Raw genomic sequence first — 118,042 nt, forward strand, 5'->3', positions numbered from 1 at the left:
TTCATGAATCATAGCCACTAAGTTCTCTTTATGGTTATTCTTCTCATCTAATTTCTTTTTCAAAAAGTGACACTCCTTGATATTGACCCATCTTACCACATTGATAAGATGGACCTTTTTTCTTCTGATCATACTTCTGGTCCTTGTTGGAATAAGAATTTGAGTTCCCCTTACTCTTATTTTTTACCTTTGTTGGAATTTTTCTTCTCTTGAGGGTCTTTGCCTTCCTCCACTACAAGAACTTTAGAAGCATCAGTACCATCACGGATTTTGTCCTCTTCTTCAATTTGCTTATCACTCTCTAATTCTGCAAGAGTGACATCTTCCTTCTTGTGTTTTAGACTTTTTCTGTAGTCTTTCCAAGAGGGAGACAAGTTATCTAAAATGGATGAGACAATAATGCTCTCATCCATTTTCGTACCATGTTGAGAAAATCGATTGAGGATTTGTTTGATTTCATAAAACTACTCCATCACTTTTCTACTATCCACCATAATGTATTGAAAGAACTTACTTGCAAGGAATTTCTTGCTCGTTGCATCTTCCACCAGCTAGGTATTTTGCAAGGTAGCCTATATATCTTTCACACATTGCTTCTCATGATACATGTCGAATAGAGCATCGAACAAGGAATTGCAAATATGACCTTTGCTCTAGTAGTCATTAGTCTCCTAACTCTGGCCAGTTTGTGTCTATGTGACTGTTTTGTTCCCTTTCTCCTCTGGCTTGGGTGTTGTTAGCACACACACCATGCTTAATTGACTCAACAGGAAATGCATCTTCTTTTGCCAGCACTTGAAGCTAGTTCCATCAAAACAATCCAACTTGATAATGTCCATGGCCATGAACTGTGGCATCCCGAAAAGTAATTACGTCTTAAAATTGTAAAAAAAAAATCAGGTATCTAGAGTAGGAGACAATGAGAAAGCTGGAACTTCTAGGTACATTACTGATGTCGTTGTCCTTAAGACGTAATTCACCTCCATAAAAGGTGTTATATGGTACGAGTGAACCATCTCTCAGGATACAGAGATGCCTAACTTAAGGTTGTTTCTCAAATTTCACAAAGCATTGACAAAACCTGAACTCCAGAGATGTTTTTGGATTTTATCTATATCACCAACTATTGTGATGCTAGTGGGTATTTATAAGCATTCAGGTACTTGTACTGAAGAATTCACTGTTCAAATTGAACCACGAATGGATTTGAGAATAATCTTACAATGGGTATATTATAACAACAAATCTAGCCATTGAATTTTCATGGAATTTGACGGATTTACCTCCATAACCCTTGATCTATTGTTGATCAAAATATACAGTCTAGATTTGATTTCGCTTGAAGAGATGCAAAGTGCCAAGTGTGCGCCTAAATTGCCCATAACCCACAACCACACTAGCCATGCCGCGCATGCTCGAGTGGACGTGTGCCCGAGTGCAAGCATGCTCGGATGATACACCGTCCTCACTCATACACGGCACATGCATTAACGTGTCTTATAATTAAAAATCAAGGTTAATAGGCAATGCCTATTGATTAACTTGGATTCCGACTTCTCAGTTTCTAATGCGAGACTAAATAAAAAGCTCTTTCCTAAATAGGAAAATGATAGATTAGGCACTTAATTATAAATCCAAAAAAAGTGACATTTTATTTTTATTATATTAAGAATAATGCAATAGTGACATTGTGGGGAAATATATGCTTAGTAAAGGCTTACCCCAAGTATGACGTTGAGTAGAGCAGATTGGAGGGCAGGGATTTGTCTAGCTGACCCCTTTTTTCCGAGTTAACGATATTGCTATTGTGGTTTCAGAGTAAGAACCTTCACCAGCAATGAGGGATAGAGGGGAGAAGGGAGGATGAAGAAGAGAGAGGACGTGTTCTCTCCTTCCCTTGTATTGCTTTATTTATAGTGTGTATTACAGTCCTAACCTGTCTAGGAAAGTAAACGTTGATAAGGATTACAACTCATAGTAACCAAAAATAGAAGATACAAAATAAACCAAAATCTCTGACTTGCGGTCAATCTTCTAGCTCTGACTTATGGTCCATGTTTCTTCAACATCCCCCTCAAGTCAAAGCATACACGTTACCAAGGCCAAGTCGAACACAACTCGACTTGAAAGAGGGTCCAAACACAGCTTTAGTAAATAGGTCTTGTTAGAAAACAAGCTTTAAATAATCAAAACAGCAGCTGAACTTGAACAGAGAAAAGAGAGAAGAAGAAGAGAAGAGAGATGAAGAGCCAACAAAAGAAGCCTGTGATTCTAGCTAAAGAGTCTAGAATCATAGAGCCCTTTTATATCTTTTAATGAATTTAATACAACTTGAGAGACAAGTAATTGTCCTCTAGAAAAAAAAGAAACAAAAATTATAGCTTTAGTAACTTTCTAGCTCCTAAAATAGAAAGTTCTGAAAATAGAAACTACCACCAAAATATAAACTATACTTTCTAGAAACTCCCAAAACTTATGTAGCAAGACTCCTACATTAGAAATAGAAAGTAGAGTAGCATCACTAGCATAATACTGTTCATGTGAACAGTAACATGGCTTTTGTTGTTCACGTGAACAGTAAAATAGCCCAAACTTGCGCAACAGGTCTGCCAATTGATTACGTGACCGAACCAAAGGAGTAACAATGGTGCCTTTCACTACCTTGTCTTGAACTAAGTGGAGGTCCACCTCGATATAAGTTGTACGTTCCCTGAAGACAGGATTACTGGTTATTTAAATTGCTGCTTGGTTGTCATAAAATAGCTTCATAGGTTCTTCCATTTGAAATCCAAGCTCTTGCATAAGTCCTTTGATCCATAGTAGGTCTGACACTATATGGGCTATTGTTCTGTATTCAACTTCGGCACTGGACAGTGCCAAAGTGGTTTGTTTTTGGCTCCACCAGGTGATAAGATTTCCACAAAAAAGGTACAACCTGTGGCAGATTTCCGATCATCTACCTATCTTACTTGATCGGCATCTGAATATGCTTGTATTGGAATACTAGCATTAAATCTGTAAATTAACCCTTTCCTTGGAGCACCTTTTAAATAATGCAAGATCCTATACACCACTTCCCAATGTTTCTTCTTCGGTGTTTACATATACCTACTTACCACCCCAACCGCATATGAATTGTCTGGTCGTGTGATCGTTAGATGGATCAACTTCCCTATGAGCTGCCGCTATTTGTGTGGGTCTTCATATTCTTCATCATTGTTATCAATAAAGCTAGATTTTCCGTCCAGTGGAGTTTCAACTGGCTTACATTCAAGTTTTCCAGTTTTTACCAATTGATCGAGTACATATTTCCTTTAGTAGAGGCTTATTCCTTTATGGCTTCTTACCACCTCGATTCCCAAGAAATAAGTTAGATTGCCCAAATCAGTAATCTAAAATTGTTGTTGTAAATATTTTTAACTTCATCAATTCCTACCACATTGTTTCATGTGACAATAATGTCATCCACATAGACCCATGGAAGAACATATTGGCAAATTTCGCCGAAATTCGCCAAGTTCGACTCACGGCGAAATAAAAAAGTAACCGATTCGATATTTGCAAAATTTCACCGAAAATTGCCGATTTTAAGGTGAAATCTCCAAAGTTTCGCCAAAAATCGCCGTTTTGCTGGTGAAATACAAAATTTTTCAGTAGATCACATATTCACACCTCAATGACGGTTATTAATGGCGGTGGCTCATAAGAGTGCCCAAGTTGGATCAGATGTTTAGTTGAAGGAGAAGAAGAAAGAAAGAAAAAGCACTACCACCGCATATACCACCACCACCACACACATGCAGCAGAGCACATAGAGACACAGAGAGATAAAGAGAGTTGGATGATTGGATTTAGGGTTCGAAACTTCGAATTTTAAGGAGGACTGCTTGAGCTGTGCGGATTTGCTGATTTGGAATGGAGCAAATAAGTGAAGAGGACGATCAAAGTTACTGTCCATCTGTGTAATCACTGCAGAATGGAGGTCCGTCAACGAAAGAATTTAAGAAAGACACAAGCAGAGTTGCATGCCGTCGTGGAGTCGCGGAAGAACAGGAGAAGCTCGAGTCTTAAGATTGAAACTCGCAAACGAAGAGTGAACAACGGAGATAAGATAAGCTTGAGAAGGGTAAATGGGTGTGTTTAAGTGGGGCCCAGACCATTTATTATTATGGATTGATATGACCTCACCTGCTCAGCATTTTAACTTTATCAATTAAATTAATAATAAAAAGCATAGGTATTGACGGTAATTGTTGGATTCTACTAGAAGTTCAATTAGAGCTTGTATAGGAGTTAAATTAGAGTTTTTATTCATGTAAAATTCTATTCCATTTTGGGGGTTGTTCGGGGGGAGGGGAGAAGGGAGAGGGAGAGCACGTTAAATAGCAAAAATAATTTTGTATTCATAGATTAGTCTTAACAAAGAGAGTACATTCTGAAAACCCCGATGACTTCTCCCCCTCCCCCTCCGGTAATCCTCTCCTCCCCGCCGTCCCTCTCTCCACTCTCCACCACCGCTCCCCCTCCTCCCTGCCCTTTACCGTCGCCACCCCCCCATTCTCAGCCCTCCGCTAACGCTACCATTCCCACCCCCCCTCTGTTGAAAACCTGGAACAATCTTTTTTCCTCCCAAACCCCTTCCTGCGACCTCTCCTTCATCCCTCCTTCTGAAGCACCCATCCCTCTGGTGTGTTGCCCCTCTTCTGCTACTGGCCCTGATATCCTTCGTTGGACGAATGTTGTGCTGGGACAGTTTCTTGGCCCCAGCCCTCCCATTGGTATTATCAAGACCTCTTTGGCTAAGCAATGGAATTCCTTGGGTTCTTTAGATACTTTTATCATTGATGAAGGGATTCTGTTATTCAAGTTTGCCTCGGCTGCTTGCCATTTGAAGGCCATCAATGGTTCTCCTTGGTATGTTGGAAAGTCTCCTATCTTCATTAAGCCTTGGGAACCTTCCATGCCTCTCCACAGGGTCGACTTCAACTCCCTTCCCCTATGGATCAACTTGCCTGGTCTCCCTCTGGAATTTTGGAACAGAGAGTGTCTCAGCCGCATCGGTTCTGCTTTGGGGTGCCCTCTTCGTTCTGATTTGAAGACCTCTAGACTTGAACAATTGTCCTATGCTTGTATTTGTGTTGAAGTTCCTCCTTCCAAGCCTCTGCCTCCCTGCATCTCAATAGCCGATGACTCTGGTATTCACTTCAGTCAGATTATCGTCTATGACTGGATCCCTGCTTGGTGCTCTTGTTGCCTGTCGTTTGGACACGAAGTTCACAAGTGCTCTGCTGGTATTGCTGCCCCATCGCCAACTGCTCCTCTGGGGTCGAAAGTTTTCTCTCCCGATGCTGCTCTGTCCTCTTGCCATCGATTGGTTTCGCCTGCTGCCACTGCCGCTTCTCCTTCATGTAGTGCTCCATCACCGCCTGTGGTTGAGTTGATGTTTCCTCCTTCATCGGATATTCCCAGAAGTCTGATTGATCGTTTGGAACTCATTTCTGTTCCGTCTGCCACTGCTCCTCCTTCGATTGCCGCCGCTGTTCCATCGCCTGTTCCTACGATTGCCGCCGATGTTCCATCACCTGTTCCGCCTTCGTCTGCCGCCGCTGATCCATCACCAGTTCCTCCCTCGACTGCCGCCGTTGATTGTTCGCCAGTTTCTCCTCCCGCCGGCAAGACTTACAGAAGGCGAAAGAAAAAACTGAATCGCCATACAACTACTGCTGCTGTGCCTGTCGCCGCTGCTACGACTGATGCTGCTTCTGCTCCTCCTGATCCTGTTCGTCTGGCGCTGATCTCTGCCACTGCTGTTACTGCTCCAACCATTGACGATGTTGCTTCTGTCGGTGCTGGTATTCTCAAGCTCCCTTCATCTGGGTCTTCGAGCTCTTTGGTACGTCCGGCATCCTCCTCTCAGGTAAGTTTCCATTCTCGTGCAAAACCTAGGTCTGCCAAGGTCTCGAGCCTCTTGCAAATACCCCCTTTGTTAAACCGTCAACCTTCTTTTGAACCGATCCCATCTCCCCACGATACTACTATATCCCCAAAATACCCTTCATTGCACCCTTCACTTAACGACACCTCACCGCCCCTCTCATCCCTTTTCTTTCACCCGTCCCGGGCTCATGGGCCTTCTATCCAAAGCCCACGGACCTCGACCCCTCACCCATTTTTCCCTCTGAACTATTCCAATTTTAAATCCATTTTAAAGCCCAACCCATCCACCTCTAGCTCTCGCCCCACCTCCAAAGCCAAATCACTTAGCCCACCAAAACATCTCTTACCTTTACCCATCGCCTCTCCTTGCTCCTCCTATCCAAACTCAACCATATTGCAACCGTCTCCTAAACTTACCTCCCTGACCATCTCTTCAGAGCCTTTCACTGCTTGCTCCCCTTCCCTTGCCAAGCCTGCCATCACCCCTGCTGCCTCACCCTCTGGCTCTGGCTCCACCATTGACCCTAACATGTTTGAATCCCCCTCCCCCATTAGCTCATCCCTGTGTGAGATTTGCCCGTACTGTAATTTGGATAGTCAGTTATGCTTGCATGTTAGTCTGGATGGTTCCCCTTCCCCTGCTGCCTCACCTTCTCTTGATAGCTTAGTTTCTGCTCCCCCCCCCCCCCACTATTGTTTAAATGACTGATGTTATCATTTGGAATGTTAGAGGCCTGAACTCAATTGCTAAACAAGCTGAAATTAAACGGTCCATACGTGAGTCAAAGGCCTCTTTTGTGGCTTTATTAGAAACCCATGTTCACTGTGACAATGCCCGTCGGATTGCCATCTCCATTGCCCCCTCTTGGTCTTTCATTTCCAACTCTTCTCATTCCCCTAATGGCCTAATTTGGGTTCTTTGGGATCCAGCAAAATTCCAGCCAACCTTGCTCTCCCCAACTCTTACATTTTCACTTATCCTCTACCTGTTTCCCCTCATTCTATCTCTCAATTGTTTATGGTTTCAATCGCCAGCTGGATAGGGCTCCTCTTTGGGATGACCTCCATTCTATCTCCTCTTCCTTGCTCGGCCAGCCTTAGGGTATTGGAGGCGACTTCAATATTGTTCGATTCGCTAATGAACGTATTGGAGGTAACCCCCCTGACCTTGCGGCTGTCGACAGCTACTCCTCTTGGATTAATGATGCGGAAGTCTTTGATCTTCGTTGGTCTGGTCAGCGTTTTACTTGGGATAATCGCAGACCGGATTAGCCCGCATTGCCTCCAAAATTGACAGATTCCTTGTCAACATCCCTTGGTTCTCCCTCTTCCCGTTAGCCATGCTCTTTATGATTCCCCTCTCCTCTCTGATCACTCCCCTTGCCATATCAAGCTTCTTGATCATCCTTCATTTGGTCCCAAACCCTTTAAATTCTTCGATATGTGGACTTCGAACTCTTCTTTTCTCCCCACGGTCATGGATGCCTGGTCCCAACCTGTCCACTATCACTCTCTTCCTCTTGTGGCTTTTGCTCGAAAACTCCGAAACACCAAAATTGCCCTTCGTTCTTGGAACTCTTCTACATTTGGTAATATTTCTACTAGAGTCTCTAAGTGTCGGGTGAACCTCTCCAGTGTCCAGTCCCTCCTTCAGTCTGATCCTTTTTGCCACTCCCTGGCGGATGAGGAGAAAGCCCTCTCCCTTCACCTCTCTTCCCTAGTCTCCCTGGAAGAAAGTTTTCTTCGTCAAAAATCCCGGATCAAGTGGCTTGAGCTTGGAGATGCCAACACCGCTTTCTTCCATCGCTCTCTCAAAGCCCGCCACAATTTTAATTCCCTGCCTTGCCTCCTATCGCGGAGTGGTGCCTGGATCTCTGACCCTCCCAGTATAAAAAGGAAGTCGTCTCCTACTTCTCTAACCCGCTCCCCCCCCCTCTCTCCCCTCTCGTCCGCCCTTCCTCCCCTCCATCCTTAATAAATTCTTAGACCACTCCCTTCTTCCATCTCTATGCTCTATCCCTTCCCCTGATGAGATCCGTTCTGCCATTCGTTCCCACAAAGCCAACAAGGCCCCCGGTCCTGATGGCTTTAGTATGGGATTCTTCCTAGCTACTTGGGATTTTATTGAGACTGACCTTATTCATGCAATTCGTAGCTTCTTCCTTAACCCGTCTCAACTTGCCACCATCAACAACACCTTTCTCTGCCTTATCCCCAAGAAGCCTGGTGCCTCCTCTCTCTCTGATTTTCGTCCCATTTCGCTCTGTAATCTCATCTACAAATTCATCTCCAAAATCCTGGCCAATCGTCTTAAATTGGTTATCCCCTCTCTTGTCAGCCCCAATCAGTCGGCATTCATCGCCGGTCGGAGCATCTCTGATAATATTCTCCTTTGTGCTGAAATTGTCCGAGGTTTTGATAGAGCTAGCCATTCCCCGGCTGCTCTCATGAAGGTTGATCTTCATAAAGCCTTTGACTCTATTCGTTGGGATTTTATCAGTGAAGTTCTCTCGGCGATGGGCTTCCCCCCCCTTTGTCCATTGGGTCGAGACTTGCATCTCCACTCCTCATTTCTCGGTCATCACCAATGGATCCCCTGCTGGCTTCTTCTCCTCGCGTTTTGGTATTCGTCAAGGATGCCCTCTTTCCCCTTATCTCTTCACTTTAGCGTTGGAAGTGCTATCCCGGCTTGTCCAATCCAAAACTGATCAGATGCTCATTTCCCCCATTTCCAAATGTCGTTCTCTTAAGCTCACCCACCTTGCCTTTGCTGATGACCTTACGATCTTCTCTAGGGCTGACCACTCCTCCATTTCCTCTATCCTTGAAACTCTCTCCCATTTCGAAGCCCTTTCTGACCTTAAAGTCAACTTTGAGAAATCCACCATCTTCCTCTCTGGTATCTCTGATTCCTCTAGGGTTGCCCTCCTGGCTCTCTCTGGTTTCTCCCCTGGCTCCTTTCCTGTGACCTATCTTGGTCTTCCCCTCATCCCTGGTAGGCTCACTTGCCACCACTGCTCCCCCATGCTCGATCATATTCGAAAGAAGCTTCAACTCTGGAAGAGTAAGCTTCTCTCCTTTGCGGGGAGAATGGTGCTTATCCACTCTGTCCTTCAATCCTCTTATCTCTACTGGTGTGGTATTTTTTCCCTTCCTAAATCTATCATCCATTCTCTTGAATCCCTTTTCTGTGCTTTCCTTTGGAAAGGTCAGGAATCCTCCCACTTCCTTCATCCTATTAGCTGGAAAGCCATTTGTCGTCCCAAATCTGAGGGTGGTCTCGGATTCCGCCGTATCCGTGATATAAATTTGGCTTGCCTCATGAAACTCATATGGAAGATTGCCTCCAGACATGATTCCATTTGGGTTTCTTGGGTATATGCCTATCTCCTCAAGAATGACTCGATTTGGACTGTTGCGATCCCCTCCAACCCCTCCTGGATCTGGAGGAACCTCCTGACTCTCCGTGATCGGGAGATCCCCCCTCCCTGATGACCACATTGTTTGGCTGTACCCCCACTCCACCCCCTTTTCTACTACATCGGCTTGGAACCTCCTGAGAACCCCTTCTCCCTCTACCCCTTGGTCCCCTCTTGTTTGGTTCAAAGGCCACATCCCTCGCCATGCCCTTACTCTTTGGAGAACCCTTAGCCTTGCCCTGCCTACCCAAGCTTTTCTCATTAGCCGTCACATTCCTGCCAACCCAAATTGTGCCATCTGTTGGAATAGTTTAGAGGATATTAACCACCTATTTTTCTGTTGCCCTCTTTCCCGCTCCGTTTGGACTCGTGCCCTTGCATCCATTTGGCCTAGATCCCGTTGTACTTTTGGTTTTGCACATGAATGGAACTGGATCTTGAGAATCTTTGCCGGTACTTCTGCTTGCGACCTTGTGGGTAAGCTTGTCTTTGCCGCCACTATTCATCATATTTGGTGGGAGCGTAACATGCGCAGATGGTCCTCCAAATCCCGTTCAATTGATATGATTTGGAATGCCATCTACTTTGATGTTTTTTCGAGACTGCGTTCTCTCCCCCACCCCCGTTGCGCTGATTCTCCAAGAAATAGGCTAATTGTTAGTTCTTGGAGTCTCTCAGCTTCTTTCTTGCCTCTCACTTGATTTTTTTTGTATTTGCATTCTCTCCCCTCCCCCCTATTGAAGATTCTCCAAGAAATAGGCTATTTGTTAGTTCTTGGAGTCTCTCAGCTTCTCTCTTGCCCCTTTTCATTGTTTCTTTCGTCATTCCTTGGCTTTTGGTAATTTAATTATTTATTCATCAAAAAAAAAAAAAAAAATTCTATTCCTTGTAATAGTGTACTTTCCACTTAATTATAAATAGAGGGCTTGAGATCATTGATCAATAAGCCATTCTATCAATATTATGTTTCTCAACATGGCATCAGAGCCTAATTTCAATTAGGGTAGTGAGAAAAAAAAAAAAGAGAGGAGTGTCGAACCTACCTCCTCGCCTCTCTTTCTCTCTCTCTCTCTCTCTCTCTCGCTCGCTGTCTCTATCGCAGAAAGACCATCACCCATCGCCTTTCTTTCTGGCAGTTCTTCAAACCCATCGAAACTATTCACCCTTTCTTTCTGGATGTTCTTCAGTACCCATCGAACTCATCGCCCTTTCTGGCTGTTCTTCAGTACCGCTGCATTCAGTGAGTCCGATTCAACCAAGAACAGAAAAAAGGGAAAGAAGAAGAACTCCGCCATCGTCTGTCTTCACCATCGCCATCAAAGTTCCGCCATCGCTGCCATAGTCACCTTCAGCCTTCGTCTTCACCATTTGCCATCGAAGCCACCACAGACATCGCCATCGACACGAAGCTAGGTAACCTTCGTCTGAAACACGACCTTCATCCCTTAAAACCCTTTTGAAAGTCTTTATATTTGGACCAAACCAAACCATATTTGGTTCTCTTTATATTTAGACTAGACCCATTGCTCTTTGGCCGAACCATATGTTTGGTTCTCCTTACATTTAGACTAGAACCATTGCTCTTTGGCTGAACCTTAGAATTAGAGCAAGGTTTTGTTTTCATCCTACGGAGGTGCTGTAGAAATTTTTTTGAAGTCGCTATTCACGTGTTTGTTTTCTTTTTGGGTATCCTGGAAATGTATATTAGGGGATTAAGTGCATGTTTAGGAAAATTTTGTTTTAGGAGTCTGGTATTTAAGCGGACCGGTTGTGTCCCTTTAGTCTTTCCTGTAAACTTTCCTGATGTACTTTGGTTCAACAATATACTAATTGGAGGTAACCTGAGGAGATACTTTTCACGTGTTATCATTACTTAGAATTGTTTTTGGGGTTGTTCGGCTATTGCATTCTGCAACATTTTTGTTACTTCAAAAGGTTGAAGACTGAAAAACTGCAGATAATTTTGTCAACATGACAACTATTGGTGGTGCTCCTGCTCCCACTGGCTCTGAACATTACCCCACTCTTCATCCTCAAAGCTTTGATGGGACAAATTATTTGATTTGGTCCCGATCTGGCTTACCGACTATTGCCGGAAGAGGACTTGTTGGACACATTACAGGCACCACTATCAAACCTACTACCACAGGCGTTTCACAGGATAGATGGATCTCGAATGACTCTCTTATTATGTCATTTATTTTGAATTTCATGATTCCAAATATTGCCCGTGGATATCTATTACTTGATACTGCAGCCCAAATCTGGAAGGCTACTATTGAAACATATGGACAGTTGGGGAATGATGCACAGGTTTATGAACTACAAAAGAAGCTTCATGTGACTACCCAAAAGGAACTAATTGTGGCCCAATATTATTCCGCGTTGCGATCTCTTTGGCAAGAGTTGGATCATTATGGGGATTATCATCCCACTAACCCAGATGATGTGACTACTTATAGGAAGCACATTGATAAGATTCGGGTATATGACTTCTTGGTAGGTTTGAATGTGGAGTACGATCAGATTAAAGTACAAGTCTTAAGTCGTTCTCCCTTTCCTACACTAGAACAATCTTATGCTCTTGTTCAATGTGAGGAAAGTTGTCGCTTAGCCATGCTTCATACTCCTATTATGGAGAAATTATTCTTATAATCTGTTTGCACTAAATTTGATCCGGCTAAGGAGATTGTCAAGTGTGAGCACTGTCACAAACCATATCATACCAAGGCAAATGTTTGGCTAATCGTCTCAAACCCATGTTGGGGTCCATCATTAGCCAGATGCAAAGTGCTTTTGTACCAGGTAGAGCTATTTCTGATAATATTTATCTAGCCCATGAATACCTTCGCTTTCTGAAGAAATCTAAATAGAGGTATTCCCAGATTACCTGGAGTTAAAATTTCCTTAAGGGGTCCTGAGATTAATCATCTTCTCTTTGCTGATGATTGCATGTTATTTTCCCCAGCCACTATTTCAAATGCTGTGCAGGTGAATACTTTACTTCAAGATTTTGAGTTGGTTTCAGGATTGCATATTAATCTTGATAAGTCAGATGTCTTATTTAGTGCCAGGACCCTTATCCAGGTTAGGAGTGATATTATTTCCACTTTTGACATTAAAAAGGCTCAGTCACATGGGGTTTACCTTGGTCTTCCCTCTTCTATTGGAAGGTCTAAGGTCCAAACTTTCTCCTTTGTTCTTGAGAGGCTGACTTCTAAGTTATCTGGTTGGAAGGGGAAATTGTTAACTCCGACTGGTAAGGAAATTTTGATTAAAGCTGTGGCTTTTGCACTCCCCGTTTATGCTATGTCTTGTTTCCTCATTCCAAAGGAATAATGCCAAGCCATGAACTATGAAATTTGCCAGTTTTGGTGGAAGGATGACCAAGGGAAAGGTGTTTATTGGGTTAAATGGGAGACTTTGTGTAGGGGTAAGAGGGAGGGGGGATTGGGCTTCCGTGATGTCCATTGTCTTAATAAAGCTTTGCTGGCCAAGCAAAGCTGGAGACTGTTGACCAATCTTAATTCATTATGGGCCCAAGTTATGTATGCAAAATACATCAAAGATACACCTTTCCTAGATTGTAAAGCTCCATTTTATAGCTCTTGGGGTTGGAAGAGTATACTTATTGGTAGGGATATACTCAATTAGGGTTTGATTAGACAAATTGGGAATGGGACATCAATTAATATTTATAAGGACCCTTGGATTCCTTCTTTACCTTTCAAAGGTATTTGTAGCCCTCCTCTTAATCATAGCCCTACTTGGGTGAAGGATCTCATTAATTGGCATGATTCACAATGGGATGTCCCTTTTCTTCAATCCCTCTTCTCTCCTATTGAAGTGGAGGCCATTTGTACCATTCCCATCCTTAGTAGTGATACTTAAGATAAATGGATTTGGTATAAAACCTCTACTGGAAAATTCACTGTTAAATCTGCTTATTCTTTGCTATGGCAGATTCACAAGGTAATATTGCTTCATCTTCTTCCATATCATTGCTTTGGAAACAAATTTGGCAGTTTCATACTCACCCTAAAATTAAACACTTTCTTTGGAGATCAGCTCATGAGGCTATTGCAACTTCAAATTCTTTATTTGTTCGACATTGCTTTAGCACCTCTATGCTTAATTTGTGGTTGTGGTAGGGAAACTGTTACCCATGCTCTCTTTTTTTGTCAGCACACAAAGATGTGTTGGGAACTCTCTCCCCTACGCATCAATATGTCAGATTTTCGAGGGATTGACATTCATGATTGGATGGAGTTTATCTAGACAAAATTCAAGGGATGTGGAGATATAGATAGGGTGAATCAAATTTGGAGCGCTATGGCTTGGTGTATTTGGAATACTAGGAACTCATCTATTTTTCGTGGCCTTGATATCTTAGTTAGATCCAGGGAAAGTAATTTCGGCGAAATTTCGCCGAAATTCGCTGGTTTCGCTCACCGAAACGATATTCGCCGGATATCGCCGATTTTTCGGCGATATCTTGCCAAACTAGCGATATCCGGCGATATCTCGCCGGAAAATCAACACTGTTCGCCTCTTTCAGTCTTTCTCTTCTTTCTCTCCGTCAATCCGAGGGAGCTCTAGCCTCTAGGTCTTCATCAGTGTTGTCTTTGGTGTTGGTGGTGGTAGTATGTCCGGCACCCAGAGGCACCACCGGCAGCAGCAGCAGCGATAGCTGTGGGAGAAGCAGTTCAAGGAGAAGAATGGAGGCGACGAAGGGTGCCTACCTGACTTCCGGCCACTGCTGGCAAGAGTTCGCCCGACCGTTCATGGTGAAGATGAAGATGAGAAGATGAAGATGTACAAGACTACAAGCAACCGTCATTCTCACTCATTTATGAAAGTATTAAATATGGTAAATCATACCATCTTCACCTTTTTGGCATTTGAGCCTCATGTCACGTGGCTCTTCAATGACCATGAAATTGTTTAAAAAGGCACAAAAAACAAAAACCTTCAAAGTAAACATGAACCTGATTTGACTAATCGACTTTTCAGTTTTCACTTTTCACATATTATTATTTAATGTAAAAAAACCAAAACTCATACGGTCATACCTATGTGATATGTTTTAAATTTTTAATTACTATTTGGGGTGAAATATCACCGAAATCTCGGCGATATTTCGCCCTTTCGCTCGGTTCGCTGGGTAGCGAACCGGGCGAACTGAACGAACTATCGTTCCTTGGTTAGATCTACTATGTCACATTTTTCTTTCATTTGTGCTGACATTCATAATTTCTTAACTGGGTCATCTTTGGCAGGGCATTTTGCTTCTCCTACTATTCTGAGACCATCAGAGGATATTGAATGCTGTCAAGTGTTTGTAAACGGTGTATGGGATAACCATACAAACAAGGGAGGCAGGAGCTGTATTTTGTGGGATCATCAAGGTTCATTTATAGCTGCTCAATGTAAAGACTATTTGGGCTGGTCTGCTACAGCAATGGAACTTCTTGCCATTCGAGATGGTTTACTTTTAGGAAGGTCTTTGGGGGTGGAGCTAATCCAAGTCAACTCTGACTGTATGCCAGCGATTCTCTCCTTGCAGGGCCTTCATTCTTCTTTGGACTGGAAAAGCCTTAGTTTAGTTTCAGATATTTTGAGAATTTCTTTTACTTTTAGTTGGGTGTTTTTTAATTATATTTCTAGATCTTCTAATGTTTTTGCGGATTTTCTTGCTAAGGGAGCTCATCGTCTCTCTTTATCTAGGTCTTGGTGGACTATTCCACCAGTGTTTATGATTGATCCGTCTGTATTGTCCAGGTCTCCTGGATTTAACTCTTTTTTATAATTAAGTTTTCAGTTTGTTGACCCCAAAAAAAAAAAGGCAAATTGTTGGAAACCTGCATGGGAAGCCGCTGATTTTGAGCAAAAACGAGCACAAAGAAAGGGAAAACCAAAGGCTAATCTTTCTGAGATAGTTTCCACCACACCCTCTGCAGATGTCGATTTTTCACAGGAAGAGTTCGCTACTCTGCGACGTATTCTGCAGTCTTCTACTGCCGGTACAACCTCGACCAATGCTTCCTCTACTACCCATACCAACTCCTACCTTGCTACTTCAGGTAAAACTTTTACAGGCTTTCAAGTTTCTTCAGTTTCTACTCCTTGGATCATTGATACAGGAGCCACAGATCATATGACAGGTTTATCCTCCTATTTCTTACAATATTCTCCAACTTATGGAAATGATAAAGTTCAAATTGCTGATGGCTCTTATTCTTCCATTGCTAGAAAAGGGACTATTCAGCATTCTCCATCACTTTCTTTGTCTAAAGTTTTACATGTTCTCTCCTTCTCTACTAACTTACTCTCTATCAGTAGTCTTACACATGACTTGAATTGTAAAGTGACTTTTTTCCCATCTTACTATGTCTTTCAGCCTTCCAGGATCTGGTCACGGGGAAGGAGATTGGACGTGGTAAACTAGACAATGGACTGTATTTGCTCGAGCCCATTGAAGGATCTACTTCTGCTTTGACTACATCTTCTAATCCGGTCCATTCGGTAATATCAAACCTTCATCAGTGGCACCGTAGGCTAGGTCACCCCCCCTCTAGGAACTCTTAAGAAAATATTTCCTGATTTGGTTTCTTCTTATAATGAGGATAATTTTTTTTGTGAAGCCTACATTTTTGCGAAGCAAACTTGTTCTACTTATTTACCTTCTCTTCATAATAGAAAAACTATTCCTTTTATACTAATTCATATTGATGTGTGGGGTCCTTGCCGACGTGTGTCTATTACTGGCCATAGGTACTTTGTTACTTTTATTGATTGTCACTTTCGTTCTACATGGATTTATCTTTTAAAACAAAAAAAAATGAGGTTTTTCGATGTTTTCGTGATTTTCATAAAATGATTAAAACTCAGTTCAATGCCACTGCGAAGATCTTTCGCAGTGACAATGGCACAGAGTATATTGATGGTGAATTTCAGAGATATCTCTTTGACTCTGGCATAATATACCAGACCAGTTGTGTTGATACGGCTGCCCAAAATGGGGTTGCCGAAAGGAAGAATCAACATCTTTTAAAGATAGCTTGTTCAATTATGATTGCTACGAATGTACCTGACTAATACTGGAGTGATGCTATCTCACTGCTTCCTCCCTTATGAATAGGATGCCTAGTAGGATACTTGGTTTTAAATGTCCTAATGAGATTCTCCAGGGAGCCTCTTCTTTTGTTATTCCCCTAAAGATTTTTGGATGTGTGTGTTATGACAAAATCATAGCCCACCGAAGTAAGTTAGCTCCCAAGGCTTACGCCACATATTTTTGGAGTATTCTGCTACTCATAAAGGGTACAAATGTTATCATCCTCCTTCCGGAAAACCACCTGTATCTTTGTTTTAATTTTTAATGAGTTTTGCCCTTACGATACACCTCTCCAGGGGGAGAGTCCTAGAGGTGAGGTGTTCTTTCCAACTCTATATCTTCCTATCACACACCAACACAACTTAAGAGTTCAAAAAGAGTTTCCTGACCAGACTTCGGCCAGTATACCTAAGGACTCTAATCCTCCCCCTTCATTTTCTAAACTATGTGAAGAACCTAGCCAGGGGGAGACCACTCCTGTGAGACACACTGTTGGGTTCTTTCAAAACTATTGACCAGAATAAGGAGGTGCAGACTTATCAGAGGAAGAATTACAACCGGCTAAAGCATGTGGAGAAAGGTGACACATTATCACTTCAATCTCCTGCTCCAGAATCAAATTCTATTGTTCCCCTTGAGGTATCTTCTTCTGATCTTCTATTGCTATTAGAAAAGGAGTTAGATCTTGTACTCAACATCCTATAGCTAAATATGTTTCTTATAAATCTTTATCTGACTCCTACCGTGCTTTTATATCCTCTCTATCATTTGTATTTGTTCCTAAAAGTTGGCAGGAAGCCTATGCTGATAAGTGATGGAAGGCAGCTATGGTAGAGGAAATGCAGGCAATGAAGAAAAATGACACTTGGGAGCTAGTTACATTTCCTCCAGGAAAAAAACCAGTGGGCTGCAAATGGGTGTTTGTGGTTAAACAAAATATTGATGGATTAGTCAACAAGTTGAAAGCTTGACTAGTTGCAAAGGGGTTTACTCAGACATATGGGATTGATTATCAGGAGACTTTTGCCCCTGTTGCGAAACTAAACACTGTCAGAGTTCTGTTGTCTGTAGCTGTGAACAAAGACTAGAACTTGCACCAACTATACGTAAAAAATGCCTTCTTACATGGGGAGTTAGCGGAAGAAGTCTATATGGAAATCCCAGATGGTTTCTCCAATGACAATACTGCAGGGAAAGTTTATCGGTTGAAGAGGTCAATTTATGGGTTAAAACAGTCTCCTAAATACTGGTTTGGACGCCTCTTGAAGGCAATGACTTCTATTGGCTACAAGTAAAGCAATGTTGATTATACACTATTTGTCAAGAAGTCAGGTATTAACATCACACTTCTCATTGTTTATGTAGACGATATTGTCATCACAGGGAATGATGGTGAAGAAATTTAAAGGTTGAAGGCCTTTCTTGGCAGAGAGTTGAGATTAAAGATCTAGGGAAGTTATAGTATTTCTTAAGGATTGAGGTGGCTCAATCAAAGGGTATATTCCTATCCCAAAGAAAGTATGTCCTAGATTTATTATCAGAAGTGGGAATGTTGGGTGTAAAGCAGCTGATACCCCTATTGAAGCTGGAGCTAAACTTAAAGAAAAGGAGGGAGAACCAGTGGACAAAGGAAGATACCAAAAGCTAGTAGGAAAGCTTATTTATTTGTCCCACACCAGGCCAGACATCGCTTATGCCGTGGGGATAGTGAGCCAATTCATGCATGATCCACATTTAGCTCATATGAAGGCTGTTACCAGAATACTACAGTATTTGAAGGGAACTCATGGAAAATGAATACTTTTGTCAATAATCCAAGAGTAGAAGCATACACTGATGTAGACTGGGCTGGATCTCCAGACAGGAAGTCAATTTCAGGTTACTGTACCTTTGTTGGAGGTAATCTAGTTACTTGGAGAAGTAAGAAACAGAATGTGGTAGCTTTATACAGTACCGAAGCTGAATATAGAGCTATGAATCGTGGAGTTTGTGAGCTACTATGGTTAAAAGGCTTGCTACAAGATATTGAAGTCCAAGTTCCAAACCCTATGATGCTATATTGTGACAACAAAGCTGCTATTAGTATTGCTAATAATCCGGTGCAACATGATCGAACTAAGCACATTGAAATTAACAAATTTTTTGTCAAAGAAAAGCTAGAATAAGGGCTTATCTGCATGCCTTTTGTGAGGTTTGGAGACCAAGTGGCAGATGTTTACACTAAGGGTTTGAAAGAAGGAGATTTCCTTCCTATTGTAGGCAAGTTGGGCATGACTAACATCTATGCCTCAACTTGAGGGGGAGTGTTGGAGTCTACTAGGAGTCCAACTCTATTAGAGTTTGTATTCATGTAATTTTCTATTTTCTTGTTAACCAAGTAAGGGTATTTATGTAATAGTGTTATTTCCACTTTATTGTAAATAGAGGGCTTGAGATCACATTGATAATATATGCCATTCTACCAATATCGTTTTTCTCAACAAACTGTGAGCTTTCTTACCTTCTAGTTCTTTTCTTCTTCTGCGTCTTCTTTGATTCTGGTTATTGTCCTCTGATTTTGTAGCAGTTTGCATCTTGGTATTTAAAACTGGGGAGAGGGTTTCCCAGGCAGTTTGTCTTTTCTTTTCCTGTGTGTAGTGGTTAGGGTTTGGGGGTTACGAAGAGTTTCCCCTGCCACACCAGTGGGAATGTAGGGAATGGTATCCAAATGAGTCCCATATGGTTGAGGGAGGAGTAAAATTACTAATAAAATCCATGTGAAAGGGCATGCTGTACATTTTCTATATCTGGGATTTGCCCCCTTAAAGTCACTGTGTTTCCTGGGCTTTGTCTCTAGCTGGTTAAGCTGTTACTGTTTTTCTCAAGCTATTCTTAACAATATATTTAAATCTCTAATGAGCAGATGCATGGAAATGATTGATATATTAGCTTGTGTTCTGCCAGATCATCATTTCTAGCTTTTTGCATCTTGCTATGGTGACTCCATTTTATCATCAATGTGGTTTTACCATAGCTTATTTCCAGTATTTCATTAAAATAAGTGCCTGCTCTGTAGTTTTCTACCGTTGGTTCATTACATTTGTTGTCACTTTTGCATATGATGGTTGGGGCTCAATGTTTCATAGTCTGGTGAAATGGAAAAAAGACATTTGACCTAGTCTGAGAATGGACAATTCATGCAAAAATTTCCAAACAATTGGTCGATCACCATTTAACCCTGCTTGAGACCCTACAAAGACCAGGGTTTTACAGGGTTTGGCATTTCAGGTCACTCTGCCTGTGATTGTTTCTGGATGCCCTTTTCTTGAGGCTGCACAAAAGAAGGAGAGATTCATGCCAAATTGATAAAGATGAAAGGTATCCTACCAATTTCCAAGACAGTTTCATCTGTTCTGTTTTTTTCTTCAATTCTTTTCCCTTAATAAGTCAAGTTTGAGTTTCTAGAGATGAAAAGAAAAAAGTACAGATTTTGAAGTTGTCTTTGATAATTAAGGTCAAAATTAGAAGTATCAAGGAACCCAGTGCCAAAGGCTTCCGCACAAGCAAAGTTGGTGATGTGTTTGTTTGAAAGGCTACAAAAAGGGGTGGGAAACATGGATTAACAAGGAAAGAAAAGGAAAGGAAACTGTGAAATCTACACTTGGTAGTTGGATGGAATAGTAGGAGACAGAAAATGGAAATGGGATGGGATTATACTAGAAGAAAGGAGAGGGGAGGAGTTGGGAGATAAACTCCAAAGTAAGTTTAGTCCCACCAATTCTGGTCGGGCTTTAAAAGTGAACAGGATGCGGAAAAGAAGAGTGCCACCTCAGTAGACGAGTAAATGTATTCAATGAGGCTATCTAGAAGTTCCTTTGCTATCCCCCCACTCCCCACCCCCAGTCTAACCAAACAATCACATCTGTGGTTAATTGTGGGATACAAGTACAACTTCCCCACCCCTATTACCTTTTGCACTATTCCCCACAAACAAACACTCCCTATCTGAATCTTTAAATTGAAGTGAAAGGATTGTGGAAGCAGGTCCTTGGATTTTTGGGGTTAAGCCCCTTAATATCTTGGCCCTGGAGTCTCTGTGTGATTTAAGAAAATGGATGAGGAATCAAACCCTATTTGGGTTTGTTTTCCATCCTACATTTTCAATATGACTGTAGGTTGGAGGAGGTGGCAGCCTACTAGAGTGAGTGCTGTTGGGGAGGTGGGAAATGCTAGTAAAGGTGGCAGCATGCCACAGCTCCAGGGGAGCTCTCTCATCATGGGCTTCAGCAGTCATTCTAGAAGGCATCACTTCAAAGTGTGATAGAAAAAATAGATAAGAGAGGCATGTCTCTGTCAAGAGGTAGTACACCTGTCAGGATGGAACATACTTGTAGGTGATCCGGACTGGTTATTTGTCAGGGGTGGTACGGTATATGTTTTGATCATAGTTGATAGTACTATTAGCTGACTTCTTGTTGCATTCTAAATTATTGTAAAGACTGACTATTTTCTGAAGAACTCACTCATCATTCAATGCATCTTCATAACATTACATGATAGAGTGAAATTGTTACCGATCTAGCATGTAAATATTGTTTAGAGTGTTTACAGCCTGATAGGCTATTTGGCTGTGTGGCAGCGTAGCAACATCAGACATGTGCATGGACTTCTTCTTTCATGACCCTTTTGATATAAGTTAGCTTAGGCTTGATTTCCTTGTAAACATGAATTAGGGTTTTGTCATTTGCTTAAGCTTTTCCGACTTTGGGCTAAGGCCGTTGAGTGACATGTTAATATCTTACTTACTTACCTAGTCTTTTGGGTATTTTGCACAGTCCCTGCTAAGTGCATCACTATTTGCTTATCAGGCTAATCACATAAAGTGCAACAATTGTATCAGCCCACTAATAACTATTTTCCTTTCATTTATTGATGTGCTTGACTGCATTAACTAAAATTGCTTAGAAATCATTCCTTTTGCATTTTTACTGGCATTTTGATTTCCTTTTTACATTAATTACAGGTAGTTTGTGGCCAACCCTATTAAGTAGGTATAAGGCTGTGTTGTTTTTATTGCCCCAGACTTCCAAATAATACGGACTGGTGTGATAAACCAGGTTACTATTCAAGAAAATTTGGATGATCATACCATTGTAGATTATCTTTTCTTATTTTTATATGTTATTAAACTTTTTCTATTTTTATTTATATGGGATTCATTTACTAGCCGTTTGTTCGTATTCCCCTTTATATCAGTAAGCCAGACCTTGGATTTTGTTCAGCAGTTGGAATGTAGTTGGTGAAAGCTTTTAATATATATATATATATGTGTGTGTGTGTGTGTGTGTGTGTGTGTTACTGTTTGTAAGCAGTTGGACTAATTTAGTTGCACATTTTTCTTCCATTTCACTCACCATTATTAAAGGCATTCGGTGGCTTGATCTGAGTACTTTATTTCCTCTCCCACTCCCAATAAGGTAACCAATCAAGGACGCTTTCAGGTGCTGAAAGGAACAGCTAGACACCCCTCATAGAACAAAGATGACCAAACCTATAGGTCTACTCATTACCCCCCCCCCCCCTCAAAAAAAAAAAAAAAACTTTAAAAAGTCTGTAAGTTAAACTTCCGTATTTTTTTTGGTAGCAGAGCTATAGGTTTAATCAGTTCTTTGTTTGTTACAAGCTTTCATCCGACATTTCGGTTTATTGCATTCGTGCAAGTTGATTCTATTATGTATTCATTATAAAATTTACAGAACCTTTATTGAAAAAATATAAGGCTGTCAGCCACTTAACATTCATATTGAACATTGAAAACCATTATTGTTTTTGTTTCTCGATCTCCTCTCCTACAAGTGGCAGTTCTTTTTTACACATATGTATATAAAGTTAGATATTAGAAATTTCATCACAAACCCCCTTTTGCTTTAGTACGTAAAAGCCCTCATTCATCCTTTCTGATGGTTTTTTAATTCCTTGATTTGCTAACTAGAATACCAAATAGTTGACATTCATACTTCAATTATTCATCTCATTGGTTACCTGGAAAAGACTGAAGATATTATTTGTTAGGAAAAGCAATTAAGCTTGAATAGAAGAACACTCATTCATCCTATGTTCCCTTGTCTTTTAATGCTCAAATTTGACATTTAAAAATATTATTTCCCTCTTCTCCTTTTTTTTGATTCTTGATGATGAAAACATTTTTGTCGTTTCTGAACATGATAACTTGGAAATAAGGAGAAAAGAGAGTGACATATACTGGTTTGCATCTTGGTATTTGAAAATGCTAAAGCTATTTTTGGCTTTTGGCTCTGTTGCCCCCTGAGCTATGTTGATACTGGTGGTCCATACTTTATTTTGGTTATCTTCCATCATTGAGTCCACATGATCGGGATATGGAAGGGTGTCTGAAACACTGTAGCATGGAGATCTTTTTCCCTTATTCATAGTCATTGACTTAAAATATATGATGTGTGGACACATGGAATCAATTAATATATTAGCTTGTGATCCACCAGATCATGCCTTTTAGCTTTTGTTCCTCTTTGAGATTGTAATTGTAAATTATCATCAAGTGGTTCTCGTCGTAGCCAATCTCTAGTCTTCCCATTGATTTAATTGCTTCCTCTATGATTTCTCTACCATTAGTTCGTCACATGTGTTGTAATTTTCACTATTGTCGTTTTTTTGCCATGATTAGGGGTCATAATGCAATCTCAGAAGCTCAAGCTGCTAGCCTAAAAAGATCTGATTAAGCCTGAGAGCTGCCTCATGCCGAAATTGCTAAAGGTTTGGACCATCTCCAGCCATGATCTTAGAGATGACAGATTTGTACGTGACTTCAGCCTTTAGTTTCATTTTGTCCGTGATTGCTGGAGGACTCCCCCACAAAGGTAGGACCAATTCATGCCAAGTTGAATAGAAAATCAGAAGGCTTTAGAAGAGGATATCACCTTGACAGTCGGTCGGGACACTCCTGATTCAGTGGTTTTCCCTTTTGATCCTGGTTTTAACGTTCACAATTCAAGTATGATTTCTCAATTCACATTTATTGTCTACAAAGAGTTTCTTTTTAAAAGAGAACTCAACTGTCGGCCTATTTTCAAGCTTCATCTGTTTTTGGATATCACTATAATAGTTTTGTACTGCTCATAGTGTTTTTTCTATCCTGCTTTCTTGGCTTTAGAATAGAAGTGAATCAATTCCAAGACAATGTAGCCGCCAGAGTGGTCCCAGCAGTCTCAAATGAGTGGTTTTAGAATGTGGGTCAAAGAAGCTTGCAGACATTGTCAAGTGACTGTGGTATTAAAAGCTTTAGGAAGACAAATTAGAACCAAAGCACATGAAAACTTTGGAGTAGCTTCGTTTCTTTTCCCCAACACTTTTTTCTTCTTCTTTCCCTTATGACCTGATCTTTATGGATGCCCCACCACATCATGTGAATTTTAAAATATGTAAAATCTGGAGTCAGCCCTGATTTAGAAGGTTACTGGTCTAGTGGTCTACCCTAAACATGATCCAACCTGAGTTTTAAAATAGTTCAGATCTTAATATGACCTTGAACATTAGATGGGTATATTCTTATGGGGTATTCTGCTCAGGAGGGCTTGTTAGAGGATTAAACTTCAAAACCAAGGATCTGGGTACCCCAGGAGAGGTCAAGTTTGTTTTATTTTTATATTTTATTGATAAATAAGCTTTGTCTAGTTTGAATACTTTTTTGACTGTTTCATCTGGGGTATCCCCATGGAGGGCAATCATATGATTCCTCTTTTGTATTTATGAATAGCTTTCTACTTTTTGAAACCAGGCCTTTTCTTCCTCAACTTTCTTGCAGTTACATCTGAGAAAAGGAGTGGGGGAGGCCCTGGAAATTACAGATAAAGGAAGCAATGAATGGCAGGTAATAACAGGCAGGTCTATGTCATCTTTTGAGACCCATTTCAAAAGCTTTTGGGCATTCTGGCCATGGCACTACCAATTTGTCTAAGCATACTCATCTCTTTTTTTCTTTGATTAACAAGAAAATGTCTTCTGTTATCCAAAACAGCCAAGTGCTCTGGGTCATCAAGATTACCCTGTCATGGAATCTCTTTTATCGATAGAATCCAATAAGAGGGCCACAGGTTGATTGATATATATGATGAGTTCTTTAGTTGTATTCAGAAAATTCAAATGGTTGAGACCCTGAAATAATAATTGATTGCAAGGTGGCTTTAGTTATATGGAGTTCTCCCCATGAAAATGATCACATGAAAGAAATTAGAATTGGAAGACTCGTAACATCATTTTGTATCTCATTCTGTAAAAAGAAAATTTCCAAGACTTGGAAAGAGAAGTGGAATCTTAAGTATATTGCAATCATGATTTAACATGATTGTTTAATGAAAATCTTAAAATTCTTAAATATGGTTATCAGAGAATAATTTGTCTTATTAGACCGACAAAGTAAAGGATGAGAGAAAAGATGAAAGACAACCCAAACAAGTAGTATATGATACGTTGTCAGCTTAAGATTTTTTTTATTTATTTATTTTTTATTTCCCCCAAAATCAAATGCTGTACCAAATTCTTTGTATCAAAATGGAAAATTTGAGTTCCCTATCTTCACAAGTAATTAAGGATATCAATTTAGGACTTGAACAAGGAACCAGGAACCATCACAAAATATATCCACTAAAACCTTGAATGGAACCATCCAATCTTTTGGGTTTTCTGATTTTTTTTTTTTTTTTTTTTTTTCAGATTTAATTTTCAAGTGGAAACCTTAGATAATTCCCTCTATTTGATACTCCTATGCATCTTCCTATTGGCTCTAGTACTAGAGTAAACAAGAAAATTCAGAATTGGGGTGACGAACATCGAATCTCCTTGGGGCCAGAGACAAAGTCTTGTAGTATATTTAAATAATATATATATATATAATATACTCTTTTAGGTATAAAAAATGGGGAAAACTTTACTTCTCAAGAAAAATAAGAGTTCTAGAGTTGGGCAGCACATTTATTCTCTTTTCTATGACTATAAAACTTAAACAAGGGTTAAATTATTATTATGCCCTGTTTGCCCGACAAGGGCCAACCGGTACAATTGGATGTTGACCCTTTGGCCCATAATCAAACACTAGACAATCAGATCAGTGCCGCGCCCGATCCTAGTGGACGGTATCAATAAGACCTAGGATCCTTGGGAATTATTTCTTGTACAGTAAAGACTGTGGATCCAGAAGGAAATTCACCATGTACAACATGGACTCGGACTTAGGGTCCTAAGAGGAGAGTTATCTATCAAAGATTAGATCGGACAATCTAGAAGAAGGTAGGTCGACTACGTCCGCCGATCATTGCACACTTAGGTTAGATTATATAAACTTGGATCCTCCAGGGCCAGGGTAATTCACTTTTATCAAGCTCTATGCTATTAAGATTCATATTGTTGAAGGCTCTGCAACTGAGTCTTTTGAGCTACTTGATTGTCGGAGGCAAGCTTCCGACTAATGAAGGTCGGCCTACACTAATCCTCTAGAGCTTCTGGTCTCTTGTTTTGCAGGACTTCATTGGCCTATTGGTGGTTGAATTAGATGTAGACACAATAATTATAATTCCGAAGAAAAATTAAAAGTTATTTGTTAATTTACACACTCGAATACATTTAAATCTTCAAAACTTTATAAACCCAAGATCTCTAGCTTGAACTAGACTATTCTAAGGTTCTTCTACCCAAAAAAAAGGAAGTTTTAGGCATGTGCCTAAAATAATGATGTAAATAGAACATGTACCAGCTACACAGTAATGTGCATCTAATGATTTGAAAGTATGATCGTATAAATATAAGATTGCTTTGAATACCATTTTTTAAAATTTTTAATAAGAAAAAAACCAACAGCCCGTGTGCACCCACTTCTCTATATTGTCTCTTTTCCAACTTTTTAAAGGCACAATGATTATACAAGATTGATGTTACCTCAATTTTAGGTATCAATTGGAAATAAAAATTATTCTTGAAATTATATTCTAACTTCCTTCCTTACTATCAAAATAAAATATTCTAAAATGCGTAATATACAAGATAAGATAGCGTAAAATGTGACAGGTCTTAAAAAAGATGTTGAAATTTGCAAGAAAAATGGAAGAGATGATAAAGACCAATATAAGGAAATGGAAATCCTGAAATTAGAAGAGAATGAGAAAGGAAAATGGTCCAGTGAGAAACTTTTTTTTTTTGAAACACGTGAAATTTGAAGCTTCTGGATTTGATTCAAGTATGTTTGTCAACATGAAAAGTTGCTTCATGAGTCAATCAGATTTTCTTTTTAAATTAAAAAAAAATACCCAAATTACATTGCATAGGAACTAATCAAGGTAGTCTCACTTTGAAGTGATCTATTTAGCTGGATTCCATGATCAAAACTCAATAGCGTGAAACGCATTCTTAATTTCAATCAAAAAAAATAAAGATTCTAAAATTGATAATTGACCCAATTTTCTCTTCTTTTTTCTTTGATGTGTCTGTTTTTTTGTTTTTTTTATTGGGAATAGTCTCAATCATGTTTCTAATGGTTTACTTTTAGCAATTTTTTAGATAGCTTTGGTGAGAGAACATGAACAAAGAAAGGTGTTGTTAAATGCTTAAGACATAAGATATTATATTATATATTATATTCGAAGAGAGTTTTCGATGACCCCATATGGTGGGGATTCAAGTTCTGTCGTCATTTGTACCCATGAGAATAACATACGTAAAACTTCCATGTCAATGGTACTATGTATGATAAAATATATTGTATAGATGTACACGATTATAACACAAGAGAGAACGTAAAAATTAAAAAATAAAATAAAACCATATCACACAAGATTAAACAATTGCTTCGATGTATACCATCTTACCATGTTGGAATATTTAATACAAAATTTGAAGGTGTTAGGTGGAGAGAGCTTACCAAATATGTGAAGACTCTTGAGGATCCCAATCAACATATACGAGGCTATATATAACTTTATAAATCTCATAAAGTACCATGTAAAAGGGAAAAATAAGTTAGATGTCATTAGGATAGTTTTTCTATATTAGATTTAGTGAGGGAACCGTTTCTGAAAGCGTGGCTCATGCATTGGCGTAAGGTCAACGAGACATACAAAGGAACATCCAACCTCGATGAAAATCTTCATTTCATGGTAACGGTTATCATTTTCCGTACGTTCTTATTTGTAGGCTTAGGTGCAAAGTAAGTTTATAGCTTTTTTCCATATTTGGTTGGTTATACATGTTTATATGGCAACAATATTCGTAAAACATAAGCTTTTCAAGATCCATGTAAGGTACAAAAACGTTAAAAAGAAAATCGTTGATAAAATATATTGCAATTGTAGAAGTTTTTCTAGCATCCGAATATTGGTACAAATATTAACTACCTAAGAGATTGGACAAAAGTAAATTTTGTGAATGGATAGAAGCTGAAGGTTCTTTTTCCAATATCAAAACTAGTTGAAATGCATTTGACCAAATCACATACAAACACACACAAACGAACAAACAAAAAACACTTTAGAAAAGATCAATATAAAATATTAATAGATAGTTAAATTAAATAATAAGAGAAAATTAATATTCCCATGAATGAGAAAATACATTATTAAATGTAGAAAACTTTGTTGAAGGAAAACATTTTCTAAGTGCATCAAAAAATTTTAAACAATACATGGGTTATTTAGTAGTAGCATATATCTTCTCTCAGTGTGGCATGTGTATACCACTCGTGTATTCGAAGGGTGGAAAACATACTAAATTTGAGAGAAGGATGAAGGAACGAAATATTATGTGAAGCCGAAGCAACTCTCTTACTTGATAATAAAACAACTCTCTCTCTCTCTCTCTCTCTCTCTCTCTCTCTCTTACTTGGTAATAAAACAACTCTCTCTCTCTCTATCTCTCTATCTCTCTATCACTCTCTCCCCCTCTCTGTGTATTACACGTAGATGATTACCTTGTGAGTGAAGAAAATGAATAGAGAAAAAACAAGATATGGAGTCAAAGACAAGAACACCACCATATCCCTCTCACTTTCTGAGGTCCCCCTCCAAACCGTTTTCCATTCGACCTATCAACCAACAACCCCTCTCTCCTTTCTCTCTCTCTCTCTCTCTCTCTCTCCCTCTCTCTTCTCCATATTCTAAGCAACCCTACAACCATCACGGTCATCATTATCATCATTCCCCCTCCATGAAGCCTCTCTCTCTCTCTCTCTCTAGCTCTCTCGAGCTATATGTGTATGTATGAATTAATGTATGGAGTTCGCCATTTATATTGGAGGAGCTGTCTATCACTACTTATATCCATCTCTATCTTCACCTATAAAGTGTTATGTTCCCAAAATCAAACCAGTTCAGAGGAAAAAGAATCTAGGCTGCTTCCAGCACCCAGGAAATCAGATACGACAGAGGGAAAGAAAGTTAGTAATGAGGAAGCCTGATCCCCCTGGGAAGAACAACAACAACATAAACAATGGCATCACCAACAAGCTCAGGAAGGGCTTATGGTCTCCTGAAGAAGATGACAAACTCATGAACTACATGATGAGAAATGGGCAAGGTTGCTGGAGCGATGTTGCCCGGAATGCTGGCCTTCAGAGGTGTGGCAAGAGCTGTCGTCTTCGTTGGATTAACTACCTGAGGCCTGATCTCAAGCGTGGTGCCTTCTCTCCCCAAGAAGAAGAACTCATTATTCATTTGCATTCCATCCTTGGCAACAGGTCTCTCTCTCTCTCTCTCTCTCTCTCTCTCTCTCGCTTCCATACATTTCTTCACTGCAAGTATGTGGGTTCTAAAACCCTTGCTCAGATCTTGGCCCATTTCATGAGTCAGACGTTTTTGGGTTTCTATCTTTCATATTTAAGCAATAAGAATTCATTACCAGTAAGGAATTTCTGTTTCTATTCGACTTCAATAATTCAAGGCTATGTTTGGTTTCTATTTTATGTTCATAACAATTTTCAAGTAATCATCCCAAACATCTTCTTAATTTTAGAGTGTCTAGTGTAAGAACCTTCAGGTCTGAAAGCTTAGAATCCACAAAATGTTAGTGACCTTATGGTTATCCAGATGAGATGATAAATGTATGTTAGACAAGTAATGGGTCTAATTGTTTAAGGTTGATTTGCAGGTGAAAAACTATAAGTTGTCTTTGGTATGATTTCTTGAAATACCTTATCTTAATGCATTTCAGGGAAAATGTAAGGGATACCCAGTGCACAAGAATCTCACATCTAAGTGGGGTCTAAGTAGTAACATATGTATGCAGCTTTAATCAGTTAAAGAAATGTTGTTTTCATCGAGGTATTGAGTTATATTCAACTTATGTTTTAATATAAGTCACTGGATTCGTTACAATCTAACGGTATAATGAACCTTATAGGAGAGTCCAATTAATCGTAGAATCTAATATTGTATATAAATATAGTTACTAACTAGGAGCAACCTTCTTAGAATTCCAAACTAGATAGATATAATGCTTCAAGATTATTAGGACCCAAACTGTTTTTATCATTTTGGCTTGTGGTGAACCAATCCAAACAGAACCTTGGAAAAACTTGTACATATTTGTCAGAATATAGTGACCAGAGTAGACTAACACTGCAAACCCAATTCAGGACTTGTGTATTTTCTTGAGACTCAAATTTTATTCTGGATAAAATGAACTGGTAGTAGACCTTAAGCAGACATCATGCATCTAATAAACATGAGAATCGTAGCTTCTTTCTTACAGGTCTTCTGTTTTTGTTTCTAATGATGCAATTTGATTCAAACAGATGGTCTCAGATCGCCACACGGCTTCCTGGAAGAACAGACAATGAAATAAAGAATTTCTGGAATTCCACAATAAAGAGAAGACTGAAGAACTCATCTTCAACCCTCTCCCCAAACAACAGTACTGATTCATCTGAACCTAGAGATGTCATGGGAGGAGGGCTCATATCCTTGAGTGAACATGACATCATGGCTATGTGCATGGACTCATCTTCTTCATCTTCTTCCTCATCCATGAGAGCAATGGCAATGGGCAATCAGTTCCAACCATTGCCTCCATTAATGGACAAGTACTACTGCTATGGATTGTCAAGTGGTCCTGGGTGTTTGAATGCTTCTACAAACTTATTACAGGTTGGTTCAGGAGATGGGTTCTATGGAAGCCATGGCTTCAACGGTGGAGGTGTTTATACTGGTATAGAAGGTGACTTGCTTTTTCCTTCCTTGGAGAGTACCAGTATTGAAGAAAACAACACAACAAATGGAGATACCTTTGGTAAGATCAGCAATAACATCAGTAATGTCCACGTCAATGGCATTAACAATATCATCAAAGGCAGCAACAGTAGCAGCAACAACAACAACAACCTTAGCAAAGAAACTTTGGTTGAGAATGGGAATTATTGGGAAAGAGAAAACTTACGATTGGGGGAATGGAACTTGGAGGAACTAATAGAAGATGTCACTTCTTTTCCTTGCCTGGATTTCCAAGTTGAATAATTGCATGGCTAAAACACCTTTGCCTTTCTTTTCCATCATCCTTGAGTATTGAAAAGACATGCTTCACCCTTTTAGTTTTCCATAAAACTGCCCAAGCCTATGATGAGTGGAGACATCTTTGGCCTCTGCTAGTTACCCTAGTTTTATTCCAGGCATCTCATGCTTCCTAGGTAGTTCTAGCCATAAAACTAGCACTTCACACTTGGGTTGATGAGGGGTCGGCTCTGAAATAAAGGATCACACAGTAAATTTTTTTGGGTGACCCTCAAATTCTTGTAAGTAAATGTACCATCATCATCATTTTCTCCTTCTTTTTGTTTTCTTATCTTTTGTACAAGTAAGGATATTTTGGTCTTTAGCAAACATAAGAGGGTTGGATGGTTGGTGTGATAATCATACTTATGAAGAGAATTTGTGAATAGCTATTATTTTCCATGTAGAGCTATTGAAGATATTATTAGTGAAGGTGGAAGTTGTTATTAGTGGAGTCTAAGGATGTATCACATTCACACCTTAATGAAGATATTGAAGCTCTCTCTCTCTCTCTCTCTCTCTCTCTCTCTCTCTCCACCCCACCTGGGCACCTGGCTACTTAATCTTCTATTCACCCCACCTGGGCACCTGGTTACTTTACCTTCTATTGTGTATTTGTGTGGACAAATCTAAGTGGATTAAATTAATATAAGTACTGACTAAGTTATTACTTAGGAACTAATACCATTCTCCTTTGGGAAGGATAATAATGAATGGAATTCTAGAAGGATAGCTAATCTATCTCGAAATGGGGATTAATCACTTAAATGAGAGGTCCACTTGGAACCAAATTTTCAAGCTTTAGAAAGCTTGAAGTCAGCTTTCTCTCATTGTGACATGGACTTATCATGATACAGATCGGTTGTTACTTGGTAGCCTCATTGCAGTGGTTCAAAAAGCAAATTATTAATAATAGCTTTGTAAGAAGACAAAACCTCTCCAGGTGAGATTAATTATTATATTCCAAATGCCTCATGCAAATATTTTTGACTTAATTAATGATCAAACCAACTTGCAAGTATAAACTAAATTAAACAGAAATATACACAGAGAGTTTGTTATCAACAAGACAATATGATTAATCATGATTGTGTATTGAACATAAGATGGGGAAGAAATTGTTTCCTTAAATCATTTTTATGTGGATTCTATGATACCATAACGAATTCATGTGGATTATAAATAAAATATTTACTTACTATTCACTTTTGATCTTCCAGATACTTGTAGATATGGCATTTCGTAGATGGACAGCCATGTCAAATGAAGATGTTTTTACATCATTAGAAAGAAAAATATCGTTGTCTAAGTTTTACAAATTTCAAAGAAGAAATCATGTTTACTAGCTAAGCAAATGATGTTACTTGTCTGAGTGATAGATTTCAATTCTTCTCTTCCGATCAATAAGTCTACTCAATGATTATTTCTTTTACTTGTATTGCCCATGAATTGAATTAATCATTATTGCAAACTCCATAATACAATGTTCATTTCTCTGGCAATTTATGTTGTAACGGTTTAACAGAATAATTTATGCTTCATGGATATGTGATGAAGGAGAGAAAGAAAAAAGAAAACGTAATCTTTAGAGTATGTTTATCTTCTTCTTTTTTCTGTCTTTTTTTAATCAAAAAGTAAAAGTTTCATTAATTAATTAAAAGCGTTTATGGAAAATTTCTTCAACTCAACAGGGATCAACAATAAAATTTGGTGGTTTGATCCTCCCAGTCCTGCTAATCTGACCTTTTAGCTATAAATCTGCAAATTAACCTATTAGAAATATACAAAGCCAGCTGAACACGACAGATCTAAAAGAAGAACAAATGCTTCAAATGTCTTCATTTCCGTCAAGAGATGCTTTTAGGAAGCAACCACCAAGTAGAAACCGAGAAAAAGATACAATCTTGAAGGTTGAGGCTAAGAGCTAAATAGCTAATGAAGACCATCTCTGATGGCTTTGGCCTCCAAGGGAAGAGCAGAAAAACCTGGTGTGCATGAGCTTCTTGCAGCCATGAAAGAAGAACCTGGATTCCAGAGGATACATGCTCGGCCACTCAATCCATAATCATGGCACCAAGCAGCATCAACAAATATAGAGAATACATTTGGTGGTTGGTGGTGGCTAATTTGAAGAGAGGAGAAGTAGGGGTGTCAATGGTTTTGTTTTGCGCAGTCCCAATTTGGGCTTAATGGTTTTTGGCTAAAAGCACCAAAACCCAAACACTACCATTTGCAAAATAGCGGTTTGAATTTGGGTTGACTAACGATTTAGACTAAAGTTTGGATTCAGGTTGGAAATCTTGAAATCTTTTAAGACCATTACTGACCCATTATCAAACCTCTATAGCCCATTTCGTCTTGAAAATTATATGGATCTTGGATCTTGCCTATTAAGCTTAAGGCCAAACAAACCATTCTCTTCAACCTCTCTAAAGAGCAAAATAAACTCATACTGTTGGGGGGGGGGGGGGGGGGGGGGTGGCAAATGAGATATCAATTTAGACACAAAAAAAAACCCTGTCATTTTAATTGAAAAAAGAAAAAGAAAAGTTAAAATTGAAACATCTATGCAAGGGAGGAAAAATTGGCGAAATATCGTCGTTTCGGAGCATAGTGACAGGGAATAGGACGGCAACATGAGATTTACCAAAAACTGGCGATAAATCGCCCAAAGGTTGATATACCACCAATAACTTCAAAAATATTGCGATAAATTGCGAAAACATTGCCGAAAGATTTAGAATCCAAAACTGCTTTCTTAGATTTTCTTGGTTTCTCTCTTCTTTCTCTTGTGCTTTTTAATTTCAAGTCTTGGTCGTAGATGATGGCGAGGAAGATGATGAAGGCTAGTAAAGTAAAGACAAAGGGAGACGCACAAGTCTTCCTAAGGGGAGACAATGATGAATAGGAGGAGAAAGACTTCATCATCTCTCTTTTTTCTAGGTTAAGGTCTCCCTTCTCTCTTTGTGTTAGAAAAAGATAAGTTTTCAAAGAAATTGAATAAGGAAATGGAGAAAGTTGTAGAAGAAGATTAACCAACAGAGATAGGAGATGGAAGCATTTTATGAAAACGAAGAATTAGCCATGGATGTTTGAAGACAATGCTACAATAAGGGCTTGTGAGGCTCAAAGCTAGAGATTAGGCGACTCCCTCAGTTTCTGGTGATTTTGTTCCTGCTACTATTGCTTCTCTTGTTACTTCTTCCATTTCTCATGAGGACAACGATTCTAATCTTGATCGTCCCTCGACCACTTCTCCATTCAAATGTCAGCAAAATCCCATTCAGATCATCAAAACCCCATTCTAATCTAAGATTGTGAATCATATGTCATTCCTGCTACTCAATTCATCCCTTTCACCAATGGAACCCCATTCAAATGTTGGCAAAATATGGCCGACATATTAGGGTTTTGCCCATTTCGCCAAGGGGTGGTCCCGATGGTATTTCATTCCTTGCGTCCATGTTTTAATATGAAAAAAAAAAATCAAAAGGAAGGCTCATAACTCCTAAAAATGGGGCATTACAAACCAAAATTTTCTAAGTGATGGGCATGATCTAGCCAAGGTCATGGTAGCTAAGAAGTCAATGACACAACCAATTAGTAAGGTAGAGAGAATGGTCCTAGATTTGATTAGAGTTGCTTGTCTTAGTGATCACTAACACAATAGTCAGTTATTTATTCACATATTTATCTCACAATTGGGGTGTTGGAGAAAAAGTATTTATGCAAACTAGAGGGAGAAGCTGAGAAAGGGAAGTGTAATTGTAAAAGATAAAGCCTAAAAACTAAAAACCAACATAAATTATAACAAGTTATAATGGTTTGGGCATTTAAAATGGTTCGGTTTAGGTTACAGTTTGGTGCATTCAATTTAGTCTAACTGGCCACTAATGGGTTGCTGCGAACCAGCCCAACACTGTTCAGTTTTTTACCCCTCAACCTGTACCCAGTCCAATAAGCCTTGGTTTGGTTCAGTTTGGGCCATAACGGGCCAGTTTGGTGCAATCTTAACAATCATTTAAAAATTGACACCCTTAGGGAGAGGTCCGGTGTTACAATAGTAGTGCAATGCTTTGGGATAGTATTTGATTCAGCAACATGAGCTCTAAATGCAGCCATTGTATTGCACAAGGACGGAGTTGCACCATAAATGGAGAATCTCAACCATGTTTTCCATATCTGCCAAAGTAGAGTCATTGCAAAACAATTGACAACATTTAGTTGTCCTGAAAATTTATACTTATCCCAAAAATAGAAAGAAATTCTTGCAAGTTAGAGCCTATAAATTCATAAGTATATCCTTAGGAGAGGTGTCCTCCAAAATTTGCTAGCATGATTGCATTTGACCAAGGCATGGATCTCGGATTCAACTTGTCGTAAATAATTTTTCTACAATTTTCTTTATATCCAAAGTTCCTATTTTTCCTTTACCCAAAAAAGAAATAGTCAAATTACATATGGACCCCCCCTGGTGTTTGCAATCAATTACATCAACTACCCTTAAAAAATCAATTACAAATGTCTCATTTTTGCTTCAACAGAGGTGTCCATTTATTGTCACACCCCACCCGCCGGTCTCGATCCCGTTAGACACCCATAAGTGCGATCCACAGTCACAAGATCCATGGTTTACCCATTAATGGTGAATAACTCACATAATAATTAAGCCAAGAATAATCCAAGTAATTAAATAAAAAGGAATGACATTAGTCCAAAACTCGAAAGGAAAGAATCAAAGAAAAAGGATAAAGTAATCAATGACTAAAATGGAGTTTTAGTGGAAGCAAAATAATAAAAGTTCAATTGTTTCTTTGTTCTCTTTCATAGGCGGCACTCTTCTCTTCTAGCTTCTCAATAAAATGAGTCATTCAACCCTCCTTCATCGACCTCTCAAAATGGCGAGCCACTAGAATCCTTCTACCATCAATGGGGGCTGTAAGCACACTTCAAGCTCCCGCAAGTGGCTTCATGGTATACATTGCCACTTCCCATTGGCGCCTCCAAAGTTTCTTCACAAGAGTTATCCCAGTCTTGTGGAAGTTCTCCCGATCCAAATTCGTCATCTTCTTATTTTAACAATAGTCCACAAAAGAAATGAGTTCTGGTGAACTCAGTAAGGAAACACATCTTATATACATATTAACATCATATCATGGTAAGCAACATATATAAAAGATGTTATGCAAATATATAAATGCAACTAGTAACTAACTATGCAAGTCTCTAATATGGCAGACATGCTTTAAGATATAACAACAACCCTCCTCTGGGTAGGTCTAGTCCCTCTAATCCCTCACGGACTGGTTATCTCTATTGGAATCTTGGGTAAGGGGTCCAATCCTCGTCAATCAACCATGGCTGGGGTTTAGGTTCACACTCTCACACCACAACCATTGGCTTGAGTACTGGCGCATGTTGGGGTTTCTAATTCAATGCAAGGTCATACAGTAACATACTATATGTGGTCCAGATACTTTCCCTATGGCACCAACCAACTCAGTTCAATATCCTTATCTACCTAGGAATGGGAATCCTCATGGACTGACTACCTCTATTGGACTCCATTCCCTAACCCTATGGTCATCCACATATTGTTGCAGCGGATTCTCTCATGTCCCCTCACGATTCCCAACCGCTTATTGGAATGTCCATGAGCCCAACCCTAACATATGCAACCCTACCAATGCATGATCAACAATGGACCATTGAATTTCTGCATGGACTGGCTATCACTGTAGGATGAAACAGAGTCACGTCACTACTATCACAGGTCATTCGGCTTCAATACCCCTACCAAAAGGGTAATAGCGTGTATGGGTACCTAACCATGCAATCTAGACCTCCTAGGTATGTCATCCAGCAACCATGATAGTGCTGGGGGCATCAGGAAACAGTGTTCTATATCACAGCCCCTGATATCTCAAGCAATGGATACCCAATAGGGATACCCTCAATCATAGTCACAATGCACCATCATTTATTATCACAAAATCAGTCATTCAACATCATATAGTAATTGATGTACATCTAATCATTATTCACAGTATATAACTAACCATCAATCATTTAAACATACTGTTACAGCAAGTTACAAGAATACTAATGCATTCAAAGTTATAGCAACTCATCATAGATCATGTCAATACATATATGTAAGAATGTAACCTTACCTATCAAAGTTAAAAAGATTATTAAAGTGCAGTTAAGCCTCACACACAACAAGTCCAGAGAGCTTCAATGATCACCTATAATAGGGTTACAAATTTATATTAAGAACATAAGTCAAAACAGAGCAACCATCAAACTGACAAAGCTTCTGTGACCCAGCCGATTGCTTATGGAGGTTGGTTGGGTCAATCAACCGCCCTGAGCGACCGCCCTCTTCTAGACAAAAACCCAAGTCCAAATTTTCAACTTTTAATTTAATCCGATTTTGGGATGATCCGAATCCAAATTTCATCCTTAACAAGCTTAAAAGTCATACTCAATCTAAAACCAAGAAGACAAATGGTTTAGAAGAATCACATCATCTCCTTCGATTCAATCAACCCTTGATTCAGATATAAGGGTCCGTTTTCGGGTATGATCTAATCATGATCATTGATAGAATAATGTTAGCTATCACATTCACCATCCACAGAATTATGGGAGAAAGACAACACACTACTATAGAGGAGAAGTAGTAAGAAGGAGTGTGAGATCATCTTACCTCCAACTAATTTGCAAAAATAGATCACGGATCGAAGCTTCTCCACCAATCAAGCGTTCTTCACCTCCAGACACGTGCTCTCAACCTCCTAATAGTCCACAGTAACCTCCACGAATATAATAATACTAAAATAAGTTGTGGTTGATTATTTATAGAGGGTCGGAGCAAAATAGAGTTTAATTCTCGTAAGCACACCAGGTCGGTCGCTTGGGGCGGTTGGTTGGGTCAATCAACTGCCTTAAGCAACCGTCCCCTAATACTTTTTAGTATTTGGGTGCCTTGTTCATCCAGTTGATCCCCAACACTAATCCAACCTTAACCAACATGTGGGGGTGTTCTTACCTTGATCCCGGACATCTTCAAACTCAATTTGACTCTCGCTAGTGATCCAATTTTCCAGTCCATCAGAGTTTCTACTAGATCTCCTTTGGGTTCCCAGTATGGCAAGTTCTTCATTGGTATAATCCAGATCCATGAACTCAGGATATGGATCATAGGCTTCAATCCGGATAGTCTACAACTTATTCTGGTTGGAACTTCAGGTACTCGAACCTACAATACTTATCCCGGGTTAGAATTACATGGGTTGTTACATTTCTAACTTTCAATTCTTAATAGTAGGGGGTAAGGGTGTCAATCGATACGGTACCAACTTTGAATACCGAAAACTAGAACCGTATAGCACGGTACGGTTTCGATATTTGCAAAAACGGTTTGGTATTGTTTTGGTATTAAATCGATGTGGGAAAACGGTTTAAACACGACTTGTAGTTGCAGTACAATTTTGGAACGAATGAACCCATGCCAATTTTGTTATTAGTTCATTAAGATCCTAATGAAATTGCGATCAAACAATCGATAGAATTTGATATTGATAGAGAGAAAGCAAGTAAATCTAACTAATAGAGCAAAACAAGTAATTTAAGAAGATGATCAGTGAAGGACGAAACGAAAGACTGAAACAGAGAATTAGAGATAGGGTAAAGGTAAGGTGTTTTAATTGTAAAATAACATTTATATCCCTTAATTTGGTATTATACCAATTCGGTACAGTTTCGTTAAATACCGATGGTATGAGTACTTTAGTCAGTATGTACCGAAACTCGTACTGTACCGTACCAAATTTCAAAATCCAGTTTCGGTATGAACGGTGCGGTGCGTACTGTTTTAGATGGCATGGTTTGGTACGGTTAAACGGTTGCAGTACGTAATTGACACCTTTAGTATGTACTGTAATTGAATTTTTTTTGATTTTTTTTATTTTTTTTATTTTTTTGTGTAAGAGTAGTAGATATAATTGGTCACAAACACAGGAATTCAATATATAATTTGCCTAAAAGAAAAAAGATTCCTACTTTTAGTATTAAATTTTGAAGTAGTGTCCAAATGTTTCGTATTAGTCAAATACAACAAACCATCTGATTTGTGGCTATGTAAATCTTTACATAGCTACATGTAACGTCTCTTTCGTGCTACCTAAAAAAGGTAATAATAATGTCTTTTTCCATGTATAAATAAATAAAATCAATTTATTAAAAAATTATCAAAAACATTTATTACGTCGCCTGAGAGATTCGAACTCTCGCGGGGAAACCCCATGTACTTAGCAGGCACACGCCTTAACCACTCGGCCAAAGCGACGCTTTATATTTGAGATGAGTCCAAGCTATCTATAGAAAGTATCTCCTCTAATCATTTCTAGTTTTACTATATATGGGCTTACATGGGCCTGGACCTAGTAGCATTTCTTAAATCTAGGTAAGCCCATTCCAAGGCTCGAGAAATGGTGCGCGTTTATCTTGGTTTACATTTGCAGGCGTGGCTCGACGAACCTGTTCAGAAATTTAAATTTCCACCGCTGATTGTCGTTACCGTTACCAGCACGGTTGAACTTGGAACTTGGAACTTGGAAGTGAACTTGCAGCTTCATAACTTCATTGCTCCGAACCACACATTGCAGAGTCTGATGCTTCGTCAGATTCACATAAGTTTCTTTCAATTACCGGCCAATCATCTCTCAATCTCGAATTCTACGATTACCCATCTAGCAAAAACCACGGAAGAAAATTTCGAACAGAGCTACCGAAACATCTGCAATCTTCTGCTCACTCTCACCCACTCCAGATCGCTCTTCCAAGGCCAGCAGATCCATGCTAACGTTATCAAATCCGGTCAACACACTATTCCTCTTCTATCTAACCATTTCATCAATTTCTACTCAAAATGCCAACGCCCATATGATTCTCTCCATGTTTTTTACGATATTCCTCGGAAGTTAGCCACCTCTTGGAGTTCCATAATCTCTACTTTCGCCCAGAATGAGCTACCTCTGTTGTCGCTCGAATTTTTTCGTAAAATGTTTGATAATGGAATTCGACCCGATGATCATATATTTCCTAGCGCGACGAAAGCGTGTGGTATTCTCTCGAGACTGGATATTGGAGAGTCAATACATTCTCTTGTTCTCAAGATGGGTTTTGGATCAGATGTGTTTGTTGGTAGCTCGATGGTTGATATGTATGCTAAATGTGGGGAAATTAAAGATGCTCGCCGGGTGTTTGATGAAATGCCAGATAAGAATGTGGTTTCTTGGAGTGGGATGATATACGGATATGCCCAGTTGGGTGAGGATAAGGAGGCTCTGAGGCTCTTTAAACAAGCATTGATGGATTATTTGGATGTAAATGATTTTACTTTTTCGAGTGTAATTCGTGTATGTGGCAATTCCACACTTCTTGAACTTGGTAAGCTGATACATGGTTTGTGTTTGAAAACGAGCTTTGACTCCTCAAGCTTTGTTGGCAGTTCATTGATCTCCTTGTATTCCAAATGTGGAGTCATTGAAGGAGCTTACCGTGTTTTTGATGAAGTAAAAGTAAAAAATCTTGGTATGTGGAATTCAATGCTGATTGCTTGTGCTCAGCATTCTCATACACAGAAAGCATTCCACTTGTTTAATCAGATGGAGAATGGTGGGATCCGGCCAAACTTCATCACTTTCTTGTGTGTGCTGTATGCTTGTAGTCATGCGGGACTTGTAGAAAAAGGCCAATTCTACTTTGACCTCATGAAGAAACATGGAATTCAACCAGGTGCTCAGCACTATGCTTCCATGGTAGACTTGCTAGGCCGTGCTGGCAAACTGGAGGAGGCAGTCACAATTATTAAGGAAATGCCAGTGGAACCAACAGAATCTGTTTGGGGAGCTTTGCTGACTGGATGTCAGCTCCATGGGAACACAGAGTTGGCAGCCTATGCAGCTGATAAGGTTTTTGAACTTGGCCCTGTTAGTTCAGGCCTTCATGTCTTGTTGTCAAATGCATATGCAGCCGCTGGGAAATGGGAGGAGGCAGCAAAGGCAAGGAAGATGCTGAGAGACCGAGGGGTCAAAAAGGAAACTGGTTTGAGTTGGGTTGAAGAGGGCAATAAAATGCACACATTTGCAGCAGGTGATAGATCTCACTCAAAAACCGAAGAGATCTACCAAAAATTGGAGGAACTGGGGCAGGAAATGGAACGAGCCGGTTATATTGCTGACACAAGTTTTGTTTTTCGCGCTGTTGATAGTGAGGAAAAAAAGCAGGTAATTGGGTATCACAGTGAGAGGTTGGCAATTGCTTTTGGTCTCATCACCTTCCCACCAGAAAGACCAATTCGGGTCATGAAAAACTTGCGTGTGTGTGGTGATTGTCACACTGCGATAAAATTCATGTCCAAATGTACCTCAAGAACAATAATTGTGAGGGATAACAATAGGTTTCATCGGTTTGAGGGTGGCACTTGCTCCTGTGGTGATTATTGGTAATTTTTGTTTTATTCTTTTTGGTAGGTTTCAGCTTCAATTCACAAGCAGATTATTAGAATGGTAAGAATTCTACAAAAACAAACAGATATTATCTAACGAAAGCACCTTGTTCCCAGCCTGTATAGGTAATTGCATTGCAAGAAAATTGTTACATTGATTGTTTTCTGGTAACAGATGAGGAGCAAAGCTGATTTTTACTAGCTATATCATCCAAGTTTGAAGTTTTGCTCTGAAAATGGGGGGGGGGGGTGAATGTTCCCCTTCCCAACTATTGTAAATTTTCTTAAGATTTTTTTTGAAGAATTTTATTGGGAGGCAGGGCAGGATTGGGAAGAAGGAAAAGTTGACACGGGTCGGTGGGTGAAAATAGAGTAGGTTGGGTTTGGGTTGTGGAACAGGTATGCATGGGAGGAAAATTATAGGTGAATGGGACAGGGGTTGCTGAGAGGGGCAGGGGTGGGGATTGTGAAAGGGATGGAAGGGGGGAAGTAGTGAGGGGAGATAGAGAGGGCAGGGTAAGGGACAGTGGCAAGGTGGCAATGGACTGTTGAAGGGGAGAATAAAGCAGGTTTGGGTAGGGTACAGGTGTAATCTGGGGATTATAAAGTACCATGGCAAAAAGGAAAGGTAGAATTTTGCTTTTTCGGGGGAATCAGAAATGAAATTTAGGGTGGGAGATTTTAAGTAAATACAGGTGAGTATAGGAGAGTCTAATTGCCCCTTCAAAAAAATTTTAGTTTGCATTGACAGAAGGGGAACAGAAGGAGATGTTAAACTTTATTAATGTAAGAGAACTTTTAGTTCAGAAAAGTAATAGTATGAGACAGAGAACAGTTGGTCTTGTCAAGACCTCCTCTTTTGGACAAACCTTTGGACACCATCACCTTGATGCACTAAGTTCACCTGATAAATTAACTGGTGAATACAGAAGCTGTTTATGCACACCTATAAAATCATCAGTACTGACCATCTACCTAGGTTAAAGTCAATTGTGCATGTCTGCAGAACCAGAAGCTCATTGGCAAGTAACTAAGGTTAGGGTTTTCTGAAGTTAAGTGTTGGCTTTATAGCAGCTCCAAACCTTACATATATTTTGAGAGTAGTTATTCAGGTGATGCTTTTCTCTGCATAGAATGATCTCAACTGTCCCATAATCAATTCCATATAGGTCTTTTACCGAATGCAGTTCATCTGTGGAAATTGTTAAAAGGTGTCTTGCCCAAGTATGTGCAGAATACAGGAGCTATTTATGATCTGCTAAAAAAACAAGGAAAACAGAAAAGCTTTATAACCATGGAAAATTTGTTGGGTGGGGGAGGAACAGAGTTGCCCAAGAAATTGTGGTCTCACCAAATAGAAATTATGACATGCAGATTATTAAAGTTTATTTGGCCAAGCATTCTAATTTTCAGTAGTCTGTCTAAAATGCAGTATCTGAAAATAGATTTTTAAATCCCAGTATGATCATCTTCTGTTGAAACAGGTTCTTGAATCAAAAGCAAACTCGAAGTTTTAGAAGACTAGGTTTGATACAAGAAAATTAAATTGAGAAACCTACTTCAGCAGTCTTGTGGTTGAAGCATGACCAATGAATTAAATAAACAAAAGTATGAAACATATGAGAATTATGTAAAGTGCTAAAATGGGTGGTGGTGTTATAATTTAGAGCCATTATTATGAGTGTAATTATTCTTTTAGGCATATGGTTCAGGATCATCATTTCCTACATACACTATTTATTTGTTAATTGCCCTTGTTGATGGAATAAACTTTAAGTAACATCTAGCTAAATATTCTCAATGGACAGGCAACAGATTTGGTGGGGAAAAGGGAAATGAAGTGTGTTAATAACCTTCTGGGTTAGCTTCTTATTTTATAGACTTCCCTGGAAAGAGCCCAATAAACCCTTAATAAGATATTCTGTTGGACAAGTAAAAAGAAGAAGGCATTTTATGATCCATCCTCTCACTATCACCTTTTAATCATTCCCCTAAATCAAGCCCTTAAATATCAATCTATCTTCTCTTCTGAAGGAAGGAAAATTCAATTTGAAATCTCTTCAAAAGTTCCACATTCTTTTTAAGCAAAGATTAGCCCTCCCTAATTATGTCCTTTCATGTCATTCTCTCTCCTATGGGACCTAGTTGGATTATTTGTTTGCAAATGCAAAAGTAGATCAGATAAACACTAATGGGTTTTCCAAGTGAAAAAACAGAGATGAGATAAACACTATTGGGTTTTCCAAGTGAAAAACAGAGAATTACAGAGAGAGAGAAAGCTGCAAAAGCTACATATAAACACTGTTGGGTAATTTTAAATAAGAGACAGATTTGCAAAAGGTACATACAAGCACTAACTCAAACAGAGAGAGAGCAATAAAATTGTAAAGCATGCTAGCTTTGCCATCATTCCTCAGTCGTGAGAAATCGGTGTAAAGCAGAATACATGAGAAGAATATCCCTTAAATCTTGGATTACTATTGCAATAAAACTTTATTGTCTCTTGGTTCAGCGTTTGGCTTCAGTGCTGCGCAGAGCTGCCTACGGTGGATCACTTTTGGGTTTTAGTGATGTAGTTCAAAAAGTAAGAAACAAAAAAGAAAATCAAAACAGTCAATCTCGACCACCAAAAGTGATCCGAACTCTAGGCAGCTCAGTGCTGCGCAGCACTGAAGCACAACCCCTTGGTTCAACCCTCAACTACACCAAACCAGACCATAAGTATTCCATCAAAATACAGATTGTGCACCATTTTCAGCTGGCGGTCCAAATGGTTGAACCATGGTCGGACCAGCCACTCTGCCTGGCTTCCTTGGGTCCTACCATCCTAGGGATTGCTTTGTAAAGCCAATGATCCACTTTCCCGCCAGGAAAGCAACGTCTCTTTTCTCCCCAACAATTTATAAAGCCCTCCATGAACCCTTTACAGAGCACCTCTGTCTCTGTGTCTGTCTCTGTCTCTGCCTCTTGGTATTCATGGCTAACCAGAGAATTGATGGAGAATATCAAGAAACTCTGTATAGCCCATACCCTATAGTAGCGTACTATGTACAGAGCCCATCAGCTGTTTCACATGACAACAGTGATTCTCATAACAATGAGTCTAATTTACTGTCTCCATATGCATATCGATCTGAGAACTTCATCAGTAACAATCACAGGAACCCAAATCACGAAGTTGCTAGACTGCTCGCACGTTACTCTTCATCTCGTGGTTCCAACAATTCATTCCTTCTCCATGAGAAGAAACTTTCTTATGATGGGGATCAGAGCCAGGGGATTGATACTGAAAATGGTGAGACTTGTCTGATCAATTATGTACAGGAAGTGGAACATGAACAGAAAGTAGACAACATTGATGAAGACGACGACGACAATATACTTGACAATGGACGAAGAAGACTTGGGCTTTGGAGGTTTTTCTCTTTTGGTACTTCTCCTTCTTGTGCCTGGATTTGTCTCCAGATTAGTTGGAGGTTCATGGTGAGCTTGGGAGTCGCACTGCTTCTTTTCTACTTGGGAACTAGGCCTCCTCCACCCAAAATGTCTCTCAAAGTATTACCCATCTCTCCTTTTTGCTGCAAATTTGCTTGTTTATCTTGATTCCTTATATGATCAAAGATTAGTTTTTGTTGCAGATGGCAGGAATACAAGAATTTGGGCTTGGAGAAGGTGTTGATGGATCTGGTGTCACAACCAATATTCTCACATGCAATTGCACCATGAAGTTACAGATTGATAACAAATCTAAGGTCTATGGACTTCATGTTGAACCCCCTATCATGGATATGTCATTCGGGCGCTTCACTTTTGCAAGCTCACAAGTACACATTTCCTACTTTGAAGTTCACCTACCTTGTTTTACCAAAAATTTCTACTTTCTTTTCTGGGTTCAATTTATAGTTTCTTCATTTGTTATATGCCTAATGGAGTCCAATTTGGTGTACGGACATTAGATTGGGCCAACCACTATGATAGGTTAAAGGGCTTGACTTAACCTGTTCCATCAGCTTCTGAGTTTTTCATGCACTGGTCAAGTATCTAACATCAACCAACTAAGTTTATATTGGAAATTGAACTCCCCACTTCCTTTCGTCTATGTCTATCTATTGTTTATGTATGCTCCCATTTGATGGTTTTGGAATGTAGGGGCCGGAATTGTATGCCGAGAGCGACGGTCCAACGACATTCCGGTTGTATGTAGGGACAAGCAATAAGGCAATGTATGGAGCTGGTAGGAGCATGGAAGACATGCTTGTGTCTGGCAAAGGGCTGCAACTGATCATCCGTATGAGGTTGAGTTCAAGTTTTCGAGTTGTTTGGCACCTTATCAGGCCAAGGTTCCATCACCATGCTGAGTGTCTCTTAGTCTTAAATCGTAGATATGATAAGTTGCACCATACACAGAAGTATAATAGCAGTTGTAGAGTCACTTCATATTAAACCTTGATCAAATAATGATCTGTTTCAAATGTAAGAGAAATTAGGCTTCAAAGAAAGTTTGTGAACTGAGAAGAAAGAAGCATAATAATAGTAATGCCACATTTGGTGACACTCTAGAGAAGAGTTTCTAGCATTTTTTCCCCCCACTATGTGAAAGCAAGCAAGCATTTGAAGTGTGTTTGATTAATATATTGGTCCATTTTTGTACCCTCATGAACTAAATTTTGTTAGAAAAATGTTAATCCATTGAACATGAAATCAGGGCAATCAGAGACAAATGGCTAAAATGATTTCCAAAAAATTATGAATATAAATGGAAACAAATCTAAGTACCAACGTGATTTAATGTGGTTCACACATCAATGTGATTTGCCATGTTCATGAGTGAAAAATATTTACTATGTAGGAAGAAAATCGCAAAGAAGATCTCTCAACCAATCGTCAAAACAATATTACAAAAGCTTTTATTCAAGACCATAAGGTGAAAAATCTCTAAATGTCATGTAGACTCATAGGAAAGCATAACATACAAGTTTAGAAGGTTCTAATCGATAAAAAGTCAACCTATTGGGTCTCGTCACACTATACTGCACGAATGGCCCTTGCACCCCCATTAGAAAGGAGACTAGTGATGGATTTCACCCAAGCCTTTTGTTCCACCATAGATCTCATAAAACGGATCATTTGAATCAATCACCAAAATATATCAATCCAAGTTAAATCTTCAAAATTAAATTCGAATCACTCATAACAAAAACAATTGGGAGCAAGGTTTAATATCGGTCGGTATAGTTGATCATATCGAGATTGATCGCCCGCAATGTATTTTAGGTATTTAATGGAGAGACGACGAAATGATCGATCGTTGGATCAAATTAAGATACGTATCGGCTAGTAGCGAATGGTATCGTGAGATACTTTAAACCTTGATTGGGAGTACATCATCCTTAAAAAATCTCTTGCACTTCTCTATATTAACAAAGTTTGGTCCTTTTTTGCCCTTTCTTGGTCATCTGACCTTCTTTCCAGTGTAATATCAATGCTTGCCCCCCTTCCCCTCCCCCCCCCCTCTTTTTTATTGGAGAAAATTTGAAAAAATAAAACAATGAGTAGAAATATCTGAGTGGTAGCTCCACCCCTAAGGTCAATGAAATACCAATTCAACTTAAAAATCAAAAAGTTTAGAATCCTTATAAAGATCTATAGTAATATTGATATAAATTTTTATAAGGGTAATATTATCATTTCATTTACATACTCGATAGACGACGACACTAAGTGAATTTAAACACGGATGAAAGCGTAGAAATGATGCATTTTGTTGTAATCTAAGGATTTTTTTGGTTACATGAATTCAAGGATTTGAAATGAAATGAGATTTCAAATTCTAAAGATTCACAATTCAAAAAATTAGTTGTTTGTTAGGCTCAAATCTATTGAAGTTCATAGAGTTCCTTTGGATTACTCCGCGTCAATACACAAATTTCATCAATTTTATACTTACAGTAATAGATTCCATGGATTTTTTCACACAAAAAATAAGAAAAAGGAATCCATGAATTTTACCAAATACTCAAGAAAAGTTTAATTCACATTTTAAGCCAAATAGTAAAATTCGAATATGTTTTACAACCAAACAGGTATAAATTTCCAATTCATTAATATGGATTTGAAATATCTGGATTTAAATGACCAAACAAGCCCTTGCGATAAATTTCTAATTAGAATGTTAAGATTAGATATGGTTCCATTTTGCTTCCCGCTCCCGGGAATGCTCCAATGCCTTCTCTCCTTGCTAAAGCTACAGTCGTTAAAATCCTTCACCACAAAACCCCTACCAATCACCGTTCCTTCCAATCAATCGCAGATGCATATGCCAACTACCTCCAAAGCTATGCCCGTGACCGCTCCATTCACTTGGGTAGAATACTTCATGCGTACCTTATCGTGAATGGCCTCGTTCGTTCAACCTATCTTTCTTCCAAGCTCATCAGCTTTTACGCTCAATGCGGACGAGCTTCGGATGCTCGCCGTGTGTTCGACGGAATTCCCAAGTCAAATCTGCGTCGCTGGGTTGTCCTAATTGGCGTTTACTCCCGTTGTGGCCTTTACAAAGAGGCATTAGATCTTTTGCATGAAATGCAGAGTGAGGGCCTGAGACCAAACAGATACGTTGTCCCTAGCATACTCAAAGCTTGTGGGAATCTCAATGATCAAAAGACTGGCGAGAAGATACATTGTACAATTCTTCGCAACTGCCTTGATTTCGATGCTTTTGTTGATAGTGCATTAGTGGATATGTACTCGAAATGTGGTCGTGTTCAGAAGGCACGCCTGGTGTTCGATAGAATGCCAGACAAGGATCTTGTGGCTTGGAACTCAATGGTTTCAGGCTATGCCCAAGATGGGTTTGCAAGGGAAGCATGGAATTTAGTGAAGGATATGCGATTAATTGGAATCAAACCCAATTTGGTGACCTGGAATACTTTGATAGCAGGTTTCTCGTCCGTGGGTGATGAAGTCATGGTACGGGACCTGTTTCGGATGATGAGTGTTGATGGTATTGAGCCTGACGTGGTTTCTTGGACCTCTGTTATATCTGGGTTTGTGCAGAGTTTTCACAATAAAGAAGCTTTTGATGCATTTAAGCAGATGATGAGCTGTGGTGTTCTCCCAAGTTCGGTAACCATTAGTAGTCTTCTGCCTGCATGTGCAACTGTGGCAGATTTGAGACGTGGCAGGGAGATTCATGGATTCACATTGGCGATTGGGGTCGAGGAAGACATATATGTAAGCAGTTCTCTCGTTGACATGTATGCAAAGTGTGGGTTCATATCCCAAGCTGCAAAGTTGTTTGAAAAGATGCAGGAAAGAAATACAGTTACTTGGAATTCTATGATCTTTGGATATGCAAATCATGGGTACTGCAGTAAAGCAATTGATCTTTTCTATAAGATGGTTGAGATTAAAAAGGTGAAGTTGGACCACCTTACTTTCACAGCTGTTTTCTCTGCTTGTAGTCATGGTGGTTTGGTTGAAGTTGGACAGAAGCTATTTCACTTGATGCAGGAAGAATATGGTTTTGAGCCAAGATTGGAACATTATGCTTGCATGGTTGATCTTCTTGGTCGAGCAGGGAAGCTTAGTGAGGCCTATGATCTGATTAAAGCAATGCCAATGGAGCCTGATTCATTTGTCTGGGGGGCACTGTTAGGGGCATGTAGGAATCATGGGAATATCGAACTTGCTGAAATTGCTGCCTCACGTTTGTTTCAGCTTGAGCCGGATAGTGCTGGGAGCTGCTTGCTGTTGTCAAATTTATATGCAGATGCTGGTAGTTGGGGCAACTCTACTAAGTTGAAAAAGATGATGAAGAGAAGAAGGTTAAAAAGAAATCCTGGGTGTAGTTGGATGGAGCTGTCAGCTGTCTAATCAGTGAAGAGTGATTCTTGCAGCAGGACACGCCTTTGATGAGTTTAGTGGTGGCAATGGAGCTGCTAAATCGTTAGGAGTCATAAATCTTGCACATATGGGACAGTTGTTTGAAGGTTTTGGAGTGTTGGCTATGATGGATGTGATGAACTTGTGTTGTTTCTGACTCTTTCTCATTTTTGCCAATCATTTCATTCCCTTTTCCCCCATTTCAATGCTCTTAATTGGAATTAGAGTTGGAATACAATTTTCATAAGTTCTCCACTTGTGCTGGGTCATTGTCAGTTTGGGTTTGCAGGATTAATGATGGAGCTGTTGATGGATTGAATGAAACCAGCTCCAGACATGTTGGAAACAACCACTACAAGAAATGACTTACAACAAGGAAGCTTCATGGTATGGATATTAAAAGAGCTAATCCAATGTTTAGGATGATATTGTGTGTGTGTGGTAATGTTGGTATACGCACGGGAGAGTGATTTGATCCTTTGGACAGCTTTGATTGCCAGAACAGTTACCCTGGAGGACGATCTTCTGAGTGTATCTGTCAGAGGTTTGATGCTGTGGAACAGCTTTGACTGCGAATATAAGGTACATGCAAGCAGCCAAGCAGGAGTTGTCTTTCTTTGTGAGCAAAGTCATCTTTAAACGGCTTGACCCTGAGCTTTGGTATATGTACAAGGATCTTGAGCGGAGGTCATCTTTCAACAACTTGAACGTTTGACTGTTCACAGGCCTTAATGTACCCTTGGCTGTACATCCATCTTCTAGAGAGAGCATCCCCAGTATGTTCAGTGGGTGACAACAAAACATAAGCACTCGTTAGCAGAATAGATTTTTTTTTTTTTTTTTTTTTTGTCCCCGGGTTTTAGACAGTGTTCTTATGGTTTACTGACTAAAAATTTCATATATTTGTTAAGACATCATTAAAAAAAAGGGGGGAAAAATGGAGAAACACTGATCCTTTTTAAGAGGGAATATATATTGTTAAATTTAATGTATAGAAGTTTTCTTTTCCTAACAGAGATTCGTCTGAGTTCCACCTAGCTAGTTTAGTCAAAACAGGGATTATCATGAGACCAAGAGGTGAAGAGGTTTGAATCTCCTTGGGACCCCCCCCCCCCCCCCCCCCCCCCCCTTTCCAACACCTTACTCTCTCCCCTGGATTTTTGTTTGTGTCTGCATGGATGTTCTTGGCACAGGCTCTATATGATGACAAATGACGTGTAAATATGAACGATATATATTAAGGTCAAAACAATAAATTTGAATTCAGATATAATTAACTTATTAATTTTATATTTCGACACCCATGAATTCACAAGATTCACCATTGTATCCCTTATTATGGGTTTATTCACAAGGATTTGAGGTTTTTAGGAAAATCGAGATTATGGTGCTTGTCACATGGAAATTTCTTATTTGAACAAACATCAAACTTCCTCAACCACGATCGTTGTTGGTAATCTTTTTTGAGATGAAGCTTATCCTTCCATCTATAATACAATAATGGTTCTTTTTACTCTCCATGCATTTCGATTTGGAGAAAACAAATGATTTTCTCTTTCAGCACATCACTTCACAACACAACACACGAACTTATAATAAAACACATTTCTACTTTAATTTGATGTTGATATAGGTAATTAATGAAATAAATGTGAGCAATCTTACCAAACAAAAAGAAATGTGGCATGAACTGAAATATTCCAATTTGAATGTTGCCCAGAGTAAGCATCTTTCTTTACTTAATTATTTTATTTTATTTTTATTTTCTTGGCTCTCAAGCTTTGTCTCTGATTCCTTACATCATCATCATCATTGACTTATTGAGTTATTGTTGATTGGAGTCCAAATGGGGGAGTTTCAGAACGACAATCATCTAGAAGCTTTCATTCATTGCAGCCGAAGCAGTTGGGTACTCGGATTTTTGGCTTGGAAATTAACCTCACTATGTCAATAACTCGGGAAGAGCCTAAGAACCATAAAGATCAGTTAGCTTCTACTAAAACTACCTAAAAATAGCTCGAACAAAGAGGTTTTTCGAGTTAGAATGGATCATTGAAGACAAAGAGAGCAAGATCTTCATGGAAAAGAGCATCAAATGGATTTTTTTTGTTTTGTTTTCGTGTGTAGTGAGAACATGAAACAATTGAAATGCGTTTGATGAACTAGTTTGTTTTTGTGTACTAGAAAAATGGACCGATTGTAAATCTAACTGGAAAAACAGATTCTGCAAAACACCTTCAGAGTTGTTTTTTGTTTCAAAAACAATTTTAAAGAAACTATGCCCAAAAAGGGGCAGTTATCACAATTTTCCTGGCTCTTGGGACGCACAAGATGGGGCAGAAGAACGCTTGTGAGGAAGCTGCCAAGTGTTGAAACCCCAGGTTGTACAATTGTGATTTGTTCCGATAAGACCGGTACAATGAGGTCTAATGCAGATATAACTAGAACCTTCAAAGTTGAAGGAACCACATATAACCCATTTGCTGGGAGGATTCATGATTGGCCAACGGGTGGCATGGATGCAAATCTTTGCAAAGATTGCTGCTGTTTATAATGATGCAGCTGTTGCAGAGTCTGTACATCACCATGTAGCCACCGGTATGCCCACTGAAGCGGCCTATGGATGAGCAAACATGATATAGACGGGCTCAACACCACCAGATTCAATTCCGGCTAATTGGTTGCAGGAATATTAAAAGCATTGTAGCTGAGAAGACCCACAACTTGCATTATAGAAATCTGATTGTAATCATACTTTGTGCATATCACTTTATTGAACATGATTTGGCAAAAAGACAAAATAGAGAATATATAATTGAATCTCAATCATGCACGTTATTGTGAGCAAACGACATGGTTAGGTAAAATAATCATGCAAAACTAATGCACTATTCGGACCTTCCCATAAATCCGAAAGGTAACAATTCATGGCACGTGATTTGGACCTTGCTCGGTAATGTAATTTTACAAAACCAATGCTCTCGGTGAAGTGATCCAATCTCAGAGAATTGAGTGAGTTACCATAAAATTCCGATTAATTCGTTTGGCAATCTCGATTTGGAATAACTCCTCAAATTCAATAAAAATAATAATGATTATTTTAATCAAAGAGAAGAGAATTTGAAGACAGTTTACCTCACGAGGGAGGATTAACATTCTTGATCTGATTTACAAGATGGCTTTTTTGATCAAGATTCCCCCGGGACAGGCGCCAATTGTTCTTCACAACCCTGTTCGTCCCTTCAGCAGTTAAACCCCAGCACAGATGAGCTCGGGACGTGGAGGTCGAGTTTTCACCCTCCGACGATCTAGTTAGAAATCCGACTAAGGAATGCAAGAAAGTAATGAACAATAATAATACGAATAGTGATAATTCTATTCAGCGTACCTTTCTCTTGTGCTCCCTTACCTTTTTATAGATTTTCTATGTATGAGTTTGAGTGAGACTCAAACCTTAGTTAGGTTGTGATCTGACTCTTAGTCATTGAGTCATACTCAAACATGAGTAGTTGAGTCGTGACTGAATACTATTTCTTTGGCTAGAATCTTATTCAGATTTATCTTGTTATTCAGCCTTTGTACTTATTCGACCGACCTTGACTTGGTCAGTCTAACGTGATCCGCGAGGGGTGACTAGGCCTCAAACCCCGAACGGTGGTTTGATTCCGATCTGGTCGGACTGGGCTTAAACCGGACTGGTTTAAGTTTATTTATTATTTCCTTATCATGAGACAACTCCAACATAAATGTATTTAGTTATCTCAATTTATTATTTTTTATGATAAAGAGAAATTTGATTATAAGTGGTCACCACATTGAAACATAGTCTAATTACAAGTGGACCATATAAGTCTAGCTGTCAAACTAAGTAACCAGTCTTTATTTACATCATGTTTTAAAATACAAACTTCTAGCTTGGATGTGATTGGTATCATCATCACCAAAATAGGAAGAAGGGTAGGAGAGAGTTGGTTTATCTCTTTGCCTATGATTATGTATTTTCTTAGTGTTTGATAACACAAAATATACTGTAGATGTACATCATTTTTTTGGGCACTTTATATCATTGCTTATGTGGTTTCTAGTAAGTGCTTCAAAAATTGTTCTGCTAGAACCCATCCTTGTTGTAATTCTTTGATGATTTCATTTCGAAAGAGTCCTATGCTCCACCTATCGTCAATTGACTCATTAGATACATCTGTCTCTAGATGGTTCTCAGTGTATCAAACATGTTTTTGTTTTGAAAATGTTTTAGAAATATTTTTGGAACATGTTAAATCAAACTCTTAGATTTTTTTTTAACAATACTTCTAGCTTAGAAATGTTACCAAGTGCACCTTGTCCCAAATTTGGTGGTTTTTGTGAATTTTCTTTGAGTCAAGAACCCCCACCCCGCATTTTTTCCACTCATCATTGTATAAAACCACTTGTTCCAAGAAAAAGGAAAAAACCATTTAAAAAAAACTTAAATTCAGGTAAAACTTTGAGTTTTTGAAAAAAAAAAAAAAAAAAAAAAACCAACTATTCTCCAATCTATCAAGGCCATCCAAATTCCTTAAAAGGAATAGAATAACGTAAAAGGTTAGAGTTCGAATTCCCTCGGATTTAAGGGCGAAGTTTTGTCTATATTGATTATATAAAAATTATGTTCAAGATGTATGAAAAATGTAGACAAGCTGGCTTGAATGAACCTCAAATCTTTAAAAAAATAAAATATTGTAGAAAATAAACCGAAAGACTTTATCATGTGAATTACCAATTTTCGTAAAACAAAATCGTGTAATGTAGAAAAGATATTATTCTGAGTTCAGAGTCCCTCTTTTCCTTCTCCTCGTAAAAGTGGCTTTTTTTTTTGGTTGCCAACCCCGGTTTTCAAGGCTTTGCCCTGACTAATCCGGTGTTTGACCTGGATCGCACACTTGGTTGTGGTGGGTGAGTCTCCAAGCGGAGATTTTTTGCATCCACAAAGATTTCAATGCCTGAAATCCTTGCTTAAGTGGACCAAACTGCTTACCACTTGGACTAACCCCGTTGGTAAAAGTGGCTTTTACATGTAAAGGGGCAGGAGTATACATTTTTTGCCCAAAATAATTAAATTCTTCACACGTGTCTTATCTCAAAGAATAACTTGCCTTAAAAGTAGACACGACCCAAGAATTCAACCATATCTTAACCTAAAAACTGAAAAAAAAAACCTTAAGAAAATAATTACTTCACTTTTTCCCATATTGACTTAGATTACCAAATCAATCTCCAAGCTCGTTGAAATTGCTTCAGAATAAAGCTTATGGTAGGACAAAATTTCAGAACACTTGTTTTTTCTTGTTTTGTGTAAGGGCTTTTATGCGATAAAATTTAATTGCTTGGTTCCTACACATTTAATATATTACCCTCAAGCCAGCCGTTAGATCGAACTCAATCTTGACCATTGAAATTCAACGGTCAAGATTCAATTTCAACTGAGATTTTGGATCTGACGGTTCAAAAGCTTTGCTTAACAATTAACAACATGCATGACCCAAGAAAAATTATCAAAGGAAAACCCCTTGTTTCATTAACGTGGCTTTCTTTGTCATGAACGTGGGGTTTCGTGAGTATGTCTGAATCTTTGCTAGTCCATAGGCATGGGGGATAAAAGAATTTTTCTATGCCTTCATAAAAACCTAAGCATGTCTACAAAGAAACCTTCTCTTCGGTCCCTGTTGTGTCTTGACCAAATTCTCAATAACGATAAAAATCCAACGTCAGTTAGTGGATGTGACCAATCAAAAGGTTACACGTCAGCGTCGCCAGTGAAATCCAAGATTCCACGTGTCAAGCTGCCATCAACTTCATGCTGGCATTTCCTGTAACCAGCACTGTGAGGATCTGATTCCTGTGGTTGTTGGCACTTGTTGCCTTTTTGGCGACGACAAGTTCACTAAACTCTGACTCTGGCGCACTCTAGTCTCATTTCATTTCTGTGGTGAGAATACATCCGAGGGCAGTTTCGTCATTACGCCATACCTCCAACTTTTTCGGGCTCTTTTTGGCAGCAGCCGTTTTGGAATCGGATGCTCTCGGATCTCACATTAAAGTGATTAAACATTTAAACCTGCCCTGAAAAGCTAACGTACGCCATGAGTACATCCGATCACCACGAACGAGAACCATTGATTCGCTTGATGTTCAGCGCACGTTAGTAAGAGTCACAACAAACTACCAATCTCATTGTGACCAACTGGCGTTATTCTCTTCGTTTGATCATAGACTCGTAGTCTTTCGACGGAATTTACGAGGGAGAAATGCTTTTAAACTTGATTTTTAATAGCCGTCTGATGAGAATCTTACGGTTCAGAATTATTTCTGCCTTTTCGTTTAAATACCACTTGAGAGGACCCAGTTTAGCTTCCTTCTCTACCCAATTTCTTCTTCCATGCTTGTCTAAACTGCGAAGCTCTGAGTTGCGCCATTAATGGCGTCCCTTGTGCTTACTTCCTCCTGTAATTTAGGGTTTCGCTCACTTCCAACTCGCAGATCTCGCTCTGCAGCTGCTACACCAACTCTGAATCTTCAATCTTCTTCCAGATCCGAGTTTTCTTCGCTTCAGAATCGGATCCCAGCGCGTCTTAATTTGCTAAAGAATCCTTTCCTTGGAGCTCTTCCATCTATCACCCCGAAGGTTTCGAATTCTGCTCGTTCTCAACCGGATCAGTCATTTACTGTTCGGTCTTCGGCTTCATCTGCTGCGGTAGTACCTTCGTCCCAGCCATGGCAGGGAGCTTCAATGAAGCCACTGATGGCTTCAATTGCCACCGGAGTTATTCTTTGGTTCGTTCCGGTACCGGCCGGTGTATCGAGGAATGCTTGGCAGTTGCTCTCTATATTCCTTGCTACAATCGTCGGCATCATCACGCAGCCGTTGCCTCTCGGTGCTGTTGCTTTAATGGGATTGGGCGCCTGTGTATTCACTAAGACGCTAACTTTCGCTGCAGCTTTCTCTGCCTTCGGTGATCCGATTCCATGGCTTATTGCTCTGGCTTTCTTCTTTGCTCGAGGATTTATAAAGACTGGGCTTGGTAACCGTATCGCTTACCAGTTTGTGTCTCTTTTTGGAAGCTCCTCGCTAGGATTAGGTTACAGTTTAGTTTTCAGCGAGGCTCTCCTCGCACCTGCTATTCCTTCGGTTTCTGCTAGAGCAGGAGGAATTTTCCTCCCATTAGTTAAGTCGCTTTGTGTTGCCTGTGGTAGTAATGTCGGCGATGGGACCGAAAGGAAGTTAGGGTCTTGGTTGATGCTTACCTGCTTTCAGACTTCGGTGATTTCCTCATCAATGTTTCTAACTGCTATGGCGGCGAATCCGTTGAGTGCAAATCTCACGTTTAACACGATCAAGCAGACACTTGGCTGGACAGATTGGGCCAAAGCTGCTTTTGTGCCAGGCCTGGTGTCTTTGATTGTTGTCCCGTTGCTTTTGTATGTCATCTACCCACCGACAGTGAAGAGCAGTCCTGATGCCCCAAAACTTGCAAGGGAAAAGTTAGAGAAGATGGGTCCAATGACCAAGAATGAGATTATCATGTCGGTTACTCTGCTTCTTACGGTATAATTCTCTTCTCTCCCACCCTTTTCTCTGATATAAATATTAGATGGACAGTGAGGATTGCATGCTTTAGACCAGAACTGCATCCCCAATTAATTTTGAATCGTTACTGTTGTATAACTACGTGCAAAATTAGGCTGCTTTGCATTCTATGAGGAGTTCTGTCTATAACTTAAGTTGGCCAAGAATTTCTCCTCAACTGAGAGTCATGATCTTTATCGACTTTAATCTGAACCTGTTTTTGGTTTTTGATTGTAGTTTTATTTGCACCAGCACCCTTCCTATGTTGATGCCACTTCAAATCTTAGGTACAACTTTGCCATCTTTGCAGAAAAAGCAGGGGAATTTTTATTTGAGTTCTTAATTTAACCCATACCGGTATACAACCCACAAATACCACAATGGCCAAAGAATTATTGTTAAACGTAAACTAGTGGGAGAAAGGAAATTTCCTAAATGGATTCTAGTTGAATCTTCCTGCCACTAAATTCTATTCAAATCTGTTGCATCTGATATGAGGGTTTGACTGAAAAGTCTGAGCTTTCAGCCATGGTTTATATAACAATTTGGTTGTTGATGATGGCAAATATTAGGGAATGGCACTTGCCATGCACCTGTTGTATTCAGTCCATAATTGGATCCCACACCTTGGTACTTATCTTCGAGAGTGTTGCTGTTTGTATATTTTCCCTTTCTTATGGTTAACTTTTTAGTCCTGTTTTCTGTTTCTATCAAATGGCTTTCTGGGTTTATTCCCTAAAGTTCACCACTCTTTTCCTAGTTCTTTTAGCCATTTCCATGAAAAATGTTTTGTGTTTTCCTTGGGCTTAAATTGCAACTACGGGTGGAGTTTAGTGGCATCTTGAGAAGCTGGTAGGCTATCAAGATTCCAAATGGCTTTAGAAAAATCCAATTAAATGATTGAGTCCTGTTCCAATCTATTATCTTTAAAAAAAGTCAGTTGGTTGTGACCCTCTCCAGACCCTGCATCAGTGGGAGCCTCATACAGTGAGTGCGCCCTTTGTTTGGTTGTCAGAATAACAACATTCAATTGCCAATAACTAATGACTGTACCTCGATTTTGAGGTTGTGTTCATAGTGTAGCATTGAACTGAAAGGAAGAGAGAAAGAGAGAGAGTGAGATTAAGATTATTGGGTTTATTGTGTTTTCTGTTTTAGTTCTCTTTGAGATCGGTAACAAAAGGACATCAAACAATTGTAATGGATTCTTTTGGATGGTTTCCAGTTTTGCCTTGGAAACACACACTTGTTCTTTGAGCATCAGGCTGAAGAGAGATGGGCGGCCTTGTCACCAGAAAATATTAGCGCTACCATTTCAAAATTTCTTGTTTACTTGATAGTACCATTGCATTATCCCTTCCTTTCCAAGTGATGTGTCTGCAGAGGAGGTCACACTGTGATAATTTTTATGCATGTGGTGGTATATTGATGCTTTGTTTGCTTACGTTTTTTTTGTCTAATATGTTCACTTTGTGTTCTATATTGCTTGTGGTCTGCTGCTGTATCAAGAAAATATGATTACAAGAATCAGAAGAATGTTCCTTTTCCACAAAATGGAACCTTATGCACTGACACATAATGTTCTAGGGTAACAGGTTCTAACTAATATATCACACACATGGTAGGTCAGGTAAGAAGCATGCATATAAACATCCCCCACACAGACAAACATCTAGAGACCAAAAATTATGGAAATGGTATATCTCTTGCCTAGCTGTCCCAGCATTGTTAATGGAGGCTTCAAAGAAATGGAACTATTATACTCCATTCTTATTTCTGGTTCACTATTTCTGCTTGCATTGTGTGTATTTGTTTTTGGATGAATTGTGTTGTGTGTATTAGTTACAGTGATGCATCAAATATTGTCATGGAATCTGATGTGCAAATTAAAATTGCCCATCTGAAGGTAGGCTTATCTGTGTAAATAGGCAACCAGACCAGAAAGAACATGTAAATTATGTTTCATGAGTTCAAAGCAATTTGATGCATATAAAATACTTACACATGCTCAGAGATCTTGTAAAGATTTTGTTGTTGAAATAGGAATATCAAAACTGTAATAGTTTATTGATTTTCTGGGTCTTTCTGTTCAGGTGGGGCTTTGGATCTTTGGAGCAGCGCTGAATGTGGATGCTGTTACTGCTGCCATTCTTGGGTTATCTGTGCTCCTTATAACTGGGGTTGTGACATGGAAGGAATGCTTAGCGGAAGGGGTTGCTTGGGATACTCTTACGTGGTTTGCTGCACTCATTGCAATGGCTGGCTATCTAAACAAATATGGTCTAATCTCCTGGTTCAGCCAGACTGTAGTTAAGGTATGTTATTTTTTTTCACTCACTGAGAGGGAGAGAGAGAATTAGTTTTCTTTCCTCCCTGTGGGTGGGGGGAAGGGGAATCTAAACTTGCATGATTCATTTTCTTATCTCATTGGCTGCTATAGTGTTTTATCTGGTTTGGCTAATAATCTAAGCACCTGGGGATAAACTGCTTAATAAGCCTCCCAAAATTACTGTTTCTATATCCTGCTTCATTTTCCATCCTTTTTTTTTGGGGGGGGGGGGGCATAACACAGGAAGTGTTTTTCATCTTAACTTTCTGGCATGAGTCTTGGTCACTTGTATATAAAAAGTTCCTGTCAAAAAATTTCCCTCCCCTGATAATTTCCCTTCACTGATGGTTCAGAAATTATAAATGTAGAATGTCAAGTTCAATTTTTCAAAATTATAACTAATGTCAGTGTTTTTTCTTGGAGTTTGACATGGGAATGGTTAGTGTGAGTTATCATAAGAGAGATCTCAACTTGAGTTTTTTTGATAATACATATTTTGGTTTGAAGTGACATCTGAGCCTGAAGCTGACAAAATTTCTTATGATAATTCAATATTAATGTTTTAAAATACTTGGAATTAGTTTAAAGTGAGGGGGCACCAAAAGTTTATCTTTGGAAGTAAATAGTTAACAAATAACTTGATATTGGAAATAAATGAATTTTCTAATTGAAAAAAATAAATTTGAGAGGATATCTATGAATTTATTATGTTGAAGAGTGCCCAAGTTTTTGTGAACACAGATTCAACACTTTAGCATCAAGTAGTTGAGTTCTTTTCTGGCATATGATCAGAAAAAGGATATCCACTCTTATCATAGCAATCTAGCATTCTATTGTTGAAGTCCTGAGGGTTGCTCAGTCTACCTAGGTGATTACCATATACCCTTGCTGAATTTGGAGAATATCCTGCTGCATAATCATTTAATTTTCAATAAATATTAAATCTGGCAAATTTAACTAATTCAGAAAATCTTGACCTGATTTAAAATACTATAATATCAGCTAATCACTAGTCTGTCTCAATATACAACCCAAAGGCACAGTTTTGTGTCTTACAAGTATTACATTGTGACATTCTATTCTGAGTTTTTTTCTTTCTGAGTAGTATGCTGTAAGTCATGTCTGTAGTATCAACTGGTAACATTGCATGCTTGGAATGTTGTGGTAGAAATGTGTTTCAAACTGTTATTTGACTAAAGCTGCAACTAAACAATATGCTCTTTTTCCAGTTTGTGGGAGGACTTGGTCTTTCATGGCAGGCCTCATTCGGCATTCTGGTTCTTCTCTACTTCTATTCTCACTACTTCTTTGCTAGTGGGGCTGCTCACATTGGTGCAATGTTTACGGCTTTCTTATCTGTTGCAAGCGCCCTTGGCACCCCTCCATACCTTGGAGCTATGGTGCTGGCCTTCCTCTCAAATATCATGGGTGGCCTTACTCACTATGGGATTGGATCAGCTCCTGTATTCTATGGTGCTAACTATGTTCCACTGGCACAATGGTGGGGCTATGGGTTCCTCATCTCTGTTGTCAACATTATCATCTGGCTTGGTGTAGGAGGTGTCTGGTGGAAATTCCTTGGCTTGTGGTGAAGGGAAAGAATTTAGCATTCCTCTAGGTAAATATTAACTGATTTTGTTTTCCACTTGTCATCACCCTTTTCAATTTTCCTTTTTCCCAATTCCTTGTGAGGCAGTCTAGTACTTTGTTTTCATTATTTGTTTTCTGGGAATTTATTTCTGGCGGCATTGGTGGAATCCTCATGGAGGGCATGGACATGCAAACAGTTCTTTTTAGAAGGAGATCAGATGCTGTACTTGAAAATTTTGACTTGGCAGGAAGGTATCTGCCATTTAGATGAAATAGTGATTAGTCGGATAGATGCTTGGGAATATTGTAATCAAATTGTTGAATAATGTTGTAGTTTTGTTGCATCAAAAGAAAAAAACATGAGCACTCCCATGTGTGGATATGCTGCACAAGTATTGGTTGGAACATCTATTGGTACTGCATGTTCTGAGTCTTTCTTCCCATGAGATGTTTCACATATTATGTTTGGAATGCTCTATTTGAAGTTTGATTTAGTCACAGTAATGGCAACGGGTTGTTCGATCGTGTAAATAGCCTCTGAAACCTTCAAGCATATTTTGTTGTTAAGTGGAACAAAATATCATTGGTGAAGGTAAGGTAAAGTAAAAAAGAACACAAATGGAACTCAAATTGATCATGGCCGTAAAGGATAAGTAGTGCATTTGATGTGATTTGAGTAGCTTTAATTGTTGTGTTCGTGATGAAGAAGAGCACCTACTTATCCTAGTTGGGCTTCCTCCAAATCTCAATACTACTGTATTTTTAACCAACATAGGATTGGTAGTTTGGGCATTGAATGTCTGATACAGGGGCAAAGTTTTTAACATAAAGATTTGTGACAAGAGGTTGGATGTTTCAAGTCATGAACCCTACCGTTTATTTCGTCCAAGGCATTATAAGTAGTTTGAATGAACTTCCATTTTAGTTTAAAATGCTTGGTGGAATTGTTCAAGATCATCCCTGTTAGAACAAGAACAAAATAAACCAGTCGGTTTCTAATTCATGTTTAAAATCATAATCAGAATTGGTCATGATCAATCCCTATGGCTCCTCGGATTTGGCTGTTTGTTTTGTAGATTTAAAGATTGATTCTAGTGTTTTTTATACTAATTCCAACCATTTCCCTTTTGATTTGGGTTGGAATTGACATGGACTGGTTCGTTCTCAAACCTAGAGTTTCAAAACCTTGGAAGAGAGAACTATGGCCGCTAGAGTCAATTCCAGATCTCCTATTCCTAGCATCTAATATAAATGACAAGTTCCAGCACAATACAAGCCTTTTAAGTGTATGCAGTAAACTTGCCTTAACAATCAATAGGAACAATGCGCCATAAATATTGGGATGGCCTGTTCTACCTTTCTAAGTTGTAAACTTGTAATTTGATTATCTTTGTATCAAAATAATAATAATAATAAATAAATCAAATGTGCTCCAAAAAAAAAGTGATTTGGTTCCCCTTATCATTCTGAGTTCCGAATGATTGACCCAATTTCAATCATGGAATGGATCTATCATGTGGAAGGAATTTACTAAATTTTGGATCATCTATCAACATAAAGAGGAAAATGTTTAGATCTGTGACGGGTGGTTATGGAAAGTTGAATGATACGGATTGTGGGAGGAAACAATTTAAAAACAACAATTTTTTAATGTTGGTTTGTTTACAAGTACCTTCAACAAGTAGATAGCAAGTGTTAAGCGTGTTCAGATCTTGACAGCGGGAAACAATGCAGAGATGGAACAAGGTTGGCAACCCCTCCACAAGGCTTCGTGAAAGTTTGGAATACAGATGCATCATGGAGTGGAAAAACAAGAAGGGGGTGCGGGGAAAATTATTAGAGAACAAATGTGTAAATCTCTTGGAGCTTCACATTTCCGGGGATTATAAATCGCGAAAATGGTAGAGTCGCTTTCGGTTCGGGCTTATTAGGGGTGGGCAAGTGGTGATGATTCCATTCTTATTGAAACGGATTGCAAGCAATTAATCAACTATATCAAGGGAGAAGTTCAACCGCCGATGAGTATAGCTCCACCGATACAAGCTATCTCAAATCTCCCTGATAGTTGTATGCATTGATTTTCCGTGGGACATTCCTAGGAGTTCAAAAGTAAAAGTGGGACCTCTTAGCCTCATCACTTTTCGGCCCGAAAGAAGGCCGCTTTCCTTTATTTTTGGACTATGTACACCTTCCCCTCCCCCACTTTGAAAGCATGTGGGACCAAACATAAGTATTTGATTCCCACCCTGTTTCAAAGAAAAGTAATAATAATAAATAAATAAATAAAAAGAGAACTGATTTGTATCATTCTGATCCGAATTGCCCAATTTTAATATGAATCTCTATCACCACAAGAAACTAAATTTTGGATCATCTATCAATATAAAGAGGAAATTTTAAATTCACATGGTTAGATTTAAGATACGTGTGCAATTTAAAAACAACAATTTTTTAATGTTGGATTGTTTACAAGTACCTTCAACAAGTAAATAGCAACTGTTAAGCGTGTTCAGATCTTCTACATCCCAGTGCACAGTGCATGGTACACCTCTAAGGTCACTTGTGGCAGGTGGGATTTAAGAAGGGAGAGTTGGGTGCACATGCACTCGGGTGGAGGAAATCCAAATCCACCTCAACTTTCCCTCTCATAACCCAACTTGATATAGGTGGGCCCGGGGTGGCTTGTGTCAGGGGATTCAACTTTCTTGCTGAGCACTATGTTGCTAACGGTCGAGGCTAAGATTTCAATCTTGACCATCCGTCTCGCTTTCAACCATCTGCGAGATGGACGATCGGGTGTTGCACATTAAATGCACAACATTCAAATTTCACGTCGACTCGGTGTGAGCAAGTCTGGTACTCTCGGACACGCCAATGGATGAGCCGGGTGGGCAGTGGTTGAGAACTCACATCTCAGTGGAAAGATTGCCGGTTCACATGCACGCCAGGGATGAAATCCCAAATCCTCCCTATAAAAAAAAAACAAAAAAAAAAAAATAAAAAAATAAAAAAATAAAAAAGATAACCTCTGTTGTACTGAATTTTTTGGAAGCATCCCTACTTGTTTGATTGTTGTTTCTGAGCTTACTAAGGTCTCTTCATTCTCAGAAACTTTCTGAATGATTTTTTCACAAACAATTTAAGCAATGCCTGAAAGCATATACGATGATTTCCCTAGTATCACCAGCTAATTACAGTTACATTATCCGCGCGTCCATTGAAAAGGGTGCTCTTCAGAAGGCGCTTCTGGACTACAAAGCGATCCTATTATCTGGGACAATCCAAACTGACCATCGCATACTGTCTTCTGTCCTTGATGCCTGTAAGATTTTATTGCATCTTAGATTTGCCACCAGTATACATGCCAGAGTCATAAAAACTGGTTTTCAGCTGTACCCATCTGTGATAACTTCTCTCATTACAACCTATATTGCCAGTAATGGCATTGATATTGCCTGTAAAGTTCTTCGTGAAGCTCCAGAATGGGGTGCCGATCCCCTGTTTGGAAATTTAATCATTGATGGTTATATGAAGAGTGGAGAATTCGAGAATGCGAACAAGGTATTCAAGAAAATGTCACACAGGGATGCGGTTTCTTGGAACTTGATGATAGCTGGTGGTGTTAGAAATGCCCGCCCAAAGGAGGCATTAAGAATGTTTTGGCAGATGCTTGGGTTGAATTTCAGGCCAGATGGCTTCACTTTCTCATCTGTTCTCTCTGGGTGTGCCCGAACTGGAGCTCTCCGTGAGGGCCAGTGGGTGCATCAGTTAATGATCGAGCATGGAGTTGAGCTCAATTCTATACTGACATCGGCCCTTATAGACATGTATTCAAAATGTGGAAGAATACAAACTGCCAAGCAAATTTTTGATACTGTTCGAAGGAAAGATGTATCTGTTTGGAATGCAATGATAACAGGGCTAGCAATTCATGGGCTTCCTTCAGACGCATTGGAATTGTTCTCTCAAATGGAAGGTGAAGGTGTTAAACCTGACTCCATCACCTTCCTTGGAATATTGACAGCATGTAGCCACCGTGGTCTGGTCGAAGAAGGGCGCCGAATGGTTGATTTGATGAGAAATTGCTACTCGATTGAACCTGAGCTTGAGCACTATGGAGCAATGGTTGACTTACTGGGTCGAGCAGGGTTATTAGAAGAAGCATACATAATCATAAAGGCAATGCCAATGAAGCCGGACATGGTAACATGGAGGGCATTGCTCAGTGCTTGTCGAATTCATAGTAATACAAAGTTGGGTGAGGTTGCAATAGAACATCTTGTAAATCTCAATAGTGGAGATTTTGTGTTGCTCTCAAACATATACTCAGCTTCAAAGAGATGGGATAATGCAGAGAGGGTGAGAGATGTGATGAAGAAGATGGGAGTTAGAAAAAACCGTGGATTGAGTTGGATTGAGATTGGAGGTGTTGTTCACCAGTTTAAGGCTGCTGATGGATCACATAATGAATTGAACGCGATACTTGAGGTGTTGGGAAGATTGAACCAGCGGATCAAGATGGAAGGGTTTGTTCCTATGAGGGATTTGGTTTTGATGGATGTTTCAGAGGAGGAAAAGGAAGGGAATCTTAGTTTGCACAGTGAGAAACTTGCGACAGCTTATGGGATTCTAAAAACAAGCCCTGGAACAGAAATTCGTGTATCAAAGAATCTTCGGACTTGTGATGACTGCCATGGCTGGATGAAAATGGTTTCAAGAATCTTAAAAAGGGTTATAGTAGTCAGGGATCGAACTCGCTTTCATTGCTTTGAAAACGGTTCATGTTCTTGTGGAGACTACTGGTAAGTTTCCATATAATCCACCAGGCATAACTCCATCTCTATAAATGGGAGGAAGTTATTGTTCTTGTGTTGCAGATGCTCTTGCATCATGCGCTGAAAGGAACCAATGTATTTTTTTTAGTTTTCCTGAGTCTCCCCCCCCCCCCCCCTCCCCCCAAAACAAAGAAAAAAGAAAACCCACTCTCTCTTTATTTGTTACCTAATCCTTGTACATAATTTAGGTTGTACTTTTCCCAAAGGTTTCAAATAAAGTTGGCCAACAAGAAAAGCTTGGAGTTTGATTTGCCTGTTTAGAGTTCAAGCTTGAGATTCTTATCATTTTACGGTCACCTGCATCTCTAATCACCTGCCTACCGTGGTTCTTGTTCTCTAGCCCAAGACTCAATCAAACAACTGAAGACCACATAAGCTATGGAGCTCCTGGGTGATGATGGACGGCATCTTTGTAAATATTGAATGTTAGGAACTTGCTTGTGGTAGTAATGCTGGCAATGGGATCGAAAGGAAGTCAGCGTCTTGGTTGATGCTTACTTGCTTTCAGACATTGGTGATCTCCTTATCAATGTTTTTCACTGGTCGAGTGCAAATCTCATGCTTAACATGATCAAAGAGACCCTAGGCTGGACAAATTGGGCCATGCTGCAAGAGTTCTAGTTCTGGTGTATTTGATTGTTGTCCTGTTGCTTTTGTATTTGATTTGTCCACCTACAGTGAAGAGGAGTCCTGATGCCCCAAAACTTGCAAGGGAAAGGTCAGAGAAGATGGGATGAATGATCAAGAATGAGGTTAACATGGCGATTACTCTGCTTCTTATGGTATGAGTCTCCTCCATTTTGAACTTCCTTTCTTTAAATTTCCCCAACCTTTTTCTTAAAGGTGAATATTAGATAGACTATGAGGATTGCATGCTTTAGACTAGAACTGCATACACGATCTACTTTGGATTGTTTCTCTTGTCTAAATATGTGCTAAGGCTATTTTGCATTCTATGAGGAGTTCTGTGTAGAACTTTATGTTGTTCAAGAATTCATCCCAACAACTAATGATTGGTGAAGGCTGTGACTCTTCTACCTCCATTGGATGCATTTGGGTGCTGTTCCAGTGTTTCCTTTAATTAAAATAGAATCCACTTGAGTTTTAAATATTCATCCTTAGCAAATACTGAGCTCACTCATATAAGAGTGGAAATGCAGTTTTCTACAATATTATGGGCATCTGAGTGTCTCATGCTAGTGGGGTTACTGTAGTTCAAGGTTTCTTCCTTCAGAAATCTTATTTATTATCCTGCTGATGGGGGAATATTACATTTGGGAATCCTACGTGGACCATATCGTTCCACACAACCACTAATTTTGTACCAAACCCTCTTTTATTGAGAGAAAGGGATGGACAGACTCTAAATTAGAAAAAGGATTAGTGGGTACAAGTGGCATGTTGACCCTAAAACTGGAGAACTTTCCTCCTTTGAACTGACAAATGGTAGGTGAAATGACTGAGGTTGGGCAAAACACTCTATATAAAGTCATTAGCATCACTGTAATCAGTCTATATTTTGGAGAGGACTTTGGTGATAGAAGTTCTGATGCTTTAATTGTGAATCTCAGGGTATGACACTTCCTTTCTTCTCGGTCTTGCAGGTCTTAGTAAGCTCAGAGGAAGCTAATTAATCTCTTCATCTAGATGGAATTAGTGCATAATTTAGTCCTAAAGCATGTATTTTAATTCGCATGGACAGGTTCTGCAACTTGCCCCTACTCAACTGGTGTAGTTTTTCTGTTGCTCTTTGAGGTGAGGTTTTTGATTTCCTGGATTTATTTCAGTTTGGTTCCTCTCTTTACATTGTTGTGTGGTAGTATATGACAGGCGATAGAGCCTGACATCTCAAACACTCCAAGAGATTGAAAACTAGTTCTTAAGAGCTAGGCATTTCTGGAAAAACTTTCTTTGAATTGATCCAAGGGTTCAATGCTTCCTGCAAATAGATATTGCGTTGATACTGTGACTACCAGCTTAGCATACACTGGTGGTGTGTTCATCATTTCTCTCTCTCTCTCTCTCTCTCTCTGTGCCCAGCGTGTGCCTCTGTATGGGGTGTGTGCGTTCGCGCGCGCGCGCATGGATAATATGTAAGCATGTGTGTGAACGCACATGTATGATGTAGGTGGGTGCATGTGTAGTGTCTTTGGTGCTTGTGGAGCGCGTGTGTGGTTCTGTGAGCGTATGTCGATGTGTAGGTTGGAGGTGTGGTCCATGTGTTATACACGCTTGGGGTGGGCGTCAGCATGTGACTGTGAGTTGGGATCACCTCCTTGTCGGGGCAGCTGTATGTGCTCTCCCATCGTTTCTTTCACCATAAATTTGGGGACCCATTAGAGATCTTATTTTAAAATTTTATTTTATTATATTATATTTAGATGTGGATCCCATTCGAATTTGTAGTGAATAAGTGTTAGGAAGTAAATGGGGAGGTAATTCAGATCCTTTGAGTGTTTGGCATGTATTGAACTCTAGTGGCATCTATGGGCTAGAGTTGGATCTTTTGCCCATCAGGGTAGACGTTTGTGCTCCCCTCCTATCTTTCCATCACACATTAGAAGAGTGATTCACTTTTGAATTCTGACAAGAAAAATCAAATGTGAGTTTCTAGTAAATCTCACTTCTAATGTGTATTGAGAAGTGTAACGAGAATATAGAACTTTACCTGTTACGAAAAGGGATCCAGACTCATGGGGCTATGTCTCACCTCTAAGAGATTCGGATTTTTAATCTCATACTATGATGTATTGATATTTGTCAATTGAGCCAACCCCTTGGATTAAATGGTATCTATTCTTTTTAATTTATCAATCTATCTTAAAAGCATATATATCTTAAGCATAGGATGCCAAAAGCTACTAACTCTTCTTGCCAAAAAAAAATAATCATTAATTGTGGAGATAATATAGAGGAATAAGGGATTAGATTTTGGGGTATAAGGATCTCGTTTTGTTCATATTCTTTTCAAATTGATGTTAAATTGAAGGTTCTAGTTTATTTGAAAGCAGGGTTTCTTTTGTAGATGTTAAACTATATTAATTGTGTAATTAAATAAATCATAAAGATATATTCGATGTAAACAAGATGAAAATGTTGAGGTCGTATGGTATCTTTTTTTTTCCCTCTTGATAAAAAAATAAAAACTAGTTGGACTGAAATGGCACTAGGTCACTTTTTGTTTGGTATTTGCATAAGATTTTCTTTGACGAAAGAATGGTTTCTTTTTTTTTTTTTTTTGGTTTAAAATTTTCTTTTTTCAACCATTAATTTCTTTAAATTTTTTTATTTATTAAAAGTCAATAATAAATTTAAGGGTTTTTGAAGTCAATCAATGCATATAATCTAAGTATATATATAAATTTTTTTTTTTTTTTTTTTGCAATTTGAAAAGAGTATGGAATGGGCCTAAAGATTTAGATGCAAAGTTTACAATAAAAAGAAGCTTAGGCATTAAAATAGGGATCCAACACTTTGACCTTGGAGGAATCTAAAAGTCATATAGTCAAAAGTGAGGACATTGGACTTACTTTACGGTGGGTCATACTTCAGTTTTGAATGGATCGAGATCTTGTTGAGATTTCAATATCAACCGATTTTGGATCCAACAGTCTGAAATTTCGCTTGACAATCATGACTGAAGCAATTACGCTTCACGGTAGGTATAATTCTTTAGTTTTGCTAATTCTTTCAATATTTTAGTGATTTCTGCTACACACCATTTAGTTCATCTATCCATTTCTATTTTGTTCTTTTGAAAAAGACAATTCATATTACCCCTATATTAAAGCATATAGTAAGTTTAAATAGATGCTTGAAGCTATATTAAAGCATATAGTATTTTATTTAGTTTTTGTATCTTTTTCTATCGCACCTTATTGTATAAATAAAGTATTGCCTAAGTTGCATTTATTTTATTTTTTTCTCTTTCAAGATTCAATGCCTAAATCAGCTTTTGAAACTATTCATATAAACCTTACGTAAAAATTTTCACGCGAAATCGTACATATATATGAATAATATCAAATCCAACCAGATTGGCATAATTACCAAATCTAAAATGATATCAAAACTTTACCCTTTATATCATGAAATTTGTTTTTTTAAGCCATTACATGATGAAGTTTATGGAAGAATAATCTAACACTCATGCGTATCATAATATGTTTTCTTATCAAATAATTTTTTTTTTATAGATCTTAAGTACATGTTATATTCAATTTTGAAAATATAGTAATTAATTTTAACAAAAACACTAATCTTAGGACTTGGTTGAGGGAAGAATATTTTTTTTAAATTTTCTTCTTTATAAATTTGATGATCTATGAAGGGGGAAAAAAAAAAAAAAACTAAGAGGATTCCATAAAAGATAGTATAATTATTAAAATTTGTACTTATTCTTAATAGAGCAAATTGCACAGGCACCCCTAAATGGAGGCGTTAAAGCACTGACACCCCACTTTATGTTTAAAAAACACATAGGTCCATTCCGTAGAATGGTTAGTTATATATTACAAAGACATTATACCCTGACTATCAAGAAACTTACTCATACAAACAAAAAAACCGCGCACAACCGTCAACCGCTCCTGCACACCTTGCTTATGTTCAAGGGAAGCCACGCGGCAACACCCGCAACAAACAAAACCCCCAAAACACAATGGTGACTCATATCGCCTCCACGGCAGGACCGCGGGGATAAAGATGGAAGAAAAAGCAGAGGATCTGAGAAAACAACAACGGGCCAGGCAACGGAATACCCCACTAGTTGTCAAACGCCCCCACGGAGAGGAAGTTGGAGGAGAGGTTGAACACTCATGGTTGCAAGTATGAAGAATGCTCAAACCGAGCTCGGAGTTGGACCGGGGCACACACACGAAATACATCGTAAGAAAAGAAAAGGATAAAATCCAAAGCCGCGACCAAGGAGACACAGAGTGGCACACGAACCCCAAACTATCAAACCGACCAGGAAGCGGCCATCACAATGGAGTAGTAACATGATCGAAGAACCCACCATGCTCACAAAAAACCAAAAGGGCCACCATTAGGGCCAACAAAGCCCAAAAACCCCACGACGCGGCAACACAGAGATCGAAGACCGGCCGACAACAAAGAAGACCAACAAAGAAGCGGCATCCCGAACCAAAGAGGTGGAACAGAAAAGATCGAAACGAAACAGAGGCGGGATGCGGAAGAAAACCAAAACAACCCACCATGGAGAGAATCGAAGATGGTTGTGGGACCAGCAAGCACAACAGGGATCGACCCAGAGAAGGCGAGAGACAAAAGCCGGGAACAAAGAGAACACGGGAAGACGGGAACCAGAACCGAGACAAGATGGGAACGAGGAGGAAGCCGCACACGCACGGAGAGGTAGAGGAGAGGTAGAGCGGCGAACCGGACAGGAAGGAACGAGCGGAGCCAAAGAGGGCGGATCGCGACAACGGCGCCGCGGGAGGATGGATTGGGAACCGGGGTTTGATTTTTAATTTATTCCCTCGGTTTAGGGGCATTTTTGGAATTAAAAGAAAATTAACAGTGGGTTAACAATTTCATTAACAGAATGGACTAGTGTGTTTATTGAATTGGGGTGTCTGTGTTTTTTAAACATAAAGTGGGGTGTCAGTGCTTTATAGTTTTCATTTTGGGGTGCCAGTACAATTTGCTCTTCTTAATATTATGGGAATAAATTGTAGGGATTCTCTCACAAATTAAATAACTCCAGGTAAAAGGCAAACCACTAAAACATAAAATGTTTTATATAAATGGGAGCATTTAAATGACTTCATTGATAGTGTATTTATTAATGTATTTAGCATTTGTGCTTTCTAGTGTGAAAAGTTGTTTTTTCCCTTTTTTTTTTTTTTGAAAGGAATCTCTCATTGGATAACTAGAGCCACAAAAAGGGAAGAACCCACCAAAAGAAAATTTCGATTTCACTTTCAAAAAAAGTATTAGACATTTTTAATTCTTGTTGGAACATTTTTTCGCTATGTTATAAATGAAGAACTGCAATCATGTATGGTAAAAACTTTAGCAACATATAAAAACTAGAAAGAAAGTTTTTTTAGGTAAGACAAATAGGGTTGATTTTTTGTGGCTATGACTAGTTAGGCCAAAAGTTTGAAGAAAGAAAGTTTGGTGAGTCTGATTTGAAAAATTATAAAAAATATTGAAGGTTAGGTACAAGGTTTAACGTTTGGGTATTGAGTATCGTGTCGATCAGGTGATTTTAAGAGATGTGCCGTTTTGTATCGAGTGTTGTATTGCTCTGACTAATGTATTTTTAGTGTAATTTAATAGAGAGATGTATCGTATTGGTTTGGTCAAATATGAATACGTATTGACTAGAATCGTATGGTATCATACTATCATGGAATACTTTAAACCTTGGTTAAGCATATCCTTCTATGGCCATGAGACATTTCTCTTTCATGTTCATTTCTTAATATTCTTCTCGTTAACTATAATTTTTCTTTTTGTTTAAGAATTGTAGAATATAATTAGGTCGGTAAGAGTTTTTTTTTTCTTCAATTATTCTTTTAAAGCAACCATTAAATAGTCATAAGTACTGGGGTCCATAGACTTATGAGATGAAAAAGTGTGAAAAGATGGAGGTTTGATCGAAGACCTTCTTGGTCTTATTGCCTCTACGTGGGAAGTTGCCGTCAGTGCATCAGAAGCACATCCACCTCTCCAATTGAACTATAAATATATCATTTCCTTTTTAGATGCAAACCGTGTAAATCTTGTCTTATACACATGGTTTTCTTTGCGTATAGATTGTTTGATATAATGATCGATTAAGTTCTAAACAAATCAAAATCTTGTTTTTCTCATAGAAATTAAAAAGTTATAGCTTAAGAGTTGGAGAAAGACGGAAGCCATCCACTTTTCAGATTTTGATATTTTGATCACACCTATAAGTAAGGTTTAAAGTATCGGTATCAAGTATTGTATCGGTCAAGTGATTTTAAGAGACGTATCATATTGTTTCGAGTATTGTATCGCTTTAGTTAATGTATTTTAATGTAATTCAATGGAGAGACGTATCGAGATATATCGTATCGGTTGGGTCAAATATGGATACGCATCGGCAATTATCGTATGGTATTGTGAGATACTTTAAAACTTGCCTACAAGCATTAATTTCCTTTAAATACTTTGTGACGTTTGATCACACTGTGTCATCAACATAGTCGCTTCATACAAGTAACCTGAAATGAAAAATGCATCTTTCCTGACCTGCCAAGCCAACTTGCTGATCAAATGGAAGGATCACAAAATGATTTCTTGGTATTGACACAACAAGTTAAAATTGATAGAATACAAATTAGTTTGGTAAGAAAACGTTCTAGGCCAGTGGGCCTTGCCAAATTTTACATTTCGTGTCTATGATCAAATTGGCAAATTCATTGAGGTTATGAAACCATTGCAATTTGTAGTTTTTCTCTTTTAGTAACCCATTAAAGTTTGTAGCTCAGGTTGAAGAATCTCAGAGTTTGGGGAAGTTAAGAACTGAAATCAAATACCTATTAAAGTTTTCCATTTTGTCAACCCAATTCTCCTCCCTTTTCCGTCTAAAAATTAGTTTGGGATATTTTCTTTTGCTCATCTAATCTTAGTTCTTGATTTTTCTTTGTCTAGTATCAAAGTTACATTCTTCGCCAATCCTCTTTTTTTTTAAAGCGTCCTTAACCTGGGTCTTTTTGCTGATCATTCTCATTGGTTGCTGTATCCTTAACTATATTTGTCGGAATGGTTCAGAAAACTTCGATCATTTGGTTTTTATTTGCCCCTTTGCTTGCTCCTTTAGAGAAAGCTATCTTTTCCATTTGACCCAGGTCTTCACATTTCTATGGTTTTGTGTGAGATTGGGTTTGGGTCCTGGAGATTATTTATAATGAATAACATTAGATGATCTTCTAAATCTAGATCTTTGAACATGATTTAAGAAGTCATTTGTTTTGTTGTCTCTTCAAGGCTTGAATTAATCCCCATCTCTTCTATCAGGTTTATTCTTGTTGTCTGTGGGATCTTGACTCCTGTATCCAACTCTTTTTTAAGACTGGTTGATTCATAAAATGAGAAAAAAAAAAAAAGAAAAAACCCACTTCTCCTTCGATCTTCTTTAACAAAAGATACACAGAATATCAAATCCTGCTCAGGAAATGCGAAAAAAATAATAATAAACCAAGTCAACTTCATCCAACTGGCTAAATCTGTACGAGGATTATTATTTTTCTTGTTGGTAAGAGTACAAGATTAATTGTTTCTAATGTTTCCTTTAGTTTGAAGTTTAAAAGTTTCTGATTCTTTATGCTTGGGTGATTAGCAACTTATTGGTTCATCTGGGCAGAAACCATCTTGTACAGGTGTATCTACAGCGATTTTTTATTTTATTATTATTATTAGTATTTTTCTTCTAATTCTTAGTTGTTAAGCAAACAGAACAATGTTCCAGGCTTTCATGGTTAACGCTTCCGATAATTCAGTTATGGGTGTTGTTAGTTGTTACTTGCAGGTTTCAACGTAGGAATTTACACTTAAGGACCAGAACGCTTACGTCTCTTTCTTCTCAAACGGTTACTCACGGGTTCTTCTTTGTTTTCACACGTGTGTGCGCGTTCGATAGTGACTTTGTGAGAGACTTATACCTTCAAGCCTTGACCCTTTCTTCGTTTCTTTCTCTCAGTTTTCTTGGAAGGAAGTTAAAGGCTCTCCTGGGAATCTCTTTCTATTTCTGTCCGTTTGTGAGGTTTTTCTTGTTGATTTTGAGCGGTTATAATGTCTTGGACAGCCTAAGGTTTGATTTTGATTTGTCAAACTCTGAAGTATAACTTCTAGCTAACTGCTCGGATGGGTAAGTGGGTTTCTTCAACCTCAACTTTTTTGTTGAAAGTTAGATACGGTTCTGTTATTAGAGGTCTGGTTTCAGGCCCTGAAAAGTTTTCTTCTTACAAGCTTCTTTTTTGTGTTCATGGTTATATTCCCCGTTCTGGGTCTTGATTTCATTTGGTTCTAGCTGGTTTCGTACACCCAAACCCCTTCACTTCGAAAAGTCCTACCTCACCATTTTCAAGAAAAAAATAAATAAAAGTTTGGGTATCAAAATTCATCTTCCCATTGACAACTTTGGGGGCCTGTGGGATTCTTAATCCTATTCTGTTTATTGCTTCTGGGAGGCTCACATGTTCAGATTATCTTCTGCAGATTACGAAGATTTGTTCCATCCAATGATGGAACGGGATGCCGATGGCATCCTGTTAGGTGAAAAAAGAAAGGCGCCAATTTCTGTTCTCTTCAAGGATATAAGGTATTATTTCATTGGGTTCCTTGTTGCAGAATTCTTTCCTTGTTATCTGCCATTACTAATAAAAAGAGAGGACAAAAGAAAAAGAAAAAAAAAAAGGGGGGGGGGGTGTTAAGAGAGAACCAAAACGTTTAGGAAATAAAAACAAGGTTGAAGTTGTAGTTGCTGATGATTGATTCGATCCTTCAATGGTCAGGAATGTGCTAAAGAAGGATGAGCTTGGCATGGAGATTGCCCGAATCGCAGTTCCTGCAGCCATGGCTTTGACAGCAGACCCCATTGCTTCCCTAATTGACACGGCATTCATTGGCCAAATAGGCAAGTGCTTAATTTATGTTTCTATTGAGCTTGTGAATACTAATTATGCTTGCAAAATGTCGGCCAACTTGTATGTCTTTACTATTTTGTTTTTGTCACTAATTGACCAATTCATTATCTCATTCTGTTTCTCTCACACATCCTTGTCTGCCTGCTTATATATTAATTAATTCTGCGATAATGTAGTAGGATCCTTTAGAACCAACAACAGTACCTCAGGCTCCAATTTCCAGAAAGTAGAACCACTGTAACTCTTAACAGTCAATAAGAATTGAGGTATTGAATTAGACTTGCTCAAACAAACTAATTACAGAAGGCCCACTGAACAGTAGCAGTGACATATCTTAAATTCATAGTAAATTCATGGCCAGAATTGCAGTTACCCACACCCTTAAAGTAGAAACTGATGAACCAGCAGGAGTGGATTAGCTTATGGGACAGGGTTGAAGTTGCTATTGAATGAACGGAGTTATGTCGGCCTTTGATGATGGTTGGTTTGCGAGTCAAGACATTTCTCTGAATTGAAAACTTGCAACCAAAATACTATTCAACCAATTGTTGGGGCTTGAAATCAATATCGGGGAGACACTGTGAAGGGAATAACACTCAAGAATATGGTCTGAGAATGATGATTGGATGAAGCATTAGATCAACTTAAAGTTTCTGCTAGAATCTCCATCAAAAGGATGCTGCAGGATACAAACAGTCTCTAATCTTCACCACTGTTACAAATCTCACAAAAGTTGTTTTTTTCCCCTTCTTCTTCTTCTTCTAGTAGTGCGTATCTCAAGAAGGAATGCGTCTTAACATGATACTCAACTTTATTGCTTGCTGGTACATTTAATTGTTACTCATATTCAGCAAGGTTCAATAGTTCAGGTTCTTGACCGTAATGATCAAAATATACCACTGAAATGGCCTCCAAAAATATGGTCTCCTTTGGTGGAATAATGAAACATTGAAGATACTCGAGTGGAATAATGAAACATTGAAGATACTCGAATTATATGCATTTCATTCCAAAATATTTTTGTTCAAATTATGTACTATGCTTTATACTTCAGCTCTACATAAAGTTGCCTGACCAATCAACTTTTAGTCAATATCTATAGTCAATTGCCGATTATGACCTTTCAATAACAGGTGCAGTGGAGCTCGCTGCTGTGGGAGTGGCTATTGCGCTGTTTAATCAAGTATCGAGGATTGCAATATTCCCGCTTGTCAGTGTCACAACTTCTTTTGTTGCAGAGGAAGAAGCTGCTGGAAGAGTGATCACTGATGACCAGGAATATGAAAACTTGGAAACACAATTAGCTACAAATGGTGAAATGAGAGAGTTGATTCCAAAATCTGGTATGCTTTCTATTTTTCCCTTTTAGCTTTTTGAAGGATTAGTTGATGTGGGCCGGTTCAGTGGGTTAATTTTGTGTTTTCATGGTAGCCCAAAAAATTCAGTTTTCCTACTTACTTTTAGATTTTCTTGGGACTTCTCTAGAGTTTACTTTGGTTGTGTCCCATGGGAAATCCTATATAACCACATGGAAAAATTAACATGATGAAATTATGTGGTAATCTTCGTTATTAGATTTTGAAACAAGCACTGCTGGTGGAAATTCAGGCATCTCCAAATTTCAGCATGAGAAGAAGAAAATCCCCTCAGCATCTTCAGCATTGGTCATTGGAGGGGTTCTTGGCCTTGTCCAAACCATATTCCTAATTTTTGGATCAAAACCTCTCTTAAATTTCATGGGGGTGAAATCAGTAAGTGTAGCCCTTTTTGGTCTATCAATTCAAAATATTTTGTTTGTTTTGCAATTATATTTGCCAGTATGTTGGATATTTCTTGCTTCTTTGGAAATGCATTAGTGCTACCACACTGCATATCTACCTATTTGATCTTTGATAATTGAGCAAAAGCTAATAAAAATCAGCATGGAGGGATTATGTTTTTGGGATATGTGAAACCTATGGATATGGATTCAGCAGCAATTAAGCATGAGGGTGCTGAGTCCCCTTTTGTGTGGGTTCACAAACACAGAGAGTCTAAAACTGCTCCTGGGAGGTAAGTTTGTGATGCATGATAATTCTTAGAGGTCACATTCAACACCAGTTGATTGTTCTGTATTGGCCTGTCAAAGAATGGGGCAAAATCAATTCGATCCTTTGACAAAACCTGATGTCCACAGTGAATTGGCCTGTCTATTTTATCTATGGAGTTTGGATCACTCAAGACGGCTACCTATCCAATACTATTACTGTGATGATTAGAGAAGTTATTGGCATTTGACTTTTAGATTTATATGGGTAATCTGCTTATCCAAGTAAATCCACTAAACGTGTGGGATTGGAAACCATCCTTGGAAGCACATTTCTGTTCATGTAAAGGAAGAATTGTTTTTGGGGTCCCCCCCCCGGGCACATGTAGGGTAGGTTTGGTATCATTTACTGGCATATTCTATCATATCATATTCACAGTGATTCCATTTTTCCTTCCAATTTGTTTGGTTCCCCTTCCATGATATAAAGATGATAAACGATGTTATCCGTGATATAGTTTTTATGGCTGGGGTATACTTTAACTACTTAGACCTGGGATTCATTTAAAAAAAAGGGAAGATAATTTATTTTCTGTTTCCCTGCATTTAATATATCAGCACATCTTTTGCTAAATATAATGATGAATAACAAGCCTTCTTAATGCATATAGGATTCCCCTATGATGAATCCATCACGACAATACTTGACGTTGAGGTCATTGGGTGCTCCAGCAGTTCTTCTCTCACTTGCGATGCAAGGGGTTTTTCGAGGACTTAAAGATACAAAAACTCCTTTATATGCTACTGGTGAGCATATGTCACTGTTATCTTTTTCAATGCAAATATTATCATTCTCTTAAGTGAAAATCTGAAACACATTATGTACTCTATCTTACTAACCAGTACAGTGATTAGTGCTACTTACATGCATGAATAAAAAAAATGATTTGAGTTTCAAATAAACTGTATGTAATCACTCATACAGTTTCCTATTCAATGCAGTGGCTGGAGATGTAGCAAATATCATATTAGATCCAATACTCATGTTTGTTTTCCGTTTGGGTGTCAGTGGTGCAGCTATTGCCCACGTTATTTCTCAGTAAGTTTTATATGACTGATTTTCATAAGAGTTCAGTGTTTCTGTATTTTCTTTTATGCAGCTGGTGGTATTCTCTTTTTAGTAATTGATTATAGTGTCTCACATCATATGTTGTCATTTAGGTACCTAATTTCATTAATACTGTTATGGGCAATGATCAAGAAAGTTGACATCGTGTCGCCAAGTCTCAAAGACTTACAACTCGGCAGATTTCTTAAAAATGGTGAGGTTTAAATTCAGTACCGGTGAGATTTCTTCTGGGTCTTTTTCTTTTTTTCCCCCTGAAGATTACAATCTAGGTTTCATATTTTTCTAGTGATTTCATGGATTAGCAGTTTAACTGGCTCAAAAACAGATGCATACTGACTATAGTATGGTGATTTAGCTTTGCAACTTGTATTTTGCCTAGGTTACTGTACAGGAGAATATTGTCTTGTGAGGATGTAGCCTGCTGTCCCTGCTCTCCCATTTTTAAGTTTGTTTCCCTTTCTTTTCCCTTCTCTCATTAATTTCTTATATGGACAACAAGCAGCCATATCCCAACTAAATGGGCTCAGCTACATGGATTCTTGCTTCCAATCAGCTCTGTGTGAGCGGTCTTGAAGAACTAAAATATTTTCACCTCTCTCTCTCTCAGTCCCCCAATCCCCTCCCCCTCCTCAAACACCCAAAAGTTTTTTTTTTTTTGCCCTTTTTGTAGGGAAAGTAATCATGTAGTTCTAGATGGGATTTGGTGTCTGATTTATGAGAACCACATATTTTAGCTCCCATAGCCTTCCTAAATAGAAAATTGACCACATGTGTAAGTTCTGACTGAAGGTAGGTCTCAGAGTAGTGAGGTGTTTCTTTAAAGATTATCCTTATTAATTTGACAGTTGATGGAATTTCACGTAAATAATTGTCTTTCATTCAATTGAGAGATCTTGAATCTTCATGATGCTGTTTCTTTAATTCGCAAGAATTTGGGCTGTTGCATCAGTTAATATCATTGAATTTCTTTTAACTTTCTACTTTGGACACTTCAGTTTCAATCCTTGATGTTATATTTTCTATGTTGGTCCTTGGAGTCAGGTTCTTTATTGTTAGTGAGGGTGGTAGCTGTGACATTCTGTGTGACCCTGGCAGCATCAATGGCTGCACGGTTGGGAACAACACCAATGGCTGCATTCCAAGTCTGCTTGCAGGTTTGGTTGGCAACATCTCTTCTTGCTGATGGGTTGGCTGTTGCTGGACAGGTAACATATATATTTTGAATTCGAGTGCTTTGGTCAAAATATAAAATAGACCTCTTTGGGGCCATTTCACTTGTGGGGATTTACATCTACACATTAGGACCATCCCAGGTCTTTTATTTCATTGTTTTACATGATGGAAGATGGTAATCAACTTGAAATAAAGTTATGGGTAATTACGGGGTTGGGACTACATTAAACTGGAGATTCTTTGAAAATAACTAAGTTGTCATTTCTTGCTTGCAATAAGTTAGAGGGAAGAACTCAATTGCACCTAAATTTCTGACCCAAATTCCATCTTGGCTTCTAGTTCTCTTGCCAGCAACTCAAGCTATCAGGTGGAGGGGTCCAACCAGTGTATGAAGTTATCCAGGGACCTAAGCTTTATTCTATGTGGGATTCTCTCCCCCCCCCCCCCCCCCACAGAAAAAAAAAAAAAAAAAAAAACACTCTCCCTTTTGTGGTGCTCCTCTTGGATGGCTGCATACATGGGATGTATTACTCCAAGTACTGGGGTGTTCATGTTGATGTACACAGTCATTGTATTGTTTGTGCCAACTCTAATACCATGTTTAGTTATCAATTTCAAAGGATTGAGCTACTAGTAAAGAGGTCAAAGTGGATAAGTCGTTCAAAGTCTCAAACCTAGTCAATATATGGTTATTCCCAAACAAACTATTCTCAGTATTATCACTTTTTGGCTTAACCTTTTAACCTTTTGTGGTCATAGTTTGGGAATAGGCAATCCCCTAGGAGAGTTGAATTGAGACCCCTAAATTGTGAGGTATTGGGCCTTGACAACTGAGCTAACTCCTTGGGGGTATTTATCCATCCGTTTAGTTGTTTATATGCTTCTCACGAGTAACTACTTCCTTGAACAGCCATCTCAGACTACCATATGTTTCTTAGAATTCTGATTTGTATGGAAGTACTAAACTGGAAAGGGTTTAGGTGGACATCTTATATTAATTTCTGTAGCTAGATAAGTTTACTAAATGATCTTAGGTTCTATCAGGCAATTATTGCTACCGCATTTGCTGAAAATGATTATGGCAAGGCAACTGCCACAGCGTCCAGGGTATTGCAGGTACATCTTTCGGCCCAAGTATCTTGATTGTTCTTCATTAGGACTTTCTGTAAAATGGTTAACGGACCTGTTTTGCAGTTGAGTTTTGTTCTGGGATTGGTGCTCTCTGTTTTCCTTGGAGTTGGCTTGCAATTTGCTTCACGGTTATTCTCCAAGGACATTAATGTTATTCACCTCATAAGCATAGGCATCCCGGTTGGTATAATTTTTTTTAAAATATTATGTCTTATTTTATGCCATTCCAGATTAACTGTGGAACTAACATTTTCTCTTCTCCCATCAGTTTGTAGCAGCTTCTCAGCCACTTAATGCCTTGGCTTTTGTTTTTGATGGTGTCAACTTTGGGGCATCTGATTTTACATATGCTGCTTACTCCATGGCAAGTCTAGCTGCCCTTACTAACAAAATTTTGGAATTAAATATTGGAGTTATTCATTTTCTTCTATAGGTGATCATTCTGATGAAATATTCACTTTGGAGTTCTTTTTCTTCAGGTTCTTGTAGCCATTGTGAGCATCTTGTTGGTTTTAGTTCTCTCTGCTAGCCATGGGTTTGTTGGAATTTGGGTAGCTTTGATAACCTATATGAGTCTTCGCACACTTGCTGGCCTTGGGAGGTAAGTTAACTAATAGGCCCAATGCACTTGTCCTAAAGATTATAATATAATTATTTATTTTTGTCTTGGTTAATGGATGGGATTAGAAGACAGTGCTCAGCAAGAGAAGAAATTCAACCTGCACCCCCACCCTCCTTGCTGCATCCCTGCACCTTCTGCTATTTTCCTCTCTTCTGATAAGCTTTTACATTTCTTTTGCATTCGGTAATGAAATGTAAAACCGATCTTGCCTTCTTTTCCACACTTAGTGGTTTCTTCCTCTTCTTCTTGGGATTGGTCTGGACTGAGGAGTGAGCTAGCAAGGATTGGAGGAGTGGGTTTGAGCTCGGTGCAAACTTTTCCATCAGGGCATGAACTGTATTATGTTGTAAATACTAAATGCATATCCTTGTGTTAAAATACATGGTAGCATAAATTGAGAAATGATTCATAAACTTGACTTTAGAACCCCTGCAGCATAAATAGAAGGCATGATAGCAGTTATTTATGGGACTTCAAAATAGTAATTTTACTAATTTCTTTGTACTTCTCTGTCTTCCTTTGCAGGATTGGAACTGGCAGTGGACCTTGGAGCTTTCTCCGAACCTTGTCATCGCCTTTGTATAGTGACTTATAGCCCAACGGGAGTTGTATATTCTTGATGAGTCGTCCAATTGATGATAGAAATAGAAGGCCCTTGGGCAATGCTTTTGGCCATTTTACCTGGGGTATCTTCCATGTTGCATCTTTAATTCTTTAGTAGTTGTTTAGGGTATACTAATTTTGCAGGACACTTCAATATAACTTTCTTTTAACCTTCAATTGTTTTGCTGATGTCAAATGGAAGTCATTCTTGTGAAATCATTCATCCCTTCTTCTCTCCAGCCCCGGCTACTCCTATGGCTTTCTTTGCATCACACCCTTACCTGACAACCCCTCCTCCCCGGGGTTTTTTTTGAAGGCTAGCAGCCGAGGGTCAATTTCATTAAATTTGTTGTCATTAAGCCCCAATAATCCTGTATTTCAAGTGATGGTTCTCAAGAATGCAGAAAATCTCTTACAGGGACGATTACGAAAGGTCTAGGACCATTTGATATGATGATAAATTATTTTTACCAACCAACAAAGGAGATGGGACTGATCTCTTTCACAGTATATAAGATCTCAGTCATGGAAGGCCTTTTGGTTGGGTTCTTTCTCAGTCAAAGTGCAATGTTAGCCATGGCTAGAGCTTCCTCTGCATCAAAAATGGTTTCCTAGATGATGGATCATCATTTTCAGAATCTTATTTGGATCTTCCAGTACTGGCCGTGCAATTGGATATCAGTAACTGTTCCTTTTCCGTGCAGAAAGCCTCGGATCCTGTGAGAAAACCCTAAGACGATCATCCCAAACCTGTAGATGTCATTCATAGCTGATGGAATACCAGTCTCCAAGTAAAGAGGATCCAACCAACCTACAGAACCCATCAATGAAAAGGGAACAATTGCTGAAGAAAAATCCACCTTTGACCAAAAAGTTTCTCATCAAGAAGAAAAAGTTGGTAACTAGACACTGTTCTATATAGATTAAACTGAGCTTGGTGTAATCCAAATGTGTTCTGTCTTCCCAATGACTCCCTCAGGATAGGATGGCCATGGCTTTATCTGCTTATCCGCCAAGTCGAATAGCGCAAGTGTCTTGTCTTTGGGATCCTCCAAAAAAGCAGTTATCTCTACATCCAAGGAAATCACAGAAAGACATGACATGTAAATTCAAACATCAAGAGTGGTTCATAGAAATTTATCTACACTAACAGTCGACATCATAACACGTATACGAACAGAATTCCACATGTTTCCAAGTTAGAATGATAAAACAAGAATTCTCACTGGGATCAAATCAAATTGTATAACTGAACAAGGTTGAAGAGCTAAGTAGTTCTTACAAAAGCCAACAGTGCAGCCCTCATTAAATAATGAAAATAACAATCAATTTAAAATGATGTGCAATGCCATGTAAAAAGAAAAAAGAACCACAATGGATCTGCCCATTTGCCAGTTAAATGGATGTGCAATGCTATATCAGCCAAAAGTTGAAATCAAACCTGAAAAGCTAAGGGGTCCTTCCATCTTTCCAGCAATGAGAAGCCAAATTTATCCTCCCTTTCCAAGACACCTGCTGATATAGAATAGAAACCTCTCTCTGATTATCTGAGTACCTGAAATCTGACAGATTCACCAAACATACAGATGAACAAAACCCATTTGATGAACACTTAATTAAGAACAGAATTTTCAACCCAGGTTAAAGAAAGGAAACAAATTTTTCAGAAACTACTAATAGATCCACAGAAATACGTCATCCATCGCCAACCAAATGTTGCTTTTGAGGAAATCCGTTGAGAAAAGGAATGGTCATCTGAAAGACCTGGATTTTAGGAAGTTTGTTACATGTGATTATGACCTAGTCTTAATAAGAAATGGGCATCTAAACTACAAGGAATTGAAAAGAAAAGGGTACGTTTCAGGTCAGTGGCTTCTTCTCAGTAATTAGTTTTCAAGGTGTTTCTCTGGGGTGGACTGGGAATTACGGAACTGGAAGCTTCAGGGAAGATGGGTCTTCTCTTTAGCTGAGTTTTTAAATCAAGGAGGCTCTCAGACAAGGAAACCAATTGCGTATCATGAGTTAAATGTGCTTGTGTCTACAGACACGCACGAACCTGCTTTTTGTTGTTCCATTCAAAGAATATCAACAAAAAGCTTTTTTTTTTTTACTTTTATTTTTGGGGGAAGGTACAACCACTACCGACATTTTAGAACTCAATGCAAAGGGTTTTTCCGACCAAAACAAAAAATGCAGAGGTTTTTTTTTTCAGGCATGAGCGTCGGCAATACTGTTGATATCCCTAGAAATGTGAGTAAAGTGAGCTTACGTTAGAGGAACATTAAGACAGAAAATATCTTCTCCAACATTAGGGCAGAGTGGAGATCATTTCCACCCAATTTGCCTTGTACTTTCATCCTTCTTTTCTCATATAAGGTCTGACACAGAATTTATTCGTATCAGTCGGGGCTGAGTTCAAATCTTCTCCATTCGAGTCTACCCCTCTAATCATATAGTCACACTCACTTGAGTGTGAGACCTACATCATTTCTGTTTTGACATGAACAAATCCTGTGAATGCGGATCCCATACTCAAATGAGTGTGATTATACATGTGGAGGGGCAGGCTTTATGGAGAGGATCTCCACTAGTCAAGCCTGTCTGTATCAAGACTTTGTGAGAGGGGGAGAATGGTTGGGGGCACAGGCAGGTTGGGTGAAGAAGATCTAAAGAAGAGAGGGCCGAGATGACCTCACAAGAGTCAAGAGTACTTTGGACAAAGCTGGTGAAAACCAAAACCCAACACATATCTTCATCTTCACCCACCAAGATATTGAAACATACTCAGAGACTACAAGCTGGAAATCCCAAGATGATCCCTACAAGTAAAACCCTTACTTCACAATACTTACCTCCCTACATCATGATAAGAAATTCCATCGCAAAAATAGATTCACACCACTCAGGAGTTTGGAGCGGGATTACAAGAAAAAATGAACTTATTTCGGCAATAATCAATACAAGAGTTCACTGAGGTTCCTTTTCAGCAAGCACTCTGGGGTTCAAACTTCACACAGGTGCAAATGGGGTATGTACAAATGATCAACCGATATACCCAATGTTTTACATTCCATAAAAGAACAACAAAAGAACTTGATTTTGAAGCACTATCGTTCCTGACCAGAAGTATAGTTCAGTTTCCTTTGATTTGCATTTCCATTAACCTTGAGTCCTTCCACCGCAGAGACAAAGGAGATGGGCTGGATCTTCTCCTTCATAGTATATATGATCTCAGTCATGGAAGGTCTTTGAATTGGATTCTTGGCAACGCAAAGTGTTGCTATATTAGCCATGGCTATAGCTTCTTGTGCATCAAATTGATCTCCTAGATGAGTATCCATCATTTCCAGAATCTTGTTTGAATCTTGCAGTACTGGGGCTGCAATTGAAATCAGTAATTGTTCCTTATCCGAGCTGAAGGCCTCCAGTCCTGTCAGTAACTCTAAGATGATCACTCCATAACTGTAAACATCATTCTTAGTGGATGCAATACCAGTCTTCAAGTAATAGGGATCCATATAACCTACAGAACCCATCAATGAAATCTTTGATGATGGAACAAGTGTTGACGAAAAACCCATTTTTGCAGACCCAAAATCACAGAGCTTGCAGTTGAGTTTGTCATCAAGAAGAATATTTGATGATTTGATATCACCATTAATAATTTGGCCTGAACTGTTGGTATGAAGGTAGTTGATGGCTTGGGCCAGTTGGTGAGCTACGGACATGCGAACCTTCCAGGAAAGAACTGATCCTTTCCTTCCTTGATGTCGAAGTCTCTCGTGTAAAGTTCCATTGTTAACATATTCAAACGCTAAGATTCCTTGTTCTGCATCAAAATATTAACATTTTTTAGCTTTAAATGACAAAAATTAGAAACATCAAAGAATGTGAAGCAAACCCAGATAGATCTCATCCTTCAAAAGCAAACCCACCTTGCTCGTCGCTGTAGCCAAGGAACTTGACTATGTTTTCATGGCGGATGTGAAGCAATACTTCTAATTCCCTCTTAAACACTTCGCGGTTACGCTGGCTGTCACAGTGCATCTTGAGAACACCAAGAGTCGAATCTGGGAACTTGGCAAGATAGACGACACTGAACCCTCCAAATCCTATAACTTGTGAGAAGTTCAAACTGAAATTTGCCATATCTTTCCGAGCAAATCTTTTCACTGAGGAAGTCATCATCTTCACTCCATCCCCGGTAGAAGTGCTGGATAAACATGACCCACCACCAGCTTCTTCATCGATTACTGCTACACGATTGGATTTGCGTCTAATCTTGAATTTCAGGAACTTGAAGAAGGCCATTGCTGTGATTTGTGAAAGCTACTCAAACTTAAGGGAATCAAAGAAACAAATCTCTGAACAGAAGCTTTGGTTGTGAGGAATGGGATTATTAATACCACTGGATTCTTCTCAATAATGGACGTGTGGTTGGTACGTTGAAGTACTCTTTTGGAAGCTGCCAAGAAGGAAAGTTTCTATAGTGGAGATTCTAATGAAGGAAACTTGACATGGACACTACCCACAGACATGGAAACCAACAGCAAAATCACGAGTTAAATGAATGTCTACCAGACACTAGGAAGCTGCCTTTTGTTGTTTAAGTCAAAGATTAGGTGACTTGAAGAGTAAATTAAGATGGGAAAGGTTATTAAAGGATTAATTAAGGTGGGAAAGATTTAATTAAGGTTGAAGAGGAAACCGTCCTAATAGTATATTAGTATGACCTGACTTGAACACTCTTGCCAACCAGCACTCCTATCTCCTATGAGAATTTAATTGATTTTGCTTGGGAGTAGTACTGCTCCCAGCGAGCAAAAGCCGAAATGTATTTTGGAGTTTGAGTAAATCTAGATCATTGAGTAAAATGTTAATTTAACGGTCCAGATTTTCTCTAAGCCCCAAATTGAATCTGAACCATGCGCTACAGCAGCATTGCTCCCAAACACAATCCGAATTTGAAATTCAATTCTATATATTGAAAGGCAAGCGTGTATAGAAACGTGTTGACCAGAACATTAAGATTTGAAAAAGAAGAAGAAATTAATAACAATAATGATAATGATAACCTAGCTAGGTCCTTCCAAGGCAATGTATTAACAAAAAAAGAGATTTTGTTGCTATCTGAAACTGAGGGTCGAGAAAATTATATGTTAATTAATTGATTCCATTGCATTTGGCAGAGCAGGTAGAAGCAAATTGATATTCATGTTTAATTATATGAAGTCTAGCATATTCATTGTATTTTAACTTAAAAAAAAAAAAAAAAAAAAAAAAAAAAACCATTTTAAATGCTTGAATAAGATAGAGATTATGACCCATTACTTGGAGGACAATACAAAGGAATCTTTACCATGATAATATAACAATCTTTTTATAAATTTCAAAATGATTAATATATGAAACAATGTCCGTACATGTATGTGTTTTTTTTTCCTATACCAAGAATATGAAACAATGTATTTTTTGGTCTCTCATTATTTAGACACGAAAATCTCTTGAAGGGATAGAGAGTTGGAGCGAGGCACATTATTCACAGTATATCCCCCAATACTTAATTGAGAAAATTCACTTTTACTTTATGAAAGAGTGTTTTAATTAACAAGTGGTAAAGCATAACACAATTAATGGTATCAATAGGCTAAAAGACAAGAACAATATTTACATGAGAAGATTCAGATATTTATAGAGATTTAAGTCATCCTTCAATATACTAGGAAAGATCAACAATTGATGGTATAAATTTTGTCCCACAACCAAGGTATAAATGTTGGCTGATTAGAGGGTTTCGCTAGTTTTGCGTTGGTTGGCGAAACCGACGAAATGCCGATATATCGGCAACATTTCACCGACATATGGGGGCATCTTTAGAACTTTCAATCAACTAAGCTTTGGATGGCTTAGATTTGCTACCCATTTTCTCTATATCCGACAGATAGGGTATCACTTTCATTTGTGTTTCTTGGTTTCTCTCTCTCATCTTCCTTTGTGTCTCCTTCTTTTTCTCTCTCTCATCATCTTCTTCTTCATGACAACAACTTCAAAATATTGAGTACTGACTTGCAAATACAAATAAGAAGTTTGCTTCTTTTATTTTTCTCCCCTTCTCTCTCTTTCTCTGCCGGTTCTGAATAATGCACAGAGGAAGAAGATTGTTGAAGAAAACCCTAATAATTGGCTTTATCTGGAGTTGTGTGCATCGGAATCAAAAGCAACCAGCTTATGATTCTAATGTTTCTTAAGGCGATGAATTGGAAGATAAGAAAGCCACCATAGGGCTTTGAATGAAATTTTCGCATTTTCTTGCTAGGGCTTCGGGTCTCCTTTTTCTGCTTGTAGCTTCTCCGCTATGGAAGCTTTTACAAAAGCAACAATATAATAGTAGCAGCAAAAGATGAAATGGCGATTGAAGAATCCATTAGAAAAGGCAATTTCGTTGACATTTCACTTGTTGACGAAAAATAGCCGATTTTTCGGCAAATTTTTGTAAAATTCGTTTTGAAAATGCATCTCATGTTGTCATATAGCGAAATAACGAAATATCGCCGATTTTTCCTTCCTTGCTCACAACATCTAAGTATATGACTAGCACAACATGTGAATATAAGCTGGCCCGGATGAACCTTAGATTCCTCAACCAGCCTGATAAGTTTCAATTTTCTCTTTTTATTTTCTTATATGGTAGTAATTTCGATTTTCTTCATTGAGAGCAGATGGAAGTGGGTGAATAAGCCATTCTTAGTGAAATTAATTTGCAGTTCCATTATCAAGATGGTATTTGAAGCTATAATGTAGCATTGGTGGAAGGGAAAAAAAAGGGAACCCAACCACACTACTATATCTCGATCTTTTGACCAGGAATAAAATTACTTTATAAAATTCACAGAGAATAGAGACTATTTTACTCCTGCTGCTGCTACTACTACGGGAGAATTGGTTATCATTTAAGCCATTTCATCAAAACATGAAAATGAGGAAGTAAGCAACCAGGTTCAGTAATCCCATTGGTTTTAGCAAACAAAATAATAACTCCATTTGACAAAATCCATACATAATTCAAAATTAAATTTCACTAATTTCCATAACATGAAGTGGATACAAAAGAGAAATAAAAAATCAAACCAATCCAGTAATCTATAGAGTGTAGGAAGAAAAGACTGTAGCCAGACTGTGATATATGTATATATGTAGCTTAAACTGGGCTTGGTGAAATCCAACTAATGCGTTTCTTCTCCCAATTGATGACTCCCTGAGGATATGCTGGCCATGGCTTCACTTGCTTATCTGCCAAATCAAACATAGGAAAATCTTGGCCTTCCAAATCTTTCATAACACCTCTATACCAAAAAGAAGGTCCAAAATATACGCAGTTACCTCTAAATCTAGGAAAATCACTGATTGAGAAATATGAATGTGGGCTCAAATTTGGAAAATATATTTTGTCACCTAGGCTCTCCAATTTAGACCACTTGGCATTGATAATCCCTATGTTATTCTTGTTCCAATCTAACTTATAAACTACTAATGACATTGCAATAGGAAGTAACTCGTCCTCAAAAATAACTACCAAGTCATCATCATATTCAACCAAAAAGGAATGAAAGTCCGCAAAGATGGAACCTAGATGTGGTTGTTGCAATATATTCTTAATATTGATCTTAATAGTAGAATCTCCAGAACCACAAATGACTTCTCTTATGACAACTTCTCCAAATTGTCTTAGTGTAACGATTTGTTGCTTATAGAATATGACATCTAATGTAACATGTTCATGAGATCCTTCTTCGATAGTAGTCCAACTCTTGTCTCCATATCTACAGATTGACAAACGCAAGGGAGCAAGGAGCAAGGCAACTGCCAGAAAATCTGAAGAAGATGGACTTGCTGAGAGTACTACCTTAAATAGATAATGAAGGTTAGGAGATGTGTTAATGGATGGAAGGTCTTTGTGAGCTTTGGTGAAAGGATTGAAGAGGCCAATGGATGATTTTTCTTTGAAAACCAGCCAACCATGGCAGGATATAAAAAAGAAATCCTTCTTACTCATTTTCAAGGGGAAGTCGATGAAATAGGATTTGTTTTCTGCGATGCTGAAGAATTCATAGGTTGTTTCTCCTCTTGAATCACAAGGAAACATTAAAAGAGGGAATTGGCGAGGAAGTTGGTTGAGAGTGTTAGATAATGCAGATCTCCATGAAACGCAAACGGCTCGCAATCGAACATGATCTACATAGAGATTGAGGCACTTGGAAATCTCCTCTAACAACTCTTTGGGAAGATCTACCCAATTTCCGGATACTGCCATTGCCAAAGCTATATTACAAATTATTATGTTGAACTCCACCCATCAAGAATTTCATTAGTAAACTTAAAGAAGTGACTGCTACAATTCCAAGTAGGAAATTAAAAAAAAAACAAAAAATGAACAAATTTAAGTGCAACTCAAACTGGGAAACTAGATATGTTGTAAGATGACAAGGATAATTCACCATTGAAAATTCAAAATTTATATTACATTGTTGAGATACATCATACATTGTCAACCATATGCTTCTGTTCAGGAAATTTGTTGAGAAAATGAACTATCATCTATGAGACCAAGTTATTAGGGAGTTGTTAGATGTGATTATGACTTTGTCGAAATAAGAAACGAGTCATCTAAACTAAAGGAATTGAAGATAAAAGGGTACGTGTGCTCCATGGGTACTGATCTGGAAGCTACAGAGTAGGTAAGTTTTATATTATTCCCAAGTTGACACTAAGAGAGGGTGGAATCTTGATTTTCTTGGTCTTCCCAAGCCAAAACCCCATAAATCCGCAGTTGTTTCCCTCAAATTGAGCTTTTGAAGAGGATGAATGTAAATGTTCAAGATATAATTATAAAGTCAATGGATCTTCACTTTATAAAGGCGGATAACATCTGGGTCATTGGATGTTTTAATTTATATAAGATTTCACAAGATTATTTCAAATAGAATATTTTTTTAGTCTATCTTAAACATACACTACACTGAATAATTTTAATTATTATATTTCGTAGTGTACCATATATACATACTCCCGTCCAACCAAACACCTCGTGATGGGATCTTTTCCGTGCTGGAAACTTAAAATCCAAGCATATCAATCTTGGCTCTTAAAATCGGATATTTATCATTGTCCTTTTATTAACAGTTAGATTCACACCATTCAATCTTTGAAAAATAATCACTCCTTGCTGAGACTTAAATCTTTTTTCAAAAAGACCCCCAAAAGCTTCAAAGTTTATATTTTAACCCCTGAATATAGATAGCATCACAAAAGCATTTTTCCTTTGATGTCCACAATTGTCTATATTTACTTCTATATTTTGAACTCTCCATAAGAAATTTCATAACTTCTTCATTTGATATCGGAATCACAATCTGAGAAGTGCATCGGAAAGAAGACTTCATGAACTACATTTTTTCATATTAAGTCAAACTCAAAAAATAATTGGATGAATACTTAAAAATTCATCCAAGATGACCCTTGTGTAGTGACCTGTGAAATCCACCATCTTAAGGAATCTTCACTTCACCTAAAACCATAGTTCGAAATTTCGGACCGTGTCGCCGTGTCGCTCCTTGGCGACACGGCGACACGGCCGAAATTTCGCCAAAAGTCGGGCGACTTTTGGTAGGGGTTCGATGAAAAATCGAACCCCTGTTTCGATGGGTTTTTTTGGTCATTTTGACCTGAAATTTGATGTGTAGCCTAATTTGAGGCTAATAAACACATTGGTAGTGTTATTTTGATCTAAAACATTACCTAAACTAATGTTCTTAATCGACCCATGTCCTACTATACGCGGACGAAAGCCCCGAAACTAAAAACCTAAAAACTCATAAAACCAAATCATATAAAGTCTACAATTCATTGTACAAATACTGTAATACATAAAGTCATCCAACCATATAAAATCTGAAACTCTCGGCCTCGGCACCAAGTCCCGTGCCTAGGTGGATCGAATTCCTCCGACTCGATCGTCTCCATTGATGCCCCCCAACAAATTCACATACTCATCCCATCTCATATGATATTGAAAATTGTCTAAGTAATCATTCACTGCAGTTCTATAGCGGTCATCTTCGCTGCCGTGAGAACTCCAATTTGAGGGAAGTGAGAATAGGGTCAAGGAACGTCTCGCATGCCATCGGATGCCCTTGTTGGTACGAATGACTCGATTGTGAAAGAGAGAGAGGGACATCATAGCTCCCATGATACGAAGAACTGGGAGGGGACACCATAGCTCCCATGATACGAAGAATTAGAGGGGTTACTAATTCCCATATCATCCGTCCATCCGAAGGAGGGAGAGGGACACCATAATTACCCGTAGGCCAATAACCCGGTGTGGAGCCTACGGACTCATCCAAGCTCATGGACCCCATTGGCGCAATCGCCACATCCCAAGGATTAACATAGTCATGGCCGGCTCCCCTCCGATGGTGGCTCGGCCTCGTATCGGGATATTGACGACCACGCTCGATACTCACCACCATGATCATAATCCCGAGTGGCATGATCAAAATGACTCTCCCCGAGTGTATCCGGGTGGGGGCTCTGTGTCTCCGGTAGTGGAACATGTATACGCTCTCCAATTCCTCCACCACCACCACCACCACCACTACCACCACCACCACCACCACCACCACCACTACCACCACCACCACCATCATCATCTCCACCAGTCTGACTAGGCGAGAGTGTGTCATCGGGAGTGTTGTCCTGCGGCTCCTCCGTGCCTGGTGCCATCATCCAATCCTCATCGCAGTGGCAGCTGCCTGCCTCGCATGTGCCGACCCTCTTCGGTGGCCATATACTCACCCACATTAACCCCCGCAGCTTGAGCTAGTTCTGGGTCAGGCCTCCCTCCAGGTTGGTCCAATACCGGCTCACCCCTGTCCAACATCCACTGAGTGAGGGGATCTTGGTCATCTTCGGCAACATCAAATATATCATCGAGATTGATGTATTGCCTTTCATTCTGAGCCTGCTCCCTGGCATATTGCAGCTTCAACCTCATATTATAGTGAATAAATACGAGGTCATTTAGACGCTGGCTTCCCAACCGGTTCCTCCTCCGGGAGTGGATCATGCTGAATGTACTCCAATTCCTCTCACATCCAGAGGCAGAGCAAGTCTGAGACAGGATCCTGACTGCCAATCTTCGTAAGTTTGATGAACTATTGCCATAGAGATACCACCATTCAGCTGCATTATCACAAAAACATTAAGTTAGAAACTCAAAAGTCAAAAGACTCAAAACATTTATGCATCTAAGCCCTAAGGATCTAACTATATAAGTATCTAACCTGGATCCATGGTTTCTCTGCCCCGTACAGCACCAGCTCCACTAAAAGACCCAAATGCATCTCTAAACAATTTGATCTGCAATAATACAATCATTAGTATTGATTGGTTATCTAAATTATTTAAACAATTAATACAACTCACTAATCGTTTGAAATTCCCAATGTCTCACCTCATTGTGGCAAAATGATTGGACCATCTCATCTGGCTCCAACTTCGTTATCACCTGTATCAGGGCATCCAATAGGTTTGTGTCCAACCCTAAATGTTGACTATATTGATACTTAGGGTTTAGAAAATATCTGCATAATTAAAAAAGCTTAAAATTAGTACCAACTACCAAAGTACCAATACCTACAATTCTACAAGCCCACAAGTCTACAAGACTACAAGTCTACAACTACAAATCAACAACCCGAATATTTACTTACCGGCCCTATGAAGAGGATGCATCAGATGAGCTGTCCATCGTGCATCGACAATATCTAAGAAAGCCCGATGTCCTCTAGGGTTTGCTGCCTTTATAGCATCCTTCATACGCTCAAGGGATGCATACAAGTGGGGCATAGTGGGTCCCCTCAAGGAAGAGTCCACCATACGCAAGACCTTTACTATAGGATCTATGGTCTGCAACACTACGATAACACATCTCCGGAAATCATCGATGATGATATTGTGTCTTGTGCGGCGCCCATTGGTCGTGCTGAATTATCACAAACTCATTAAGTCAATAGACAATAAATATCATACAAGATAATCATAAACTCATAATATAAATATAATAATTTATAAGATGAAATAGTAGATAGTTATCTTACTTGGATCCACCCAATCAAACCACTCTGCGATGCAAACATGGATCCGAGGCCCGACTTCTTATCTTGCATGCTTGCTCAAGGCGACGAAATTTGTCGCAAATCTTGTCGGACCAGGTCGCACCAACTCACCTCCACATGATCTCCGCATCATTGCCAAAGCAACGTTATGATTGTAGATGAAGTTGGTTACCTGTCTTGCACTCTCAACGGTGTTGTGGACAATGCTGATTTTTCCAATGTCCTTCGAGGTTAGGTCAATTGAATGTGCAAGACAAGGTGTCCACATAAGGTTATAATCAGGTGAAGCCATCAACACTTCACCGGCCTTCTTATAGTTGGAGCCATTGTCAGTGACAATTTGCACCACATTCTTCCTACCAACCTGGTCGATCACATCCTGCAGGAGACCCATGATATATCTGTGGTCTTTCGTATGACCAGTAGCATCCACTCGATTTCAAGAAGACAGTTCTCCAATCACAAGTATACCATGAAGTTGATGATGGACTTCTCGTCGGGCCGGTCCATCCATCGGACATGATGGTGCATCCATAAGTATCCCAAAAGGGTTTCATACTATCAATATACCCTGCGCTCTTGCTTCTCCTCTTGAAGGAGGGTGGTCATCAACTCGTAGGGTTGGGACCACTATATCCAGGGCCTGCCGCTGCAATAGTATCAATCATATTCGTATAGTATGGACCCTGTCTTTGTGTTTGTTGGGATGTGATTGTAATAAATCCACTTTGACATTGCCTTCTTTACCTTCTTTGCCATACCTTTCCATGCACCGGATATCTTGGGCTGCTTGGCCCTTTTCTCTGAATGTATCGGGATCTTGCTCCATGGTCGGGTCCGGACGGCGTGGATAATCAGATGGTTGCCGTGGTAGTGGCACGAACGGTCTGAACCTGATGTATGAGGGGCCGTGACTCGTGATTCGCAAACATGCCAAATACACCACCCCTCCCCCGGAATCGAAGGTCTAGCCCCTAGGCCTAGATGGACCAGCTCCGTAGCTCTAGCTCGGCCATATCCTGCTCCGATGGTGCAATCGTCTGCTCTCTGCCATGGCCCCCGCATATCCCTCTCCTCCGATCTCTGTCCACATCAACAGGATCAACATCCCTATCATCATCTGAATCATCCACATATGATGACGGCCCCCGACTGCATCATCTAGTGCTCTATTGACTTTCCTTCGATCATCTTTCTTCTTCCCCTTTTGTTTTTGTAAATCCCTGAGTAACTTGATTACATCTGGATGGGCCTCTGTGCATTTAGTCACATCCTTTGAACTCCCAGTGATGTGACCCTTAACCACAGCCACACGAAAATATTTTTTTTGAAAAAAAAACCTTTTTTTTTTTTTTTTTCAACAAAATCCAAATATGTCTTGTGTCCGCCCCCCCCCCCCCCTGGTTCTGTGTGTGTTGCCCGACCCCCCCCAGCAGCCCGACCTTTTGTTTGTGGGGGGTTTATTTAATGTTGACTTTGAAGTTTTACCGTGATTTCAGTTTTTCTATCTTTGAAAATCTTAGGAAGATGTCTTTGTGGGCCATCTCAGTAGAAGATATGGTGTTTGACCCAAAACCCATGGATATTGATGATGGTGTTTCCTTATGGAAACCTTACTTGATTTGGTGTTGAACTATTTATTTGTGAAGAAGAACTTGGTTGATGGACCTAAAGCTTAGTTGGACCTGGTTTGAAGACTTCCCTCCATACTAGGTAAGTAGTACGATGTATTGAAAGAAGCCCATCCAAAAATATTGAAGTTTAGCCCATTAAATCCCTATTTTTGAATAAGTCGTCAGAGCAGTGGCATTTTGGTAAATATCTGTTTTGAAGGTTTTCAAAAGCTTTATTTCTTTTAATTTCGTGGTAAACTATTTCCATTATGTTTCTAAACCTTTAGATAGTGTGGGATCGACCTTTGAACTTCCTCTTTGGCAACCAATCAACCAACGGGGTCGGTTTGGTGGTTTGGTGAAACCCTAGTAACTCTTGAACTCTTTGTGCTATTTAAAAGGGGAACTCCATGTGTTTCACTCTCAATCTGTTTCTAAGCCTTGGGAGAACGTGGGAAGATCCCTAGAACCTCTCCTTCGAAGCCAAGAAAGATCCCCAAGCATCTGTTCGATTTCTTCATCGGTTTCTCTTCTAAAAGGTTGGTATTCAATTGCTTCTTCTTTAATTCATTCTTTCTTCTCTACTTCTGAGTTTCTGATCATGAGAAGGGTATTACACTACTGTAATGACCTCTTCTTTAATTCTTTTAACCCTAAAGTGAATCCCTAATTCACTCTATGATCTTGAAGCCATATGGCGATGATCCTTGAATTTGATTCCACCAAAGCTCTTAATGATACTTTCCCTAATTTCCTACCTATCTTTATTATTGTGGGGAAGGTCTCATATTATTACCATGACCTTCCCTTGTGTCCTCATGATTGAGGAGTTGATCCTTGTTTTTCTTTGGAACAATTGGCAACCCTTTTATTTTCTATTAATTCATTGGACTCTCCCCAAAACCTTTCTTGATTGTAAATTCAGTGCCCTAAGGGTGAATCTTTATTCTCCCTAGTCTTTTCGTGGGATACACGGATTCTTGTTAGTAAATCCCTAATTGTATGATTTGAATTTGTTTCCCTTCACTTTAATTGAGAACCTTATTTTCTCTCATTAGTAGACCCTTCCTAATTCCATCCTTTATTTTGAAATACTAATGAGATATTCCTTTATCTATCTTGGGTTGTTTTTGTGAGAATTAATTATGGGTAACTCTCATGAGAGGTAACCAACTCTTATGAGAGGTAACCATATATGAAACCCTATTGTTCTTTTATCTGTTGGAAACTCCCCAACACCTTTTTCAGATTGTGCATTCGTTGTTTCTCTTTCCCTTGGGTGATATTTGTGTTAACCTAAACTTGATCACTATATTTTATTCATGATCCATGTTTAACCTAATTAGGATTTCTAATTATTCTTTCTTCGTTCTTGTTCTTGTTTGAGATCAGGAAGAAGATGATGCATTCTTGCAACCATCTATTCCATGATCTCATTCTATTCTTTGAGATCTATGATCATCATCATGATCTTAACCCTAGCCAAATAAATTCCTTGAAACCCTAACCCTTGAATGATCTTTCGGAAACCTCTTGTAACCTTCCATGTGAGGGAAACCTCATGGGTAATGTTTCTGTTAACATAAACTAGATTTCCTATGATTTCTTGCTATTTTCTTGATAACAATCATTCCCTCTCTTTCCGTGATCATAACCTTTTCATGAGCCATATGTTATGATGAAACCCTAACCTCTTTGTTACAAACCTATTATGATTGATTTTTCGGACTATGATCTCCCCCATGTCTTCATTTGGGTTTGGTTGTACTTGGTCTTCAACCCCATGAGCAAAGCACCCTTGTATGACAAATTTCATGGGGCGGTTACTAGTGGCGGTCGCTTAACCTAAGCGACCGCCCAAGCGACCGCCCGGTCTGTTCGGGGATTTTGCCCTATTTTGCCCCAGAGACTTCTTTAAAAGGCAAACTCCGTCTCTTTAACGATTACTTTATTCGTTATTTCTTATTTGGGAGTTAAGACGGCTGCGGGGAAGATCCGAAAGAGTCTCGGAGTACCGACGGTGGTTTGGAGGATCAGTTCTCTTCTTCTCGGCTTTTCTGGTGTGAGGTATTGAACTAACCCTTCGTTCTCTACTCTTTTATCTCCGTTAGTTTGGTTTTACCCTTTTTCCTCGTCACTGTGATTACCCCTTGGTTATTCTTTACCTTTTTTTTATCTGCGTGAGATGGAATAACCATAAACAGAACCCCCTTCGTGAGATGGAAAATTCAATAAAGGAGAGGGTTAGGGATAATCCACGATGATAGGGGATTGCTTTCTCTTACCCTTTTGTCTTTGGGAGTGTTTAATTCGAGACTTAGGATGAGATTACTCGAAAACCGGATTGAAATCGAGTAATCGAAGCCCGAGTTTCGGATTGAAGCTCATTGTTTTGGGGCGGTCACTAGTGGCGGTCGCTTAACCTAAGCGACGGCACAAGCGACGGCTGGTAACAAATGATGACCAAATAGATTTCGGTTTTGATTCAATTTGGTTTATGTGACTTATACATTCTGTAACCCTATGCCTAGGTGTTCTCTATTTCAAATAAAAGTCTTATAATAGTTTTTGGATTGCAAGTTAGAGGACTTCTACTAAATTACAGGTAAGGACATGCATTCTTATTTATATGCAATTACATATACATGATGATTCTGTTGTTCTATTTACTATTCTTTGATCATGTAACTTGCTGTAATTGTATAAAGCATGTGAATCTTATTGTACACTTGCTGTTTGTGGTATTCCTTGATGTACTTCATCTTTTATGATATTGCACAACTGTTCATGGTATGATAAAGAGTGTTGTAGTGTGATTGTGATGGAAGGGGTATTCCATTGGGATATCTTGGCTTGGGATATCAGAAGGCTGTGGAATGGGACACATGCTTGCTGATGTCTCCAGCACTATCATGATTACTTGATGACATACTTAGGGAGTCTAGAATTGCATGGCTAGGTACCCCACATGCTATTACCCTTTCGGCAGGGGAATTGAAGCCGGGTGACCCGTGACAATGGTGACGTGACTATGTTTCATCCAACAGCGGTAACCAGTCCGTGCGGAGACTCAGTGGTCCACTATTGGTCATGTAATGGTAGGGTTGCATATGTTAGGGTTGGGCTCATGGACGTCCAAGGAGCGGACCGGGTGTCGCGAGGAGTCATGAGAGCATCCGCCCCAATAATATGTGGATGACCATAGGGTTAAGGAGTGGAGTCCAACAGAGGTAGCCAGTCCGTGAGGATTCTTACTCCTAGGTTGCGAAGGATACTGAACCGAGTTGGTTGGTGCCATAGGGGAAGTATCTGGACTTCATATAGTATGTTACCATTATGACCTTGCATTGGATTAGAAACCCCGACATGCGCCAAGTACTCATTGCCAATGGTCGTGGTGAGAGAGTGTTGACTTAACCCCCACCACGGTTTTGAGAGCCGGTGTGGACTTACCCCTTTGCCCAGGATCCCTACAGAGGTAACCAGTCCTTGCCGGATCAGAGTGATGAGACTTACCCAAAGGAGGGCTGGTGTATATCTTAAAGCATGTCAGCCATTAGAGACTTGCATAGTTAGATCTTAGTAGCATTCATATTTCTGCATATCATCCATATCATTTCATATGTGCATTCGTGGATTGTATTGACATATATATGAGAATTGCTTTTCCTTCCGAGTTCGTTGGAACTCATTCCTTTCATTGTATGTATTATATAAATTGTCAGATGGTTGCACAATGTCGAAAGTTGGAGATGATTCGTATGAAAGAGCCTTCTCGTTTGAAGCTGAGGTGGCACAGCAAGTGATACATGAACTTGCAGAGCATGAAGCCTCTTGAAGATGAAGACTATTTAGTTACTTATTTTGCTTCCGCTGAACTCAATATTACTTTTGATTCTTGATCTTCCTTCTTTGATTATTTCTTGGATATTTATCGGAGTATTTGGACTCATGTAACCTGTTTATTAATTATTGCACTATTCTTGCTCTTGATTCATGTATTTGTATTTATTATTATTGATAGACTAAAACCATGGATCCGGTGGGGGTCCGCGCCCGCGGGGGGGGGGCGGGGGGGGGGGGGGGGGGGGGGGGGGGGGGGGGGGTGTCCCCGCGCCCCGCCCCCCCCCCCCCCCGTCCCCGCCCCCCCCTCGTCCCCCCCCGGAAGACCCAGTTCCCCTCTGACTCCCACCAGCAGACATGATGACTGTTGCATTCAAATAACATTAACAAATAACAACATCATTATAATTGCTTATACTTTATACACATATAAACAATCATATATGAAATTATGAATATTGCATGTATGATATAATTATAAAAATAGCTGCCCATATCAAAACCGGCGATGAAGCCACATAGGCAACACAACCAACAGTTGAAAAATACTTATATAATTATTCCATAATTTTCAAAACATTCCCCCCATTTTCCCCTATTTTTTGCATTTTCATAATTATTGATATTTTTATTAATATCGGGATATTTTTTGAAAAATAAAATAACTTATTTTTCGGTCAAAAAATATTTCGACTCCGTGAGTCCATAGATCGGCTCACGGAGTTCCACATATGTTTTTTCTATCATCATACAACCACTGTATCACTTAAAAAGTAATCATACAAGATAATCAAAATATCATTTTTTACCCACAAAAATAAAAAAATTAAATATTTTGCGGAAAAAATTCCGACTCCGTGAAATCGTAGATCGTCACATGGTATTCAACATATATTAATTTCAAAATCATCCAACATCATATAGCATGCATTTTGTGAAAAATTACTTGGATAAGAATGGTTACCTGTTTGACGAAAAAACTCTCAGATCTGTGCGAAACGGCTACTGATCGACAGAAACAACGTGATATCCGGCAACAAGGAAGCAAGATGTACCCGTAGATGTCGAAGATTGGACGAAAATATAGTGAAAAGTGCGAAAAATGAGAGAGAGAAGCTCTGGAGAAGAGAGAGAAGAGAGAGAAATTAAAAAAAATTCGAACAAAATTCGGGCGAAATTCGCCCGAATTTCGCCCTTTTATCGCCAGAAGTCGGCGATTTATCGACCGGCTTCTCGCGATGTCGGTGTCGCTGGGGGGTGTCGTATCGCCCCCCAGCGACATGGCGACATATCGCCGTGTGTCGGCGATATGTCGACGACATTTGGTACCATGCCTAAAACTCTTAAATCTTCTCATAAGCACTCAAAACCACTATAATAGTATTAATCACCCTCTAAAAATATAGTGAATGCTTAAAGTCTTCTATGGGGACCTTCACTTCAGTACAATCCACAAACTCTTTGAACACACTACATTTTGGTTGCTAACAACGAGAACACATATAATCTCAGCCAGTGGATCAACATTTTCAAATTAAGGACCTTCGACATTGAAACCAATTGAGTATCACGAGTTAAATGTGCTATCTAATTTTTATTTTCTCGGAAGCTTGTTCAAAATAATAGTTCATAATCCACACAAGAGAATATTCATATTTGAGGTTTCTTTTCAGCAAGTGCTCAGGGGTTGAAGCATCAAACAGGTGCAAATGGTATGTACAAATTAATCGCTACATACAACCAATATTTATGTTTACATTCCATAAGTATGCTTTTGATAACGTTTTTGTGTCTGAAGCATTGTTTTTTTAGCATAAATGTTTTTTGAACAATTTTAAGTGTTTGGTAAACATGTTCTAAAATTGCTTCTTAAAACATTTTCAAAACAAAACATGAATGATAAATACATTATTAGAAATTTGTTCTAGGTGGAATTTCATTTGTAACAAGTATTGATAATTATAAAAATAACATTTTCATCTAATTATCTACAAAAGATGACCAATATACTTGAAGTGAAGTGAAATTAATTTTACCAAGTTGTTTGGTTGGCTGTAAAATTCCAAACAATTTTTTTTTGCACAAATTTAATGTATTTTTTAAATAATTTATTTAAATTAACGTATTTTATGAATTTCCTCGTCTCCCTCTTTTTGAACCGTCGATAATGGATGTATAAATTACGTTCATTGTGGAACTAAATATATCCTAAATATTATTTGCGTTTTATCTGTCGTGTATCACTGAGTGGCTATTAGAGCTTTGTTCGGCCACGTCCTCTACACGTGATAAATAAATTCATTTATACTAACAAAATAAAATAAAATAATATATAATTTCAAAAGAATCTCATGGATTTCATACATCTAAACATTATTAGCATAATATCCACACAAGCATCCATAATTTGAAACCAAACTGGACTACATAAAATTGTAATATTATTGAAGCCTCAAAACCCTCAACATTGTAAGTGGTACACATATTTATAAAGAGCTAGGTTGAACCCATGAACCAAGATTCAAATCAAAAGCATAGAGATACCTCAAGTGCGAACGAACCCATAATGCAACTTCAATTTCTTCTCAAACCTGAAGCTCTTAATGTGTTTTTCCAATCTCTTGACTAATCAACACATTGGCCAGAAGGAGATGAAGGTTCATGTGAAATAAGAAAGACCTCCAGGCTCACATGGCTTCTCTACAAGTTAATACCATCTCTTCAAAGCAGCCTGGGATCGCTAGGTGATTAGTAACTCTTTGCACTGAACAGGAAGAAGAATTCAATATTTTTTTCACATGACATGTAAGACAAAGCCTAGTAAAGTTGAGAATCAAAAAGTGAAAATTTATCCTCCCAAACCAAATAAAACAAATACTTAGCAAGAAAAAGCTAACTTAACCACATAACCAATTTAAGAAATTATGATTTCATCAAAGTTTAACTTGGAAAAAAAAAATCTATGCAAAAAAGGAATAGCTATCAATGACTACAATTTGCAAATTCTTGCTACAAACATATTGTAAGAATTGTGTGGCCCAACACGTATCATTATATTACTTGCACATTCACAGTAGACACTTGTAAGGTTGTTTTGATTATGTAGCATTTATTATTTATGGTGATTTATGTGGTTATTTGGTCCATTAGATTATTTGAACTGTTTTTATGGATGATCATCTGGTTTGAACCAATATGTAGTTCTTGATTTAACCGCACCCATCATAATATATTATTATGCAAATGTACATTGTTAGACTATGATGGGTTTAAGGGGTGCAAGTTAAAATTTCTCAGAGTATGTAACATATAATAACTAGTCTCTCTATGATTAGTACACTTTGAATTTGTTGAGTCCATCAATGTAAAAAATTTGTGTTTGTTAAGTGTTGATCTTAATGACTAGTGATCCATTGCCAGTGACTTGACAATTACGAAAGTGTACGCATACCTACAAACTGTCTTTTGAAAGGATTTATCAATAAAGTAGTTTTGCAAATTTGCTTTTATATATGAAAATGTTTACCAAATGCTATTCAATTTTTTTTGGTAATCCAATTTTTTTTTTTTTTTCTCGCAAAAAGGAAAATGTTTTCTCAGACAGTAATCAAACGCGTCCTAAAACAACCACGAATATACAAAAGAACTTTTTTCCTTATCAATGATTTTAATTTTAAAGTACTATCTTTCATGGCCAGAAGTATGCTTCAGTTTCCTTTGATTTGCATTTCCATTAACCTTGAGTCCTTCCACCGCAGAGACAAAGGAGATGGGCTGGATCTTGTCGTTCATGGTACATATGATCTCAGTCATGGAAGGTCTTTGTGTCGGATTCTTGGCAACACAAAGTGTAGCTATATTAGCCATGGCTATGGCTTCTTGTGCATCAAATTGGTCTCCTAGACGAGTATCCATCATTTCTAGAATCTTGTTTGGATCTTGAAGTACTGGAGCTGCAATTGAAATCAGCAACTCTTCTTTTTCAGAGCAGAAAGCCTCCAGTCCCGTGAGTAACTCTAAGATTATCACTCCATAACTGTAGACATCATTCTTAGTAGATGGAATACCAGTCTTCAAGTAATAAGGATCCATATAACCTACAGAACCCATCAATGAAATCTTTGATGATGAGGGAACAACTGTCGATGAGAAACCCATCTTTGCAGACCCAAAATCACATAGCTTGCAGTTGAGTTTCTCATCAAGGAGAACGTTTGATGACTTGATATCACCATTAATAATTTGGCCTGCACTGTTGGTGTGGAGGTAGTTGATGGCTTGGGCCAGTTGGTGAGCTATGGACATGCGACTCTTCCAGGAAAGAACCGATTCTTTCCTTCCTTGATGTCGGGGGGTCTGGGGGAAGGGGCTTTGGGGGGGAAAAAAACAGGAAGAGAGTTTTGGTTTGGGGTAAAAAAAAAAATTTTTTTGTTTAAAAAAAAAAAAATTGGGGGGGGGGTGGGGGGGTTCTAAAAAAACTAAACAATTAACCTGGGCTTTTGGGGGGGGGGGGGGGGAAAAAATAGAAAATTGATCCTATAGACTTGAATGACAGTGATGAAGACCCAGGCACTTTGTTTGATTTCACCAGGAGAGAGAAAATTACTCCTTAAGGCATTAAAGTGACATTTTGGTGTACCCAGAAACCTATGCAAGAGGACTTCAAATCTCAAATAAAATATACCATTGAGTTGGTAATTGTGTAAGGTACCTACCCTCCGAAACTCATCGCGATCGGCCTTCGAATGAAGAAGATATGGGGGCGGTCGGATGGAGGCGGTCAGATAAATTATCTGACCGGTCCTTTTTCAGTGAAGGGCAAAATGGTCATTTCACCTCTTAAAAGCTTTTTAACTTTCCCAATTGAACCAAATTCGGGATTTTGGTTTTCTAAAGGGAGAGAGCTCGTGGGAGAGGAGAGAGAAGAGGAGAAGAAGCTTGGGGAGGAAGAGTTTGTGTAGTTCGACTGTGCGGAATTGTGATTTGGAGGTATGATCGCGTAGAGAGGTAAGTCTGCTTCAATATACTGAATTTTGGCCCAATTTCATGAGGTTTTTGATGGGTAATTTCATTTAAATGTGAAATTGGAGGGCTTAGGTTGAGGGGAATAATTTTCTGACTCCGTAGGCAGGTTCGCACGGCTGTTGTGCACGTCTACTTTGAACCTCGTGCGAAACCGATCATTTTCGACCGAGTTGACTCGGTGAGCTGCCCGCCGAGTTAACCGGGTCGCTTTGGGACTGAGTTGACCCGCCCTGTTGAACCGAAATTAATACCCGGTTAACCCACATTTGATCTGTGTTCAAATTGAATCTCGAATTAAATCTAATTTAGCTTGTTTATTTGCTAGGTTAATTGGGTATTGGGCATTCCTTCATTTTGTGAATTTGTGGGACTTTGCGCATGAATTCTCGATTAACAGGTGAGGATAACATCGCATATATTATGTAATATCATTGTGTATTTGGATTGTGAATAATGTGGTATTGCATGATAATTTCTGTTACCTTCTATAATCTCGATAATCCTGCGTATCATACTGTATTTCTGATTGAATGATTAAAGGTAAATCGTATGTGATTATGTGATTGGTTGATTGGTTACTTCACTTGATTGATGCATATGAATGTATGTGACGGTGAAATGGGGTTTACCTATCTGGTATTCCTAGCTTGGGTTATCAGCGGCTGTGGTATGGGACACTGTCCTCTGATGTCCAGAGCACTTTTCATAGTCGGTGTGGTTGTCTAGATGCATGTGGTTAAGAATCCCGTGAGTGCTACTACCCTTTCGGCAGGGGTATTGAAGCCGAGTGACCCGTGATATCCAGTGGATGGGGTTCTGTGTGCATCAAACAGACCCACGGTATCATGCAGTGGTATAGTGACATGTGTTAGAACGGACCTCGTGATCGCCCAAAAGACGGCGGTTAGGCGGCGTGAGGGGACATGACGGCATCCACCCTAGCATATGTAGATGACCACAGGGTTAAGGAATGGGATCCAATAGATGCCTCCCGTTGAGGATTCCATTCATAGGTGAAAACGATACCGGACCAAAAGGGCGCTTAGGCATGAGGAAAGGTATCCGGATCACATGTAGCACGAGACATAGTGACTTTGCATTGGGCTAGAGTAAATCCTTGACACGCGCCAGTTCTCAGGCCAATGGTGATGGGAGAGAGTGTTGACCTAATCCCCAGCCATGGTTGATGTGACAGGACCCAACTAATGCGGTGAACCCAACATACGAGCTTAAGTGTCGTGAGGGTGAGTGATGAGACTACCCAGAGGAGGCTGGTGTGTTATCTTAAAGCGTGTCTACTGTAGAGACTACATGGTAGAAGTTATAATCATATCTTCATGTTCATTCTTTTATTCATCGATTGTATATGCTGATATGTGTGTGTGTACATGATGAATGCATGATGTATGATATGTTAGACTCACTGAGTTCTGTGGAACTCATCCTCTGTGAATATTGTCTTTTCTTTAGACTCTGTTGCAGGTTGTAACGACTCATATTACTTGGAGAGTCTGCTGCCGGTAGAGTCCTATGTGGGACCGGCACGCGAGGATACAAAGATGCATGATGGGATGTGTACTTGTGCAGATTGTGATTTTGGAGTCCAGCCATTCTGAGGCTTGGAGTTTCTTTTACTTGGGTTGGGTTTAGGTTGTTTCCTCCTTTTTCCGTTGTTAGAACGCCGTTTGATTTTTTAGACTTCCGCTGTAATAACCTTAGATTTACTTTCTTTTATATTCTTGCTCTTGGATTATGCTATATAATATTGTTGTTATGGATTGGCCGCGAACCGAGATCCTGTGGAGAGTATCGCCCCACGGGTATTCGGGCGTGTCCGGAAACCGGCTGGGTGGGGTGTGACAGAGTGGTATCAGAGCTCTTGGTTCGCCTACAATGTTAACTGTAATATTATATAGTGGAGCATCTTGAGTCACCAATCTATAAGTGATTCAGCAAAAGTAGACGTGAATAATAGGTACAACCTCTAACTTGAAACCAACAGTGATTTAGAGAAGCATAATGAAGCTAACTCGAATAATGAACAATAATGATATTAAATCCAAAGCCACACAGTGTTAGTAATCTAACAAGACACAATAATCTATATGAAACGATAAAGAGCATAAGTCATAAAATATTACAACCCCTAATGTAAAGTGAAAGAGCGTGAACAATCACGCTTAAGAATAAAACAAAATCCATAATCTCTTACAAGCCGAAATATAAAGTTCGGGAATCGAAATGAACACTAGATGTGACCAGGGATCAGTCTTAAGGTGGTGGTGGTGGTGGAGGCTTGTATTGATGAAGGAAGATTCGGGTCAAGAGACGCCTGAAAGTCAAGTTCACTACCCTGAGAGTTCTCAGCTCAGTAATCGTCGTTCTCAATATGGATATAAGAAAGATCAATGGGATGGCCCTCATGTGGAGCGAAGGTGGCGAAGGTTTGCATCAAGGAGGTGTGATTTTCGACTCACGATGCGGAAATGAGCTAAGGAGAAAGGAAAATATGAGATTTCTTGAAAATATGAAGTTTTTCTTGAAATATGGAAATTTTTCGACAAATTGTGTAGACGGGAGGGATGCGATGTGAATTTGAGCTTAAATGCACGGGAATGTTACTAAGTAATTTTGGAATGCATAACATTTTGGTAGCATTCAAATTCCATAGGTGAGTGTGCAAGAATATTTTGAATCTAGCAAGAAACGGAAGTGAAATCTTGAATATGGGCTAGATTTGAAGATTACGTGTGCTTTCGCGGATAAATCGTCGACGAATTTGAATTCGGAGCATTGTGGAAGTGGGAAATCAAGTGGGAACCTTGCCTCTGAGTCATGAATAGTGAAAACCGAGTTGAATTTGGCTTTGAGTCATGAATAGTGAAAAACGAGTTGGCTCTGAGTTGTGAATAGTAAAAGGTGTGAGTTGGAAGTAGGTGGTCGGATAGGGTGGTCGGATCGTATCTGACCGCCACCTTTTTGGACCTATTCAACCGGTCCCAGTTGACTCAGTCTTCAATCACCCTTGTGTCGCTCTGACTCGGCTGAGTTTGGCCGAGTCAACTCGCAAAATTTGAGGCGGTTGAACAGGTATCCTACCGCCCCATGCTACCGGTCCCATTTCTGATTTTTTTTTTTTGAATTCCAGTGAGTAGGCGGTCAAATAACCATCTGACTGGCTCATCTGACCGGTCCCAACAGAAAAAAAAAATATTATAAAAAAAATAAAAAAAATTCAATGTTTGTTTTTCCAAATCAGTCCGTTTTTCTTTCCTTATAGAATTTGCTAAAAAAAAAAAATTGAGATTTGTTACTCAATTCGGCTCGTTTTCCTTACACATTTGGGTGAAAAAATGTTTTTATTATTATTATTTTTGTGTCTTCAATTCAGTTTGTTTTGTTTCTTACTCAATTGGGTTAAAAAAAAAAATTTGTTTGGTTCTCCAGTCGGTCTGTTTTATTTTCTTATACACAGCTTTCTTCAATTCGTTTTGTTTTGTTTTCTTACTCAGATGGCTATAATAATAAATAAATAAATAAAATTTTGGGGTTTTTAACTCGATTTGATTCCTTTTCGCGTGTGATGAGTTAATGGGTGATTCTCATGCCTGAGGATGCTACGACTGAGTATTTCTTGGACTGTATGATTGAAATTTTGAGATGTTCAAACGATATTCTTTTGATCCGTGAATGTTGGCTTTTTGCTATTTGCCGGAATGGTGAATTTGAGGAATCGGACGTTTGAGGATGGCAATGCTTGTGGCTATAACCATGAGAATGGAAGTGGTACCAACCCACCTCAAGCGGAAGCGCCCCAACAGCCTCCTGCTCAAGGTGATGACCTCTCGACCACTCCACAGGTGGTTGTTACCCAAGATGTGTTGAATATATTGGGTAATATGTTGAAGCAATAGCAGACCCATGTCAACACTTTGATGCAAGGTGTGTTGGCAGTGAGTCAAGGGAATCGGGCTTCACCCTGTGGCAATGAAGCCGGGTTCTGCGCTCAGGGAGGAATGTGGGAGACTTTGGTTTGGGACCCCACACCAAACTGATGGAGCATTTTCTTAAGCTCTAAGTACCTTCATTCACTGGTGTGACTAATGATCCTCTGTTGCCTAGTAGGTGGTTGAGAGAAATGGAGAAGGCATTTCGACACCTAAGATGCACCGAGGACCAGAAGATTCTGTGTGCCGATCAGAAGCTCCAACTTTATGGCATTTTCCATAGGGATCATTGTCAATTCTGGAGTATCAACAAAGGTTTGAATAACTCTTTTTCTTTGCCCTGTTTTCATGAAAGTTGACATGGAGAAAGCCAAGAAGTTCTGCAAGGGGCTGCGATCTTCCATTCGGACTTATGTGTTTGTTTAGCCTATTGAGAGCTATGCACAGGTGGTGAAGTTTGCAACGACAGTAGAGGCAAGAGAAAGGGAAAGTTTTCTGCTGCAAAGGAATTTGGCCAATAAAGGGAGCAATCAGTTTGTGAACAAGAAACAAGGAATTTCAATAGACCAACACCATATCTCGCACCGCAATTCCAGTCTCTAGGTTGCAAGGTATGGTGATGGGAATGTTGGTGGTGTAGTTCATCCAAGTAGTGCTCTTCAATAAGTGGGACTATTCTATGCCGACTCCAGTTCAGTCCCTAGTCCTAGACCAGCAGGACCAGCGGCAAGAGCAGCATCGGGCAGAAGGATGTTCTCTATTCTTTTTATCACCAACTGGGGCATATATCTAAGTTATGTCCTCAGTAAGGGAATAGCATCAGCAAGACCAGCTCAATATCCCCAGGTAGGGAAGGTGTACAGTCTGACAAAATTGAGTTTTGACTTAGTGTTTTGTACACCCGCTTGATCTATGGTGAGACTTGATGAAGTAAGAGATTTTGATGCATATTTTGTGTATGTGGAAGGAAGAGACCTAGATGCACATCTTGTGAAACCTGATATGAGAGTTTTCAATGTGAACCTAGATGTGGTTTGGTTGACAGCTCATAAGGCAGTCATCTTTTGTTTAGAGAAGAAGGTTCGGTTTGTTCCGATGGTACCCCTCCAATTGGATTTCAAGGTGATCTAAAGAAGCATGGTGAGGAGATTTTGATCAGTGGTGTTAGACTTTGTCTTTCATGGGAGATAAGAAGGAGGAGAAGTCTTTTGGGATCTTCAGATGGTAAGAGGTTCAAGGATGTGAGCGAAGTATCCAACCCTCTTGGAGCCTCGATACCTCAATTTCGAGGACGAAATTTTTTTAAGGGGGGAGGATGTGAGATCCCTAAAAATCCTAACCTATTAACCCGGCATTTCAGATCCGAGTTGAGCCCAAAAGTTTAGAAATTGATCCTATAGACTTGAATGACAGTGATGAAGACCCAGGCACTTTGTTTGATTTCACCAGGAGAGAGAAAATTACTCCTTAAGGCATTAAAGTGACATTTTGGTGTACCCAGAAACCTATGCAAGAGGACTTCAAATCTCAAATAAAATATACCATTGAGTTGGTAATTGTGTAAGGTACCTACCCTCCGAAACTCATCGCGATCGGCCTTCGAATGAAGAAGATATGGGGGCGGTCGGATGGAGGCGGTCAGATAAATTATCTGACCGGTCCTTTTTCAGTGAAGGGCAAAATGGTCATTTCACCTCTTAAAAGCTTTTTAACTTTCCCAATTGAACCAAATTCGGGATTTTGGTTTTCTAAAGGGAGAGAGCTCGTGGGAGAGGAGAGAGAAGAGGAGAAGAAGCTTGGGGAGGAAGAGTTTGTGTAGTTCGACTGTGCGGAATTGTGATTTGGAGGTATGATCGCGTAGAGAGGTAAGTCTGCTTCAATATACCGAATTTTGGCCCAATTTCATGAGGTTTTTGATGGGTAATTTCATTTAAATGTGAAATTGGAGGGCTTAGGTTGAGGGGAATAATTTTCTGACTCCGTAGAAAGATTCGCACGGCTGTTGTGCACGTCTACTTTGAACCTCGTGCGAAACCGATCATTTTCGACCGAGTTGACTCGGTGAGCTGCCCGTCGAGTTAACCGGGTCGCTTTGTGACTGAGTTGACCCGCCCTGTTGAACCGAAATTAATACCCGGTTAACCCACATTTGATCTGTGTTCAAATTGAATCTCGAATTAAATCTAATTTAGCTTGTTTATTTGCTAGGTTAATTGGGTATTGGGCATTCCTTCATTTTGTGAATTTGTGGGACTTTGCGCATGAATTCTCGATTAACAGGTGAGGATAACATCGCATATATTATGTAATATCATTGTGTATTTGGATTGTGAATAATGTGGTATTGCATGATAATTTCTGTTACCTTCTATAATCTCGATAATCCTGCGTATCATACTGTATTTCTGATTGAATGATTAAAGGTAAATCGTATGTGATTATGTGATTGGTTGATTGGTTACTTCACTTGATTGATGCATATGAATGTATGTGACGGTGAAATGGGGTTTACCTATCTGGTATTCCTAGCTTGGGTTATCAGCGGCTGTGGTATGGGACACTGTCCTCTGATGTCCAGAGCACTTTTCATAGTCGGTGTGGTTGTCTAGATGCATGTGGTTAAGAATCCCGTGAGTGCTACTACCCTTTCGGCAGGGGTATTGAAGCCGAGTGACCCGTGATATCCGTGGATGGGGTTACGTGTGCATCAAACGGACCCACGGTATCATGCGATGGTATAGTGACATGTGTTAGAACGGACCTCGTGATCGCCCAAAAGACGGCGGTTAGGCGGCGTGAGGGGACATGACGGCATCCACCCTAGCATATGTAGATGACCACAGGGTTAAGGAATGGGATCCAATAGATGCCTCCCGTTGAGGATTCCATTCATAGGTGAAAACGATACCGGACCAAAAGGGCGCTTAGGCATGAGGAAAGGTATCCGGATCACATGTAGCACGAGACATAGTGACTTTGCATTGGGCTAGAGTAAATCCTTGACACGCGCCAGTTCTCGGGCCAATGGTGATGGGAGAGAGTGTTGACCTAATCCCCACCATGGTTGATGTGACGGGACCCAACTAATGCGGTGAACCCAATAGACGGCTTAAGTGTCGTGAGGGTGAGTGATGAGACTACCCGAGAGGAGGCTGGTGTGTTATCTTAAAGCGTGTCTATTGTAGAGACTACATGGTAGAAGTTATAATCATATCTTCATGTTCATTCTTTTATTCATCGACTGTATATGCTGATATGTGTGTGTGTACATGATGAATGCATGATGTATGATATGTTAGACTCACTGAGTTCTGTGGAACTCATCCTCTCGTGAATATTGTCTTTTCTTTAGACTCGTTGCAGGTTGTGACGACTCATATTACTTGGAGAGTCCGGGAGAGTCCTATGTGGAGCGCACGCGAGGATACAAAGATGCATGATGGGATGTGTACTTGTGCAGATTGTGATTTTGGAGTCCAGCCATTCTGAGGCTTGGAGTTTCTTTTACTTGGGTTGGGTTTAGGTTGTTTCCTCCTTTTTCCGTTGTTAGAACGCCGTTTGATTTTTAGACTTCCGCTGTAATAACCTTAGATTTACTTTCTTTTATATTCTTGCTCTTGGATTATGCTATATAATATTGTTGTTATGGATTGGCCGGGAACGGGGATCGGGGGGAGGGGGGGGGGGTGGGGGGGGGGGGGGGTGGGGGGGGGGGGGGGGGGGGGGGGGGGGGGGGGGGGGTGGTGTTGTGTTTTATGGGGGGGGGGGGGGGGGGGTTGGTGTTGTTTGGTTGTGTTTTTGTTTTTTGTGTGGGGTGGGGGTGTGGGGTGGGTGTTGTTTTTTTCTGTTTTTTTTTTTTTTTTTTTTTTTTTTTTTTGTTTTGGTTTTTTGTTGGGTTTTTTGTTTTTGTTCATGGCTTCCATCTTCGATCTTCTGTACCTATGGTTCTAGGTGGTTGTTGATCATGGAAAGATAGGGCTTCTGATCGTGTGAACAAGGCGGTCGTTCGATGGTCTTATGAGAACCAGATACGTTGTATTACAGGTTATATGTTCCTTGCTGTTCTTCTTCTTTAGTTTGTAATCACCCAAACCTATAGTGGATTGGATTCACACTCGAGTCCCGGAGACGTAGGCTTAATAGCCGAACTCCGTCATCAGTTTGTTGTCTTCTCTGTTCTCTGTTTCGTTTTTACCCTTGTATGATTGGTCCGAAACGATTAGGGCATGAGGAATTTTGACCTTGCGATCACAGATTGGTATCGAGCTAGGTTAATCATGGTCCACTGCCGTTTTAGGTTTTGTGAAATCAATTAAACCCTAAATTGTGAAGATAGTCTATACGGTTAAGATTGTAACATGTTATTCTAAATTTTTTTTAATTTCTTTCGCTGCTGACATTTTCTGTTATATGAATGATTATGTTGTTTGTATAATTTCCATTCAAGTTCTGTCATAAGTATGAACGTATGAAATTGATTCTCATCTCATATGTTTGGTATGTGATATGACTCTGATTCGGGTTATATAAATCTCTGTTATATTTTCATATAATTGTTTGTTTGCTGTTAAGTGTTTAGAATCATTAAGGAAACAATCGAGTATAGATATATGATTACGATATGTCTTTGGCTGTAATTAATCTCATTCAATCTTGAATTTCTCATTATAATATATCTTTGTCTAATTTTTACGTGTTAGTATTGATCTAATACTTGGTATGTATTGATCTGTGGTGTTAACATCTGATTATTAGGCTGCTGTTTTTATAATTTGTATAAACTGAGACTATTCTTTTTGTGATTAATTAATATTGATTATTTAACACTTTGTTAGAATAATCTTCATTTTTCAGAATTGATTAATCAGTATTGTGAATTGAATTCTTATATATCTGATTAGTGTTTTGGACCGGGTTCAAAGTGGAGCCCGAGAAAGGGTTTAAGTCTACCGGGGGAGGATACTCCTCCCGGTGTGGTTAGTGTTATAACCACGAGGCTCTAGTAGAGCTGTAGGACTAGGGAGGGACCCTAGTTACCTAAGTTTGGATACTCCTATGGGGAGTTCCGGGGTAGACATTGAGAAGTTCGATGGAACTGGGGACTTTGGGATTTGGAAGAGGAAGGTTCTATTGATGACCCAGATGCTTTCTTTGAAAGTATTGATCCAGTCTTGAGGACTGAAGTGATGGAGAATGCAATTGGATGCATGCTCTGGAATATCACAGATGGGGTCATCAGGTGTCTTGATGATGAAGACAACACCCCTATAAAAGTCTGGAACAAGCTTGAGCAGATATACCAGAAGAAGAATCTAGGTAACAAAATTTATTTGAAGGAGAGGTTGTATGGGTTTAAGATGGACCCTACAACTACCCTTGACAAGAACCTAGATATATTTAAGAAGCTTATTCAAGACTTAGCCAATACGGGTGAAAAGACTAAATTGGAAAATCGGGACTTGTCTATTATCCTATTGAATTCATTACATAATGATTACCTTGTTGTGAAGAACTCAATCAAATATGCATGTCAAAACATTTCCCTAGAACAATTGATTGATGCCTTAAAGAATAGGGAGTCGAACTATTGGCCTGGTAAGACTAAGGGCGATGGGGAAAACTTTGTTTGTAAAGGGCAAGGGCTCTTACAAACAAGGGAGACCAAAAGGAAAAGGGAAAGTTGTTGAAAGCCATGAGTCTAACAATAAGAATAATAATGGGAACAACAAGTCTGAAACAAACCTCAAGAGATGCTTCTTTTGCAAGAAAGTAGGACATTTTAAGAAAAACTGTTTTGCTTATAAGAGAAAGATGAAGGAATTGGAGAATACCCATTCGATATGCCTGGACCCAAGAATGGTCAAGCCAATGTCTATGAAGACATCGGTGAGGTGCTTACCATTTACGAGGTTAGTAGGCAAGAAGGATGGATTTTAGATTCAGGTTGTACATATCACATGTGTCCACACTTACACTGGTTTACACACTTGTCTGAGTTGAATAATGCCAAAGTTATGATGGGTAATGATGATTTATGTGATGTAGTTGGTATTGGTTCTGTTGAATTGTTAAATCACAATAAATCTGTTTTTACATTACATGATGTTAGATACATCACGACTTAAAGAGAAACTTGATTTCAATTAGTAGCCTTGACAGTCTTTGGATTTGTAACTTGTATCTCTGGGGGTAGTACATGCGTATCTAAGGGATCTCATGTATGTTTAAAGGGCATTTCTCGATCTGGTTTGTATGTTTTTGATGGTAGTACATTCCTTAATAATATCTCCAATACTTGTTGTCTGTCAAGTGAATCAAATATCACTAGTGTGTGGCATGCTAGGCTAGGACACATAAGCAATAAAGGAATGCAAGCTCTAAGTAAACAAGGCCTGTTTGGCAAGGATGTCATTGATAACTTAGAGTTTTGTGAGTCATGTGTCTTAGGTAAGCGGCACCGGTTAAGCTTTGGAGGCTGGGTCTCACTTATCCGGGGATATATTAGAGTATGTACATGCTGATTTGTGGGGACTGCTTGGTCTTGTCTTATGGTAGAAATTCTTATTTCTTATCCCTTGTTGATGACTACTCAAGGAAGGTGTGGATCTTCTTATTGAAGACCAAGGATGAAACTTTTGAAAAGTTCAAGTATTGGGTTGCTTTGGTAGAAAACTTGAGTGATAGGAAAGTCAAAACATTAAGGGTGACAATGGATTAGAATTTGTTAATGAAATGTTTAATGGATTTTGTAATGATAAAGGGATTCAAAGGCATAGGACTGTTAAATACACCCCTCGGCAAAATGGTATTGCTTGAAAGAATGAATAGGACAATTTTAAACAAGACTAGATGTATGCTCATCGGTTCGGGGGGTACCTAAGGGTTTTACGGGGTGAAGTTTGTTACAACATTTGTTCACCTAATCAATAGGAGTCCCTCTGTTACCTTAGGGTTTAAAACCCACGAGGAAATGTGGTGGGGTAAACCTCCCGAGTCTTAGTTACCTCGGGGTATTTGGGTGTGAATCCTTTGCTCATCGAGTATTGGAAAATTAGAACCCGGGGAGTAAAAAGAGCATCTTTCTAGGTTATCCTGAGGGGGTGAAAGGATACAAGCTATGGGATAGGACTGTGCCTGGTGTTAAGACCTTTATTAGTAGGGATGTTCTCTTTAGGGAGAGTGTGTTCCCTTGTCTTTCCATTGACAATACCAACTTGAATCCACTTGATCAAAGAATGACGAGACTTCACTCAATTTGATTTAGGGCGGCTGATGTTTTCTTAAGTCCTGCTCGGACTCTTGATTTTAGTATACCAAAAGTACCCTTGACTTCCCCTCAACCTAGCTCCGGTAATAAAGAGTGCGAGGTTGTAGTTTACGAGAGTGAGAGTGGGCCATTGCCCTCTCCCGAGTCTTCTCTTGGTAAGGTGGAAGAAGTTCCTGATCCGAGTAGTTACCAATTGGCCGGGGGATAGAACTAGGAGAATGATTAGGCCACCTAGAAGGTTTGTAGCCAACTTTGCACATGAGGCTGATATTTCTGTCTACGATATTGGGTTAGAAGAACCTAATTCCTATGAAGAAGCTTTGGGTTCCAAAGATAAAGATTTATGGGTTCAAGCCATTAATGATGAATTAGATTCATTAAATAAGAACCAGGTTTGGGAATTAGTTCGAAGCCCAAGGATCAAAGGTTATTACCTTGTAAGTGGATATTTAAAATCAAAGATGATGGAATTGATAATTCCAAAAGATATAAGGCAGGACTTGTTGCAAAAGGTTTTGTTCAAAGAGAAGGGGTGGATTATGATGAAATATTCTCTCCGGTTGCCAAGTATAAGACTATAAGGTTGTTGTTGTCCCTTGTTGCTCGAGAACAAAATGACAATAGAGCAATTGGACGTGAAAAGCGCCTTTCTTCATGGCAATTTAGAAGAAAGGATATATATGCAACTACCTTTAGGCATCTCGGCAGGTGGAGATGAATCACAAGCTTGCTTGTTGAAGAAATCTCTCTATGGACTTAAGCAGGGCTCCTAGGCAATGGAATAAACGTTTTGATTCATTTGTGTTGAGTGTAGGGTTTAAGAAAAGTGTTTATGATGAGTTGCCTATATTTTCTCATTTCGGATTCTGTTGTGTTATATCTTATACTTTATGTTGATGATATATTGATTGCTTGTGTTGATTCTAGTCGATTCAAGATGTTAAGAACAAGCTGAAATCTGAATTTGAGATGAAGGAACTTGGGACAGCCAAGAAAATTTTAGGGATTGAGATTCATAGGGATAAGGGGGGAGGATACTATGTTCATTGGTCGGAGGTTATATTTATTGAAAGTGCTTAAGAAGTTTAACATGCTTGATTGTAAACATGTAAATGTTCCTTTAGCTTCACATTTTAAACTCTCAAATGATCATTGTCCTAAGAATAATTTTGAAAAAGATGAAATGTCAAAGATCCCTTATTCTAGTCTTTTAGGTTCTCTTATGTATCTTATGATATGTACTAGACCCGATATTGCTCATCTTTGTTAGTGTATTGAGTAGGTTTATGTCTAACCCTGGTAAAGAACATTGGCTTGCTCTTAAGTGGCTTTTAAGGTATTTGAAAGGTCTTGTTCATAAAGGTCTAGTGTTCAAGTCCACACTGGTGATCTTATTCTTGAAGGATATCTTGACTCAGATTATGCTAGTAATATAGATAACGAGGAAATCATTATCTTCTTATTTCTTTACGTTATCTGGTAATTGCATCGGTTGGAAGGTGCAACAACAGCCTATAGTTGCTCTGTCCACTACGGGAGGTGAGCTTGTTCTTTGCATCTGAATGTGTTAAAGAAAGTATATGGTTGAATGGTTTGTTATGTGAACTTGGTATTTTGAAGATTAAACTGTTGTCTTTGTTGATAACCGAGTGCTATCTTCTTATGTAAGAATCTGTTTATCATGATAGAACCAAGCATATAGATATTAAATACTTCTTTCTCGGGGATAGAATAACTGATGGTTCACTTTTAGTTGAAAAGGTAAATCTTGAGCATAATCCTGAGTTGTGGTACTAAGTCATTGCCTCTTTCTAAATTTTTACATTGTCTTGATTTGTTGGGAATTGGTAATGTTGTTTAGTACATATGTTCTGTAAGTTTTTTGAGTTGTATATTACTTGTTTTTTAGATTGTGGTGTGTGTCTTGTGGTTATTTGTTTGTTTATCAGGTTTGCATTTGTTGCAGTTTTAGGGGAGATGCTGCCCAAATTTTTATAACTCTTATTCTGTTTATCTCGGTTTGGGATATATGCAGTGTGTGCATGTTTGCTCTTCATTGTTGTATGAGTGAGT

General features: G+C 39.1%; 9 protein-coding genes, 1 non-coding gene and 1 pseudogene across 16 annotated transcripts; 7 read left to right on the forward strand and 4 right to left on the reverse strand.

Annotated features, from left to right (window-relative positions):
* Positions 1-28,768: 28,768 nt before the first annotated feature.
* Positions 28,769-31,505, forward strand: LOC149001591 (transcription factor MYB46-like). Its single transcript, XM_089137331.1, has 2 exons — positions 28,769-29,206; positions 30,263-31,505. The coding sequence occupies exons 1-2, from the start codon at positions 28,914-28,916 to the stop codon at positions 30,978-30,980; spliced, it is 1,011 nt and encodes a 336-aa protein (XP_088993457.1). The 5' UTR covers positions 28,769-28,913; the 3' UTR covers positions 30,981-31,505.
* A 7,779-nt stretch (positions 31,506-39,284) lies between these two features.
* Positions 39,285-39,366, reverse strand: TRNAS-GCU (transfer RNA serine (anticodon GCU)). The gene has a single exon. It is a non-coding gene; the product is annotated as a tRNA-Ser (tRNA).
* A 202-nt stretch (positions 39,367-39,568) lies between these two features.
* On the forward strand, positions 39,569-41,639 carry MEF1 (mitochondrial RNAediting factor 1). The gene has a single exon (XM_089137589.1). It carries the CDS (start codon positions 39,692-39,694, stop codon positions 41,528-41,530), a length of 1,839 nt encoding a protein of 612 aa, XP_088993715.1. The 5' UTR covers positions 39,569-39,691; the 3' UTR covers positions 41,531-41,639.
* Positions 41,640-44,476: 2,837 nt separating this feature from the next.
* LOC149001594 (delta-latroinsectotoxin-Lt1a protein) lies at positions 44,477-46,171 on the forward strand. Its single transcript, XM_089137600.1, has 3 exons — positions 44,477-45,084; positions 45,168-45,353; positions 45,679-46,171. The coding sequence occupies exons 1-3, from the start codon at positions 44,506-44,508 to the stop codon at positions 45,970-45,972; spliced, it is 1,059 nt and encodes a 352-aa protein (XP_088993726.1). The 5' UTR covers positions 44,477-44,505; the 3' UTR covers positions 45,973-46,171.
* Positions 46,172-47,723: 1,552 nt separating this feature from the next.
* LOC149001595 (Tetratricopeptide repeat (TPR)-like superfamily protein) lies at positions 47,724-49,449 on the forward strand. The gene has a single exon (XM_089137592.1). The coding sequence runs from the start codon at positions 47,752-47,754 to the stop codon at positions 49,402-49,404; it is 1,653 nt and encodes a 550-aa protein (XP_088993718.1). The 5' UTR covers positions 47,724-47,751; the 3' UTR covers positions 49,405-49,449.
* A 6,341-nt stretch (positions 49,450-55,790) lies between these two features.
* Positions 55,791-61,378, forward strand: DIT1 (dicarboxylate transporter 1). 2 transcript variants are annotated; one of them, XM_089137591.1, is made up of 4 exons: positions 55,791-56,995; positions 59,110-59,331; positions 60,575-60,963; positions 61,114-61,378. In XM_089137591.1, the coding sequence occupies exons 1-3, from the start codon at positions 55,868-55,870 to the stop codon at positions 60,935-60,937; spliced, it is 1,713 nt and encodes a 570-aa protein (XP_088993717.1). In that variant the 5' UTR covers positions 55,791-55,867; the 3' UTR covers positions 60,938-60,963; positions 61,114-61,378. The 2 variants fall into 2 exon arrangements, with proteins under 2 accessions (XP_088993717.1, XP_088993716.1); XM_089137590.1 differs by having other exon boundaries at positions 60,575-61,378.
* Positions 61,379-64,021: 2,643 nt separating this feature from the next.
* On the forward strand, positions 64,022-65,868 carry LOC149001597 (Tetratricopeptide repeat (TPR)-like superfamily protein). Its single transcript, XM_089137593.1, has one exon. It carries the CDS (start codon positions 64,101-64,103, stop codon positions 65,739-65,741), a length of 1,641 nt encoding a protein of 546 aa, XP_088993719.1. The 5' UTR covers positions 64,022-64,100; the 3' UTR covers positions 65,742-65,868.
* Positions 65,869-67,192: 1,324 nt separating this feature from the next.
* On the forward strand, positions 67,193-82,376 carry LOC149001598 (protein DETOXIFICATION 42-like). Of its 6 annotated transcripts, XM_089137599.1 has the most exons (16): positions 67,199-67,342; positions 67,473-67,525; positions 74,285-74,699; positions 74,987-75,089; positions 75,283-75,404; positions 76,548-76,757; positions 76,990-77,165; positions 78,112-78,247; positions 78,443-78,539; positions 78,662-78,762; positions 79,611-79,774; positions 80,787-80,858; positions 80,937-81,053; positions 81,142-81,237; positions 81,353-81,474; positions 82,021-82,376. In XM_089137599.1, the coding sequence occupies exons 3-16, from the start codon at positions 74,633-74,635 to the stop codon at positions 82,088-82,090; spliced, it is 1,653 nt and encodes a 550-aa protein (XP_088993725.1). In that variant the 5' UTR covers positions 67,199-67,342; positions 67,473-67,525; positions 74,285-74,632; the 3' UTR covers positions 82,091-82,376. The 6 variants fall into 6 exon arrangements, with proteins under 6 accessions (XP_088993722.1, XP_088993720.1, XP_088993721.1 ...); XM_089137594.1 differs by lacking the exons at positions 81,353-81,474; positions 82,021-82,376 and having other exon boundaries at positions 67,196-67,342; positions 74,285-74,389; positions 74,469-74,699; positions 81,142-81,321; XM_089137596.1 differs by lacking the exons at positions 81,353-81,474; positions 82,021-82,376 and having other exon boundaries at positions 67,193-67,342; positions 77,023-77,165; positions 81,142-81,329.
* Positions 82,377-84,979: 2,603 nt separating this feature from the next.
* On the reverse strand, positions 84,980-86,617 carry LOC149001599 (putative receptor-like protein kinase At4g10390). The gene is made up of 2 exons (XM_089138040.1): positions 86,034-86,617; positions 84,980-85,927 (listed from the first exon to the last, which is right to left on the reverse strand). The coding sequence occupies exons 1-2, from the start codon at positions 86,407-86,409 to the stop codon at positions 85,206-85,208; spliced, it is 1,098 nt and encodes a 365-aa protein (XP_088994166.1). The 5' UTR covers positions 86,410-86,617; the 3' UTR covers positions 84,980-85,205.
* A 2,679-nt stretch (positions 86,618-89,296) lies between these two features.
* LOC149001600 (F-box protein At2g26160-like) lies at positions 89,297-90,409 on the reverse strand. Its single transcript, XM_089137091.1, has one exon. It carries the CDS (start codon positions 90,407-90,409, stop codon positions 89,297-89,299), a length of 1,113 nt encoding a protein of 370 aa, XP_088993217.1.
* Positions 90,410-103,364: 12,955 nt separating this feature from the next.
* On the reverse strand, positions 103,365-104,074 carry LOC149001601 (putative receptor-like protein kinase At4g10390 pseudogene; annotated as a pseudogene).
* Between the last annotated feature and the right edge of the window lie 13,968 nt (positions 104,075-118,042).

This window comes from Hakea prostrata, chromosome 10 (assembly GCF_041222555.1).
Source record: "Hakea prostrata isolate BN-2017 chromosome 10, UWA_Hpros_2, whole genome shotgun sequence".
In the NCBI taxonomy this organism is placed as follows: domain Eukaryota; kingdom Viridiplantae; phylum Streptophyta; class Magnoliopsida; order Proteales; family Proteaceae; genus Hakea; species Hakea prostrata.

Excerpts from the sequence above, each read along its gene's own strand:
- LOC149001599 (XM_089138040.1), bottom strand. The coding sequence starts at position 86,409 with ATGGCCTTCTTCAAGTTCCTGAAATTCAAGATTAGACGCAAATCCAAT. Across the intron at positions 85,928-86,033 it reads TGGCTACAGCGACGAGCAAG|AACAAGGAATCTTAGCGTTT; the intron begins GTGGGTTTGCTT and ends ATTTTGATGCAG.
- LOC149001591 (XM_089137331.1), top strand. The coding sequence starts at position 28,914 with ATGAGGAAGCCTGATCCCCCTGGGAAGAACAACAACAACATAAACAAT. Across the intron at positions 29,207-30,262 it reads CATTCCATCCTTGGCAACAG|ATGGTCTCAGATCGCCACAC; the intron begins GTCTCTCTCTCT and ends TGATTCAAACAG.
- MEF1 (XM_089137589.1), top strand. The coding sequence starts at position 39,692 with ATGCTTCGTCAGATTCACATAAGTTTCTTTCAATTACCGGCCAATCAT.
- LOC149001598 (XM_089137599.1), top strand. The coding sequence starts at position 74,633 with ATGGGTAAGTGGGTTTCTTCAACCTCAACTTTTTTGTTGAAAGTTAGA. Across the intron at positions 74,700-74,986 it reads ATACGGTTCTGTTATTAGAG|ATTACGAAGATTTGTTCCAT; the intron begins GTCTGGTTTCAG and ends TATCTTCTGCAG. Across the intron at positions 75,405-76,547 it reads GGCATTCATTGGCCAAATAG|GTGCAGTGGAGCTCGCTGCT; the intron begins GCAAGTGCTTAA and ends TTTCAATAACAG.
- LOC149001600 (XM_089137091.1), bottom strand. The coding sequence starts at position 90,409 with ATGGCAGTATCCGGAAATTGGGTAGATCTTCCCAAAGAGTTGTTAGAG.
- DIT1 (XM_089137590.1), top strand. The coding sequence starts at position 55,868 with ATGGCGTCCCTTGTGCTTACTTCCTCCTGTAATTTAGGGTTTCGCTCA. Across the intron at positions 56,996-59,109 it reads CGGTTACTCTGCTTCTTACG|GTGGGGCTTTGGATCTTTGG; the intron begins GTATAATTCTCT and ends CTTTCTGTTCAG. Across the intron at positions 59,332-60,574 it reads TCAGCCAGACTGTAGTTAAG|TTTGTGGGAGGACTTGGTCT; the intron begins GTATGTTATTTT and ends CTCTTTTTCCAG.
- LOC149001597 (XM_089137593.1), top strand. The coding sequence starts at position 64,101 with ATGATTTCCCTAGTATCACCAGCTAATTACAGTTACATTATCCGCGCG.
- LOC149001594 (XM_089137600.1), top strand. The coding sequence starts at position 44,506 with ATGGCTAACCAGAGAATTGATGGAGAATATCAAGAAACTCTGTATAGC. Across the intron at positions 45,085-45,167 it reads CACCCAAAATGTCTCTCAAA|ATGGCAGGAATACAAGAATT; the intron begins GTATTACCCATC and ends TTTTTGTTGCAG. Across the intron at positions 45,354-45,678 it reads TCACTTTTGCAAGCTCACAA|GGGCCGGAATTGTATGCCGA; the intron begins GTACACATTTCC and ends TTTGGAATGTAG.
- LOC149001595 (XM_089137592.1), top strand. The coding sequence starts at position 47,752 with ATGCCTTCTCTCCTTGCTAAAGCTACAGTCGTTAAAATCCTTCACCAC.